The sequence below is a fragment of the Erythranthe guttata genome, chromosome 12, assembly GCF_056151865.1.
Source record: "Erythranthe guttata isolate IM_541 chromosome 12, IM_541, whole genome shotgun sequence".
NCBI classification, from domain to species: Eukaryota; Viridiplantae; Streptophyta; class Magnoliopsida; order Lamiales; family Phrymaceae; genus Erythranthe; species Erythranthe guttata.
In genome coordinates, this window is record NC_142544.1 from 828,385 (window position 1) to 971,639 (window position 143,255).

Sequence of the window (143,255 nt, forward strand, 5' to 3'; positions counted from 1 at the left end):
AATCTTGATTTTGAAAGCAATATTCATTTTTTTTAAACAATATTTCAATTGTTTAAAGAATATTTCTCAGTATATATATATATATATATATATATATATATATATATATATATATATATATATATATATATATATATATATATATAATATGCTTAATTGGGCCAACTCAATGGGCCTACAATTTCTTTACATAATTGACCACGAACCTAATATTTAAGACCACTATCACCGAGGCCCAATCACCTTCAAGTAAGGTTTGGGCCCCACGATCTCAACTAAGCTATAAATAAAGTTTTGAACTCATTCCTTAAGCTATGTCCTATTAATTGAGCAATACTACGTCCTATTAATTGAGCAATACTACAACATATATTCTCTGGACTATTCCTACTATCCGCACGTCTGACTTGAGCGTTGGAGGGGTTTCCGCCAGATCAACCCCCGGCCTAGTTTACGTGTTTTATGATCGAAGGTATCTCGAGGTCATCAAGCTCGTGAGCCAGTGATCCACTCTGCTCTTCCAGCTCATCCTACATCAACTATCTAAGGAGATCTAACTTTAGCATCATCATTCTGGCGCCGAGAAAGTTGAACAACTGAAGCAACTTCACGACCTATTAAAAACAGTTGCACAAAACAATTGTGGAAAGCTGTATACACGTACGGTTGTAGATACAAATGAAGGAAAACGTTATAAACATGATGTTGTTGTAGGTACAGCCGGTGGATTTACAAAGATTTCGAAACCAGAGGAGGGGAGTGTTTTTCATTCATCAACTGTCACATCAGATATATCTGCATACAAGGGAGAAACAAACAAACCTCATGCTCGAACCGCTGAAGTTAGTTTCTCGAAGAAAGAGGATGATATATTTGAACCGCACGTAAAAAAGGTATATGAAGCGCAGCTGGAAATTGTTCGACTCAAAGGAGAAAATGATAAACTACTGGATGAGGTGGAATCTAATAACCGAAAATATGAGCTGCAAATGGAGATAGAGAAAGCTAAGATGAAGAAAGATAAGAATCTGCAATTGAATATAGAGAAAGGTAAGAGGAAGAAAGATAAGAATCTAGAATCTAGAGATGGGCAAACTATTTTCTCCGGCATCCTATACAGTCTTTCGCACTTCATGCCCAAACAATCATCGTCTCCGTCATCTCCTGAAAACTAAACGCGAACCAATGTTTGGTTCTATTTTGGTATATGATATGCCTAATTGGGCCAACCCAATAGACTTACAATTTATTTACCTACTGGGCCACGAGCCCAATATTGAAGACTAATATCACCGAGGCCCAATCACCTTCAAATAAGGTTTGGGCTCAACGATCTCATCTATGGTATAAATAACGATATAATTCATTTGCTAAAGGTACGCCCTATTATCCAAATAATACTAGGGGTCATATTCTCCCAACTATTTTCACTATCCGCACGTCTGACTTGAGCGTCGGAGGGGTTTCCGCCGGATCTACCCCCGGCCTAGTTCACGTGTTCTTTGTTCGCATGTATCTAAGAGCCATCTAGCACGTGAGCAGTGACGCACTTTGCTCTCCCAGCTCAACTACTTGAGATGATCTATTTTTAGCATCATCAATATATATTCTTTCCACTCCCGCACGCTTGCATGTTGTGGTTGAAAGATATACTAGAATTGATTTTTCGTTTGATGCTTTCTTTAAGAGCGAGTGTGTGTGTATTAATTATATATTGTGCTTTTGAATATGTGTGGCCATTGTAATGGATGAATAAAACAGTTGTTATTTGCACTTGTACAATTCTTGTTCACTACGTTATGGCCATTTTCCGTGCTGTCTTTTTAATATTTCATTTTTACCATTTATATATTTTTGTTTTTCGAATTATTGTTGTGGGTGTGGGTGTGGGTGTGTATACTGTATATATACTAATTTCACAAGGCACATTCTGCCTGCCACCTCGTTAGAGAATGAATTAAGTAAGTTGATGTGTTGTTGATGGGTAATAAATATTCTTATTCTTTACAAATTGCTCTTTATATCCATTTATGATTTATCGATCTAATGGGAAAAGGGCAAATGACAAAAAGGCCCATCACATGGGACTTCAATGCATTTTGGTCCACAAAAAAAATAGTCTTTCAATTAGGCCCATCCCCATGTCTTTAGTCAAAAATACCCCCAATAATATAATTCTTATCAATTCCACCCATTATGCTCTAACTTCCTTAATATTACACATTGACCCCGAATTTAGACAAATATATCACATTAACCCCCAAATTTTTTTTTTTTCCAGAAAATAATTTTTTTTCTGAAATGTTTTTTTTCCGGCCAGATTCCGGCGTTGACCGCCGGTCTCCGGTGTTGACTTTTTTTTTTTTTTGAATTGTTTTTCTTAGAAAAAAATATTTTAATTAATATTACTGTCTTGACTACTAAATTACTGTCTCAGACAATAATATTACTGTTTGGGACAGTAATATTATGAATATTATTTTTCTGAACAGTAATATTATTAATATTATTGTCTAAGACAGTTAAATTACTGTTGGAGACAGTAATTTAACATCCAAAGCAGTATTATTAATTAAATTAATTTTTTTGAAGGAAAAATTTTTTAAAAAAAAGGTCAATTAACAGTTAAATTACTGTCTCCGACAGTTAAATAACTTTCGAAGACAGTAAAGCAACGAATACAGTAATATTAATTAAAAATATCTTTTTTAAGAATAAAAAAGTCAATTGACAGTTAAATTCCTGTCTTCAACAGTTAAATAACTGCTGGAGACAGTAATTTAGCAACGAATACAGTAATATTAATTAAAATATTTTTGAAAAAAAAAAGAGTCAATTAACAGTTAAATTACTGTCTCCGACAGTTAAATAACTGCCGGAGACAGTAATTTAGCAGCCAAGACAGTAATATTAATTAAAATATTTTTTTAGGAAAAAACAAAATTATAAAAAAAAAAAAGAAAAAAAAAGTCAACGCCGGAGACCCGGCGGTCAACGGTAGTTGACCGGTCGGAAAAAAATTTCAGGAAAAAAAAAGTTTTTCAAAAAAAAAAAAAAAAAAAAAAAAGTCAACGCCGGCGGTCTCCGGTGGTGGCAGGTCAAAATTGGGGTCAAAATTGAAATTAGGGTTAAAATTGGTTAATTGATGAAATTGGGCTAAATTGGGGTGTAAATCATGAAATTGGAATTGAAATGAGTTTCAATGAATTGGGGGTAATTTAGTATATATAAAGGGATTTTCCTTATTTGCAAATAAGTTTGAATGGGGTGGATTTATTTGAAAGACAAAAAAGTTAAATGTCCCTCTTTTAATTAAGTGCCTATGTCATGGGCCTATTTGCCATTACCCCATGGGCAAAAGGCTACAACATGTTTGCAAATTGCCAATAAAACTAATTCGCAACACTTTATCCTATTTAGGATAAGGTATACAACCCAAAATATAAATCAAGATACTAATTTGTAACACGTTCTCTCTCAATTATTGTAGCAAAATATCATTTATAATTCAATTCAATAGAAAAATTACAGTTTTCATCCCCAAGTTTGTACCAAATTCACATTTGGTCTCTCATGATTTAATATAATTTAAAAACATTGGTCATTTTCGTTAATTTACCATTACGTTCGTCAGTTAAGGCAGTCATGGGAACACGCTTGATTCCGTTAGTAGTAACTGAAAATTGACGGGAATAACAAAAGTGATGAACTTTTGAAACATGAAGGGCCAAATATGTTTTTTGTGAACATTGAGGACCAAAAGTAAATTAGATGTAAACTTGAGGGGTGAAAACTATACTTTTTTGATGGTACGACTCAATTGATACTCATATGCTATACACTACACTGGATCAAACTAATATATATAATAAATTAAATATTAACACTCTTTAAGTACATAAATCTTGTAATATTTGAAATAGGAGAATTACAGTTTTCATCCATCAACTTTTCAAGATTTCACATTTGGTCCCCTATGTTCACTAAAAACACATTTGATCCTCTATGCTCACTAAAAACACATTTGGTCCCTTATGTTTCAATAATTTAACATTTGTGGTCATTTTCCTCAATTTACCGTTACTTCGTCTGTTAAGCCAGTGATCGAAACATATTTGATTCCGTTAGTACTAACTGAAAATTGACGAAAATGACTAAACGTGTTGATTTTTTGAAACATGAGTAATTAAATGTGTTTTTTATGAACATGGAAGACCAATGTGAAATCGATGCAAACTTGAGGGGTCAAAACTGTATTTTTTCCCTATTTAAAATGGAATCAAACTCTTAATAGCAAAATAGGAAGACAATAGGGTAAATCCGGACTTTTCCAAATTCAATTATTAGTGTTATTTTATTTATTTAACTTTTGGCCCCAAATTTAATCGCATTTATAGCAGCAAGAACGGAACACTAACCGTTGAGATCATCGAGGAGTGCGTAGCTCGTATCCGCCGCCCGGCGATGGAAGCAATGCGGTGAATCACGGGAAAATTACAGTTTATGTCCCTAAACTTTACCACTAAAACAATTTATGTCCTCAAATATTTCAATCTACGAAATATGTCCTCAAACTTGCCACTTTTGATCACTTTATGTTCTGCCGTTAACATCGGCAGCTAACTTCGACGGAAATAGCACGCGTGGCTCACGTGACGTCTATGTGGCCGTTAAATGTCGAGCTGTACAACACCCAGTGCCTACTTGGTCGATGAAACGTGATGTGGAGCGACACGCCATTCTCCTCCCCTATTTCTATTCTAAAATCCCTAATTCTCCATATCCCCAATGAACCCGTAAATCCAATCCCTAAAACCCCATTTCGAATCCTTCAATTGAGGTGAAATTCGAAAATAGCAGAATTATATGCAGCTTTGACAGGTGCTGCATCTTTTTTTTTTTTCCGAAATTTGTTCAGACATTTTATCGAACACCTTCTGGGCAGGTTCTGAAACTGCTGAGTTGGATAGAATTTGTGCCATCTTCACCATCTTTGTGCTCGCTTCATCGAGACCACAAGGGGCACAAGCATCAGCAGGCGAAGAATCACACGACCCCAACGTTCTAGAGACGGAGTTGGGAGAAGAATTAAAGCTTCCTCTAAAATCTTTTTCAGAACCAGAAGAGGAGTCGCGTTTACCTTCTTCTTCTCGATTGCAGGCATGTGTTTGCACGTGAATCTGCTGTTCTTTGAGAAAGGAAAAACTCTTCAAATGTGAGAATGTTTTGATTTTTTATGGGTTTATGACTTCGATTTTAGTATGGGTTCGAGCAAGGAGGCAGATTGGATTGAAATTTTGGGAATGGGAATGAAACGTGATTTGGGAGAGTGAGTTAGAGGAAATTAGTATATTCTTGTTCCACGTCAACATTTAATATTCAATATACTATTCCACATCACATTTAACGGCCACATAGACGTCACGTGAGCCACGCGTGCTATTTCCGTCGAAGTTAGCTGCTGATGTTAACGGCAGAACATAAAGTGATCAGAAGTGGCAAGTTTGAGGACATATTTCATGGATTGAAATGTTTGAGAACATAAATCATTTTAATGATAAAGTTTAGGGACATAGACTGTAATTTTCCCCGGTGAATCACAATACTGTCACCCAAACCACCGAATCAGATGCCCTTTCTTATTTCATTCTCTCTTCTCCTTCAATTCTGAATAAATCATTATTTTCAACAATTAAAGAGTCAAAATATAATACGATACGCAACAAGTAAGATATATCACATTTAAGTGATCAACAAGCAATAAGGAATATCTTATTCTCAGTGTGCATTTTGTTTTTCCAAGAAATAATAGTGAAGAAATAGAGATCCTCACCTAGAGTCCAATGCAAGTGCTATAAGTTATCTTTACGCTCAAGCAACTCTCATGTCTTGAGTGAGAGCTTTACTATACTCAATACCTATAAAAATATTTATCACTTAATAAGTTTCCAAATACTTAATAAATGAATTCATATACATACGACATTTCCTAGTTTTCTTTATGTCCTTAAGGCCGAAAAACTTATTAATTCTAATTTAATTTAATTCCATAACCCAACACCTAAGCTCAACACATAATTATTTCATTTACCGAACCGGGCCACAAACCCATAGAATAAACTCATTTTATTAGACGAGTTTCTCAACCTAATAATAAAACTAATATGCTGCCACAGTTCATTTGAAAACTCATAACAGGTTCCACGTTTATCCAAATTGATCACATGATACCTCAAATGAAAGCTAGCAGAAAATCCTACGAGTTCATAGAGGGCTTTAGTCCCAAATTCTAAACCAAAAATAGCAGAAACAGTCTCAAACCAGCATTACAGAACTGCCAGAATTTTGGAAATATTATTTCTGGTACAGCTTATTTGAAAAACCATAACAAACTGCACGTATATCGAAACAGACCAAATGATATACCAAATTAAAGCTAACAACAAAATCTACAAGTTCACTGAAGACACCACTTTCAAATTATGAGTGAAACATAGCTAAACCAGCCCAAGAAAATGATAACAGAAACTGCCAGGATTTGACAAAAAATCATTTTGGCAGTATGTTTTGAAATTTCATAATAATTCGAAATATTATCCAAATTTGACAAGTCACATATACCAAATCGAATATAAAGTCTTCATCTACAACTGAAGAGAAGACACTGACCTCAAATTATGACTCGAATGCATAGGAAACAGTCTCGAAATATAAGTCATATGAACTGCCAGAATTTGCAGATGGAACTACCCTGTTTCCCCTCTTCAAACAAACCTTAAAACTCGATCAAACCAGGCAAGATTCACATTACCCTTAAACTTCCCCATACTGTCTACGATTTATAAGAAGGAACTGCTTTAAAATTCAAATCCCAAAACCCCCAAAATCTGCCCCGAAAACAGGATCGGCATAAGGTTTATTAATTGCAGAAATTTCAGAAATCATTGTCACAACTGTCGGATAAAAATCAACTTTGTACAGAGGTATAAATTTGGGGAAAAATCGATATTCCTATATTATTTAGTCTGTTCTATAACTTCCCAGGAGAAATAAATCCGAAATACGAAGCCTAAGTACCTCAAATTGACTCTTAAAACTTTAGCGGCAGGCTGGACTTCTCGTTGAACTCCGGCGACCACCACCTGAGACAACAGCCGGAAACCACCACCAAATTGAAGCTTACGTCGACGGATTTCCAATGATATATCCTGATCGCTGAAACCCGCCAGAAAGATCGTCAAGTCAACATCTTTCCCTGTGTTGGATGAACCCTAGCTTATCTCCAATATTCTTGATTTCTCTCTCAAATTATTCCTTCGATTAATCTCTTGATTTTTCTTTGAATTCAATGTGATTTGTGGATGATGATCCTATTGACGAGAAGGGGTAATTTATAGGAAGAAGTGAAGTTGGAAGACGCTATTAATCGGATTAAGATGACGAAGATAAACTCTGACTCACTCATTTCTCAGTTGTCCGCCAATTTCATAAACTTGATTGCCAAGTTTTCAGTTATAGTATTATTATTTATGCTTATGCCCCAATATTATCTCATAATAACGCATCAGCCCCAAATCTCATTATGAAGTACAATAAACTCTTAAAGAAATCTTAGCATAAATTACGGGCTGTTACAATATGCTTGTTTCCATCTAATAATTTTTCACAAACCTTTGTTCTCTTCCTTTCAGTTTCAAGTTGTGATTGAGTTCTACTTTGATTTGAACTCTTTGACAACCAATATATAATTGGTTTGACTTTGCAGATCAATCTTTGTGCTTATTAAGAACCTTTATTGTCATATTTTACAATATAATTAGGGTTTCATTTTAACCCTAATTACAGAGGAACAATTTTAGCAATTATGCATACGTATGAGTTATGACAAAGGGGTAGCGGATATAATGTATGCAGTAAATAAACTCTCAAGGTAATAATGAGAAAGACGCTCCCACAAAGCTGCCATAATTAATCATGAAAATATGTACAAGAAAATAATATAATATGAAAAAAAAAACAAGGAAAATAATTTGAACAAAATTCGTACAAATACGAAATGGTATGTAATCCATGACATATATTTGGTTACAAAAGCAAACCACAACACACACACACACACACACATATATATATATATATATATATATATATATATATATTGACTATTAATCAGAAGCACAATATTGCATGATACACGCGTACGCTTGTATGAAATGCAATATTAATAATCAACAAGCACTCAAATCACGTAAGAATTATAAAACGCAGCGGTTTTCCAACCCCATCGATCAGCAGTGTACGTAAAGAAGGGGAGCAGCTGCAAGAAAACATTATTAACGATCGAGAGAACTGTTTTGCAAATACAAATTAAGCCCATATTGCATGCATGCATGTGTTATTACAAAATAGCACATGAGCCTTCAGCTTCCTCGATAGCAGCCTCCAACTTAAGTCTATCTAATTGCTTTTCCATGTCATGTATTTCTTTTTGCGCTTTCAACTGAGCCTCTAGTGTGGCTGTGTGTGCTTCTGCCTTGGCTTGAGCAACTTTCGTATTTAGCAGTTCCCGTATAAGCTTTTCATTTGCGATGCGGTTTCTTTCTTGCTCCGCTGCCATGTTTTGTTTTACCTCTCCAAGGGTCTCTTTGAACTTTGCCTCAATCTGTATCAAACAATAATATATATATATATATCAATCTTGCCACAAATTTCACATATGATGATTCAATATTGGCTAGACCTAGGAGCGGAAATCGGAACGAGATTTTCGAATATAGCTATATATAGGTTTCTTTAACCATTATTAAAGTAAATTAAATCACAATATAGCTAGGTGTATAGACGCAAACATATTAATTATGACTTGAATATAACATAATTAAACTCTATTTGTGCGTACCGACGCGATCATTATCTTTTGCTGTTCTTCATATGCCTTTTTCATCTCCTCCATCTGTTCAGCCGATGCATTTTTTGAGCCTTCCTTCCACTGGTTTTCTATGTCCTGATGATTGAGTTTAGGCATCGTAAAAATTATGCAAATACACACACACACACACACATATATATATATATATATATATATATTGAAATTATTAGCAGCATGTACTCACCTTCATTTTGATAAATAGTGGATCAGTGTAGGGTATTCCACCATTGTTTTTCACAACATCATTTACTAGAGAAAGAAATTGATTCCGTTGTTTAGATTTCTCGGCTTCTATTTTTGTTCTGTTGTTGAAGAGTATTTGTCGGTTCCCACATTGTGTCAGGGTATCCTGTATGTCAATTAATCATATGTTCACACATAAATGTAACAAATAAAAGATTTAAACATACGTCCCTATTTTTGCCCCATGCATGGGGAAACTGTAGCTCACGAAAACCAAACACCTAGGTAGCTAAACGATCAGAGTATTTGCTTCAAATTAAATTCTCAAAATAGCCCGGAAGAAAATGAATAATATATATGGTCAGATAAATAAATAAATAAATGTTAAGAGACACATATATATATAATTAAGAGGAAGAGAAGAATTAATGAGATATTTAATTCGTGCCTGCAAGGGTTTGGGGCAATCTGTACCGCCCAAGTAATCATCTAGGGTTTGATCATCAGCTTCTAGTTCATCACCACCAGTGAAAATTACAATCAGATATCCAAGAATTTTGGGGCCGAAAAAAGAACTGAGTGCTTGCACAGCAGCTTCTTCTTCTTTTGAAAATCGACCCCGGATTGACAGGACGAGAACAATAGCATGGAGACCATCATTTGCCAAATTGATGCATTTGGCAATTTCATTTCCAAGAAACTCAGTATTACCATGAAAATCAAATAACCCTAGCATTTCAATCAAGTTCATCAAGTCAGAACACATGCATTAATCCTCCTTTTATCTCATTTAACAGATTAACTTTTGATTAGGATGGTTATTACACTGGGAAATAAATAAATACGCATGCATGAATATAGAGAGAGTTAAACATAAATTAGTAATAATTAACATGTATACCGGGAGTATCAATCACATTAATAATACTGCCATCCTCTAGTGGAGTTGACTGCTGCTCAGTCTTGGTAGTAACACCGCCGGCACAAAACTTTGACTCGAATGCTTTTCTTCCAAGTATAGAATTGCAGGTTGCACTTTTCCCGTGACCTGTTCGTCCAACCAAAACTACTGTTTTTGGCTTCCCTTCCATATTACCTGAACTCAAGTTATCTGCAGAAGACGACGCTGCAGACAAGATCGTGCATACGCACGTTAACTTAAACATTAATTCCATATATATATATATAACTCTTATAAAATGCGCTGTTATAAAATACAAATAATAAAAACTTTCCATCATAATAATTACGACCACCCTCTCATCTACGAGACTTCCTCCTACATGTCCATTGTTATCGAAATGTGCAGTTTCGAATGCACCATGCACATTAATCTGATACATACAAGTCAAGAGACACATCTTATGATCATCTGGTTTTAAAATGTGTTGCTCGAATGAGGTGAAACGGGTGCAAACTGTAGAATATTACACATAATCTAGAAGATTCCACTAAATTTGATACCACAAGGATAGACGTGTAAGAAGATTGATAGTTGAGGAGATAGTTGTAATTATCCAAACGTAAGGGAGTTTTTTGACTCTATCTCAGGAGAGTGGCCGTACAGTTTACCCCTAAACTATTTATAGGGATCGGATTCTAATTTCACACATACACAAAAGGCAGGAATCCAAAGCTTTTGATCACGGTAGTCTTAGTTAAAAAATGAGCAGAACATCTATTTGCACCGAGTCGGTTATTCGCCAACCGACAACAAATAAATAAATGTAAAATGAAAATAATAAACAAATAAATAAATAACACCTGCTAAAGGTAAGATTTCAAAGGCAGTGCACGAGTCTTCAACGTGGATGATCTATGGATATAGTTACTGCATACAAATTAAAAGTACCATATATCAGAAGTATACATATATAATACATACACAAACATGTGCAAAAAGGTATGCATGAAGCGCAACGCGATCGAAGAACTCAAACCACAACACGGTTAAAATTTTCAGGCGGCTTTAATTTGTGTGTGAGATGTGAAACTGCCATACATTAATATTGGATTGTTATGAAATGAATGAAAGAAAAATGGGAAATTCTTACATAGAAAATTAACAAACCCAAAGCATGAGGAGAAAAATGGAGATGTATGTCAGCTGTTTGTATTGCAAGCTAAGTATATATAAATTGATTGGAATTTTAATATTTCGCTTTTTTTCTTCACAAAAAGAAATATTCAATTGACTTTATCTCTAATCGCTCTTTTTTTCTTTTTCTTTTTCATGATTCGCTGATCGATCATGAAATGTCGTGCTAGCTAGCTAATACACTTGTGGGTTTTGTTAGAATTATTTCGTGCAAATTAACAATTATGTAAAATAGACATGGTCCTAATTAGTGTTTTCAATAATAATTATTGGTACTCAATCAACACAATATTTCATTCTTTAATTAGAAAGATCACTCGGGACAGTGTTTGTATTGATCAACCTTATTATAATAGAAGTCGTCGGCTTTCCCAACTTGATGAAACTAAAGAAATGAAAATGACAGAGCAAACAACTATACAAAACATACTTTATTTTTTAAAAGAAGGCCAAATCTCAATAATGCTTATTCAATTTGTTGAGTGCAAACCATGTTCCAGATCGGTTTACCATGTCAAATGTCTTTTGGGGAAAATCAAGAGCAAATTCAATCGGGTCTGGCCTAAATTCTGAAAAATGAAAAATTCAATTGACTTTATCTCTAATCGAATTACAAAGATCACTTGGACAGTGTTTGTATTAGTCATTCTTTTTTATGTATAAAAGTCGTCGGTTTTCACAACTTGATGAAGCAAGAAATAAAAATGACAAAGCAAATTGACAACTTTTATACATAAAAATAAAATAAAATTTTTTTGACTAATACAAACACTGTCCACTGTGATCTTTCTAATTCGATTAGAGATAAAGGCAATTGAATTTTTTTTTTTTTTCCGGAGGGTAAAAGAAACCGAAAAATTAAAAAGCCCACAAGTGTATTAGCTAGCTAGCACGACCTTTCATATATATATATATATATATATATATATATATATATATATATATATATATATATATATATATATATATATATATATAACAGGCCAGCTGCATATATAATTCCAATCAATTTATATACTTAGCTTGCATAATACAAGTACAGCTGACATACCTTGGGTTTTCTCCTTGTTTTCTCTGTAAGGATTTCCCACTTTTCTTTCATTCATTTCATAACAATCCAATAGTGCATAAGTGTATGGCTGCTATCTGGTTCTTTCATACACGCACATGCAGACACCTTAGTTCATGCATGTTCAAACTCTAAATTTTTTTTCAGTTGATGTGCTATATTTTTCATTTCGAATTCGAAAATTCCAGTTACTCATGATTTTTTCGAATATATATATGAGATTCCTGTTTACGGTCCGATTTTATTTTTTGAAAAATTGCTATATCAATTATTACGTAATTTATATTTTAGGTGATTGAAAAATTGGAAATTCCAAATTCTGCCGATTCTGATTCGAAAAATTTTGATTTTGGAACAAGTTTTTCCGTTCCAATTTTTGAAATTTTGATTTCCAATTTTTTTTTCTTTATAAGGAATTGGAACTAGCTTTTTTGACTTTCGAAAACTCTAATTCTAATACAATCTGTCCGATTCCGCCCCTAGTTGGATACAATACTGTGGCTGAGTACTTAAGTTTCCGCTTTATTTGCATCGCTATTTGTTTTTGTGTATGAGTAATTAATTACATACCTAATTAGTGTATATGGTTGTTGGTCTACTAATTCGCAGATAAGTTCAATGGAAAATGAAATTGAAAATGAAATGGTGTGGTATTCACCTCCAAGTGAGGTTAAAAACATAGTATTGGTTGGACGAACAGGTAGCGGAAAAAGCGCAACAGGGAATACTATACTTGGAAGAAGTGCATTTAAGTCAATGTTTAGCGCTACTAGTGTTACTGCAACTTGTGAGAAGCATACAACTGTACTTGAAAATGGGCTGAATCTTTCTGTGATTGATACTCCAGGTACGTACATATTATTACTAATTAGGTTAATATATTTACAAAATATATTAATTAATTCTGGTTGAATTAGCATGACATAAAAAAGAAAATAGGTTTTTTTTTTTTTTTCGTCAATATCTTTGTCTTGAATCAAATACAATTGTCAGGATTGTTTGATTTTTCTGCTCATCCTGAATTTATTCGAAAAGAAATGCTTAAATGCATGGACATGACAAAGGATGGTATCCATGCTATTCTTTTCGTCATGAAAATTGGAACTCGATTTTCAAGAGATGAAGAAGATGGTGTTTTGATGTTGCAGAAAATGTATGGCCCCAAAATTATGGACTATATGATTATAGTTTTCACTAATGGTGACGAATTTGAAGAGTATGACATGACCCTTAATGATTACTTGTGTGGTAATGATTCCCCTGACCTCTTGAAGGTATGAAAAAATCTTCGAATTTTGTTGTAGATTTGAACTCATGATCACACAAATAGTTTCTTCTGAACATGGAATTTTGAATTTATAAGCCATATAATGTTTGTCGTATCTTTGCAGAATTGTTCGTCAATATTCATAATTAGTTGTTTATAATTTTGACATAGGAAACTCTGAGAATGTGTGGAAACAGATGTGTCCTATTTAATAACAAAACAAAAGATGAAGCCGAGAAATCTAAACAACTGAAGCAACTTCATGACCTATTAAATACGGTTGCACACAACAATGGTGGAAAACCGTATACACGTGATGTTGTCGATACGAATGGTGGAAAATCGTTGACAGAGAAGCTACCTGAGCAACCGGAGAAACCGGAGGTGAGTGTTTTTCATTGATCATCACAACATGTTCTTCATTAATGATACATGTTGATTAGAGTAATTCCACTATTATGGTGCATTCATTTCTAGTGATTTAATGTTATCAATAAGGGATTTTAATTTGATATATAGCTCGTAGAGAATTTAAAGATTTTAATGCTGAATTTTATAGTTCGCTAGTGAACTTTAAATAATCGAATTAGCCCTACTTCTCGTTCATATTTTTTTTTATTACATTCAAACTTAGAAAGAAAAATGAAAGAGTCAACAATACAAGAGTCACCAGGTGATTACAAAGATAATGCGAAATACAGGTAGACCTCTTTAAATTAATACAATCATAACTATTTTTTTTTATTGATTTAGCGAAATATTAAATTATCGAATTAATAATTTTAGTGCAGTTTTACTTAGTTGAGACCGACATAAATTATTATTTAAGTGATTTTATTAATTTATCGTGATTTTATTGAATCTAAAGTGTAAAACAGTAGCCCAACCAAACCCAAAGTGTATTATTCCGTACCTATTTATTTCTTAAACTTTTGGCAACCACTGAATTCCATTGATAAAGCGATATTCTAAAACCAATCAATTTTCGTAGGAAGAATTCCCCATGCATTGAAATTTGAAATGGTAAACAAAATAAAAATCCAATATGTTGGCTTATACTATGCTACACCGGGTGAAATACACCGGGTAGATCTTTACCATTCATATAAACACAAACACATACACCCACATTGGTGTGTGTAGATCAACGGTAAAAAATCACCCGGTGTAACCTTCACCGGGTGTAGGATAGAAATAACCCCAATGTGTTAATGAAGATCTGAACCCAACTCCCTTATGTTCCTTTTATTACATAAAATCCCTGTCTATTTTATTTTTGGAAAATTACAGTTTTCACCGCCTAAGTTTGTACTTATTCCTCATTTAGTCCCCATATTTATAAAAAAACACATTTGATCCTTCATGTTTCAATAATTTAACATTTTTGGTCATTTATATCAATTTATCGTCAGTTCGTCAGTTAAGGAATTAGTTAAGGAATGATGGACACATACTTGATTCCGTTAGTAGTAACGAAAAATTGACGGAAGTAACTAAAAATGTTGTTTTTTTTAAACATGTTGGACCAAATGTATTTTTGTGAACATGAGGGACCAAATATGAAATTAGTGAAAACTTGAGGGATGAAATTCGTATTTTGCCCATTTTATTTTCCTTGCATAAATTCCCATTTCGGTAAAAAATAAACACTGTTGGATTCTATGATTTTTTTTTGTAACAAATGGGAGTTTGGTGCATATTTTTTACAGAAAAAAGTTGAATTTATGCAAAATTAATTTATACATTTAAAATTTAAATTATTTTCTTAAATTAAGTCGAACACGTTATATTTATTCATATACAAAATGAAAAATATAAGAAAATATCAGTTTGGGTGAAAGATGGAATGAATTTTCAAATTTCGCCCGTGGTTTCAATTTAAAACAAAGTTTTTCTCATTTTAATTTTCAAAATTCAGATTCCGATCTATTCCAAAAAAAAAAGAAAAAGAAAATTACATCAAGATTAGAAGTAAACAAAAAAAAATCACAAAACCATCTTTTTATACGACTTTAATTTTAATATATTTAAAGATTTGATTTTCAAAAATATATTTATAATATTAAAACAATTATGTATTTAAATAATTTATTCTTCATTTATTATATATACAAAAATAAAAATAATTTAAAACTCATTCCAACTTTCACCTCTACTTTTTCTTTTTTTTACTATTCACTGCGAATTAACAAATGAATTTGCTTGATTTAAATTTGAATTTATGTTTCTTTGCCTGATTGAAGTTTTAGAATAGTACTTTGAAGCATTTCACTTTCATTTAATATAATTACCTAACTAGTGTATATGGTTGTTGGTCTTCTAATTTGCAGACAAGTTTAATGGAAACAAATGCAAATGAAAGTGAAACTGAAAGGGTGTGGGCTTCTAATTTGCGGACAAGTTTAATGGAAACAAATGCAAATGAAAGTGAAACTGAAAGGGTGTGGTCTTCTAATTTGCAGACAAGTTTAATGGAAACAAATGCAAATGAAAGTGAAACTGAAAGGGTGTGGTCTTCTAATTTGCAGACAAGTTTAATGGAAACAAATGCAAATGAAAGTGAAACTGAAAGGGTGTGGTCTTCTAATTTGCAGACAAGTTTAATGGAAACAAATGCAAATGAAAGTGAAACTGAAAGGGTGTGGTCTTCTAATTTGCAGACAAGTTTAATGGAAACAAATGCAAATGAAAGTGAAACTAAAAGGGTGTGGTCTTCACCTTCAAGTGAGATTAAAAATATAGTACTAGTTGGACGAACAGGTAATGGAAAAAGCGCAACAGGAAATAGTATACTTGGAAAAAGGGTATTTAAGTCAATGTCAAGTTCTATTGGTGTTACCACCAAATGCGAGATGCACACAACTGTACTGGAAAATGGGCAGAATCTAGCCGTGATTGATACTCCAGGTGCGTACATGCATATCAAATTAGGGTTTCACATGATATAAAAAGAAATTTATATTAGGGTTTTTTTGTCGATAACATTTTCTTGATATATCAATCAAATGCAAATGTCAGGATTATTTGATTATTCTGGTGATCATGAATTACTTCTAAAAGAAATGTTTAAATGCATGGACATGACAAAGGATGGAGGTATCCATGCAATTATTCTTGTCATGACAATTAGAACTCGTTTTTCAAGAGAAGAAGAAGATGGTTTGTTGATGTTGCAGAATTTTTTTGGCCCCGAAATTATGAACTACATGATTGTAGTTTTCACTGGCGGTGATCAATTTGAAGAGTATGGTATGAGCCTCGATGATTACTTGGTTGGTTCTGATTGCCCAGGCCCCTTGAAGGTATGAAAATCAATGTATTTAGCTTATCAAGCTGTCGGAAATTAAATTTGAACATAATTACACTATTGGATATTTTGCGGAAATATGTGAACAAGATTAATAAGGAAATAATTGTGGAGTACTATCGCCTTCAACATGTTTCAGTACTCTTGCTAAAACTTGTTGAATTATAAGTACAAACTGATCAAGACTTATTTATTATGATGCATGCCTCATAATAAATAATCTTATATAAACATGTATCCTAGCTATCATATATTACACATGCATGTGGATATTTAGTATGTTTGGAGCGTCTACCAAGCAGTTTAATCTTATAAATTGTCTTTTCATTGTTTCCTCCGAAGAACATGTATATATATATATATATATATATATATATATATATATATATATATATATATATATATATATATATATATATGTGTGTGTGTGTGTGTGTGTGTGTGTGTGTGAGAATTTATACGCCATAATGCTTGCCTTTTCTTTTCTTTTCTCTTGTTTTTTTCCCATTTGAAGAATTGTTCATCATTCATAATTAGTTGTTTGTGATTTTGACATAGGAAACTCTGAGAATGTGTGGGAACAGGCGTGTTCTATTTGATAATAAAACAAACGATGAAGCCAAGAAATCTGAACAGCAGAAGCAACTTCACGCCCTATTAAATATGGTTGCACACAACAATGGTGGAAAACCATATACACATGATGCAATTCTAACCACTAAAGCTAGTTCCTCCAAGGCAGATAATATATCTGGATTTAAAAGCGATGACCACTCGGCACTCATCAAGTCATATCACGAGCAGGTGGAAATTGCTCAACTCAAGGAAGAAATTGTGAGACTAAATGCTTTGAGGAAATCAGATCAAGAAAAACATAAGCTAGAAATACAAATAGAGAGAGCTAAGAGGAAGAATAATCGGACCATCAATCTGTCTAATACGCCTCGTTCCTGTTAGATGTGGTAAATCATTTCGGCATCTACTTGAAAACTTAACGCCAGCCGAGCCGGCCAATGTTTGGTTTTGTTTTGGTATTCTTTACAGTACTCCCGTATGCTGTGGTTGAAAGATATACTAGAATTTATTTATGTTTGATGATCGAGTGTGTGTATTTTTTATATATTCTTCTTTCGAATATGTGTGTATAATAATGGATGAATAAACATTTGTAATTGTTTGCACTCTTGCGATTCTTGTTCACTATGTTATGGCCTCTCTTAAAATCTGAAGATTATAATTATGAACAATAAGAACTAGAGAATGAATGTGTTGATGGGTAAAGAATAAGAATAAATATATATTCTTATTCTTTACAAATTGCTCTTTATTATCCATTTATCGATCTAATAAGCAAAAGCTACAACATGTTTGCAAATTGTCAATAAAACTAATTTGTAACACTTTATAGCCCGAATATAAATCAACATACAAATAATAAAATGTAACACTTTCTATCTCAATTATTCTAGTAAAAATAGAAAATTACACTTTTCATCCCTCAAGTTTGCACCAATTTCACATTTGGTTCCTCGTGTTTCAATAATTTAACATTTCTGGTCATTTTCGTTAATTTACCATTAAGTTTGTCAGTTAAGGCAGTCACGCGAACACGATTGATTATGTTAGTAGTAACTGAAAATTGACGAGAATGACTAGAAGTGATGAACTTTTGAAAAATGAAGGACCAAATGTGTTATTTTGTGAACGTAGAGGACCAAAAGTAAAATAGATGTAAACTTGAGGGGTGATAATTGTATATTTTTTCCTTGGAAAAATAACAGTTTTCATCTCTCAACTTTGCATTGATTTCATATTTGATCCCCTATGTTCACTAAAAACACATTTGGTCCCTTAACAGAAGGCAAGTTCCACCAGCACAGCATGTGGGACGGCCGTCCCAAAACATGCCTATTTTGTGGGACGGCCGTCCCAAAACCAGGAAGAAAAAAAAAATTCGGACGGCCGTCCGAAAATCAGCACAAAAACTGGGACGGCCGTCCGACGATTTTTAGGGCGTTTTAACTGTAAAAAAATAGATTTTTTCCCCCATTATTTCCTAAACCCTCCTCTTTCCTTCTCTCGAACTCCCACACACAAATAAAGGCTAGAGAATCGAACCAAATTCTCCAAAATCTACTCTTTCAAGGCACGCCCACAAGGTGTTTGACAATTTGCTCCAACCAAATTTTGAGTTCGATTGTCAACCAATTCTCACCGAATCTATTCCAACCTCTCTCCCAACTATGTCATATATCAAACAAACGAGGCCGCACGAGCGAAGCATCATCTTCCAAAGGGAAGGGAAAGGGAAAGAAAAGTGCCACCACCCAATGAGGACGAGCGTGAGAGAGCTAGGGAGGAGCACCCCGATCACATCGACTCCGACTAAATCAGGTGTTTTCTATTCTTAAACTTTGTGCTAATTTCGTTGAGGGCAACGAAAATTTTAAGTTTGGGGGTGAAAAACATGTTTTTGTGCTTATTTGTTTAGTTACCATGCATTAGGTTTTATTCGTTTTTATTGCTTTTCTCGTTTTTCCGGCATATAAAAAAAATTTGCTTGAGTCGAATGCATCGATGAATTATGATGATGAGAGATGATCAATGTTTGATGATGAAATTGTTTGTTTTGTGTGATAAGGATTAGATGTTTGTTTAGCTTTCGATTCAACGGAACTTAGAAGCGAATTATTTCTAGGAATCACACTTTGTGCATTGCTTTGGTTGAATGTTTTGTATTTTAAATTTGAAGTTAATTTGTGTTAGATCATGCTATGTTCGGTTTTAAAACTCAACTTAGGAAATTTATGATACGAAGTATTGAGTAGTGAGTGATTTGAGATATGATTTGGGCCTTCTTTGAACCTTTTGAGCCTTTCAAGCCGACATTTTTATCGAAATTATCCTTAGAACCTTGATTTGAGCCTCGGAGAAAAGGTGTTCTTTCTTTTAGCCAATGTGTATAAGGTAGAAAAGTGGAGATTTTTTAAAAATTCCCCCTTGGAGTTCGGTCGAAATTTTTTATAAGATCTCTCTTCTTCTTAAAAAAAAAAAAAAGACGAAGAAGTATATAGGCTTCTATATATATTTATAAAATAAAAAAAAAATGAAAAAAAAAATAAAAAAAAAAAGAAGAAGAAGAGACTAGAAGGGAGAAATAAGGACTAGTTTTGAATTGTTTTGAAAGCTCGATCCATTGTCTTAAGAGCAAAAGTGGAGACTTTTGAACTCTTAAGAATCGAGTTTATTAAACTCCTTAAAGGTGAATTCATTGTTTCAAACGTCTATCTTTCAAATTTTGGCGTAATCACCTAAATTCAAGAAAAAATAGCCACATATACCCATATTTCCTACCTCGAACCAAAGAGCCTAACAATTGAAAGCCACAAAGCCCCAATGATCCCAATAGCTTAATGTTCGATATTAGTAGAGTAGAATAATTTGGTGAGTATTTGGAGTCAAGCATATGCATGTAAGTATAAATTATTTCTATCTTTAATTTGCAAATATTGGATGCTTGAAGCAATTGTATGAATTGTGGTTTTTGGTAATGGTGAGTGACTAAGTGTTGTTGAATTTTGAGCTTGCGAATGCCTAAGAATTGTCATTATAATTACAAGTTCTGAAAACGTGAAGTTGATCATTGATCTATGTGATGAGATGTTATAGTTGAGTTATTTGCTTATTTGTAGATTTTGCTTGAGGACAAGCAAAAGTTCAAGTTTGGGGGTGTGTTAAGTGTATATTTTTACACTTTATCGTATCTTTTTATTTGAGCTCTTGGTGTGTTTTAACGATAATTGATGCTTAAAAAGTTGATTTATTGTATTTTAGGTACAAATTGAAGAATTGGAAAAGTATGGGGTCAAAACTGTAATTTTGGAGAAAATATGGGTCAAAAGTGAAAAACTCAAAATTCTGAAGATTTAAAGCTCGGACCCCGTCCGAATTTTAGTTCAAATTGTGGGACCCCCGTCCGAGACTCCAAAGCTGCGCAGTAAAGGAATTTTAATTGCACGCCTTCTTCCCCAAGTTCTTCACCCTATATAAGACCAACCCAAGCACACAATTGGGGATCTTTTTTACGAAATTTGACACCACAAAACGCGAGGAACGAAGATCAACGAAGACTCAAGCATAGTTTTTCTTATTTAATTTATTTATTTTGTTTTCTTTATCATAAGAATCACGAGTAGCTAAGTTTTATTTCTAGGATTTTATTTGGAACCCTATGTGGGATTTATGAACCCTTTTCTATGATTTTATGCAAGTTTTAATTCCGGATTATTTCTTCTACTTGTTTTATTAAGTTCATGAAACTGACCACTTTATGTGCTTTTATGTTATTGTTAATCGCATGAATCGGAAGATCGGGTTAAGAATTAGAACTGTGGTAGAAGAGCCTTTGTGGTATTAACATAGGAATATAGTTAATCTCTTAGGTAGCCATTATTGAGATTTGTGCTTAATGCTGTGTTCTAGAATTAATTGCATAGGAATATAGTAATTGAATCTAGAGTATTAGAATCGCAATACACGCGGAAGCGGGTTATGATTATTTTAGCATCTCATGTTAATAATCCGGGTTAATTGCTTGCATAATTGAAGGAATTGGGGGAGTAATAATCACATAGGGGGGAGAATAAAATCCTAGGCTTGCTTATCTTGATTAAATCTTCGTTTTAAATTGCTTTCTTGTTTTTGCTTGCTTTTAATTTAGTTTAATTTAGTTAATTCTCTCTAAAATTCGACTGTGTAGGGTGGGCTTGATAATAATTGGTAGAATTTGGCGTCTAGGATTAGATAATTAAATATTCCCTGTGGTTCGATATCCGGACTTTTAGTTCACTATATTTCTTGTACAATACGTGCACTTGCGTGTAGGATTTTGATAATTCTTCGGCCCATAGTTGATTAACAAGATGCATAGTCGAATTAGATATGTATTAATATACTATTCCATATCATTTAATAGACTATCCCACTAGTATAATTTTACTATGGATCTCGTTAATCGACTATGGGCCGAAGAATCATCAAAACCCTAGATTTGAGAAGTGACGGCGGCGGATTTGTGTTTTAAAATTAATAGACTATCTCATATCTTTTAATAGACTATCACATGTATCTAATTCGACTATGGGTTTAGTTAATTGACTATTGAAAAAATAATAATATATATGGAAACTGAATAATATGTTTGTTTGAAATACTAATCAATTAGGGTAATTTTCCTTATTATATGAAAACGATTAAGGTAAATAATAATAATAATATATATAAAAAATAATAATATATATGGAAACTGAATAATATGTTTGTTTGAAATACTAATCAATTAGGGTAATTTTCCTTATATCATGTAATGTACTATCTTATTGATCTAATTCGACTATGGATCCCGTATTATTCAACCACATAGTATATTAATAATTTCAATATAGTACATTGATCTGCTATGATAGTATATTACGGTTATAGTAGTGATATGAATTGTGTTAACAAACAATATACCACTGAAATGACAAGAACATTGAGAACAACACCAACGTAAAGTATTCCAACATAACCAATAAAATAGTACATTAATAATCTCATAATTTCAATCTAGGGTTTTGATAAAATACATAAAATACTTCATAACACAATGAAACCAATATGTCGAGTTAAAACTCTAGTACATTAATAATCTCATAATAGTATAATAAAATGATAATAGTAGTATCATACGGTATTCATAATAGTATACTACTGTATTACAACGGTTTAAAACTTAACCGAAGTTACCGAGCCATTACATCGTAAACACCTCTTTATAGCAACCAACCCACCAAACCTCAACAAAATCCGTACGAAATTCGCCATCGAAAAAACCTAAAATCATGAAACAAAATTAAAAATGCAGAATACTAAAAAATGATTAAATAGACTGCAAATACATTTGAATGACAATACATTAATATCATCAAAAAAAAACTTAAAATGCAAAATTCATACGCTAATTTAAAAAACAACTATATTTTAATGTACTACCCAGCACACTTAAATCGGCTGTTATAAACAAATAAACCAACTATCGATCGGGATCAACAGACAATTATTCCGATTATTGCATAAACCAACTACGAAACTTATATAAAACAACTCTTGTCCGATCTGCGTGAACCATCCTCTTCTAACTATGTCAATCCTCTTCCAAACAAACACCATCCGCCAAAAATAACGATGTATATATTAATATGATACGACATTAAAAATGCAGAATACTAAAAAATATATTAATATGATCAAAAATAAACTTAAAATGCAAAATTCATACGATAACTTAAATAATACTACGAAATATATTTTAATGTACTACCCAGCGTCCTAAAATCCGTTGTTATAAACAAATAAACTAACTATCGACCGGGATCAGACTCATGAACTCCACGACAGCGGACAATTATTTCAATTAATGCGTTAACCAACTACGATGTTCATATAAAACAACTCTGGTCCGATATGCGTGAACCATCCTCATCTAACTCTGTCAATCATCTTCCAAACAAACATCATCCGCCAAAAATAACGATGTATATATGACGGAATAATTTTGTTAAAAAAGGTTCTACTTAATAGAATCAAGTATCAACACAACTCTTAAAAATTTCTAACCACCGTAATCGACAATCCTAGACATTGAGCGAAAAATAAAAACGAATAACGCATTCATACCCGTTTAACAACGTCCAACAACGAACGCTCAAATTCGATCCTATTTCAACGATGGTGCAGAAATCTTCAAAGACGATAAAAAACCGCTGGAACGCTGAAGAGAACCTTCGAAAAATATTGTACACGATTTGATATAACGGCCAATGATCTCACGTAATTTTATTCCGTGATTTTAGGCAACGTATCAGCAAATCTCAAATCACATAGTAAAGGAAATAAATGCCGTTTAAAAATAAAACAGGGGTATTAAAGGAAAATTATATAATACATTTTGCCAAGTTGGCAAAATTGGGTCTATCTCAAAAAGGAGGGGAAAAATTGGATCTAGTTCATTAGAAAATATGAACAAGGGGTTATCCCTAATAAACCCAGAAAATAATATAATATGAAAAAAAACAAGGAAAATAATTTGAACAAAATTCGTACAAATACGAAATGGTATGTAATCCATGACATATATTTGGTTACAAAAGCAAACCACAACACACACACACACACACACATATATATATATATATATATATATATATATATATATATATATATACATATTCACTATTAATCAGAAGCACAATATTGCATGATACACGCGTACGCTTGTATGAAATGCAATATTAATAATCAACGAGCACTCAAATCACGTAAGAATTATAAAACGCAGCGGTTTTCCAACCCCATCGATCAGCAGTGTACGTAAAGAAGGGGAGCAGCTGCAAGCAAACATTATTAACGATCGAGAGAACTGTTTTGCAAATACAAATTAAGCCCATATTGCATGCATGCATGTGTTATTACAAAATAGCACATGAGCCTTCAGCTTCCTCGGTAGCAGCCTCCAACTTAAGTCTATCTAATTGCTTTTCCATGTCATGTATTTCTTTTTGCGCTTTCAACTGAGCCTCTAGTGTGGCTGTGTGTGCTTCTGCCTTGGCTTGAGCAACTTTCGTATTTAGCAGTTCCCGTATAAGCTTTTCATTTGCGATGCGGTTTCTTTCTTGCTCCGCTGCCATGTTTTGTTTTACCTCTCCAAGGGTCTCTTTGAACTTTGCCTCAATCTGTATCAAACAATAATATACGAACATATATATATATATATATATATATCAATCTTGCCACAAATTTCACATATGATTCAATATTGGCTAGACCTAGGAGCGGAAATCGGAACGAGATTTTCGAATATAGCTATATATAGGTTTCTTTAACCATTATTAAAGTAAATTAAATCACAATATAGCTAGGTGTATAGACGCAAACATATTAATTATGACTTGAATATAACATAATTAAACTCTATTTGTGCGTACCGACGCGATCATTATCTTTTGCTGTTCTTCATATGCCTTTTTCATCTCCTCCATCTGTTCAGCCGATGCATTTTTTGAGCCTTCCTTCAACTGGTTTTCTATGTCCTGATGATTGAGTTTAGGCATCGTAAAAATTATGCAAATACGCACACACACACACATATATATATATATATATATATATATATATATATATTGAAATTATTAGCAGCATGTACTCACCTTCATTTTGATAAATAGTGGATCAGTGTAGGGTATTCCACCATTGTTTTTCACAACATCATTTACTAGAGAAAGAAATTGATTCCGTTGTTTAGATTTCTCGGCTTCTATTTTTGTTCTGTTGTTGAAGAGTATTTGTCGGTTCCCACATTGTGTCAGGGTATCCTGTATGTCAATTAATCATATGTTCACACATAAATGTAACAAATAAAAGATTTAAACATACGTCCCTATTTTTGCCCCATGCATGCACGTATGCATGGGGAAACTGTAGCTCACGAAAACCAAACACCTAGGTAGCTAAACGATCAGAGTATTTGCTTCAAATTAAATTCTCAAAATAGCCCGGAAGAAAATGAATAATATATATGGTCAGATAAATAAATAAATAAAAGTTAAGAGACACATATATAATTAAGAGGAATAGAAGAATTAATGAGATATTTAATTCGTGCCTGCAAGGGTTTGGGGCAATCTGTACCGCCCAAGTAATCATCTAGGGTTTGATCATCAGCTTCTAGTTCATCACCACCAGTGAAAATTACAATCAGATATCCAAGAATTTTGGGGCCGAAAAAAGAACTGAGTGCTTGCACAGCAGCTTCTTCTTCTTTTGAAAATCGACCCCGGATTGACAGGACGAGAACAATAGCATGGAGACCATCATTTGCCAAATTGATGCATTTGGCAATTTCATTTCCAAGAAACTCAGTATCACCATGAAAATCAAATAACCCTAGCATTTCAATCAAGTTCATCAAGTCAGAACACATGCATTAATCCTCCTTTTATCTCATTTAACAGATTAACTTTTGATTAGGATGGTTATTACACTGGGAAATAAATAAATACGCATGCATGAATATAGAGAGAGTTAAACATAAATTAGTAATAATTAACATGTATACCGGGAGTATCAATCACATTAATAATACTGCCATCCTCTAGTGGAGTTGACTGCTGCTCAGTCTTGGTAGTAACACCGCCGGCACAAAACTTTGACTCGAATGCTTTTCTTCCAAGTATAGAATTGCAGGTTGCACTTTTCCCGTGACCTGTTCGTCCAACCAAAACTACTGTTTTTGGCTTCCCTTCCATATTACCTGAACTCAAGTTATCTGCAGAAGACGACGCTGACAAGATCGTGCATACGCACGTTAACTTAAACATTTCCATATATATATATATATATATATATATATATATATATATATATATATATATATATATATATATAACTCTTATAAAATGCGCTGTTATAAAATACAAATAATAAAAACTTTCCATCATAATAATTACGACCACCCTCTCATCTACGAGACTTCCTCCTACATGTCCATTGTTATCGAAATGTGCAGTTTCGAATGCACCATGCACATTAATCTGATACATACAAGTCAAGAGACACATCTTATGATCATCTGGTTTTAAAATGTGTTGCTCGAATGAGGTGAAACGGGTGCAAACTGTAGAATATTACACATAATCTAGAAGATTCCACTAAATTTGATACCACAAGGATAGACGTGTAAGAAGATTGATAGTTGAGGAGATAGTTGTAATTATCCAAACGTAAGGGAGTTTTTTGACTCTATCTCAGGAGAGTGGCCGTAGTTTACCCCTAAACTATTTATAGGGATCGGATTCTATTTTCACACATACACAAAAGGCAGGAATTCAAAGCTTTTCATGGTAGTCTTAGTTAAAAAATGAGCAAAACATCTATTTGCACGGAGTCGGTTATTCGCCGACCGACAACAAATAAATAAATGTAAAATGAAAATAATAAACAAATAAATAAATAACACCTGCTAAAGGTAAGATTTCAAAGGCAGTGCACGAGTCTTCAACGTGGATGATCTATGGATATAGTTACTGCATACAAATTAAAAGTACCATAAGAAGTATACATATATAATACATACACAAACATGTGCAAAAAGGTATGCATGAAGCGCAACGCGATCGAAGAACTCAAACCACAACACGGTTAAAATTTTCAGGCGGCTTTGATTTGTGTGTGAGATGTGAAACTGCCATACATTAATATTGGATTGTTATCAAATGAATGAAAGAAAAATGGGAAATTCTTACATAGAAAACAAAAGGAGGAAACCCAAAGCATGAGGAGAAAAATGGAGATGTATGTCAGCTGTTTGTATTGCAAGCTAAGTATATATAAATTGATTGGAATATATATATTGCAGCTGGCCTGTAATATATATATATATATATATATATATATATATATATATATATATATATATATATATATATATATATATATATATATAACACTTGTGGGGTTTTTAATATTTCGCTTTTTTTCTTCTCAAAAGAAATATTTAATTGACTTTATCACCACCATTACCGCTGTCTCAAAGAAAAACCCCAAATTCAATCGTTGACCGTTACTTCTTAACGGTCAAACAGATGGAGGGACTAAATGTGTTAAAATGTGACAACATTAGTGTATATTTTGTTGACGGCGGTAAATGGAAGACCAAAAGTGAAAAACGTGCAAACTTGGGGAACCAAAACTATAATTATCCCTATAAAAGTCGTAGGTTTTCCCAGATTGATGAAACAAAGAAATAAAAATGACAAAGCAAATTAACAATTATGTAAAATAGACATGGTCCTAATTAGTGTTTTTAATAATAATAATTATTGGTACTCAATCAACACAATATTTCATTCTTTAGAAAGATCACTCGGGACAGTGTTTGTATTGATCAACCTTATTATAATAGAAGTCGTGGCTTTCCCAACTTGATGAAACTAAAGAAATGAAAATGACAGAGCAAACAACTATACAAAACATACTTTATTTTTTAAAAGAAGGCCAAATCTCAATAATGCTTATTCAATCTGTTGAGTGCAAACCATGTTCCAGATCGGTTTACCATGTCAAATGTCTTTTGGGGAAAATCAAGAGCAAATTCAATTGGGTCTGGCCTAAATTCTGAAAAATGAAAAATTCAATTGACTTTATCTCTAATCGAATTACAAAGATCACTTGGACAGTGTTTGTATTAGTCATTCTTTTTTATGTATAAAAGTCGTCGGTTTTCACAACTTGATGAAGCAAGAAATAAAAATGACAAAGCAAATTGACAACTTTTATACATAAAAATAAAATAAAATTTTTTTGACTAATACAAACACTGTCCACTGTGATCTTTCTAATTCGATTAGAGATAAAGGCAATTGAATTTTTTTTTTTTTTTCCGGAGGGTAAAAGAAACCGAAAAATTAAAAAGCCCACAAGTGTATTAGCTAGCTAGCACGACCTTTCATATATATATATATATATATATATATATATATATATATATATATATATATATATATATATATATATAACAGGCCAGCTGCATATATAATTCCAATCAATTTATATACTTAGCTTGCATAATACAAGTACAGCTGACATACCTTGGGTTTTCTCCTTGTTTTCTCTGTAAGGATTTCCCACTTTTCTTTCATTCATTTCATAACAATCCAATAGTGCATAAGTGTATGGCTGCTATCTGGTTCTTTCATACACGCACATGCAGACACCTTAGTTCATGCATGTTCAAACTCTAAATTTTTTTTCAGTTGATGTGCTATATTTTTCATTTCGAATTCGAAAATTCCAGTTACTCATGATTTTTTCGAATATATATATGAGATTCCTGTTTACGGTCCGATTTTATTTTTTGAAAAATTGCTATATCAATTATTACGTAATTTATATTTTAGGTGATTGAAAAATTGGAAATTCCAAATTCTGCCGATTCTGATTCGAAAAATTTTGATTTTGGAACAAGTTTTTCCGTTCCAATTTTTGAAATTTTGATTTCCAATTTTTTTTTCTTTATAAGGAATTGGAACTAGCTTTTTTGACTTTCGAAAACTCTAATTCCAATACAATCTGTCCGATTCCGCCCCTAGATGGATACAATACTGTGGCTGAGTACTTAAGTTTCCGCTTTATTTGCATCGCTATTTGTTTTTGTGTATGAGTAATTAATTACATACCTAATTAGTGTATATGGTTGTTGGTCTACTAATTCGCAGATAAGTTCAATGGAAAATGAAATTGAAAATGAAATGGTGTGGTATTCACCTCCAAGTGAGGTTAAAAACATAGTATTGGTTGGACGAACAGGTAGCGGAAAAAGCGCAACAGGGAATACTATACTTGGAAGAAGTGCATTTAAGTCAATGTTTAGCGCTACTAGTGTTACTGCAACTTGTGAGAAGCATACAACTGTACTTGAAAATGGGTTGAATCTTTCTGTGATTGATACTCCAGGTACGTACATATTATTACTAATTAGGTTAATATATTTACAAAATATATTAATTAATTCAGGTTGAATTAGCATGACATAAAAAAGAAAATAGGTTTTTTTTTTTCGTCAATATCTTTGTCTTGAATCAAATACAATTGTCAGGACTGTTTGATTTTTCTGCTCATCCTGAATTTATTCGAAAAGAAATGCTTAAATGCATGGACATGACAAAGGATGGTATCCATGCTATTCTTTTCGTCATGAAAATTGGAACTCGATTTTCAAGAGATGAAGAAGATGGTGTTTTGATGTTGCAGAAAATGTATGGCCCCAAAATTATGGACTATATGATTATAGTTTTCACTAATGGTGACGAATTTGAAGAGTATGACATGACCCTTAATGATTACTTGTGTGGTAATGATTCCCCTGACCTCTTGAAGGTATGAAAAAATCTTCGAATTTTGTTGTAGATTTGAACTCATGATCACACAAATAGTTTCTTCTGAACATGGAATTTTGAATTTATAAGCCATATAATGTTTGTCGTATCTTTGCAGAATTGTTCGTCAATATTCATAATTAGTTGTTTGTAATTTTGACATAGGAAACTCTGAGAATGTGTGGAAACAGATGTGTCCTATTTAATAACAAAACAAAGGATGAAGCCGAGAAATCTAAACAACTGAAGCAACTTCATGACCTATTAAATACGGTTGCACACAACAATGGTGGAAAACCGTATACACGTGATGTTGTCGATACGAATGGTGGAAAATCGTTGACAGAGAAGCTACCTGAGCAACCGGAGAAACCGGAGGTGAGTGTTTTTCATTCATGTTATTTATTAATGATACATGTTGATTAGAGTAATTCCACTATTATGGTGCATTTCTAGTGATTTAATGTTATCAATAAGGAATTTTAATTTTATATATAGCTCGTAGAGAATTTAAAGATTTTAATGCTGAATTTTATAGTTCGCTAGTGAACTTTAAATAATCGAATTAGTGACCCTGCTTCTCCTTCATATTTTTTTTATTACATTCAAACTTAGAAAAAAAATGAAAGAGTCAACAATAAAAGAGTCACCAGGTGATTACAAAGATAATGCGAACTACAGGTAAACCTCTTTAAATTAATACAATTATAAATAATTTCTTTTTATTAATTTAACGAAATATTAAATTATCGAATTAATAATTTTAGTACATTTTTACCTAGTTGAGACCGACATAAATTATTATTTAAGTGATGTTATTAATTTATCGAGATTTTACTGAATCTAAAGAGTAAAACAGTAGCCCAACCAAACCCAAAGTATATTATGAGTAAACTGCAAAAAGTACCCCTGTGTAATCTCCAAATAGCAAAACCCTCCTGTGACAAATAAACTAGCAAAAACCCCCCCTGTGAAATTTAATCAAAGGCAAAAACCCCCCGGTTGACTTAAGTGTGGCTCACTCGCGGGTTGCGCGACTGGTAGTAGGTTTTTGGACGTGAAATGACGAAATTGACCATAAAAATGTATTTATATGTATATATATTATATGTATATATATTTTCCTTTTAATTTGATTGTTTAGAAATTAAAATATTGTTAGAAAATAGTAAATAATTAAATTTAAAAATTATTAAAAAAATTGTTAATCAAATTAAGTATAGATTTTTTTAAATACATAATAACGGAATTTAAATTTTCTTTTGATGTAGCGAAAATATAAAATATATACAAAAATTATGTGATAGTAAAAATAAAAATAAAAATAAATTAAAGACCCCATTGTACCTTTATACTTAAGATATAGCAAAAATAAAATAATTAAAATATTTCAAAAATATAAGAATTTATTAATTGCAAAATTTCGTGGGTATTTGTGTCTTTTTATATGAAGTCAACACTCAAATAATAAATGGGCCGAGTGTGCTATTTAAATAATTTCACAGGGAGGGTTTTGCTAGTTTATTTATCATAGAGGGGTTTTCTCGATTTAGAGATTACACAGGGGTACTTTTTGCAGTTTACTCAGTATATTATTCCTTACCCATTTATTTCTTGAACTTTTGGCAACCACTGAATTCCATTATAACGCGATATTCTAAAACGGAAAACCAATCAATTTTCGTAGGAAAAATTCCCCATGCATTGAAATTTGAAAGGGTAAACAAAATAAAAATCCAATATTTTAATGAAGATCTGCACCCAACTCCCTTATGTTCCTTTTATTACATAAAATCCCGGTCTATTTTATTTTTGGAAAATTATAGTTTTCACCCCTTAAGTTTGTACTTATTCCATATTCAGTCCCCATGTTTATAAAAAACACATTTGATCCCTCATGTTTCAATAATTTAACATTTTTGGTCCTTTACGTCAATTTATCGTTAGTTCGTCAATTAAGGAAATGATGGACACATACTTGATTCCGTTATTACTAACGTAAAATTGACGGAAATAACTAAAAGTGTTGTTTTTTTTAAACATGAGGGACCAAATGTATTTTTGTGAACATGAGGGACCAAATATGAAATCAGTGAAAACTTGAGGGATGAAAATTGTATTTTGCCCATTTTAATTTCCTTGCATAAATTCCATTTTCGGTAAAAAAAAAAAAAAAAACACCGCTGGATTCTATGATTTTTTTTTTGTAACAAATGGGAGTTTGGTGCATATTTTTTACAGAAAAAAGTTGAATTTATGCAAAATTAATTTATCCATTTAAAATTCAAATTATTTTCTTAAATTAAGTCGAACACGTTATATTTATTCATATACAAAATGAAAAATATAAGAAAATATCAGTTTGGGTGAAAGTCGGAATGAATTTTCAAATTTCGCCGGTGGTTTCAATTTTAAAACAAAGTTTTTCTCATTTTGATTTTCAAAATTCAGATTCCGATCTATTCCAAAAAAAAAAGAAAAAAAAATTACATCAGGATTAGAAGTAAACAAAAAAAAAATCACAAAACCATCTTTTTATGCGACTCTAGTTTTAATATATTTAAAGATTTGATTCACAAAATATATATTTATAATATTAAAACAATTATGTATTTGAATAATTTATTCTTGATTTATTATATATACGAAAATAAAAATAATTTAAAAATCCATTCCAACGTTCACCTCTACTTTTTCTTTTTTTAACTTTTCACTGCAAATTAATAAATGAATTTGCTTGATTTAAATTTGAATTTATGTTTCCTGATTGAAGTTTTGGAATAGTACTTTGAAGCATTTCACTTTCATTTAATATAGGGCAAATGGCAAAAAGGCCCATCACATGGGACTTAAATGCATTTTAGTCCACAAAAAAAACAGTCTCTCAATTAAGCCCATCCCCATGTCTTTAGTCTAAAATACCCTCAATAATATAATTCTTAACAATTCCACCCATTATGCTCTAACTTCCTTAATATTACACATTGACCCCGGATTTAAACAAATATATCACATTTACCCCCAAAACTTTTTTTTTTTCAGAAAATAATTTTTTTTCTGAAATGTTTTTTTCCGGCCAGATTCCGGCGTTGACCGCCGGAGACCGCCGGTCTCCGGCGTTGACTTTTTTTTTTTTTTTTTTTTTTTTTTTTTTTGAAAATTTTTTTTCCTGAATTTTTTTTCCGGCCAGATTCCGGCGTTGACCGCCGGGCTCCGGCGTTGACTTTTTTTTTTTTTTTTTTTTGAATTGTTTTTTCTTAGAAAAAAAATATTTTAATTAATATTACTGTCTTGACTACTAAATTACTGTCTCAGACAGTAATATTACTGTTTGGGACAGTAATATTATGAATATTATTTTTTTCCCAACAGTAATATTATTAATATTATTGTCTAAGACAGTTAAATTACTGTTGGAGACAGTAATTTAACATCCAAGACAGTAATATTAATTAAAACAAATTTTTTTGTAAGGAAAAAAATTTAAAAAAAAAAAAAAAAGTCAATTAACAGTTAAATTACTGTCTCCGACAGTTAAATAACTGCTGGAGACAGTAATTTAGCAACGAATACAGTAATATTAATTAAAAATATTTTTTTTAAGAATAAAAAAGTCAATTAACAGTTAAATTACTGTCTCCGACAGTTAAATAGCTGCCGGAGACAGTAATTTAGCAGCCAAGACAGTAAAATTAATTAAAATATTTTTTTTAAGAATAAAAAAGTCAATTAACAGTTAAATTACTGTCTCCGACAGTTAAATAGCTGCCGGAGACAGTAATTTAGCAGCCAAGACAGTAAAATTAATTAAAATATTTTTTTTAAGAAAAAACAAAATTATTAAAAAAAAAAAAAAAAAGTCAACGCCGGAGACCCGGCGGTCAACGGCCGTTGACCGGCCGGAAAAAAATTTCAGGAAAACGAAAATTCAAAAAAAAAAAAAAAAAAAAAAAAGTCAACGCCGGAATCTGGCCGGAAAAAAATATTTCAGAAAAAAAATTTATTTTCTGAAAAAAAAAAAGTTTTGGGGTTAATGTGATATATTTGTTTAAATCCGGGGTCAATGTGTAATATTTAAGAAGTTAGAGCATAATGGGTGGAATTGATAAGAATTAGGGTTAAAATTGGGGTCAAAATTGAAATTAGGTTTAAAATTGGTTAATTGATGAAATTGGGCTAAATTGGGGTGTAAATCATGAAATTGGAGTTGAATTGGGTTTCAATGAATTGGGGGTAATTTTGGTATATATAAAGGGATTTTCCTTAGTTGCAAATAAGTTTGAATGGGGTGGGTTTAATTGAAAAACAAAAAAGTTGGATGTCCATTTTTTAATTAAGTGCCCTTGTCATGGGCCTATTTGCCATTACCCCTTTAATATAATTACCTAACTACTTTGAATTTATGTTTCTTTGCCTGATTGGTCTTCTAATTTGCAGACAAGTTTAATGGAAACAAATGCAAATGAAAGTGAAACTGAAAGGGTGTGGTCTTCTGATTTGCAGACAAGTTTAATGGAAACAAATGCAAATGAAAGTGAAACTGAAAGGGTGTTGTCTTCTAATTTGCAGACAAGTTTAATGGAAACAAATGCAAATGAAAGTGGGGTGTGGTCTTCACCTTCAAGTGAGATTAAAAATATAGTACTAGTTGGACGAACAGGTGATGGAAAAAGCGCAACAGGGAATAGTATACTTGGAAAAAGGGTATTTAAGTCAATGTCCAGCTCTATTGGTGTTACCACCAAATGCGAGATGCACACAACTGTACTGGAAAATGGGCAGAATCTAGCCGTGATTGATACTCCAGGTGCGTACATGCATATCAAATTAGGGTTTCACATGATATAAAAAGAAATTTATATTAGGGTTTTTTTGTCGATAACATTTTCTTGATATATCAATCAAATGCAAATGTCAGGATTATTTGATTATTCTGGTGATTCTGAATTACTTCTAAAAGAAATGTGTAAATGCATGGACATGACAAAGGATGGAGGTATCCATGCAATTATTCTTGTCATGACAATTAGAACTCGTTTTTCAAGAGAAGAAGAAGATGGTTTGTTGATGTTGCAGAATTTTTTTGGCCCCGAAATTATGAACTACATGATTTTAGTTTTCACCGGCGGTGATCAATTTGAAGAGTATGGTATGAGCCTCGATGATTACTTGGTTGGTTCTGATTGCCCAGGCCCCTTGAAGGTATGAAAATCTTTGTATTTAGCTTATCAAGAAGTGGAACTTGCTGTCGGAAATTAAATTTGAACATAATTACACTATCGGATATTTTGCGGAAATATGTGAACATAAGGAAATAATTGTGGAGTACCAACTCCTTCAACATGTTTCACTCTTGCTAAAACTTGTTGAATTATAAGTACAAACTGATCAAGACTTATTTATTATCATGCATGCCTCATAATAAATTATCATGAATCATATATAAACATGTATCCTATCATATATTATACATGCATGTGGATATTTATTATGTTTGGAGCGTCTACCGAGCAGTTTAATCTTATAAATTGTCTTTTAATTGTTTCTTCAGAAGAACATGTGTATATATATATATATATATATATATATATATATATATATATATATATATATATATATATATATATATATATATATATATATATATATATATATATATGTGTGTGTGTGTGTGTGTGTGAATTTATACGCTATAATGCTTGCCTTTTCTTTTCTCTTGTTTTTTTCCCATTTGAAGAATTGTTCATCATTCATAATTAGTTGTTTGTGATTTTGACATAGGAAACTCTGAGAATGTGTGGGAACAGGCGTGTTCTTTTTGATAATAAAACAACCGATGAAGCCAAGAAATCTGAACAGCAGAAGCAACTTCATGCCCTATTAAATACGGTTGCACACAACAATGGTGGAAAACCATATACACATGATGCAATTGTAGATACAAATGTAGGAGAAAAGTTTACAAATATTTCCTCACCGGGTGCACCAAACAAACAACTTGCTCTAACCACTAAAGTTAATTCCTCCAAGGCAGATAATATATCTGGATTTAAAAGCGATGACCACTCGGCACTCATCAAGTCATATGACGAGCAGGTGGAAATTGCTCAACTCAAGGAAGAAATTGTGAGACTAAATGCTTTGAGGAAATCAGATCAAGAAAAACATAAGCTAGAAATACAAATAGAGAGAGCTAAGAGGAAGAATAAACAGACCATCAATCTGCAATCTGGCGATGGGTCTAATACGCGTCGTTCCTGCCAGATGTTGTAAATCATTTCGGCATCTACTTGAAAACTTAACGCCAGCCGAGCCGGCCAATGTTTGGTTCTGTTTTGGTATTCTTTCCAGTACTCCCGCATGCTGTGGTTGAAAGATATACTAGAATTTATTTGTTTGATGATCTCTACCGATCGAGTGTGTGTATTTATTATATATTCTTCTTTTCAATATGCATGTGTGTATAATAATGGATGAATAAACATTTGTTTGTGTGCACTCTTGTGATTCTTGTTCACTTTGTTATAGCCTCTCTTCAAGTCTGAACATTATAATTATGAACAATAAGAACTAGAGAATGAAGTAAGTTGATGTGTTGATGGGTACTAAAGAATAAGAATATGAATATATATATTCTTATTCTTTACAAATTGCTCTTTATTATCCATTTATCGATCTAATAAGCAAAAGCTACAACATGTTAGCAAATTGTCAATAAAACTAATTTGTAACACTTTATAACCCAAGTATAGATCAACATACAAATAAGAAAATGTAACACTTTCTCTCTCAATTATTCTAGTAAAAATAGAAAATTACACTTTTCATCCATCAAGTTTGCACCAATTTTACATTTGGCTCCTCGTGTTTCAATAATTTAATATTTCTGGTCATTTTCGTTAATTTACCATTAAGTTCGCCAGTTTAGGCAGCCACGCGAACACGATTGATTATGTTAGTAGTAACTGAAAATTGAGGAGAGTGACTAGAAGTGATGAACTTTTGAAAATGAAGGACCAAATATGTTATTTTGTGAACGTAGAGGACCAAAAGTAAAATAGATGAAACTTGAGGGGTGAAAAATGTATATTTTTTCCTTGGAAAATTTACAGTTTTCATCCCTCAACTCTGCATTGATTTCACATTTGATCCCTTATGTTCGCTAAAACATATTTGGTCCCTTATGTTTTAATAGTGTAACATTTTTTTGTCATTTTCCTCAATTTACCGTTACTTCTTCAGTTACGCCAATGATTGGAACATATTTGATTCCGTTAGTACTAATTTAAAATTGACGAAAATGACTAAACGTGTTGAATTTTTGAAATATGAGGGATTAAATATGTTTTTTTGTGAACGTATAGGACCAAATGTGAAATCGGTGTAAACTTGAGGGACATAAATTGTATTTTTCTCTATTTGGAATGGAATCAAACTCTTAATAGTAAAATAGAAAGACAATAAGGTAAATCCGGACTTATTCAAATTCAATTATAAGTATTATTTATTAGAAAATTTACAGTATTCATCCATCACGTTTTTACTGATTTTCCATTTGGTCCTTCATGTTCACAAAAAATATATTTGGTCATTCATGTTTTATAAATTCAACACTTTTAGTCCATTCCGTCATTTTTTTGTTAAAACTAACCGAATCAAGCGTGTGCCTATCGCTGCCTTAATTGACGGAAATTACCAAAAGTGTTAATTTTTTGAAGCATAAGGGACCAAATGTGTTTTTATCTGAACAAGGAGGATGAAATGTGAAATCGGTGCAAACTTGAGGGACCAAAACTGTAGTTTTCCCATTATTTATCTATTTATTTTTTTGGCCAGATTTAATCTTCCAGTGCAATTGCAAGAACTGCAGGAACAACAACCGTAGGGATCATCGAGGAGTGCGTAGCTCGTATCCGCCGCCCGGCGATGGAAGCAATGCGGTGAATCACACTGCTGTCACCCAAACCACCGAATCAGATGCCCTTTCTTATTCCATTCTCTCTTCTCCTTCAATCCCCCTTCTTTCTCTCTCTCTCTATATATATATGAACACACATTTCTCTCTCTACATTCGCATACATTAATTTCTACCTGCTGTTGAGTGTTGATACATTAATTATTCCGCAATTTTATACTCCGAAATGCTTCATTTAGAGCATCAATTCCGGGGCTTGGTCGCGGTTAGTGAAGATTCGCCGCTGAATAATCTGCACTCGATCGGCGGTTTGTTTCTAGAAGAATCCGCGCCGGCGTCACTCATTTCGTTAATTTGTCCGAAGAAGAGCGCTGCCTGTGCGACGGTTTCGTGTTCCTCTCGGAGGAGTCGCCGGAGAGGATTCATCGGAGACGGGCGGCGGCGGCGGCGGGGAGGGTTTTTGTCGGTGACGGTGTCGTCGGGTGACGACGGTGGTGGTGAGGAGTTTTCAGTGAGTAGTGTTTTGGGGAATGGGGAGGGAAAGAGTGAAAATGAGGGTGAGTGTGAAACGCTGTCGTTTAAGGAGAAGAATGGAACTTGGAATACTGCAAACCATCTCTGGGCGGGTGCTGTTGCTGCTATGGTCTCAAGGTTTGTTAATCGATTCTCTTTTTCGTATTTGCTCTGTGGTATTATTTACCTCGACGAAAGGATTTGTGATTGAATAACAATGTTTACAGTCAGTAATAGCATACATGTTTTTGCTTGCTTATAATAGATTTATGCATAATCGGTTGTCGATGTATAATCGTACATTTATGCAGCCAATTTAAGTTATATATGTTTGTGTTTCTTTTATCACACTCTTTAGAGCTTTTATCCCACTCTTTAGAGTCGTTCTGTAACATTTTTGACTGGTCACGAGATCTACTCTTTCACGTTTTTTGGATGATAGATAGTGCGTTTACATGGATAACATATAAGAGACTTCGTTGTGCTGCCACATCTTAAATGAAAGATAACTCAAATTTTTGCTTGGTTTATTGGTAACTGCACATGTCGTTGGCTCTCGTATAGTTAACCATTACTTCACCTGCTTTGCAATTCAATAGCCAAATAGCCAATTTATTTCAGTTGTGTGATTTTAGTGCTTAAGTTCAAGAAATTGGAAAATTGGGTGTTTCTTGTCACCATCCTATCACCTGGGTATACCAAATGTCGAACGAATATTGTTACATGCCGATATCCCAATCATATTGGTCACTGTTAACTGCTTTGTAAATTTTGTATATGGTAATCGTGCATTGATCTGCATAACATTTTGAATCTCCTTTTTTTTTTGTTACTGCAGAACTTTTGTTGCACCGTTGGAGAGATTAAAGCTGGAATATATAGTTCGTGGGGAACGAAGGAATATTGTTGAGCTCATTAAGTCAATAGCAGCTTCTCAAGGGCTCAAGGGATTTTGGAAAGGGAATTTTGTCAATATCTTACGAACTGCACCATTCAAGGCTATCAATTTCTATGCTTATGACACGTATAGAAAGCAACTGCTCAATTTTTCTGGCAACGATGAGACGACAAATTTTGAGAGGTTCGTTGCAGGTGCTGCAGCTGGAATTACTGCTACGGTACTCTGTATACCTATGGACACTGTGAGTGACACTTAAATATTCTCTTTACTTGCAAGTAGTTGCCTGCGTGAGTGATACTAATTGTCGAAGATGATTAAACTATCTAATATGTTATTTTGCTTTTTTTTTTTTGGATGCTTACATCTTTATATATAAAAGTAAGAAATGCTAGGACAACCTAATTAAAATCCTAATAAACTCGGAGAGTTTTTTTTTTTTTAAGTTTTGCAATTTCTCTTTGTACAATCTCTCTTTCTCTTTCTCTTACACACACATCTGGATTTTTTTTTTAATTATTGAAGAGTGAAGCAAAATCTCACTCGCTCACACATACACCAACGTGGAATTTAAAAAAAAAAATTCCCCTGCCTATTTCTGCCTTTTGTTTAGTATATGTTTTTTTTGTCAGGATTTGTATGATCTATTTGTAAGAATATTGATGTTATTTTAGTAATTTAAATTTCACAAGTAATTATTTTAACATTGTGTATTTTTTTAATACAATTTAATTATCATATTTTTTTTCCTTTTTGCAATGCTACTCCGTGCATCGCACGGGGAGAATTGCTAGTAAGCTTAATATGAATTAAACTCTGATCATCCAAGAGTCCTCACTCTTGGTAAAATCATTGTGCACATTCCAATTTTTAGCAATCGCGCTAAATAAAAAGTCCTGTAAACTTTTGATGTCACCCAATAAGGAGCTATCAATGTCAAATTTGCTGCATCTGGCTTCAATGTAAGTGAACAGTTAGTCCAGTTACCATTTAGTACTCAGATTTAGTAGTCATTCATTCAATGATCACTGTAATTCAATTACAACTCGGAAAACCTTGTTTTATAATGTATGTATGGATGACATATAGAACATGTCCCATAGGATTAATTAGTGATTATTTATTTGCACATATTTAAGGTGTGCTACGCAAAATAGGATTTAGTAGCTTAGTTTAATGATGATAAACAAAGTAGTCAGCAAATTTGAGTAAATGTTTTCTTTCAATTGTATTGTCTGTGAATTAGAGATAAGTTGTGCTTGATACTAAGTGAACTTTCGCAAAGGATTAATTCGAAATTGTTTATTATATCCAACTACATATGTTTGTAGAATCATTTATTTTTTTCGAATATTTCAGATCTATAGTTTGGAGAATCATTTATTTTTTTCGAATATTTCAGATCAGGACAGTGATGGTAGCTCCGGGAGGGGAAGCATTGGGTGGATTAATTGGTGCATTTCGCCACATGATCCACACTGAAGGGTTCTTTTCACTTTACAAGGGCTTAGTTCCCTCGATCATTAGCATGGCACCTTCTGGTGCCGTTTTTTACGGAGTTTATGATATATTAAAATCGGCATATCTGCATTCCCCGGAAGGGAAAAAAAGGCTTCAACATATGAAGCAACAAGGTGACGAATTGAATGCTTTGGAACAACTCGAGTTGGGCACTCTCAGGACTTTAATTTATGGAGCGGTAGCTGGTGCTTGTGCAGAAGCTGCTACATACCCATTTGAAGTTGTGAGGAGACAGCTTCAGATGCAAGTTCGAGCCACAAAAATGGGTGCTTTGCAAACTTGCATGAAGATTGTTGAGCAAGGTGGCATTCAGGCTCTCTATGCTGGATTAATCCCAAGCTTACTCCAGGTAAGAGCTGAAAAAACAAAAAAAAATTGCACGTATGTCTTTTGTGGTTGTCTTTTCCAGCTTCAACTGATGATTTAAAACTGTACTACGTAGGAACAACATCACTATTTGTCTAGTCTGTTATATTGAACTTAGGCATATCTTTAATGATTGGTTATCCATGGTTGTCTTTTCCAGCTTCAACTCATGATTTAAAACTGTACTACGTAGGAACAACATCACTATTTGTCTAGTCTGTTATATTGAACTTAGGCATATCTTTTATGATTGGTTATTGGATATGTAGGCCCTCCAGCTTCAACTGATGATTTAAAACGGTACTACGTAGGAACAACATCACTATTTGTCTAGTCTGTTATATTGAACTTAGGCATATCTTTAATGATTGGTTATTGGATATGTAGGCCCCAGTCGAATCTACTTTACGGTAAAATCGATCCAAGAAGTTCTTGGATGGATTTCCAATGACATGAACATTTAGATTCTTGTTAGCCATTGAACATATAATCTTTGTTGTGGTCTTTAAATCTTCATATTAGCAACTGAATCAATCACCTAACTTTTATAGTAGAACCTTTGATTCACTCTTCTAGATCTGGTTGGTTTGCTTAGAATTGCTTGGATCTCTAGAACATTCTGTCTTTAAATCTTCATATTAGCAACTGAACCAATCACCTAACTTTTATAGTAAACCTTTGATTCACTCTTCTAGATCTGGTTGGTTTGCTTAGAATTGCTTGGATCTGTAGAACACTCCAAAGAATTTCTACAAAATATCTACAAAGGGAGGGTTATAAAAAGTTTTCTAGAATTCTCTAAGAATCTCTACCAAGTTTATTTACATTTGAGCCAAACCCTATTTCGTAGAAGCACATTGACTTTGTCGTTGAGAAGAAAAATCGTTGGTTAAAATGCGAAGCATGCTTACACACTATTTACCGCAGAGTCGTTTCAGCACTACTTGTTATTTATGCCGAACTATTTCACGACCTAGATAGATTAGTCATTTTGTTCTTACCCATTTGTTTGGTAAGATAAACCATGATTAATTAAATAATTAGGTCTCATTTAATGTTTGGTCCGTGCAATAACTTTTCGAGGCCAAGCTGCAATTATGAAAAAATGAGCTCTTATTTTAGTTATACAATTGATGTCTCTTAAGATTGCATATCTTGGTTAATCTTTCTCTCGGAAACCAAGCATTTTCTTTTTCGGTTTTTCATAACGAAATTATGAATTTAACCTTGATGTATTTGTGTTATGTTTCAGGTGTTACCTTCAGCTGCCATAAGTTACTTGGTCTATGAGTTCATGAAGATAGTTCTTAAAGTTGAATAAAAGTAAGAGCTAATTGCTTAGTTACGCTAATCAAAATTTGACGACATTTTTTTTAAGATCTCTTCTTAGTTTTAATATTAAATTAGGATTTGCAGGTAACTTTGTGGTAGATTTAATTTTTTTAAGCTAATAATCTGTTGGAGATCGTCTTGACTGGTTAATTATTTTTTAAATGTTGGGTGGAATTTCCACGTGCCAACCACGTGATAGTTGAATCACAGCATCTCTTTGTCCCTGCACTTCTGTGCTTTAGGAGGAAATCTTTTTAAAGAGTTACATGTAATTGTTGCTAGTTTTGGGGGCATAATCGGCATCATGAATGTCACCGCTCGAATCATTTTATATATAAAAGAAAGAAACGATGGGCAACCCTAAAAAATCCTAATGGTATTTCTGTAATTATTTATTTTTAATATTTTTTCCCTACTAATTTCTAACTATAATTTTTAACAATTATAAAAATTAAAACTAACCCGTGAAGAATCCTACCTTATTGCTACTTATGTAATTATTTATTTTTAACATTTTTTATGTACTATTTTTTTAACTATAATTTTCAACAATTATTGATCTCCTAATTTTCATCAATATATCTCAAATCTTAAGAGATAAAGCTAGAAATTCAATATGAATAATACTACATTATTAAATTTATATAAATTATATATTCTTATTATGTATTAAATTGATTATTATTTTTTCACTATTTAAATAATATCTCGTGCATCGCACGGGAAAAAAATGCTAGTTTGTAGTAATATGAAAGCTCCTCCCTTTTATTTATTTTTGAAAACAAAATCTCTATGGTCACTTTCTTGAAGTTAAAGAGACGTAATTCAATAAATTCTAATGGTCCCACTAAATGTTGTCTGTATATGAACATGAAATCATATGATGTTGAATATGTAGTTAGCTTGTGAAATATTTGGCAGTGATTATCGAGTATTCAAGTCCGTACACCTTGCTATGTTTGTGAGTATGAAAGAAGTTCATAATTCATTGTTTGGCACTTAATATAATTAATTAAGGAGCTTTTTGATATAATTAAAGAGCTTTTTGATGAATCCCCAAATAATATAATAATAGAGAAATGTTAAAATCATTCACTTTGTTTAAATAATCTAACGGATAAATTACGGCCTCTCTCTGAAGTAATGCTAAATTACAAAAAAAAAAAAAAAAAAATCATGTTTGGATAATTACAATCACCCCTCAAATGTGAATTTTTGTATATGTCCATTTTTGCGGTGTTTAATTTAGTGGAATCTTTTAGATTATGTGGGATATTCTGCTATTTGTACCCATTCTACCCCATTCGAGCTTCAAATTTTGAAACCAGGTGATTATAAGACGTGTCTTTTGGCTTGTAAATATCAGATTGTAGTCCATTATAAACTGTATTTTTGCACAAAATGAGTACAATCTAGAGAACTTCCACGAAGTCTAGAAGATTCTGTTAAATTTGGCACTATAAGAATGTACTTGTAAGAAGAATCATACTTGAGGGGTGATTGTAATTACCTGAGGAGAGTTTTCGTAGTTTGACCTTACCTCGGGGGTGGCCGTAATTTACACCAATCTAAATAGGAATTCTCCAATCACCAAAAATGAAGTCATTGACTTCGAAGTGCCACCGACAACCTCCTCCTCACCGACGGCCACCGCTGAGGCACCGCATCTAGACATCCCTCCACCACCGTGGCACTACCGTCTATACATCAAAACACCTTAACAGTCGTTGAGGCACACCACCGTCTATACATCAAACACCTCCACCACCGGAGTCGAGACAACCCTCCCCTTAGAAACCAACAACTTTCTCCTCTACGGTTCCGACCAAACGTATTGCGTGACAGAGCTTCTCCCATCCGTCCAATGCATTATGGTTTTTCTTCCATTGATTTTAATATTGTTATGTGACAGTTTATGTAATTGACTACAGTCGATTAATAAATTAACTAAATTTGTTTTACCATCGATTTAGTATTTTTTAGGACTATTCTACAATTTAATATTTTAATAGACTACAATCGACTAATAAATCAACTATACAAACATCAAAGCCGACTTACATCCAGATTAAAATATAATTTTGCAAAAAACATAAAGAGAAGGTTACACTAATTTTCAAATAGTGGGCTTGTCTCGTGCAAATTCAAAATGGAGGGTGTTCATTAATTTTCCCTATAATTAAACAATTTTCTTGATAACGAATCAACAAAAGGATTAATGTAGGTGGAAAATAGTCAACAGTCAAGAGTCACGACTTGGTCAATTAACCTCTTGGCCTTTCCTATTCACAAAATGGTGGGACATAAATTGTACATTACGCTATTAATTGTCAATATTAAATTGTATAGTTATTACAATTAGTTTTAACTCAATATAATTTATTTCCATACCAAAATATCATAATCTTCTCTTTTATATAAAAACATAGAATTCTATTTATGTCTATATTAATAGTATTTCGGTATAAGATATAATACCGTGATAATGATATTGAGTAGCATTGCACTATCAAAATATTGTGGTATGGTATAGTATAGTAATCTACCATCATCATTCTCTTGAAATTTTTTGGTAGAAAATCGATCGTGTACGGTAGGATAGTTCGGGAAAAAATACATCCTAGATATTAGTAATGATGCTAACCAAACAGCAAATAAAGTTAACTTATTCGATCTATCTCGATTTATTTTACGAATCAAATGAGACCCGAATTTATAATGTGCGAAGCCTTCATTTTTCATATACGTATATAATTACATATTTACAAGGTCTTGTATGTAGTTTTGTATAATATGAGTTAAATACTCGGATACACTCCACCAATATATTTATATTCTATTCAACACTCAACTATTATTAAAAAATAAATAAATTTGTATATCTGTAAGCACAAACATATTCATACGAAAAACAAGGATAAATTACGGTATATCCCACAGGTAAGGTCAAATTACGAAACTCCTCTCATGTTTGGGTAATTACAATCAACTCTCAACTATGATTTTTTTTACGCATTCGCCCTAATCGTGTCAAATTCAACAGAATCTTTTAGATTTCATAGAATATTCTCTAGTTTGCACTTATTTTGTGAAAAAATGCAGTTTCTAATGCACCACAATTTGCGATTACCAAGTCAAGAGACACATCTTATGATCACCTTGTTTCAAATGGGGGAGCATGGATTGAGTAAAATGAATACAAACTGGAGAATATTCACATAATCTAGAAGATTGCACTAAAAATTAACACCGTAAGTATAGATATGTAAGAAGATTCATAGGACTAGTTGTAATTACCCAAACACGAGGGATTTTTTCATAATTTAATATTTCCTCGGGTAGCCGTAATTTAAAAAAAAAAACAATCAAAGCACAAACTCACGTGGTAACCTTAACAGTACAAGTGAATAAAAATAAATAATTAAATTCCATCAATTTTTTTTTTAATTAAAAAAAAAATTAAAAGTAAATTTGATCTCTGGTTCTGTGTTTTTATGCTTTAATCGAAGTTCACGTGACGGTGTTTAGTACCTGCGTTGTGCTAAGAACAAGAAAAAAAAACATTTTTAACCAAATACAAAATACTCAATAGTTTTTAAATTCTAATATTAATCTCATATTTAATGTTTTTATTTTAATTATCATTTAATTAATTAATAGTTTTGAAGAATATGCAAAGATTAAATGCACCACCAATTGAAATTTATGAATGTGAATATATGAAGATATTAAAAATGGGAAATGGTAGAGAAATTAATTTTCAATCACAGATATGGATTTCAATTTGGGGGCAACTATTTTGAATACTAACTTTTGCTTAGTTGAATACCAAAAAAATAGAAATTAAATAATTAATTGGAAATTACTTTAATACCCTTAATGAAAATTAAAACCAAATAATATTACAAATACTATTTTTCTTTCTTAAAAACCAAATAATCAAAAACCTAAAAAAACATTTCCCTCCTCACTCCCAAACCCCTCACCTCCTCCACCTCCTTCTTCTCCCTCCCCAAAAACCCTCCTAAAAAACCCCAAAACAAAAGAAATCAAAACCTTACACAACTTGCAAAATGGCCTCAAATGACAATAGAATGGTAGTTTACGAGCAAGGAGAACCCATTCAGGTATGTATTCATGTATTTTTTGAGCTAAAACATCGATTTTGAAATTTTTTTTTTTTTTAAGCTCGCCATGTATTTTCGACACATACAGGTCGAAAATACACCTATTTTTCGACATGTATGTGTCGAAAATACCCTTAGATTTCGACACTTAAGTGTCGAATTATGATGCAATTTTCGACACTTAAGTGTCGAAAATTACCCAAAGTTTCGACACTTAAGTGTCGAAAATTGCATCATAATTCGACACTTAAGTGTCGAAATTGTGGGTAATTTTCGACACTTAAGTGTCGAAAATTGCATCATAATTCGACACTTAAGTGTCGAATTTGTTCCTGTTGCAAATTTACTTGTCTTATATTTTCGACTCTTTTGTGTAGATCGATTGCACCCATTCATTTACCACGTCCGAAAAATTCCCAACAAAAGAAGCTTTAATGGCATGGGTTCGTGAAGTATGTAAAAGAATTGGAATGGTGTTAATGATTGGGGGTTCGAGTGACGGGGATAGAGGACGTAGGACACCGTATGTGATTGTTCGTTGTGAGCGTGGGGGCCATTATGTTGGCAAGAAGGTACCAGGTGAAGATGATCAAAGACCGGGAAAAAGGAGCACCGGTTCAAAGAAATGCAATTGTCCGTTTAAATTGAAGGGGACAAGGGAACACAAGGATGATGAAAAGGCTGAGTGGAAATTGGATGTTAGTTGTGGTATTCACAACCACAACTTATTCGAAAACTTGCACGGACACTCTTATGCCGGAAGATTATCAAAGGAGGATGTTTCCTTTGTTCACACTATGAAGAAAGCAATGGTGAAACCAAGGGAAATTCTAAGAGCATTGAAGCAAAAGGACCCGTCTAATGTAACTGGTATGAAGACAGTTTACAATACTATCTCTAAGTTAAATTTCAGTGAATTGGATGGGAGATCTCAATTGCAATCATTGTTTGTCAAGTTGAAAGAAGATGAATACCTCTCGTACCATAGATCGAACGAGTTGAATGCGATTACCGACTTGTTTTGGATCCACCCGAAATGCATTAAGTTGGCACAGTCGTATCCGTACGTATTCGTCATCGATTGCACGTACAAGACCAATCGTTACGGACTCCCATTTCTTGAGATTGTGGGTTTTACTTGTACCAACAAGACGTTCTCAATTGCCTTTGCTTACTTGGACCACGAAAAGACGGAAAATTTTGAATGGGCGTTGCGTTGTTTGAAGGAGGCCATGACCAGTTGTCCTCGGCCTAATTGCATTGTAACAGATCGAGATTTGGGTTTAATGAAAGCAGTGGCCAATGTGTATCCATCGAGTCATCACTTGCTGTGTCGGTGGCATGTGAACAAGAATATAGTGGCCAATTGTAAGAAATTGTTCCCAAAGGACATCACCAAATGGAAGCAATTTCAGTCGAGTTTTTCGGCTCTTATTGAAAGAAATACCATAGAGGAGTTCAATGAGGATTGGGAGGATTTGAAAAGAACATTTATTGGTTATCTCCCGGCTATAGAGTATGTAGCTAATTCATGGTTGGATCCGTACAAGGAGAGACTTGTATCGGTGTGGACAAATAAGTATACTCATTTTGGAACGTACACTTCTAATAGGGTGGAGGGGGCACACGGACGAATGAAAAGGGATGTGCGTAATTCAACTGGCACATTTGTGGATTTGTATACGAAAGTCCACAATCAAATTGTCGAACAACACAATGACATCAAGGCTTCCTTTGAAGTAAGTAAAAATACTTACGAGCACACTTTCAAAACGTTGATATACAATGAGCTTCGTGGAAGTATCTCAAAATACGCTCTACAACTACTCAAAGTTGAGGTGGACAATGCGAAACTATTGCAACCGAGCGATATGGGTTGTAGTTGCGCCATCCGAACAACCCACAGTCTACCATGTCGCCATGAACTTCATGAGTATGTTGTTGTGAACAAATGTCCTATCCCACTTGAGTTAATAGGCTCGTATTGGAAACACATGAGTATGGAGCCCGCCGCGACCACAGGCCAAGTCATCCTACCAACCATCGACGAAGAATTATCGGAATACCAGAAGCTCTTTGAATGTGCCGATCTCGATGCCAAAACTCGATTGCGCAACCATTTGAGACATTTTACCCACCCAGAGAAGACTAACCTTACGGAGCCAAGTGAAAAAGTTGTTAGCAAAGGTCGACCGGCAAAAAGTAGGAAAGACAAATCAAGCACTCGGGACAAATCACATTTTGAGTATGTGGAGCCAAAGAAAAAAAAATCGAAGCAAGCTAGTTGTTCTCCAAAGGTAAATGTCGCTACTATCGTCTCATTTCATTGAAATTGTATTTTATAATTGTGCTGAGTAATGAAATGTAATATACTGCAGCTTATACCTGTACTGATGAGATTACGAGGGCATTCGAATGATTCTTTCAACACTATACCAACTCAAGAGTCAGGAAAAAGCACTATACCGACACAAGAGTCGGTCAAACCATTATTTGAAGATGCAGATGTGGGATTGCCACCAGGTTTGATCGGCAAGAATAAGTACATTGACACGATCCATCCACGATTTCGTATGCACGTTCGAGAAATCATCAATGTCGGTTCAGATGGACACTGTGGATTTCGGGCAGTTGCCTCTATGATGGGATTTGGAGAAGATGAATGGGGTCGAGTGCGAGATGACATGCTACGGGAGTTGACTTCTAATTTTTCCACTTACACGACCATGCACCGTGGCGAAGAAACCGTTAGAAGCATGCAAGCTATTGTGAGTAACTGGGATGTTCCTGCAACTCGTGATCATTGGATGTCTTTGCCAAATATGGGTCATGTAATTGCTTCAACATACAATATTGTGCTTGTCTACTTATCCAAGTATCAGTGTCTCACGTTCCTTCCCCTATCGAGCGATCCAAAGCTTTTCAGCGAGAGGCAAGAGCACGGTATGGCATTCGTCGACAACTGTCACTTCGTGCATGTTGTATTGAACAAGAATTGTCCAATACCTCCTATCGCCGATTATTGGTACCGATGTCATGATCCTAAAGCTGATGGTTGGAAGCCTGCAGAAATGGATGGTCGGATTACAGCATTTCGAGAATTAATAGGTCAAAATGTTGCCACGCGAGAGAGTTTCGAGATTATTACTATATCAGACAATGGTGATAGTTCTCCCAACATAAATATGTAAAGTTACTGGTGCTACATTTCAATGTTATTAAGTGTTGGGTTTTTATTTGAAAAAACTATGTTTTTTTTTTTAAACCCCAAATATATTGCAATGTAAGATAAAAAACACATGTACGTAGTTTTTGGACAAAAAAAAAATAAATTTGCAATTTTTTCCCAAAAAAAAAAATTTGTATACAGACCAAATTCGACAGCTAGCTGTCGAATTACACACAGTAATTCGACAGCTAGCTGTCGAATTGGGACTGTATACAAATTTTTTTTTTTTGGAAAAAATTGCAAATTTATATTTTTTTTGTGAAATTAACCCCGAATATATTGCAATGTAACATAAAAAACACATCTAAGTGTTTTTGGACAAAAAAAAAATAAAATTGCAATTTTTTCAAAAAACAAAAAAAAAAATTGCAAACAGCTCCAATTCGACAGCTAGCTGTCGAATTATTGTGTATAATTCGACAGCTAGCTGTCGAATTTGAGCTGTTTACATTTTTTTTTTTTTTTTGAAAAAATTGCAATTTTATTTTTTTTTTGTGCAATTAACCCCAAATATATTGCAATGTAAGATAAAAAACATATTGTAAGTGTTTTTGGAAAAAAAAAAAAAAAAATTACAAATTTTCAAAAAAAAAAAAATTTGATACAGCTCAAATTCGACAGCTAGCTGTCGAATTACTCTCTGTAATTCGACAGCTAGCTGTCGAAATTTAGCTGTATCAAATTTTTATTTTTTTGAAAAATTTGTAATTTTTTTTTTTTTTTTTTTTTTGTGAATTTAACCCCAAGTATATTGCAATGTAAGATAAAAATAATTTGATACAAGACTAATCCCAAATATATTTCAAATTACCAAAAATAATTTCATTACAAACAACCAAAATCCATATAAAACTAAATTAAAAAGCAAGTAAAACAAATAAAATCCATAAAACAACATCCATCTAAAAAAATACAAGACTAATCCTGTGTTTTTTTCTTCCTACTAAACACGCGTTTCACAACCGCCTGTGGGGCATCGGACGAGCTCGATGGCGGTGGAAGTGGCCCTATCGAGCTACCTGGAGGTGGTGGTGGTGGGGCATCCGACGACCTCGAAGGAGGTGGAAGTGGGGCATCCGGCTCGATCAATCTGACAATATCATTTAGGGTCCCCCACATGACCGTATGAGCGTCGGATGGCGCAAGTCCCCGTACCTCGCTAAGTGTACCCTTCACCAACTCCAAAATTTGTGAAAGTTGGACCTCCTTATCGGTACCACCCTCTGGACGAGCTTCATGGGGTCGAGGTCGATCCGCCTGGGGTCGAGGAGGATGGGCTCCATGCCTACTCAGTTGTAACATGCATCTGGGTCGGAACCAATTCATGTAGTCCGGCGAAGTGTCCGCCTCCCCGAGTTCAATTTCAACGGACCTCGACTCCTCGTCCAGACAATACTCCTCCCACCGATCAGAGAATCGTTCGCCGTACGCAACGAAAATTGAGTTCTGGACCGGTCGACCTTTGCTAACTAGAGCTTTGTACATATCTTTTGACATGTATGCACGACCTGGAATGATTTGCACCCGGTTGAACTGCCTCAAGACTCTGTCCGGATGATATGCCTCGAAGTGGTCCATGCAACATATCATCCCACTAAACCAAGCAGAATCTGGCATCGGGAAACGATCACGAATAGCCGTATACGGTGACCATATAACCTAAGTAAAACATATTAAATAAAAAATTAGATGTAAAACATATAACCTAAGTAGTAATAACAGATTATTAAAGTGGTATGTTACCTGATCGGGGATCAAATCATCTAATCGAGATCGCAGGTACGACGCTCGTTCAGGCGTTGAAGTAGTCTTTGACTGAGGCTCCCATCGGCTCGCTAATGGCCCCTCGAATTCCGTCTTCAATGTGCCACCCCCCAAATAAGGAAAGTGCTCGTAAATCCATGACTGAAAGAGCGTCAGCCAGCCAGCCATCGAGTTCGTTGATTTTTGTGAGGCTGAGGAAAGCTCATCGTACAACCGGCAAAGACATGCAGTGCCCCAAGCATACTCGCCGATCCGATCCAAATCAGCTACAAGATTTAGGTACTCAACGCTTACCATGTTGCCTGTCTTGTCGCACAGTATAGTACACCCGAGCAAAAATAACAAATACGCCCGAATGGCGTACGTCCTCTTCTCTGCACTATCTCTCAGGGTCACTTTGCTAAATTTAGCCTTCAACCATTCCAACTTGACCGCTTTCTTCTTGTTTACATCGTCCGGGTACTCACCTAGCAACTGGAACATCAAAGTACTGGGAATGGTTTTGGAATCACGGACCAAACGCTCGCAAGATACGGTACGCCCAACAACTGGCAAACCGACCAACGAACTCACATCGTCAAGTGTGATGGTCATCTCTCCAACAGGTAAGTGAAATGTGTTGGTAGCTGGCTGCCATCTCTCTACGAAGGCTCTAAGTAGATGGCCGTCCACAGTGTTGTACGATGCCTGTACAACTGACATTAAACCACATCTTTGTACTACATCTTTAATAAACGGCGCCGGCTCCCAACCTTTCAAAGTTGTTGTGTGATTTCGTATTCGAAATTCTGAGCCGCGCTCCGAACGATCTGGCCCTCCGTTCACAATATGATAAGCAATGTGCTTATCAAATTTTGTGTACAATTCCGGTATCTCGGGACCTAGGACCGGTTCATTGCTCGAATCACCAACTTGTACAGTCGAATGTACAGCCGGCACCGGATTCGTTGACGAAGAACCCTCTCCAGACTTCTTCTTGGTCGTGGTCTTTTTCTTGGTCGTGACTACTATGCCCTTGCCTTTATCGGACAATTCCTTCCTCTTTTTACGGTTCGAGACAGTCGGAGGTATACGAGGTTGACGTGGTTCTTCCACTGCAAAATAACACACAAATAAAAATTAATATACATAATATAAACACAAGCAAATAAAAATAGGAAAAAAAAAAAAAAAAAAAAAAAAAAAAAAAAAAAAATTTCACAGTTTAAATTCGACAGAAACCTGTCGAAATATGGGGTAATTTTCGACAGTTTACTGTCGAAAATGGATTGCATTTTCGACAGGTTGCTGTCGAAAATGAAACCCATTTTCGACAGTAAACTGTCGAAAATAACAAAATCAAAAGCAACCCTTTCACCATTTTCGACATCTACATGTCGAAATTTGGATGAATTTTCGACAACAACATGTCGAAAATTCATCCAAATTTCGACATGTACAGGTCGAAAATGGAGAACGAAGAACCGACCCACGAATCTCAAATCAATGCTCAAATCGACTGAAATCAGATGCACCCATTACTAATTAACGATCATTCTAACCTAAAACAACCAAATCCTAATTACCCATATCAAACATTCAAATCTTAAATAAATATTAAAGAAAAAAAAAATCGAAACAACTATAACTTACTATTCGAAGAAGACGACGGCGGCGGCTTTGGGCGACGTTGGGCGGCGTGGGCGGCGTTAGGCGGTGTTTGGCGTCGGCGTCCGGCGGCGGCGATGGTTGGGCGGCGGCGGCGGCGTCGGGCGGCGTGAGGTTGACGGAGGGAGTTTTTGTGTTTGATTTTTTTTTTCTTTTTTTTTTATTTGGTTTTCAAATAGGTAATTTCAAAGAAAAATTAATGTAATTAGTATTTTGTATGAAAGGGTATTTTTGTACTTTTATTTTTATTTTGGTATTAAAGTAAGAAAAAACTTAAAAATATGTACTCAATTGTGGTTTTCAACTAGGTAGTATTCAACTAAGCAAAAATTAGTATTGAAAATAGTTGCCCCCTTTCAATTTATGTCCCTTCATTTATATACTTTAATATTAGTTGCCAAATTAATTAATTGCAATCATTTGTTTACGGTCAAGTCCTAATTAAATATATATTAAAAATGTATAATTGCATATCCAAGAAAAATAAAATTGTTTTACTAATTAATTAAAAAAAGGTAAATTACAAACACCCCCTGAGGTATGGTCAAATTACAAAAACACCCCTCTTGTTTGAATAATTACAACCACCCCTCAACTCCTCAAATTTAAAGGAATCTTCGAGATTATATGGAATATTATCACTTTTGTACCCGTTTTATCCAATTCAATTTTTACATTATGAAGCAAGATGATCATAATATGCGATTTTTAGCTTGTATATATCAGTTTGTAGTGCATCGAAAACTGTATTTTTACACAAAACGAGTACAAACTAGAGCACATTTCACGGAATCTAGATGATTATGTTGAATTTGGCACCATAAGAGTGGATGTGTAAGAAAAAATCATAGTTGAGGGAGGTAGATGTAATTATGCAAACAAGAGGGGAATTTTTGTAATTTGACCATACCTCAGGGGGTCTTTGTAATTTACCCAAAAAAAAACTTGTATATAATATTTAAAAAAGTACGTTAAAAAGTAAAGTTAAAAAAAAAAAAACCATTTAAAAGCGGGTTGCTGTCATAAAATTGTTAACTGTATTCCATTTCGGCGGCTCAGTCGACTCTCACTTTCGTGGCTCCTTCCTCTCCTTCCCCCAAATACCCCTTTCGTCTCTCTCTGGCTTTTTTACTCTTAATTATCTTCAATCCTTTTTTTTAATCGTCATCTTGTTGTTTTCTTCCAATCTCAGTTTACCTAATTATTGTTGTGTATGTTAATTTTACTGATTTGGTTTTTCAATTTTTTTTTTTGTAATTATTGAAGCTAAGTAAATCACTGATTTTTCTTTTTGCTGCGGTGTCGGAACTATTTCCGTGACCTATTTTTTTTTTTTTTTTCAATTTGTAAATTTGTAATTGGGGATAGCTTTCATCTGAAGAAGAATAGTTGCCGGAAAGTATATTTGTATGCATAAAACGGTTCGAAAGAGGTCAAAATCAGTCCATTTTCCGGTGATGTGATGGCGGATAGCCGGCGCTACGCACTGAATGCTCAATTAGGTGACCTTTTTTCTCTAATTTTTTTTTTCAATATTATATACTGTCATTTTTTTCTTTAATTTTTTGTTGATTTTTTTTGGTTTAATTTAAATTTTGCTGCGAAAATTTGATACATGCGATTTTATCATTTTGCATTTGTAAGGATTTTTTATGCTGAGTTGCGGAAGATTGAGTTTCGATTATGTGAGCAGAGAAATGTGGTTATTGATTGTCTTAAAAATTTCACTTTCGTCTTGTCTTCGTATGTTTATTACCCACGCAAACATGAACCCTAACCCCCTTTTGTTTAGTTCATTCGAATATACATGATGTGAAGTGATTGGTCTAAGGATTTATCGGGTCTGACAAATTATTGGTAATTTTATCATATATCTTACGAGTTTAACATAAAATCAGTTTTTCGATTATAGGCATCATTAGTTGCTTCCACTCGCCAAACAGTACTTCGCTTTTCTTTTCGTTCCTCACTATAAATTTCTTGGAGAGTAATTGCAATGTTATATATAATATAAATCATAGTCAATCGATCCAATATTATTAGAGCTTTTATAATGCATGTTTTTATGAAGTACACACCATACAAGAGAAACTGAAAAGAATTAACGAACGCCTATGTCAGCTAGGCAAGACAATGAATATTCTAGAATCCGGAGACTAAAGATATTTTGGAACCGTCTTACCCAAATAATCTCCGAGACACTCTTTGTGAATTTGAATTCGCTTATTCTTAATCCTTTTTAAAGATCTCGTAAATAATAGATGAAGTAGAGTTAAGTGATATCATCATTCTTTTGGTTGTGTATCGCTTACAACTGATACTTCAAGATTCATCGGCTGAGTTGCTATTTTTTTGCAGACATAGAACAGATACTTTTGGAAGCACAACATCGGTGGCTGCGTCCTGCTGAGATTTGTGAAATTCTTCAGAATTATAAAAAATTCCGCATTGCTCCAGAACCTCCTAGTAGACCCCCAAGTACGATTTCTTTCGAGTCTTCTCGTCTTACAGCAAACAGTTTCAAATAATTTATGTTGGCAATGAATAACTCTTCTTAGGCCTCGTTTGGTTGCCAAGATAAGATTAAATAATCTAATAAAACCCGATTATATTATTGGACCTTCGATTATCCAATAAAAAACATGCCTAGAAAGCAAGATAAAGCATGATAACATAATATTTGCGGGTCGACTCGACAAGTTATTGGGGTTACCAAACATCAAACATAGTCCAAGTATTTAGTTAACCATGGCTAATCTCCCCAACCAAACGAGGCCTTAATGGATTGATGGAACTAATTATTTTTCCGATTGGGCAGCGAATAAAATAATAATGGGCATTTGGAAGAAACTTTACTCTTTATTAGTACATTGAGATTCAGAATCTCGTCTCTATTTCGGTCTTTCTTATGCTCAGTTCCGATATATTCTGCTTCGATTAATCTCCTATTCTTCTCGACTAGATGGTTCTCTATTTCTTTTTGACCGGAAGGTGCTGCGGTATTTCCGGAAAGACGGCCATAACTGGAGAAAGAAGAAAGATGGAAAAACGGTGAAGGAAGCTCATGAAAGGCTCAAGGTAAGTGTGCTTACGGATCTCACTCCGTGCCGAGGATATTTTGCTTTGCTAGTTTCGGTCTGGATAACTCGAGTTGCGGTTTCTGTTTCACTCTTGAAAGGTGTAACGATACTTCGTAAATGACGTATCTCGTCCGTTTCAGGCTGGAAGCATTGATGTACTGCATTGCTATTACGCTCATGGAGAAGATAACGAAAATTTTCAAAGACGTAGCTACTGGATGCTTGAAGAGTAAGCTTATTAAAATATGCTTGAAATTTTTGTCCTAGAAAAACATGCAAATAATGCAATAGCATTTTTATTGATTTTTCTTTTCCGTTCAGCTTTTTTCCTCGGCAGATTCTGATTTTATTTTTCTTTTTTTTTGTTGGATGATTCGTGATTCAGGGAGCTATCGCATATAGTTCTTGTCCACTACCGGGAAGTGAAGGTAATGATGCTGTTTTTGGTATCTCTCCGATATGTCAAGTCCACCCCCACCCCCACCCCCCTTCCTTGCCTCGTAATGTGAGTGTTGGTTCAGCAAGTCGCAAGAATAGTTTAATTTGAGTGTAAAATGTGACAGACTTGAATCATCGACATTAGAAGTAATATAACATGCCAAATCGAAATCTCAAATCTGAATAAATTTCTGAGAATCTAACCCCAAGTACGAATTTCTTGATCGTAACCTAAGAGTCAAATATGGTTTGGCTGTTTGATCCTCGGCCCTTTCCGAGTGTCGGTACTTGATCTCCGAATAATGATTTCACTGTGGTATTCTTTCTAGAAGGCTCTGATATTTGTTACTTTTCAGGGGAACAGAACAAATTACAATCGTATTAGAGATACTAACGGTGTTCCTGATAATCGGCAAAATGAAGTAGATACATCGAAGTCGGAGGCCGACAGCTCAGCAGCTTCAAGATTTCAACCATATGATTATCAACGAGCATCGCCAGTCACAGATACAACTAGCCTAACCAGTAGTCAGGCTTCGGAGCATGAAGATGCTGAATCAGGTACTATTCGGCGATGTTTGTCGTGTTTTCAATGAAGCGGCTGTGATTTTTTTTTCGTTTTTCAAAGTCGTGATAGTTAGAAGATTCTTAACTGCAGCGTACAGGCACCAAACGAGTCCTGGACTCCAGTCTATTAACGAGTTGCAGTCGCCTATGCAATCGCCTATGATACAAAAAATGGAAGTTGGCTCTGCTCCTTATTATCCAGTCCCTATTTCAAGTAACGTGTCGACAACCTTTTCTCTTCTATCTTAAGATTTTATCCCTTCCATCCAGGATCGGTGTTTTTTTTTTCTTCTTTAAATTGGCTTTTAATCAATTATTTAGTTTTATACATCATAAAAAATTTCAAGTAATAAATATGAAGTAAATTTCATCTTAAAAAAAAAAATTCCCATGAAAAAAGTCCATTCGACTGCAAGGTGAGATCAGTTCTCGATTGTGAACGTGGGAGTGTCGTCTTTTTACTTGAATGTTCTAATGTGGTGTTTGTATGACTTAACAGTTTACTGCTATGACAGGTAATTATCGAGGACAGATGCCAGCTGTCCCTGGTATGAATTTCGGATCAGTTATGCAAGGAGAAAAAAATAAAAATCCAATGGATAGTGGTTTAATGTACGAGCTTCACCAAAACCTCGAGTTCCCATTGTGGCAAAACGTTGTCGAAAGCAGTGCTGTCAATTTTCAGCAATCGCTTCCATCGACCCAAACAAGTACTATGGGCATCATGCCCGGACAAGAAAATGAACTGCTGGATCAAGTTTTTACGAATTTGGTCAGAAATAAACGGGATTCCGGAAATCATTCTGATGGTTTGGGAGATTGGCAGGTATTCAATGTTTGAAATGATTATGTGTATTACGTCTGCATCCCGTTTTTTTTTTTTACAATTAGTAGTGGCAAAACATGATTTCAAGATTCAATCACCCAAATTAAATTTCCGACACCAAGTTTTGTCTAACAGGCTTTCTTGTTTTGAAACTCTTAACAGGCTCCGTATCGTGATTCCTTGCACATATCAAATTGGTCCATGGATCAGAAGCCAGAAGACAACCTGAATTTAGGACAGAACACCTATTATACATCCTCGAGACAGCCTCCGTTGTACGATCATACTACCAAACTAGACGGCGTCAGCCAAGCGGAATTGTGCGGCTCGATGGGTCTTTCTAATATATATCCACCCGAACAAAGCGGGCACCCTATGGAAAACGATTTCCAACTACACGATTTGAATGATGTAGAAAGTTCCATAAAATCAGTGTACGATAGAAACGTAAATGTCGAGGATAAAACCAGTTATCCAGCATTGAAACAGCCTCTATTGGACGGCGTTCTTCTGCAAGGTCTGAAAAAGCTCGATAGTTTTGATCGTTGGATGAGTAAAGAACTAGGTGACGTCACCGAGACAACTATGCAGCCTAGTTCGGGGGCATATTGGGAAACTGTCGGAAACGAAGATGGAGATGCTTCTGGTATCTCCAATCAAGTTCCTTTAGACAACTATATTCTCGCCCCCTCTCTCTCTCAAGACCAGCTTTTTACCATTACCGACTTCTCCCCTAATTGGGCATATTCCGGGTCGGAAATCAAGGTATGTTATTATACAATATTCGGCCTTTTTCACTTCTCCCCTCTATAAAAGTTCCGAGATATCTGATGAATTATATTGTTCTTTCTTCTATACTCTTGTTGATCAGGTCCTTGTTTCCGGAAGATTCTTGAGGAGGCAAGAGGAGGTTGACAAGTATAAATGGGCTTGCATGTTTGGCGAACTGGAAGTTCCCGCAGAGATTGTAGGTGACGGTGTTCTTCGGTGCCACACACCTTCGCACGACGCCGGAAGGATCCCGTTTTATATCACGTGTTCCAATAGGTTAGCATGCAGTGAAGTACGTGAATTCGATTTCCGTACTAGGTCTGTTCAAGATGTCGATCTTATGGACGGCGGCGGAACAATTACTTCCGATGAAACTCATCTCTACACGAGATTCGGTAAATTGTTGTCTCTTGAATCGGGCACCCCCAAAAACTCCTCCGTCCACAGCAATGCAGCTGAAACCTCACATTTATGTAGTAAAATCAGTCTGTTGCTAAAAGATGACACCGAGTGGGAACAAATGTTGAACTTTAGTAAACAGGACGAGTGTTCGGCAGATAAGATAAAGGATCAGCTGCTACAAAAGCTTTTAAAGGAAAAGCTGCACGTTTGGCTTCTAGAGAAGATTGCCGAAGGTGGAAAAGGCCCTAATGTACTAGACGATGGAGGCCAAGGGGTGCTGCATTTCGCGGCAGCTCTAGGTTACGACTGGGCTATACCACCTACCATAGCTGCTGGGGTCAGCGTCAATTTCCGTGACGCAAATGGATGGACTGCGCTTCACTGGGCAGCATATTACGGCAGGTAAGAGTTGCCGACTTTTAACGTTGATTTCGGATAATTTTTTAGCATTTGTTTGTGCTGAGTTCTGTGTGTTGTATTGTCCCAATTACGAAAACATTTAAATCCAAATTTACGTCCTTTTATCGGAATCAGATTTCGGATTTTCAATCAACTTTATATCCATCAACTTACTTATGTTTATTCTCGTTTTCTCCGGTTCAACTTGCAATATTAGAGAGCGTACGGTGGGCTTTCTCATCTCTCTCGGTGCAGCACCTGGCGCATTGACGGACCCCACTCCCATATATACTTCGGGACGACCTCCTGCAGATCTGGCGTCGAGCAACGGTCATAAAGGCATTGCCGGTTATCTTGCGGAATCTTCCTTGAGCACCCACCTATGGTCGCTCGACTTGAAGGAATCTAAAGAGAGTGATAGTAACACCGTGGAAACAGTTTCCGAGCGGATCGCGACTCCAGTTGGTTACGGCGATCTGCCTCACGGCCTGTCGATGAAGGACTCGTTAGCCGCTGTGCGTAATGCAACGCAAGCCGCGGCTCGTATCCATCAAGTCTTTAGAGTACAGTCGTTTCAAAGGAAGCAGCTCAAAGAGTACGGTGATAATGAATTTGGAATGTCGGATGAGCGTGCTATTTCAATTGTAGTTGGAAAGACCAAGAAAACGGGAAAGCACGACGAGCCAGTTAATGCTGCTGTGATACGGATACAGAACAAGTTCCGCAGCTGGAAAGGTAGACGAGAGTTTCTGTTGATACGTCAGCGCATAATTAAAATTCAGGTATCCTTTATCTTTTCTTCCAATACTATATATTATAGGAGGTGCTAAATGTTGTTTCAATTTTACTGGTACCGTTTTGACCTCAAATGTGATTTCGACCCTTTTACAGTCGGAATTTGGCAAAACTCTAAACACCAAGTTTTTAGTCCTTTGAGTTGGCTTTCTAATCCAATTTGAATCAACTAGATTGGATGTCGGATGAGAGAGATATGCATTAATGAATGAATGAACATTGGCTACAACTTTCATGTTTGAGTTTTCTAGGGTTCGGCTTGTAACTCATTCACGCATAACATTATCACCCGACATCCAATCTAGCTGTTTGAAGTTGTATTAGAAAGCAAACTTGAAGAACTACAAATTTGATGTTTTGAGTTTTGCCAAATTTGAACTGGAAAAGCTCAAAAGTCAAAATCACATTTTGAAGTCGGAACGGTGCCGATAAATTTTGAAATGTCATTTAACATTTCACACACACACGTATATCAGTAAATTTTCTTAAAAAAGGTTGAATGCCCGTTTCTAATTTTGATATTTTTTTTACGAAAGGCTCATGTAAGAGGACACCAGGTGAGAAAGAACTACGGAAAGATAATCTGGTCGGTCGGGATATTAGATAAGGTAATTTTGCGGTGGCGAAGGAAAGGAAGAGGATTGAAAGGATTCAAGCCGGAAGCAGTTGGTGCTGCTGGCACGAGCATGGTTGAAACCGAAACGAAAGAGGATGATTTTGATTTCCTAAAAGAAGGTAGGAAACAAACAGAGGAGAGGCTGCAAAAGGCTCTTGCTAGGGTTAAATCAATGGTTCAGTACCCGGAAGCTCGGGATCAATACCGCAGGCTGCTGAATGTTGTCTCGGAAATGCAGGAAACGAAGGTACACGTCGTACCTTACTTTTATAATTATAAGGGTAAATTACACCAACACCCCTGAGGTATGCTTAAATAACTTTAAGGTCCCTGTGGTATCAATAATTACACTCACCCCCCTGAAACATAGTTAGAAACTCTAATGGGATAATGAATTGAATGCGTTATTCCGATATAGTTCTAACGTACTATTAATTTTAGCTAGTGGTGGAGACAACATAGAGGTAGGGGTGACATGGCTCCCCCAACATTTCTTAAATCACCCGTAACTCTTTGTTGTCTCCACCACATCCTGAAACAAATAGTTCGTTAGAACTCTATCGGAATAATGTATCCAATGCATTATCCCATTAGCGTTTCTAACCATGTTTCAGGGGGTTGAGTATAATTATCGATACCACAGGGACCTTAAAGTTATTTTAGCATACCTCAGGGGTGTTGGTGTAATTTACCCTAATTATAATGTGCATCGTCTCGAATTTTGCATGTGGTGAAATATGACTTGATCTTTCTTGATTTATCGTGCAGGCTGTGTACGAACAGAAGCTGAACAATCCCGAAGTTGATTTCGACGATGATCTAATTGATTTTCAATCTTTGTTGGAAGATGACACCTTCATGCCATCACCTTAGACTTTTTTACCCAAAATCGCCACATCAAGAAAGAAACAAAAAAAAAACCCGGTAAATTTGTGTGATTATAGGTTTCACGGGTTGACGACTGTTATATATATATTTTACTATTACTTGGCCGATTGATTTAATCGTACAGTATGTCGTGAATGTTACTGATGGTAGAATAGGTATTTAGAGTGTGTTCATGTCTCTTAAAGATCTCTGATGGAATTGATAGTGCTAATGTGAACTTTCATTTATTTACATATATATATATAATATATATCTATATTTTTAAAGTGAAGTATTTTTTTATATATATTTTTTATTTCTCTGTACATTAATTGGTGTAATCGGGAAATACTTGTCGTGCCAGGTGATGGGGTCCAAAGGACGACGGATTTTGACTTTTGGTTCAAATGAAAAATAAATTTCAGAATCTCAGCAAATTACAGGCAGTATAGAAACGACCTCTCAAATAGGCAATAAAATTTTCTGGTTCAGTTCATATTTTGTTATTTAATCTAATCTTGATATTTTATTTAGGGAATTGCTTTTTGCGGTTTGAAAATTGCTATTTGCGGTTTTTAATAAAATCCCCTAAAAAAACACTTTATTTCACTAAAACCCCAAAACTTTCCAAAAAAATCCAAAACCCCCCCCTAAAACGCGTAAAAGCCCAACTTGGGCGCCCATTTATGCAGTGCACGCCCAAGTTGGGCGTGCAAGCTGCATTTGGGCGCCCGAGTTGGGCGTCCAGTGCAAAATTTTTTTTTTTTTTTTTTTTCTTTAAATGGTCGAACGCCCAAGATGGGCGCCCATCTTGGGCGTTCGATCATTTTTTTGCGGAAAAAAAAAGCCCTATAAATCGATTTGTAGAGCTTTTTAACATGAAATTGGTTCCGTAATCGACCTACCCAATGCATATTACACATAAAAGAGTCGAAATTACATCAAAAAATCGAAGCCCAACCCTTCTTCAAGCTTGATTTCGAATTCCGAAATTTTTTTTTTCTTTTTTTTTGCTATTTGCAGTTTTGGGGGGTTTTTTGATATTTTTAAAAATTTTGGGGGGTTTTGTTAGAAATCGCGAATAGCAATTTTTTGACCGCAAATAGCATTTCCGTTTATTTATTGGGTGACGTAATAACAAATTTCAAAAAAAATTCTTTTGTTGGGTAATTACAATCATCCCTCAATTATGAATCTTCTTAGACGTTTGCACTTATGGTGTAAAATTAAACAGTCTCCTAGTTTGTACTTGTTTTGTGCAAAAATGTAGTTTATGATTCACCATAATCTGATATTTACAAGTCAAGAAACACATTTTATGATCATCTTATTTTAAAATGGGAACTCAAATGGGATAAAACTCGTACAAACTGGAGAATATTTCATATAATCAACAAGATTCGACTAAATTTGACACTGCAAGAGTGGACATGTAAGAAGATTTATAGTTGAGGGGTGCTTATATTACTCAAACACGAGGAGTTTTTGCGTAATTTAACCTTATCGCAGGGAGGTGGCCGTAGCTTACCCTATTAGAATCATAAAAAAATGATTGAATCATAAAAATTAAGTAAATTACTAAAACCCTATTGAACTTAGGCTAAATAACGAAGAATACCAACCTATCCGTACTTATCAATATCCCCTATATCTAAATGTTGAACGAGTTTTTTAACAGCACATGTAGTACCCTAAACTTTGTAAAGTCGATTCCTTGAAATAAAAAGGATTTCATGAAAAGTCCACACTGTAGGGGGTTGGTGTAAGACGAAATCAAACATCGGTATGATTTTGGTGATTAGTAATTACAAACAGGTGGATGTGATTTTCGTAATTCAACCTAAGTTCGGTGGGTTTTCGTAATTTACCCTAAAAATTATATAAAGTGAAATATTGAAACAAATCGTTTATTCGTACGCATCTAATTTACTGCGCCATTAAAACACATTAATACATTCTTCAACAGTTTTACCATCTAAACTCCGTCCCCGCGAAATGGAAGAAACCGAGCAGCCCACCCACGATTCCGCCGCCGCCGCCGCCGCCGAAGCCCTCGATCGCAAGCACACGGCAATGGTGGAGCGCCTCTCGAACCGCCACCACTCCCGTCTCTCCGGCAAACCGGACGCCAGCTCCGCCACCTCATTCGAATCAACACAATCGTTCCTCTCTCAGTTCTCTCAATCCAAATCCGCAATCGAATCGGACCTCACCGGAATCCGCCAACACTCCGACCCGACACAGAAACCCGACCTGGAATCAATCTCTCTCCAAATCTCCGCCCTAGAGAAGCTCGTCGCCGAGAGCTCCTACTTCCTACCCCCCTTCGAAATCCGCACCTGCCTCAACACCATCGGCCACCTCAGACAAACCCTAGATGACGTCACCTCCATCGTCATCCCCAAGAAGAAATTCTCCTTCAGGAACAAACCCTCCAAAAAGACAACCACACCAATTCCACCTCAAAACGACGCAGTATTCATTGAGCCGGAGAAAAAGCTAGGGTTTAGGGATTTGAATCCCGACCATGGGTTTACAAACCGAGAGAACGAACTATTGAAAAAGGAATTCAACAGAATCGATTCGGAGATTCAAATCGGAGAGTTCACATTGTCGGATTTGAGGGGTTGCGAAATTCGATTAAAGGGTTGCTTAAGGGCATTGTTTATGGATAAGTTGATTAACTGCAAGGTTTACGTAGGGGTGGTTATGGGTTCGGTTTTGATCGAGGGAGCAGAGGATTGCGTGTTCGTTTTGGGGGCGCATCAAATTAGGATTCATAATGCGAAAAATTGCGATTTTTATCTTCGAGTGAGGAGTAGGCCTATAATCGAGGATTGTAATGGTGTTAGATTTGCTCCGTATTGTTTGAATTACGAAGGAATCGAGAAGGATCTCACGGAGGCGAATCTCGGTGTGGAAAATGGGAATTGGGAGAATGTGGATGATTTTCGTTGGTTAAGAGCATTGCAATCTCCCAATTGGTCGGTTTTGCCGGAAAACGAGCGTATAAGTATGGTTGATACATCGAATTTGGGAAACGTTTATTGAGGATTCTTTGCTAAAGAGGTATATTATGATTTGAAAAAGTTGATGTGTATTTATATATAGAGGTATACTTAATTTTCTTGATTTTTACAGGCTGAAACTTCGAGAATCGATTGCAGGTTTTGTGTCTGATATGCAGAGTGATGGATTTTACCTTGTGAGTGAAGTTCTATTCATAATTCTTTGTTATCTTTTTTTTCGTTTCCTTTGTATCTGAATCTTGTTATATGTTAACCTTGTAACTAATTCAATCATTAAATCGAAGTCTTCTCTTACTTGAATATGAATTACTTGAAGACGAGAAGCTTCCTAATGCTACATTATGTTCGTTATATATATTCGAAGGCGAACACCTATATATGTGTTTGTACTTGGTGGTGATGAATTTTTGAAATTTCTTGTGATAAATTGACACTGAGGAGTGGCCTTAGTTTTCTTGAATTTGTTATTCCTGGACTTTGTGGTGTTTGAGCTCTTGTAATAACTCTCCTATCGAGATGTGTCGTTCGAATCAATGTTGTAAGAAGTGTCATTTGTTGCTAGCTTTTTCTTACCAGCACTTCGGATGTTTGAAAATGACTGTCAATAAGAAAAATCGGAGATTGGAACACGCGGGATTCACAATGAAAAATTACCGTTCCAAACTTAGAAATATTCGGATTGGGATCGTCGTATTTTGGAATTCTGAAATAACATATTCTTTACTATAAATTTTTTTTTTTTTTGAAGATTTCAGCATCTTTTAGCAAACCAACTATGCTATGATATATATATATATATATATATATATATATATATATATATATATATATATATATATATATATATATATATATATATATATATATATTTGTGATTTCGCTCGACTATTAAGAAAATAGTGAAATAATTGGTAGATGAACAATTTATTTAGTACTTGTGAATAAACATCTTCAATACTGTATTTTTTAGTGTTAAAAAATGTAAAAGGAGATTTGACGATGTCTAAGTATTTTTAGCGAAAAACGTGTGCTATAGTATACAATTTTATGTGATTTTGCTTGACTATTAAAAAAGGCGGCCGTTATATGCAAGCCCGTTTTTTTATAAGTTCAAACCCACATTAAGGGATTTATTAGTTCAAACCCATAAATTAATTTAATTTTATTATAGCGAGACCAAAGAGGACGAATATACCCTTATCATTAAATAATACCTAAATACAAATTAACCCTACTTTTTTATTTGTACAAAACCTAAAAGTAAAAAACTCAAAAGAAAAAAGAAAATACGCAAAAACAAAACTGCCTCACGACCTTGGCAGAAGAAGACCGCCGCACGTATACAGCAGAACACCACCGCACGCCACCGCCCAAGACTGCCGCACGACCACCACCAGACCGCCGGCGACGATCAGCAAGCCACCACCACCGCACCATCACCACCACCACCAACAAGTAAGGCCCTCTTATGAAACTTTTGTTTGTACATACGAAAACATCAATCGAGCATAAATTCTTGATAAATATGTGTGGATGAACATTAATCTATACTTATTTCTTGTTGGGTTGCAATGATTTAGATTTTTTTATTTATTCTTCGTTGGTTCCGGAAATCGGTTTATACAAACCGATTTATTTAACACAAATCGGTGTTATGATGCCGACATTTGTTCAACAAATCAGCTATAGAAATTCGATTTTACAAAAAAAAAAATGGCGTTGTAATGTCGATTAATGATTACAAAATCGGGTTTAGTATACCGATTTTTTTCGTTTTTTTTTTTTTTTTTTTTTATATTTGACCAATTGATTTTTTTTAAATGTTTTTCAGTGGAACCTCAACCTCCTCGTGTACCGCCGACCGTCTCAAACCGCAAACGAAAGGAAAATGCTCGAAAGAGCAAGGTGGAAAAGCCAAAAAAAAGGTGTACTCCTTTTAATCCTCCGGGTCGACGCACTCGGACCGATGAAGGTGCTTCTTCAGCAACAACTACAACGGCCCCCGCACTCGCTCTGTCCGCTCCACCGGCCTCGACCGTGGAAGTTGGTGCTTCGAGTAGTCAACCGAACGCATCGCAAGGTCCGTAAATAGCAGATTTGATCCCAAACTTCAAGGATCACATTTCTTACCGTATACTTTCCGGAGACGAGCGTGAAGATTTCAGAACCCATAACCACACGAAGAAGTTGGTTCATTTCAGAGGCTATCTCGAGGGCCGGCTTGATGCCACTTGTCACTTCGTCGTACAATGCTATAGATGGTTATCTATTGAGGGCATTTGTGGAAAGATGGCATCCTACCACATGCACGTTTCATTTGCCTGTTGGGGAGATGACCATCACTCTCGATGATGTCAGTACACTGATAGGGCTTCCAGTTGTTGGTCGTGCGGTAGCTTCGAATCGATTGCGACAATCTAATACGTGGGGAAAGACGTATGTTGCAAAAATGCTAGGTGTATACCCTGATTCGGAAGCTATGGGAGCTTGGGAGAGGACATTGAAATTGGGATGGTTACATCGGACCTTCGGCAAGATTACCGCGAGGGACTGTGAGATGAAAAAGTTATACGCTACTAGGGCGTATCTTTTGTATCTCTTAGGTTGCACAATTTTTGTGGACAAGACGGGCTCGTTGGTTAGCATTGAGTGGTTGCAGTTTCTTGAGAATGTGGATACTATTGGCGAGTATGCTTGGGGAACCGCGTGTTTATGCTTCTTATATCGCGCGTTGTCAAAAGCGTCGAAGGCTACAACTGCGCAACTGAACGGATACTTGACGCTTTTTCAGGCGTGGATTTACGAGCATTTCCCATCCTTCAATCCAACATTCCGGCCACAGTTTGAGGGGTACTTGGCCAACCAATGGGTGTATCCGAAGAATTCGACGACAAGTGTGGAACGAGCACGGCATTTGCGTTTGATGTTAGACGAGTTGAAACCGGATGAGGTAAATTGTCAATTGTTTGTTAATATTTTTTTTTCGATTTTTGAAGGAGTTAATATTAAACATATTCGCGTAGGTTATATGGGACCCATATTTCGAACTTCGTGATCGTTTCCCGATGCCCGAATCGGCGTGGTTCAGCGGAATATTATGTTGCTTGGACTTCTTGCAGCCACACCATCCAGATAGGGTATTGCGCCAGTTTAGTCGGGTCCAACAAATACCGGGGTGTCCCTACATGTCCGAAACTATGGCGAAGCAATACATGGTGAAGAGATACATGCCACGTGATAATTCTGAAATGTCATTTGTCCCATTCCACGATCGATGGGATGAGTGTTGCTTGGATGCCGAGGCGAGATCGACTCCGGTACTTGATGGGCATCCCGATACGTCTTCTGCGTATATGGATTGGTTTAGAGAGCACACTCTTACTCGCCTTAGTACCGCTCAGGCATCTCGACCACATGCACCACGATCCAAAGCAGCTCGACCACCGCAAGACGATGGGACGGATCCACCACAATCAAGGGACATGAAGATCTTTGACATGGTTAAGGGAACTCTCACCAACGTACGTCAAATGGACGTTAGTGATGCTCATAGTGCAATGTGGTCGACATTGAATGAGATCTTAGCATTATTTGATGAGACCCCATCGACCGTCCTACCGTCGTCATCAGCTCCTACACCGACATCTTCACCACCGCCACCATCGGCACCATCTTCGACAGTGGCCCCACCTGCAGACCAACCACGTAAGGTGTTTCGGAGGAGGGCGGCGATGAAGAAGTAGTATTTTATATTTTATAGTATTTTGCCTAGACAATTTCATTATGCATAGTATTTATAGGTTTTATTTATCTTTTTTGGACTTGATCAATTTGATTGCAAATTGATTTTTATTTCATTTTGATGATTTTATTATGCTATTAATGATATATTTATCGCACATGATAGTAATCATACATTGAAAAAAAAATTTAAAAAAACAAAAAAAAAACGAAAACAGATAGATATCGGTACTAGAGAACCGATTTTTCTTTACAAAATTGGTTTTCAAGTACCGATATATCAAGGTTTTTCCAAAAAAAATTAACAAAAAAACCGTGACATATCGGTTCTTGAACACCGATTTTTCATTAAACAATCGGTTTTCCTGTACCGATTTACAATTTTTTTTTTAATTTTGGAAAAACAGAAAAATATCGGTGCTATATAACCGATTTTGCAACAAAAAATCGGTTTTCTAGAACCGATTTTTCATTTTCAAATCGGTTTTATAGCACCGATATATTTCTGTTTTTTTTTTTTTTTTTTTTTTTTTAAACTTTGTTCTCATGGTAACTTTTTTAATTTTTTTTAAAACCATGAGATATCGGTTCTAGAGAATCGATATGTCATTGTTTTTCGCTTTTTTTTTTATGTTTTTTCCAACTCGTAATACACATTATTCTAAGGTGTAATACAACTTTATAGGTATGCTTCATACATATATATGTTACGAGCAATAATAATAATAATAATAATAATAATAATAATAATAATAATAATAATAATAATAATAATAATAATAATAATAATAATAATAATAATAATAATAATAATAAATAATAATAATAATAATAATAATAATAATAATAATAATAATAATAATAATAATAATAATAATAATAATAATAATAATAATAATAATAATAATAATAATAATAATAATAATAATAATAATAATAATAATAATAATAATAATAATAATAATAATAATAATAATAATAATAATAATAATAATAATAATAATAATAATAATAATAATAATAATAATAATAATAATAATAATAATAATAATAATAATAATAATAATAATAATAATAATAATAATAATAATAATAATAATAATAATAATAATAATAATAATAATAATAATAATAATAATAATAATAATAATAATAATAATAATAATAATAATAATAATAATAATAAATAATAATAATAATAATAATAATAATAATAATAATAATAATAATAATAATAATAATAATAATAATAATAATAATAATAATAATAATAATAATAATAATAATAATAATAATAATAATAATAATAATAATAATAATAATAATATAATAATAATAATAATAATAATAATAATAATAATAATAATAATAATAATAATAATAATAATAATAATAATAATAATAATAATAATAATAATAATAATAATAATAATAATAATAATAATAATAATAATAATAATAATAATAATAATAATAATAATAATAATAATAATAATAATAATAATAATAATAATAATAATAATAATAATAATAATAATAATAATAATAATAATAATAATAATAATAATAATAATAATAATAATAATAATAATAATAATAATAATAATAATAATAATAATAATAATAATAATAATAATAATAATAATAATAATAATACGATTGTACCAACTATCTTAAACGATTGTACATCAATCACATTGTTTCACGGAAAATCTTTTACCATCTCGTCTTCACTTGCATATGTTAAATCTATGAAGGTTTCTTGCAAGGCTACTTCTTGACCAACTAACTTCCTAAACATTGTAATCCTTGATTCCATATCGGAAGTCTTCCAACCATCTGCTTTTTCATCATGGTATCGTCGCCAATAATCCGCTATAGGAGGTATAGGACAATTCTTTTTCAGTACGACATGTACGAAGTGGTTGTTGTTTACGTAAGCTAGTCCATGCTCTCGTATCTTATCGGAGGGCAGCGGTTCACTGTTTAAGGGAAGGAAAGTGAGACATTGTTGTGGCGCTAAGTAGACGAGTACAATATTGTACGTAGAGCCAATGATATGACCCATATCGGGTAAGGACATCCAATACTCTCTTGTAGCATATTTTTCCAAACAACACAGTCGCGTTTCTAACGCAAAAATGTTTTCACGACGACGGTGCATCTTCAGGTATATTGCTTCGTTCTTATATAGCTCATTAAGCATGTCTCCTCGTACACGATTCCAATTTTTTTCTCCGAAACCCATCATCGATGCAACCGCTCGAAATCCACAATGACCATCTGAGTCGACATTCTTTATACTTTTTACATACGTCTGAAACATTGGATAGATTTGGTCAAGAAACAAAGCCTTGCCGTTGACTTTTCGACCCTGACAAATTAGAAAACGAAAGGAGTTCGGAGGGACAAAGAAATTTAGCTAAACTAAAGAAGACGTTCAAATACTTACCGGCAACTTTCGTAATAAAATGGGTTTAGCCGACTCTTGTGACGGCATTAAATCCACTTTCATAGGTCGTGAAATTTTAGGATAAACCCACGTCACGCCTTCGAGCTTAATTATTGACAACGTATTAAAATTAACAATTTATCAAATCCATCAACAACTCCAAAAATTGAAGATAAGTAATCGAATTTTACCTTAGCACAACAACTATCATGTGTCGATGGTGGATACTCATGCCTCGATGGGTTGCGACGAGTTGATTTATCAACCACCTTTAACTTTTTTCCCGGTCGACCTCTAGTGGTGGCCTTTTCCGATGGCTCCATTGTAGATGTTCGTTGAGGATATACAATTTCGCTGAACTTGTTAGCATTTCGTTCCTTTCATCTACATCGGCCGATGCAAACCGTTTGTGCCATCCTTTCATGAGTTCGTCATCATTAGGAAGCTCTCCTTGACCAATAACCGGCTCCATACTCATATGCTTCCAAATGGAGCCTACTAATTCAAGTGGAACATGAGATTTCTTCTTGACAAACTCGCGAAGCTCGTGGTAACATGGTAGATCGTGTGTTGCACGGATAGCACATTCACATAGCATGTCACTGTTTGGAAGCAACTTTTGGGCTTTATCAAGCTCAATTTTTAGGTGGTCAAGGGCGCATTGCGAGACAGCTCCTCGAAGCTCACTATAGATTGGTTTCTTGAAACAGTGGAGGTATGTATTCTTGCTCTTCTCAAATGATGCCCTTATGTGATCATGTTGCATCATAATACTACTGTTGATATGTTCATACACCTGAACAAATGTGCCAAGGCAAATTGCCCATATCGCTCTTCAGCCGAGAGTGCGCACCCTCCGCCCGGTTTGAAGTGTAAGTACCGAAATGTTGATACTTTTTAGTCCATGCCGATACAAGCCTCTCCTTGTACGGATCCAACCATGATTTGGTAAGATATGCTATGGCATCCGGATAATCAACAAAAGTCCGTTGCATTTTCTCCCAATCTCTATTGAATATCTCTTCGGACTCCACTTCAATAAGAGTCGCCCAATCTCTATTAAACTGATTCCACAACTTCTCAGATGAGAACATCGCTTTACAGGTGGAATATATATTCTTGTTCACATGCCAACGACACAACAAGTGATGACTGGTTGGATATACATCTCCAATCGCTTTCATTAAACTCAATTCCCGATCAGTTACGATGCAATTAGGCGGAGGACAATTTCCGAGTATCTTCTCCAAACTTTGCAATGCCCAAACGTAGTTCTCCGTCTTTTCGTACTCCAAGTAAGCAAAGGCAATGGAGAACGTATTGTGCGTACATGTAAAGCCAACAATCTCAAGTAATGGGAGTTTATATCGATTGGTTTTGTATGTGCAATCCATGATGAATACGTACGGATAGCTACGAGCTAACTTAACACAACTCGGATGAGTCCACACCATATCGATTACCTCTTTATTATTGTTAACTCTATGGTAGAAGGTACACTTATCTTTTGACAACCTTGCAAACAATTCTTGCATTTGAGTTCTTCCAAGTCTCTCTTTCAATTGCAATTTCTGACGATAATTGTAAATCGTCCTCATTCCAGTTACATTCCTCTCGTCCCTTATCTTCAATGATTTGAGAATCGCCTTCGGCTTTGCCATTGCTTTAGACATTCCTTCAACAAGTACCATCTCTTCTTTTGTTAGTCTCCCGGCATAAGAGTGGACGTGCAAGTTCTCAAAATCCGTGTGGGTGTGAGTACCACATTGAACTTTTAAATCCCACCCAACATTATCAGTATCCTTTCCTTGTTTTGTCCCCTTTAATCTAAATGTGCAATTACATTTTTTAGAACCCGTCCTCCTCTTTCCCTCTCCTTGGTCATCCTCACCGGCTTTCTTCTTCCCACGATATTCACCCGCACGCTCGCATGTGAGTATTACATACGGTCTTCTACGCCCTTTCAATCCCGGATTTTGAAACGAAAGTGTTTATCACCATTCCGTGGCGTCTACCAACACCTTTAACCCACTCAAGTAGAGCTTCTCGTGTCTCAAATATTTGTTCGGTAGAAAATTCATCCGAATAATCCTCCATCAATCCCCTAGGTTGCTGCAAGAAAGTACGGGAAAACGGTCTTAAAAAACATATATAATAAAATCGGTTCTCAAAAACCGATTTTATGTAGTCTAAATCGGAATGATAACACCGGTTATAGACAAAAAAATCGGTTGTGTCATGCCGGTTTTTACTACACAAATCGGGTATTGAGTACCGATTTATATTCCAATAATCGGACTGCAGTTGACGATTTTCACAACAAAAATCGGTGTATAAATACCGATTTTTTTTGTCGTCGGTTTTTTTTTCAACAAAAAGAAAACGACCCAAAAGCAAAAATAAACGGTTAAAACATACCTTATTGTGTTCTCCACCCTCGTAAACCACCATATCATTGTTTTCTGGCTCCATCGTGAATGTTTGGTGTGTATTTGATAATTTCGACGTGTAGGGTTTCTTGGTGGCTTTGTGAAGAAGAAGGAGGAGATTTTTAAGTCGTGAAATAATAAAAGGAGATTTCTAGAGTTATGTATTTTAATTAGTCTTGCACAAAGGAAATATATTTTTTATTTTTTTAATATTTTGTATTTTTTATTTATTTTTGAATTTCATTAAGGGTAAATTAGTATTTTTATATTGGAGGTCTTGAACTAATAAAAATATGGGCTTGCATATAACGGCCGCCATTAAAAAAATAGAGAAATAATTCGTAGATGAACAATTTATTTACTACTTGTGAATAAATATCTTCAATACTGTATTTTGAGTGATAAAAAATGTAAACAAAGATTTGACAATTTCAAGTATTTTTAGCCAAAAACGTGTGTGTGCACATTTTTTTGTGATTTTGCTCGACTATAAAATTAATAGTGAAATAATTCGTAGATGAACAATATATTTACTACTTATGAATAAACATCTTCAATACTGTATTTTAGAGTGTTACAAAATGTAAACAGAGATTTGACAATTTCAAGTATTTTTAGCCAAAAACGTGTGCTATATAGTGTACGATTTTTTGTTATTTTGCTCGACTATAAAAAAATTATGAAACAATTTTTTTTAATAACAAATTTAAGATGATTTAATTGTTTATTGCTTTTGGACAAACATCGTATATACTATATATATTTGAGTGTTCAAAAATATTATCGATTTAAAATCGACTACCAAACTCAGTACTCATATGTCATATCTGTATATCTTTATGACGTCATTGCAAATCTATCAAATAATTAACTGAAATGTTAAATGTCGTTTCAATTTTATTAATATTGTTTTGACTTTAAACCTGATTTTGACATATTTCAATTTTGATTTTGGCAAAATTCGAAACACGAAAACTGTAGTCTCTTGGGTTAGCTTTTTAATCCAACTTAAATCCGCTACATTGGATGTCGTGTAAAAGTTATGCATGAATGAGTCACATTTTTTATTATAGATACATCGTCAATACATCAAATTTGTAGACAGTATCCATTGATTCAAGTATATCTTTCTCGTCTGACATCCAATTTTGGATAGAAAACTAACTCAGAATACTACAAATTCTATTTTTCGGGTTTTGCAAAATTTGGAATAAAAAATAATCAAAATCACGTTGATGTCGAAACTGTATTATTAAAGCTCGAATGACATTTATCACATCCCAATAATTAAAGGGGTAGAGGTTGGTCTACAGCTATTAAGAAATTAACTACTAGAGTACCAACAAATAGCAAAACTTCTACAAATTAAGAAATTAGGGATTTTTTGGACACACTTAGCATATTACAGTTAAACTTTTAGAAATTAGTGCAGTCAAGACTCAAGCCTAGCAAAATTATATTAATTTAACAAAATATTAAATTAAAAAACTAATATTTTAGTAGCTTTTACTGAACCAGAACCGAAAAAAACTATTATTGAAGCAAAATTATTAAGTTTATCGAGATTCTACTGTAGTACATACTATATGTATTAATATTATATTACCAATTTACCATTAAACAAATGTTTGGAGATTCTAGCCCCCTAACTCTGGGTATAACAGTTGGGAAAAAAATGTATTAGGACCAAATATTATAATAACCAAAGTCAATAGTTTAATTTCAATCAATTAAATGACAATAGTCTCGACTGTCAATTTTCAGAAGAAATAGAAGGTTGATTAATTTGGTCAATGTTATGACAAATCAAGAAAGAGATACAAGAAAAAACACACACACACACACAATATATATATATATATATATATATATATATATGTGTGTGTGTGTGTGTGTGTGTGATTTAATATATCCAAAATAGCTAATTAATTAATTAATTAATTAGTCCATTTATGAGCAGAAACTATGGCTTAATTAAGTGTTTGTCTTTAGCTGTTTCAAGAATATAATTAATCGATCTGCCTCTAATTTATTTATTTATTTCATTAATTAATCCTGCAGAGAGAGAGAGAGAGAGAGAGAGAGAGAGAGAGAGAGAGAGAGAGAGAGAGAGGACGTGGCATTATAGGAGACACATAAAAGTCGGAGTTTAGATGGATTGGGTAGAAACCCATGAAAGCAAGCAAATCAGTTGTTTAGCAGACACTTAATTAACAATCATTAATTACAATTTATAAGATCACTGTCTTAATTAATTAATTAATGAAAAGATTAATATGCATGTGACATCACCACCTTCCCTTTTGAACTAAACCCTGGACTAGTGTGTTGTTCGGGGGTGGAGGGGCTTCTCCATCCGACAAGGAACCTCAGTTCAACAAGCAATATATACATACATATATTATATATATATATATATACCAACTCTCTTTCTCTCTATATGTGTGTGTATATATATCAAGGTTGTAAAAATCGGTAATCGGGTCCGAGTCGGTCAGGCACCGATTCACGATTAATCAGTGCGGCGGTGATTAATCGGTGATAAATCGGAAATAAATCGGTTTTTAAAATTTAATATAATATATTTGTAGATATTATTTATAAATACTCAAAACATAGATAAAAAATATTTAAACATAGTTATATCTCGATCATGTATATATTCTAATAACATAATAAAAGTTTAATAATAATAAGATCATAATACATAAATATCCTTATAAAATATAAATAAAAAGGCAATTTTTTTTGTATTTACATACATTCTTGGCATACATCATTAGTTCTTTAACAATAATAATTAACATAAACAAAATAAAGCATAAACTCATTTTTTTTAATTAAAATCCCAACTTTTATTTTGATTTATAAAAAAAAAAAAAAAAAAAAAAAAAAACCAATTTTTGACCGATTTTTACCACCAAAGTTTGACCCGCCTTAAAGGTTTGACCGCCTCGGACCGCCTCAGACCGCCTCGGACCGCCTCAGACTGCCTCGGACCGCCTCAAACCGCCTCACAGGCAAAAAACCGATTTTTCAAACCTTTACACTAAAATCGTAAAGGTTTTGGACCGCCTCCGCCTCGGCGACCGATTAATCGGCCGCCTCGGCCGATTTTTAGAACACTGATATATATATACATGCAGAAGAATGAAAAAGCCTTTGTTTAGTGAAAAATGATTAACTAACTTCAAGACTTTTGTGAATTAACCAAAGTGTGAGAAACAAGCTCTAATTAAGGGGGTTATATAATACATGCATGTATCTATACACACACACACTAACGAGTTTTTTTGCTCATAATCTGTTTTTAGGTGATTAAAAAATCAACTTTTGCTTCTGATTTACTTAAAATAAGTTGTTTTAAACTAATTTTTTGAAGACACTCGATCATACACCTTTTTTTTTTATATATATTTAAGTTCATTTTCCAGCTTGTTTACAAACGCCGTCAACTTTTAGACATAAGCACTTCATACTCACTTAATTCACAATCACGAACTTCTGCTTTTGAATAAGCTTTTACAAATATTACCTAAGCCTTGACGTTTTTCCCTTTTTTATATTATTTCTTTTTATGATTTTTAGTACTTTTTGAGTGTTTTAATTAAGCAAATAGTCCATATAAAAAATATAAAAAGTGATGAAAATAATAAATAAAAGTAGAAAGTTTGATGAACCAACTTCCTCCCCATTAACCAACTCTCTCTCTCTCTCTCTCTCTCTCTCTCTCTCTCTCTCTCTCTCTCTCTCTCTCTCTCTCTCTCTCTCTCTCTCTCAATTGTCAAATTATACAAATAGAAATTGCAAGAGTGTCACAATCGAATATCTCTTCAAGTCTCTATCTTTCATTGATGTTCACTTCTTTAATTTGGTGAAGCAATGTTTTTGATGATTTCAGAAACATTATAACTATTAATTGTATATATTTGTACGCTTAAAGGGAATATTATAATTACATGTCGTATAGTACCGTATCGTATCTCATAAATACAGATAGTTAATTTCTTAGTTATTGCTCAGTTTGTTTCTAAATATGTGTCGTTTTAAATTGATGTCGATGTATATATTAATAAAATCAATAAATATACTTGAATTTTGGGGAAAAAATATATAGGACGTGAATAAAATATCGTTCCTATAAAATTTCTTTGCACCAATTATGTTTTTAACTAAAATAATAGTTATAGATAATGTGACATAGCTAGTAATCCTACATACACTACTAGAAAAATAACTTTTAATGACACCTTAATGATGCAATGATATGACGCTTTAACAAAAGCGTCACCACAACTAATCTATTATGACGCCGTGAGTTAAATCCGCATTACTAGTTGAATATTTTATTTTGCACTTATTTTATTAATTCTTAAAAAATAACAAATATGACGCTTTTATATTTAATGTCACAATAGACTCGTTATGTTGTGGCATTCTTTATCAACCGTCATGATATGTTCTATTAATGGTCATTAATATACTAAAATATTTAGCGGCCAAATAAATCCACTATATTTATTAATTTATTAAGAAAAATCATCTTCTCCACATCGAGATCTTAGGCATTCGGCTGTAGAAATCTTAAACACCCATTTTCCCCTATATCGGCCCCTCTTCTCTTCTCAATACCTAGATTCGCCCTCAAATTTTTTCCTCTGCCGCGGAATTGATTCTTGACGAAGTATATCCTATGAATCTCAGAAACGGTAAACCTAAATTTTCAGATTAGGATTTTCTTTTTTCTTGATAAAAGAGTTGGATATGGATTTTTGGTGAATCGTCAAATTGACGCTTGTTCCCTTTTACCCATAGTTAGGCACACGCAATGGAGAATTTCGATTTCGATTCGGTGGAAAGAAGATAGATTAATGCTGGTAAAATCTCCCTCTTTCCCTCTCTCGCTCTCTCTTCTTGGCCTTCTTTATGTTTTTCCAAAAGATAGAATAGATTGGAATAGTCGTATTGAAATCCAAGAATTTATCGGGGTGCGAGTGCAATCCAAGAATATATTAGCTTTCCCGTTAGGAAATAATTCTGAGGATTTGATGCATGCTTAACATTTAAGGTTGGTTTTTCTCTAATGCTATATCAAATTTCGAGGGTTTGATTTGTATTTATGTGAAGAGAATTTTTATTTATTATTATTTATTGCTATATGGAATTTTACCATGGCAGAAAGATAGTAAATGAGTGTTGTGTATGTATATTTATAGCTAATAGGTGAATGTGCTTGGTGTATTTTTATTAACTAAAGAAGATGTGGATTTGGACTACTTTAAATGTGTTCCTATGCTTAGCTTTATCACTTTTTTCTTTCAAAACAATGTGTTATAAAGTTATATGTATAACTTCTGATGATTTGATTGTATATGATAGGTTTCTTAAGGCAAAAGAGACATGAATAATTTGATATGCATTTGGAAATGCTGCGAATCTTGGGCCTGCTTGCTGAAGTCGTAAACTAATTTCTCAAGGAGACTGTAATTCACATACATATATATAAATATATATAATATCTAAAAATTGTTTCTCTTGTGTATGTTCTCCTTGTTGGGTTATCAACAACTTTTTATTGTAACTTACACTACTTTTAGATCGAAGCAAAGTTTGGTTCTTTTATTGTTATAATGATAATTTCAGGTTGAAACAAGGTTTGGTTCCTTTACTCGAACACGGAAATCGTGACTGAATCTGTGAAAGATGGCGTTGATTGCTCCAAGAATCTACAAAGCCAAGCTCTACAGGTAACATTTTATAGATTTTATAATTGCCATTTTTATGTGTTTTTAATCGATGATTTTGTAATGAGGTCATGTTATGCAGCCTTAGTCCGTACATTATCTAAGTTCAATATATGTGCTTTCAATCTAAGGTTCTAATATTTTTTTTGCAATGTGCAATCATTTTATATTTTAATTTCTGCAGTAACGGGAAGGAAGGGAGTGACTTGTAAGACAGTAAGACTATATGCTCTAGAATATGTCAGATATTTTTTTTTCAATCTTTCAGTCGCTTCATAACTTCATTATACTCGTTACATTACTCTCATTAATCCCATTTATCTCGACTAGGACATCAAAAAAGTTCATCAAAAGGCTGCAAAGTTCTTCTGAAGTGGGAGATGGAGGGATGTCGCAGTACAAGTAACATGACAATCCGTTGAAAATCAGCCAGTCGAATCAGATGTAACGGTTTCATTACACTATTAGTAGGAAGGTTTCTTATTTTATATTTTTAATTAGATTAGATGTGGAATAATTTTTATTTAAATAGTTGGGTTATTTTGAACCATTGAAATAATTAAACTTCAACACAGAACACATTTTGGTGTATATGTCTGTAAATGATTTTTTTTTGTTCGTTGATATTTAATTTTTTATGTTTATGATGAGCAACAGTTTAATGTATATTAGATTGATGTAAAAACAAGTGTGAATTATCACATAATTATGTTATTGGGACGTGTAACAAACAGAATTGAGAGCTTAATATTGTCATTATATATCTATATTGTGACGCTACAAAGTGTCATAAAAATAGGTAGTTATAGCAGTTCCAAATTAATTACATGACGCATACAAGCGTCACAAAAAATGTGTTATCAGGACGCGTCAAGGCGTCGCATAGTGTGGCTGTTGAGACGCTGCTTCTGTCACCAAAAGATATTATGACGGCCACCTATGTGACGCTTTTGTTAGGCGTCACAACAACCAAAGCGTCACAAGACGTCGATATAGTGACATTTTGAGGCGTCATAATAACCAGTTTTTGTAGTAGTGATACACTTTAAACTTGTATAAATTAATACTATTGAAACTAGTTTAGCCGAATATTAAATTATGGAGTTAATAAATTAGCACGATATCATCAAGTTGGGATCGAAATAATTATTATCTAAAATTATTAATTTATTGAGTATCAATATATCGAAGTCGTGGAGAGAGATATATGGAGCAAGAGGTATTCGGCCATGCAAAAATATGTAAAATCAATATATGACGACCATTGCGTGCATGGTGTATGTTCCTCTGACCATACAGCAGCCGCCACCTGTTCCTATGAAGATGACTTTCTTATTTTGAACCCTTTCTTCTTTATTCATGATATTGATAGTGTGTGAATTCCCGAAATTGCCCTTTTACCCTTGCATAATTATGTCACACATAATCTACTTTTTGTTCTTTCTCCCCGGGCCCACCCAAATATGTTTCTGTGATCTATTTTTTTAACCCATTTTTTTAAGGGAAATACATTGATAATTTTAATTTCATGTTTGGTAGTTAATAGTTAATTGATCTATTACAATTTACAAGAACCTATTAATTTCAATGCTTACGTACGCCAAAGTAAAAAACCATGCATACATACTCTAGCTATGAAATAGTTTCTCAAGAAAGCTTCGTTAATTAATACGCGATGGGAGGGCATTTTCGTCATTTATGGGACGCATGCCATGTATCCATATGTGATAGGTACATATATCATACAAGAAAAGAACAAATGAGGAAAAACAAATTAAAGTGTGTTGTTATATATATAGTGAGAGTGGTCTCCCATTTATTTGGTAGGATTTTGGGAGGCATCCCAAATGAATAATCATAGTAAAAACATATAAACAGAGAGAGAGAGAGAGAGAGAGAGAGAGAGAGAGAGAGAGAGAGAGAGAGAGAGAGAGAGAGAGAGAGAGAGAGAGAGAGAGAGAGAGAGAGAGAGAGAGAGAGAGAGAGAGAGAGAGAGAGAGAGAGAGAGAGAGAGAGAGAGAGAGAGAGAGAGAGAGAGAGAGAGAGAGAGAGAGAGAGAGAGAGAGAGAGAGAGAGAGAGAGAGAGAGAGAGAGAGAGAGAGAGAGAGAGAGAGAGAGAGAGAGAGAGAGAGAGAGAGAGAGAGAGAGAGAGAGAGAGAGAGAGAGAGAGAGAGAGAGAGAGAGAGAGAGAGAGAGAGAGAGTAAAATGGGAAGATCTCCCTGTAACAATAATAGTAGTGAAGAGAGTGGGGTGAAGAAAGGGCCATGGACACCTGAAGAAGATGAACAGCTCATCAAACATATCCACAAACATGGCCATGGCAGCTGGAGAGCCCTCCCCAAACTTGCAGGTATACATACACATACACATATATATATACACACACACTATTTTTCACAATCTTTTTTTCATTTTTCAGACATAGCCCATATGGTTTTTTTTTTTGTCTAGGGTTAAACAGATGTGGAAAGAGTTGCAGGCTTAGATGGACAAACTATTTGAGACCAGATATCAAGAGAGGCAAGTTCTCTCAAGATGAAGAACAAACCATTCTCAATCTCCACTCCATTCTTGGCAACAAGTATATACTCTCTCTCTCTAGATTTCTCTCTCTCTCCAAAAAAAAAGTATGTTTCACGGACATTTCAACTTCTTAACGTACATGTCAGACAACGCATTGTGGACGACACACGTCTGGATCATTTTTGTAATTTTCAAAAAATAATTAAAAAAACACATTTTAACAGCAAGTCTCCATCTCCAAATATTTTTATTGTTTCCTTAATTATTTACATAATTATATCATCAATTGCAAATTGAGAACATTTATAATAGAGATATACTTATCATTATTTATTTATTTATTTTTTATATTTTGTTTATGACAAATAAAGGTGGTCTGCAATAGCAACTCACCTGCCGGGAAGAACAGACAATGAGATAAAAAATTTCTGGAACACTCATTTAAAGAAGAAGCTGATCCATATGGGTTTCGACCCGATGACCCATCAACCCAGATCCGATATTTTCTCGACCCTGCCCCAACTCATAGCACTCGCTACCCTTATCGAAAACCCATCTTTGTGGGAAGAGCAAGCCATGCGGCTCCAAGCCGAACAAGCCGTTCATATGGCTCGGCTCAACAACTGCCTCCAAAATCTCCTCCAACAACCACCGCCCTCATTCTTGCCGCCGCCGCCGCCCACTTTCCAATTGAATAATAATGCTATTGCAGATATGGCGGATTTCAATCTTTTGAGCCACTACGAAGCGGCGGCGGCGATCCCAGCCGGAGTTCTTCAGGAGCCGATGGGTTTCTCACATTTGCCTGATTTAGAGGTTTATGATTTTGGTGGGTTGATCAGCCATGGTGAGAACTCGGCTGGGTCTTCTTCTTCGGAGTGGCTCCGGCAGAATCTGCCGCCGCCTGCGGCGGCTCCGGTGGTGGCGGAGAGTGATTCATTTACTAACGTGGTGGATGGATGTAGTGCATCCAGCTATGAGGGTGGTCAAATGTGGTCTGAACTTTTGGATGATCCTATTTTCCACGATATTTCTTAATTTAATATAGTGATTAATATTTTATATTTATATTTATATATAATTATAATATAATTGCATGCATGGGGTTTTTGGAGTATAAATTAATTTCTTCTGTTTTGGAGTATTTAACATATTAAATTCTACTATGTTGATATAAATTTTTACTCATTAGAAATTTTAAATTTTTCTAATTTAAAGAAGATAAATTATTGAAAAAAAAAAAATAAAGGAAGTGAAATTAGTTCGTGTTAACTGTTAAGCATGGTTTTTGTTATTTTCAATCTAGTGTAAAATGAAATTAACAAAAATATGTAATATAAAATACATTATTGATCATGCAATCAAAATTAAACACCAATTTCGCCATAGTAAAAAAATATCATAATATAATATATATTACATAATTTAAATTAGAAAAAATAAATTAAAAATAAAACCCAAAAAGAAGTATATATTTCGTGAAGAGTAGGTAGACATTGTTGCTTTTCTAACAAGGGATTGACTATATATATCTATATATCTCCACTTAATTACCAAATCATTAATCTTATTATTTAATGTTCTAGAATATTCATCCCGTGTCGTTATATTTGTCGTTTAGGTTTGTGCCGGTAGAATTCAGACGGATCGGATTGGAGTTAATATATTTTGAAAAAAACATCACTTTTTTTTTGAGTAAACTGCAAAAACTACCCCTGTGTTATCTCGAAATAGCGAAAACCCCCCTGTAATAAATAAACTAGCAAAAACCCCCCTGTGAAATTTAGTCAAAGGCAGAATCCCCCCTAGCTGATTTTTTAGACTTGAAATGACAAAACTGTCCCTCAAAATGTATTTATATATATACATATTATATGTATATTTATTCTTTTTAATTTGTTTGTTTAGAAATTAAAAAAAATAGTAAACAACTAAATTGATTATTTTTTAAATAAAATAATTAAAATATTTATAAAATATAAGAATTTATTAATTGCAAGACTCCAGGGGTATTTGTGTCTTTTTATATCAAGTCAACCCTCAAATAGTTCGATAGGGGGATTTTTGCTATTTAAATAATTTCACAGGGGAGGTTTTTGCTAGTTTATTTATCACAGAGGGGTTTTTGCTATTTCGAGATTATACAGGGATAGTTTTTGCAGTTTACTCCTTTTTTTTTTTTGCAAAAACAAGATATATTGAAAATCGAAAATGAAAATTTGAATTATGCTCGAGTCTGATTCATGTTTGGCTCGATTGTAGTTTGTACGATTTTAATTAGAATAAAACAAAAAACTCGATTTTATTATGATTTAACTCTGTATTTCTTCTGAAATGATTTGTGCAGGCACAAATTAAACATTCAGGCACATTTTTTACCATTTCTCAAAAACCAAAAGGTAAAAAACTCAAAAAACTCTCTCTACCCTTTCGATTTTCTTTCGCAAAGCCCGTGCAAATCGTCAACAGATCGGAGGTAATTTTTACGTTTTTACGATCCTCATGTTATGTAGATTACGAATCCGAAAAAAAAACGAAAAAAAAACCGCACTTGGGGACGCTCGCGCGATTTTACGCGAGCGCATCCACTTCGCTCGCGTAAAATTGCACGAGCGTATGAATTTAATTTTTTTTTTTTTTTTTTTTTTTTTTTTTTTTTTTTTTTTTATTAAAAACCGGCTTTTAAGTTGCTCGCGTGGATTTACACGAGCGCATCCACTGCGCTCGTGTAAATCCACGCGAGCAACTTAATTTTAATTTTTTTTTTTTTTTTTTTTTTTTTTTTTTAATTAATTTAAAAATCTGCATTTGTTCTCCTCACGCAAAAATGCACGAGCATTTCAACAGTACTCGCCTGATTTCACACGAGCACTGTTGAAATGCTCGTGCATTTTTGCGCGAGCAGAACCAATTTTTTTTTTTCGTTTCATTATTTAAATGTTTTTTTTATATTAAATGAAATATTAATAAAGTGTTTATTTAAAATGTAGATGGCAGGAGGCCGGGGGAAAAGTCTTATGAGTCAAGTTGCCGGTAAAGGCAAGAGCTTAATGAAAGCCTTGAGCGGAAAGGGTGACAATCCGGAAGATCCGGATCGCATTGGAGACCGAGATGTCCTTGCTTCCGCCCGTAGAAGAAAACAGTTAGCTCGAGAAGCAGCGTTACAGCGGGAAGATGAGAGATTGAGACGAGAAGCTGTTGCAGCTGGAGCCGGACCCTGTCGACCTACACACGATCTCCAGCTAGCTCGTAGTACATTGCCACATGCCGACGATGATGATGACCACAACAACAATCCAGATAATATGGATACTGACGAGGAGGTGGAGGAAGATGATGTACATCAGGATCGTAAAGCTGGTCGTGCCTTACCCTTTCCGCAGCTGCCTGGTCCGGCGTACTTGGAGGGTCCGTGCGATGGAGGGCCGCAAAATTTAGAGTTTATGCGATGGTTCAAGTCGCATATAGCGATGTACATTTGGGAAGGATATGTAAGTTTTTCTGTCAACACGTGCTTTATATAATTCTTATATTATTCATTATTTTTAGCTAACAATACATGCAATATTTTTCAGGAGCGCCGTGAAACTACACGGTGCGAGTCGAGGACCAAAGCACTCGAGGACTACCGCGGCCCGCAGGATAACACGATGATTGCGAGGCTGGAGGCAACAGATCTTTACCACTTACGAGACTGTTTTCTGAAGAAGATGAACAAGAACCTCATGCTAGCTTTCGTGGAGAGGTGGCAGCCGGAGACGAACAGTTTCCACATGCCATGGGGCGAGATGACGATCACGCTCCACGATGTCGCTTTCATCATGGGGTTGCGGCTGGACGGACCAGCAGTTTCTGAAATTCGCCCGGTAGAAGAGTGCTCACAGAGTCTTGCATCTGTATTGGGTCTCGGTCTGATGGACACCAATGACATGTTTCGAAACAAGGGAGTTGGTTGGGTTAAGGTGAGAGATCAGTTGACCCTTCCCTCCGCCACAGACGAGAAGAAGATGAAGGGCTACTTGATGTTTCTGCTTGGGTCTGTTTTGTTTGTAGACAAAACAGGGTGTAACATGAAGCCGTGGTGGATCCATTTTACCAACGATCTCGATAATGTCGGCAAGTATTCGTGGGCTTCGGCATGCTTAGCAAACATGTACCGCCAATTGGGTATTGCCACCCGCGCTGGGATGAACAGTCTCTGTGGATGTGTTATTCTCCTTCTGGTACGTGTAATTATTTATTAGTAATTATTTATTTATTTAAACTTCTATTTTATTTATTTATTCATTGGTGTTTGTTTTCAGTGCTGGATCTTTGAGCATTTCCCCTGCTTTCGACCACCTCTTTCCCGTTCATATGCCGAGTTTGAGCCTCGATGCAGAAGGTGGGCCCATGGTGGAGGCAATAAAACCACGCTGCAGGAATACCGGAAAATACTCGACGCCATGACCGAAAGAGATGTGAGTAATAATTTTTCTAATTATGTCTATAGTAGAGTTACGGATTTTTCTAATTAGTTTAAAATATGCTTAGGTTTGTTGGACCCCGTATGGTACCGGTGCACATTACTTACACCCTCGGAGCATGTATTACGGCACGATACAGTTCATGGATATAGTGGAGCCGTACATGCCCGACCGAGCGTTGCGGCAGTATGGAAGAGTCCAGACTATTCCTTTCCCGATAATTGAATCGAACTTGCCACATAACCGCGGCTTGTTTGGCGCGGGATACAAAGTCACTTTCCACGCTCCTGGCGGCATGTGGCAGAACGAGTACGCCAACTTCATTGACCTGTCGCAATACCCTGAAGCCTGGCCGCCGGAAACAGTTGCCGAGGAGTACATGAAGTGGTACATCGAGCGGACGCACCGGTTCATTAGCAACCCTGATAGAGTTCCGCCTGCAGAACGGGTTGTTGCTGCGGTGCCGCCAGACCAGCCGTTCGCCAACGATATAGCTCGGCTCCTAGTTCCGATCGTGTTCGGTTTGACTGGTGACGACGCAGCAGAGGCATTCCTGAGCATTCAGCCGCAGTTGAGGGACTTGTTGACGCCACATGCCCACTATTTGCGTCTCTTACCTAGGAGAGGTCGCGGGGGAGGTCCGAGGACTCGGGGTCGGGGGTCGAGGGGTGGACAGTAGGACATGTTATCTATTTGTGTATTAGTTTCGGATTTTTTGCACCTGACAATTGGTATTCGTGTGTTGTGATTTGTTGTTTGTTTTCGAATTTAGTTTTTTGTACGGATGTTTCATTTTGGATTTGCGGATATTTCTTATTTGCCCGTATTTAGTTATTTAGTTATTTGTACGGATTATAATTATGTTGTATCGAACGAAGTTATTTAGTATTAACGGGATTTAAAAAAAAAAAAAAAAAAAAAAAATAATAATTTTTTTCTCTGCTCGTGCGTTTTCACACGAACAGAGGTGTTCTGCTCGTGTGAAAACACACGTGCAGAACGCCTCTGTGCGTGTGAAAACGCACGAGCGTATTTCCACGTAATCTTTTTTTTATTTTTTTTTATTTTTTTTTTTAAAAAAACCAAAAAAAAAAAAAAAAATATTTAATACGCTCGTGCGTTTTCACACGCACAGAGGCGTTCTGCACGTGTGTTTTCACACGAGCAGAACACCTCTGTTCGTGTGAAAACGCACGAGCAGAGCAAAAAATTATTTTTTTTTTTTTATTTTTTTTATTTTTTTTTTAAATCCCGTTAATACTACAAATAAAAATATAATTTCGTTCGATACAACATAATTATAATCCGTACAAATAACTAAATAAGTAAGTCCGATAACAACGTAAACAAAATTACAATAATACAGTACTACCTATGCCTAGAAGTCAACGTCGTCCAAAAAGCAAGTCGATCCGCGTAAAAATCTCGTAGAGGTAGTAAATTGGGAGCTGCAAAATACCTCCACTGAGGATGGAGACGAGGAAGAGGGCATGAAACCGGTACTCGTATGATCATAAAATGATCGTTATGTAGCGACATAGGAATAATACGTGATAACGCGGGGTTCCCAACTAGTGGTAGGTGAGTGATGCTACCCCGTTCAGTGAATATTAATACCATTGCGTTGTATCTTGTAGCGATCGCCAACCCCATATCTGTTGACATCCATTTCGTCCGTGGCGCCGGTCCCCTCTCATGACTGCATGTCAAGATATAATCAGCGACTGTATTTCGACCCCCCTCATCCCCACAAAAAATAGTAGCATATAGATTGTAACGCTCCATAAACTCCTCAACCAAGTCAGTTCTGACTTGTGGCCATCTCTCTTGACTGCCGTAAACAACTTCGGCTATGCATCGGTAGCCACAATTTCCATCGGCCCTCACATTAACATATGAGGCTATGGACTGTGCGAGAAACGGAGGAAGGAAGGAAAAGAAATTGACCCGGTCGCCGGCAGTAACAACTGATTCTTCCGTCGATTTAGTACATCCGCGAGGACGACCTTTAACCTTTGACTCTGGCGTATCAGCTTTAAATTTTGAGTCTGGCGTTCTTTCGGTCGGGGTTTTGCGACCCTTAGAGCCGGAAGAAGATTTAACTTCGGATTTCCGATTCATCGTGTGCTCATATCCGGACAAGTACCTCTTCATCGAGTTATTCTTAGGTCGTCCCTTGGCCTTCACAAATGTCGGCTCTTGTAAATGCGTTGAAGAAGGATTATTTAGGTCCCGTAAATAGTCGGCCGCATTTTTTTGGGACATGTAATCTTTGTTTGATAACTTCTCGAACTCATCGAGAAGAACTTTCTTAATTGCAACTGTGCGATCAAACGGTTCCTCCTCGTCCTCCCATGGATCCGACTTTGGCTCGACAACCAACGTTCTCCAGAATGGATGTAACTGTTGCGGATAAAAAGTATCTCCCTCAGCAATTTTAACTGCAATCATACACGCACACGGGAGTCCGTGGGTTCGACTTAGGTAACAGTTGCAACTATCCGGATTATTTTCTAATTTTTCGTACTCTTTATCCAACAGGTCCAGTGCTTTGTGTGATACGTTACATACCAAAGCACCGAAGCACGACAGTGAAGTACTGTACATCCTGACTGTTCTACTGCTTTCATTTTCCACCTTCAATTCATTAATTTGAAGGTCAACTTGCGCATCTAGTGCATTTTGAACTGTATCCATAGCTCCAGTCGATGTTTGGATCCAACGCTTCGATGCACGATGTGCACTCTCTACTCTGTTTCGAGAAAACACTCAAATAATGAATAAATGTAACATGTGTATAAAAGATTGTACGTAACGAGTTTATAGTAAAATCAATTTATATACCTGTTAGTCGTCGTGTTACCGAAATGAACGATGTTGTTGGTCCAACACTTAACAAATCTCTCCTTATAAATCAACCACGTTTCATTGATGTAAGTTATCAGCTTCGGATATTGCCCGTACAAACTAACTATCTCTCTATAGTTGCATTCGTATTCTTCCTCAGTCTCAGATTCGACTAACTTTGCCCACACCGTCCTCCGGAACAGTACACCCAACTTGGTGTTACCCAAGAATTTTGACGCGTTTGCCTCAACGTTTCTGTTTATGTGATATAAACATAACATGTGATGCGAATGTGGAAACACGTTTGGCAATGCTTTCAGTAGGCCCAGCTCACGATCTGTCAGTATCACTTCTGGTTCTATCCCGATTGGTAATATGTCTCGCAAACATCGCAATGTCCATGCATAAGTGTCCCCATCTTCACGTGACATAAAAGCAACGGCAATAGTGAAGTTCCTTCCCACAGGAGTAACCCCAATGATCTCCAAAAGAGGCATTTCATATCTACATGAAGGTAATTATAATTTAGTCAACTCTTACATATATATATATATATATATATATATAATAAATGTAATACACATTTAAATAATTATTACCTGTTAGTCTTGTACGTGCAATCCATCAGGATGACGTATGGAAATAACTGCAAAAGCTTTATTGAATCAGGGTGCGCAAACATAACGTCTTGCACTGTATCACCAGCTGGATTTGTTCGATGCCATTTGCTGTATCCACTCTCACTTAGTTCGTGCCACAGATGTTGTATAACTGTTTTTCCTTTCATTTCCTCTCGTCTAATTTTCTGTGATTCATTGTACACTTCTCTCAAGGACGCAGCCGTATCCGGATTCATCTGCCTCAGATGATGCAAAATTTCCTTCGGCTTCACATGGCTCTTTTTCAGTATCTTTGTCACTTCTCGTTGCTCTTCAGTCAGGCGACTTAGCGACCGTAGTCCTTGTGGATATTTATGAGGATTATGATTGTGCTTGCCATTTTTTATGGTAAGGCGCCATAATCCATCACGACCCTCTTTACCCCGTAGCGCAAAAGGGCATTTACACTTTATTGAACCGGACTTCCGGCTTGTTTCGACCTCTGCATTTTTTCCTCGACTCTTATAGGCTCTTTTGCAAGTCAAATATTGTCGGCCCTCGTGGTAAGACTGTCGCCTAATCTCATGTCCATGACTGATGGCCATATTCATCGCCCACTCGACTAGTGCATCTTTACTATCAAATGCAGTCGAAATTGTGAAAAATTCACTGAAATCATGTAGCTCGAATGTTTCAATATCTTCATCCACATCTATGTATACTTCCTGTTTTTATATTAATGTAATTAGCAAATTATAAAACTAAAGAATAAAACTATTAAAAAAAAAAAAAAAAAAAAAAATTGTGGTGCTCGTGTGATTTCACACGAACAGAGACGTTTTGCTCGTGTGATTTCACACGAGCAAACCTCCTCTGCTCGTGTGAAATCACACGAGCTAATTAAAAAAAAAAAAAAAAAGTTCTTGAGCTCGTGTGAATTTACGCGAGCACTTGCCAAGTGCTCGCGTAAATTCACACGAGCACATGAATAAAAAATAAAATTCATCTACTCGTGTGAATTTACACGAGCACTTGGCAAGTGCTCACGTAAATTCGCACGAGTAGATGAATTTTCGGGAAAAAAATGAAAAACTTACATTCGGGTCTAAGTTGTTTGGATCCATCGCAAAAATTGTTGAATATCTGAAATTTTTCACTTTGAATGTTGAGTTTTCTTTTTTTATAGGATTTGGTAGGAATAGTACAAAAGGTAAATACTTATGGTAAAAAGGTAAAAAACCATAGTAAAAAAGTGCCTGAATGTTTAATTTGGCCTGCGTATATCACCACCCGTATTTCTTTCTCTACCTCAAAAAAAAAAAAAAAAAAAAAAAAAGGAAACCCTCTATATTTCTTTAGTGGGCTTCATTTTCTATAGTCGGCCCAGTTTCATATGTTTCGTCGATTTGGGCCTACCGATAAATAAATTATAGAATAACATATTAATGTAATATATTTTATACCAAGTTATATCATCGCCGGTCGTCTTGTCACCTATTCTTTGTTCGCTACTCGTCAGCTACTTTGTACTCGCACGTAATTTTGGTTTACTCGGACAGTCTCATGCTTGCGCATATTGTTTTATTTCCTTCTTTGGACATGAATCCAATTCAGTTGGGTCTTACTTTGTTGAGTCATGATAAATCAAGCTGAATCAATTAGTCCCGAACTTCAAAGTAAACATAATGGGACATAATAAAGTTTAAAATTATAAATACAATCATCGTAAGCAAATAAAAACATCCTAATTCGAATATTTTTTACTCTTTTTCTTTTATTTCAAAATTGAGATAAAAAGAATTATTTCACAATTTAAAATTTTAAAAATTAAAATCGTTGAAAATTGCATTATGAATTCCACCATAACGTGTGTACATTATCTATATCCTTTTAATGGGGGAATATGAGCATAAAAGATATAGATCATATTAGAATACTTATCCTTTCTCACCAAATTGGACGCACCTGATTTCAAGTCCCACTTCTATTTATCAAGTGTGGGACCCACTCACTGCACCTACGACTCGTTCGACTCTACACCTGGTGATAAACACTTGATCTGTTTTCTGCTGACATGTGTATTTTTTTTTTCTTTTTTTCTAAAACCCTACAGATGAACCCAAATGGTGGAATATATGATAATAATTAAATATAATACGTGTCAGCAGAAGATCCACCAGTGTCACCGGGTGTAGGGTGGAAACAACCGTGCACCCACACTTGGAAAGTCAAACTTTGCTCCGCACCCTATAAATTCTCACCCCCAACCAAAACCCTACATTTTCTTTCCCTTTAATTTTTTTAGTAGCCCATCCAATTAATGTATTTTTCACTTTTCTTTAAAAAAAAAAGAAAAAGATAAATAGAAAAAGAAAAAAAGATGTCATTTCCCGGCGACATACGTCACACTCCCGCCGCGACGAAGCCGCCCAGCACATCCTCCGCCGCCGCCGCAGATCCGCGCGTGCCGCTGATGAACCTCTCCGGCGTCCAAGCTCGAATGGATATTCTCCAGAGATTCCTCTCCGATTCAGTCAACAGCAACACTTTACTCGGTCAACCCCAAATGGACATGGTCTCCTCCGAAATCTCCTCCGCCATCCATCAGATCATCGTCAACGGCGCCGCCCTTCTCTCCTGCACTCCGCCTCTCTCCTTCGTTTACAAGCAGGAAGAAAAAGTGTCGAATCTGGGTCACCCGGATCCAAACCCGGTTCAAATCGTGAAGGATCCGAAGGTCGAGATCCAAGTGGCGGACGAAACAGCCGCCGCCACCGCCGCCGCCGCCGAAGACGATTACGACATAATCGAAATGGACGCGGTGGAGCTGCTGGCGGAGCACGTCCATTTCTGCGAGATCTGCGGCAAGGGTTTCAAGCGCGACGCCAATTTACGGATGCACATGAGGGCACACGGCAACCAATTCAAGACCGTGGAAGCATTAGCGAAGCCGGAGAAGGTCGTCGTCGGCGAAGGCGGCTCGATCGGGTGGAGAACGACGAGGTTTTCGTGCCCGTACGTCGGGTGCAATCGAAACAAGCAGCACAAGAAGTTCCGGCCGCTGAAGAGCGGCGTATGCGTGAAGAACCACTTCAAGAGGAGCCACTGCCCCAAAATGTACTCGTGCAATCGGTGCAACAACAAGAGCTTTTCGGTTGTGGCCGATTTGAAGAGCCATTTGAAGCATTGCGGCGAGAGCAAGTGGCTGTGCTCTTGCGGGACCACCTTCTCGAGGAAGGATAAGTTGTTCGGCCACATGGCATTGTTCGAGGGCCACATGCCCGCGGTGAACGATGAGTTGGTGGCCGGGGGTGAGGATGAGGATAAGGAAACGGGGCGGAATATGGAGGAGGGTAATAATGGGATTTTCGAAGGGTTGCTCGATGGATTCGATTCGATTGAGGATTGTTGCTTTCAAGATCATACGATGAATCCTTCGAGTTCGTTGGATAATTTAGATGATTGTGGAATGGAGGGGTTCTTTAACTTTTGATTTTGATGTTGTATGTGTATACGAGTATATTGTACTAGTAATAAAACTAGTACTACACCCGTGCGATGCACGGGGTATTCATCGTAAAACAAATATTGAATAATAAAAAAAGTTCTCAAAATAGTAAGATCAATTATTGATATGTAATACAAATAAGTAAAAAATATTAAAAAAAGGATAACTAATTTGTATTGTGTAAGTGATGAAATAAGCCAAAATAAATGAAAAAACTAAACATCGAAGCTTTTAATTTCCACATACAAAGAGCGAATATAGTTGGTCCCAAGTTTAACAACCATAATGATATATGAACGTTCAAATCTTGAATTTGATCCAAACAATCAGTATCATTTTGTTTGATACCAACCGCCCTAAACGCATGCAACAAATCCAATACAATGCAACTCACCTACATATGTTGTACAATGGTCATATGAAATATGTAAATTGTTACCAAAACAATACCAATATAACTGTTTAATGGCATAAAGTTATTGTAAAAAAATTACCTTCATGAAATATAGTGAGCGGAGTCCATAGCAAATTCGTAGTACAATTAAAATAAACCTATAAATGAGGAATAACAAAACATTTAAATAATAGATAATAAAGGTCACCATGGAATATTGTAATTTTTTTATATATATAAAATTACATTCATATACGCTGAAAAACTTCCTTGTATATACAACATTATTTGTAATGCTGGTCGTATCACCAGATTCCGAGTTAATCAAATCTTTATGCCATTTCGACTCTTAACTCTCGAGAGTACGACATAGAGCTGTCCGTGACTGAAAACAGGTCTCGGCAAGTACACGCCTACATGAGAAATAATTTGTCCTTGACTTTTATTGATTGTCATTGCGAATGATACCATTAGCGGAAACTGACGTCCCTGGAATATAATAGGCAATGCATAGTTGGACGGTACCAAAGTCATTCTAGGAATGAACACCGAATCACCAACATGTTTACCGGAGGGGATCATGCAGTTGAGAACGTGTTTTCCCATATTAATAACCTGAAGCCTTGTTCCACGCACAATCCTCTAGCCTGATCAATATTTCTGATGAGCATAATGGGAACACCTCTTTTCAATGTCAGCTTATACGGTGGAATTTCGGAGCATGACATCCGATATTTAACTCTTTCTTGCACATACTATCGGAGCTGAAATAGACCTTCTCCTCTCATGTTATGATCGATAAAAAAATGATCGTTCACAAAACCGACACTTTCATTAGTGGGTGCAAGAATTGCGCGGCCTTCGAGATACTCGGGAATAAACAGGTTGGTCACCAAATCGGGATAACAAACTCGATAAGATCCAAAAAGGGATCTGCAGAATTACGAATCAGCATGTCATCGGGAATTTCAATTGTGGCATCACCGTCATTTACCTCGCCAGCATCGCCATTGCCGATATTAATTTCTAGTCCGCAAATTCTCTTATTTCATCTACATTGGCGGAAGAGAAGGACGACTGAAGTCTCATGTTCTTGTTCAACTTCATAACCTTACATTGTATACACAACGGTGATAAATTGATTGTAGCATGAACATTGTCTTGTCTCAACGCTTTCAACACAACTGGCAGAATTTGCCGACAGTCCTCCAAGAACTACAACCTTGCCTCCGAATGACATATCTGAATCAAGTATAAATTTCATTGTTCTGTCAAGTGCGTCGAAACAGTACTTGTACAAATCTCGAATGCGCAGTTCTGCCACGGGGAAGTAGAAGCAAAGCAATACCGCTGGAAGCAGCATCTATAATTATTTCCCCTTTTGAACGGATAGCAGCCGATAAAGTTTTCCATATGAAAGTCTTCCCCATTCCTCCATGCCCACAAAGAAAGAACAGTCCATCTTTACATTTGTAACGGCATCCATGATATCATCGAAAACGTTTTTCTATTCATCAGTAATGGATGAAATATATTTCTTAAGTTCTTCATGCATCGCATCAACGTCATAGTCCAACTCGTCGAGAACCAATCTATTTGACGTGGCGTCCGTCATCGACCCAATTGGAATCGACATTGGGGGAAGTTACTCAAGCTTTTGGTGTTGCTTTGTAATATGTTTTCTATTTCGATCAAAACTCAGTTTCTCATATTATCGTCGGACACAAGTGGACCTTCAATATAGTATAATATGAAAAATCAACAAAATGCGGCGATTAAAAAAATATATACTTTTAATTCAAACATTTGTAGTAAATTGTGGAAAAATGTAAAATGTGTTGTCATACTTGAATGGGTACGACGTTGTTGCAGTTTGTAAGCAATGTCCTCTACGAATTCCTTCCAGCAACACTCCCACACATATGTTGGTCTGTTCATATTATTTGCGACCAAAAGTACGACGAATAATCGTCTCACATAGTCACCACTGGCCCACTCGTTTGCCTCATTTATGCCAGCTATGTACTATTTGTCGTCGTCTAGCAGTCCCAGCGCAAAGCACACATCTTTGAAAGTTGGGTAGACGCGATCCTCGATTTTCCTATGATCATCGTAACACGTGCAACCTCTTTGAAAGTTCAGCAACAGTCTCAAGTAATAGTCTTCACCCCTGCCCGGCGGTACATTAGTAATAACCCTTCCTATCGAGAATCCTATCTTTCTCGGCATCCAACAGCGAGCTTTTTCCTTATAGATTTTTTTTTCCCTTAACTCTCCATACCTCAAATTTCTAGCTTCAGGGTACAACTTATTCGCATAGAATCAAGTAAGGAACATTGTTTGCTTCGCAGTCGGTCTGTTCAGCACATCAACTAATGAGTCACTATTCGTAAACAAAACAGTCTGACTGCCTGGAATATGAAAGTTTAACCTAATCACTGGTTGATCTCTAAAGTGAATGTCAAAGCTAAATAACCTCCAAGCAGCCTCGCATTCCGAAAGATATCTGGAGTCGTAGTATATCTTTATCTTATCGCAACTTTCGGGAGTTGCATCTGGATTAGTTGATTGATAAAATGCCGTTGTGACCCGATTGTGTCCTTTGTTGACGTACTTGAATAAGTACTTTATCAACTGAAATTTTTACATTTTAAACGTATTTTATAAAAATTGTATGCAAATCTTTTCAATGATTGATGTGAGAATATTTATACTATTATAAGAGTAGACAATGTGTAAAATATATAATATGTTATATTATTAAATTATAAATTAATACTTACATGCTCTAATGCGACCAAATATTTTGCCTTCTTCAAATCTGACATCAGAACTGTCGAGCTTCATCTTAAAAACTCGAGCAAGAATATCGGGACGGTCTTCACCCGTGCGTTGCACGGAGGTCAGTTTCAATTAGTGATGCACATTAGTCAAACTACAATCCAAATTATAAAGATTGCAAAAAAGATGAGATTTATACGCCAGTACCATGACATACCGATTTGTTAAACATGAAAGGAAGAATACCACATATTACTAATACTAATTTTAGTACTAATACTAATAATAATACTAACACTAATAATAATACTAACACTAATAATACTAATACAAATACTAATATTAATCATAATCCTAATCCAAATCTTAATGCTAATTATAATCCAAATTCTAATACTAATCATAATCCTAACACTATTACTAATCACTTATTGTAATCTTACTAATATTAATACTAAAACTAAAATTAATACTAATACTAATACTAATACTAATACTAATACTAATACTAATACTAATACTAATACTAATACTAATACTAATACTAATACTAATACTAATACTAATACTAATACTAATACTAATACTAATACTAATACTAATACTAATACTAATACTAATACTAATTCTAATACTAATACTAATACTAATACTAATACTAATACTAATACTAATACTAATACTAATACTAATACTAATACTAATACTAATACTAATACTAATATTAATACTTATACTAATACTAATACTAATATTAATACTAATACTATACCAATACTTATACTAATACATATATTAATATCGATACTAATATTGATATTAGAGTTGATATCAATATTGATACTAATAGTGATACTAATACTGATACTAATACCGATATTAATACCGATACTAATACCAATACTAATATTGATACTAATACTGATATTAATATTAATACTCGTACTGATACTAATACTAATACTAATACTAAAACTAATACTAATACTCATACTAATACTAATATTAATACTAATACTAATACTAATACTAATACTAATACTAATACTAATACTAATACTAATACTAATACTAATACTAATACGAATACTAATACTAATACTAATACGAATACTAATAGTAATACTAATATACTAAGACTAATATTAATACTAATACTAATACTAACACTAATACTAATACTAATACTAATACTAATACTAATACTAATACTAATACTAATACTAATACTAATACTAATACTAATACTAATACTAATACTAATACTAATACTAATACTAATACTAATATTATTTTTAATCCTAAGACTAATCATAATCCTAATACTATTACTAATACTAAACCAACAAATACTAATACTAATAATAATAGTAATACTAATACTAATATTAAAACTTATATTGATACTTATATTAATACTAATACTGATACTCATACTGATACTAATACTGATACTCATACTCATATTGATACTCATACTAATCCTAACATCAATATTAATACTATTGCTAATATTAATACTAATGCTAATATTAATACTAATACTAATACTAATACTAATACTAATACTAATACTAATACTAATACTAATACTAATACTAATACTAATACAAATACTAACATTAACACTAACACTAACACTAATACTAATACTAATACAAATACTAATACTATTACTAATACCAGTGTTCTAAAAATCGGCAGAGGCGGCCGATTAATTGGTCTCCGAGGCGGAGGCGGTCCAAAACCTTTACGATTTTAGTGTAAAGGTTTGAAAAATCGGTTTTTTGCCTGTGAGGCGGTTTGGGGCGGGTTGAGGCAGTCCGAGGCGGTCAAACCTTTAAGGCGGGTCAAACTTCGGTGTCAAAAATCGGCAAAAAATCGGTCAAAAATCGTTTTTTTTTAATACTTCAAAATAAAAGTTGGGATTTTAATAAAAAAAAATGAGTTTATGTTTTATTTTGTTTATGTTAACTGTTATTTTTAAAGAACTAATAATGTATGCCAGAAATGTTCAAGAATAAATGTAAATTCAAAAAATTGTCATTTTATTTATATTTTATAAGGATATTTATGTATTATGATCTTATTATTATTAAACTTTTATTATGTTATTAGGATATATACATGATGGAGATATAACTATGTTTAAATATATTTTTATATATGTTGAGTATTTATAAATAATATCTAGAAATATATTATATTAAATTTTAAAAACCGATTTATTTCCAATTTATCACGATTAATCACCGCCGCACCGATTAATCGTGAGTCGGTCCCTGGCCGCCTCCGACCCGATAACCTCTTTTTACAACCTTGACTAATACTAATGCTTATACAAAAACTAATATTAATAAAAATAATAATAATACTAATACTAATATTGATATTGATATACTGATACTGATATTGATACTGATACCTGACATTGATACTGAAACTAATACTAATATTGAGACTAACATTGATACTGATATTGATATAGATATCGATACTAATATTGATACTGATTCATAGACTAATACTGGTATTGACACTAATATTGATATTGACACTGATACTGATACTGATATTGATACTGATATATATTGACACTGATACTGATACTGATACTTATACTTATACTTATACTTATACTTATACTTATACTTATACTTATACTTATACTTATACTGATCAGTGTTCTAAATAGCGGCCGTGGCGGTCGATATATCGGCCGCCATATTGGTATCGGTTATAAACCTTTACGATTTTGTTGAGGCGGTTTGGAATATCGTTTTTTTACGGCGAGGCGGTTTGCGGCGGTTTTTTGGCGGGTCAAACCGATATATCGGTCAACAAATCGGGCTTTTTTTTTTTTTTTTATAAATTTAAATTAAAATTAAAATATGTTTTGATTTTTTGTTTTTCTCCAATTCTTTCAACTTCCAAAACCAAACCAAGTACTACCCCACAATTTATGTTTTGTTGTGTTTATATTAATTGTTGATGCGAAAGACTTGCGTAGTATTTGTATTTCGTAAGAATCTTTTATTATATTATGATCTTATTATTTTTAATTTTTTTTTATTTATTGAGTAATTAGAATTATATAATCTATATAATATATAAATTGAAACCCTCATGCCCTAGAATTACGACATTTGGCATCCATGTAGGCATCCACGTAGGCAGCCTACTCATTGCACATGTGTCAATTTAAATTCAATTCAATTCAATGAATTATTAAATATCTTATATCCTAATATAACTTATTTACTATTTATACCATAATCAACCATTTTTCATATAATTAATTCGGATTTTAAAATTGTAAGTATTCATTTCTACCAAATCCCCACCAAATCCGCCTGGTGGTGTAGTTCATTTGAGCATTTAATTTAGCATATAAATAATCGGCACTTTAATTTAAAAAAAAAAATCGGTACTTTAATTAATTATTTCCATAAATGACCAATTACAACAAATCATGGAAATCTTTATAACAAATTGATTTATTTGTACTCAATCAATCCGGATTTCTTGCACAATGATTACAAATTTATATTAATATCAACATAATATACTTTCCTAATTCATTAATGTCTAAAATATCTTCTTAAACACATCCTAATCCTAAATCCTATAAATACTCAATAGTTTTCCCTCATTTTCACATTGCCGGATCATATTTATTTTTCATTTGAATGTGTATTTGCTCTTTATACAATTGTTAATTGGTTAGTTTTTTTGATATTCTTTTTTCATTATTTTTCGCTGTTAATTTTTTTCCATCTCCTCTTCCTTTTCTGCTTTTTGATTATTCGTTGTATTATGTCTTTATTATTCATCTTAAGTAATATATTGTGGTATGTAAACATTCTGATTTTATTTCGTTATTATTTTTTAGTGTTAATTCACTATTTTTTAATTCTTATTTATTTTAGATGTTTCATTTCAATTTTATTTTGTTGTTATGTTCTTTTTTATGTTATTCTTGATGTTTATATTTTTTTGTTAATGGTTGTAATTTTTTTTCTTTTAATTTCTTTTGTTTTCAGGATATACATAAGATGTGTAATATGCATCTATCTAACCAAAAAGAACTCAACAATGAGTTGGTTTACGTGTGATATCCAGACATTACAAGTGAAAAATGTAATAGACAAACTGTAACAACTATTATAGACTCATTACTATAAACAATTACTCTATTATTATATAAAGTTTCGGTTCGGAATAAACAGTTATTGGGCAGTTTTCTCCATAATTCCAATGTGTGGTATACTTACTGTCAAGTTTTTGGTCTATTAATGTATTTATTATTGTAAAGAAGTATGTTTACAGTTTCCCTTAAAAAAAGAATTATGTCTACAGTTTTCGTCTATCAATTTCACAGAACATTATTTTTTGAGTGAATTGCCTTTTTAATCTATTATTGTATTACTGTATTAATCTGCCTATAATTATTGTTTCCATACATAAATAACAACCAATCCGTCAAATAGTTTTGAGTGAATTAGTTTCCTTACACACCATTTCCAGTTTAAGAATAAATCGTCCATTTAATACATTCATTTTCGTCGTCAGCCTGAATCATTATCTTCTAATTTTTATCCTAGGATTTTAATCTTAATTACTCATTTTTTGTCTCTATTCTTCAATCGTTGCATTGCTTTTTTTTAGTACAAAGTTTGTTTTTTACATAAGCTTTTCTGCGTTTGTGTTTCATATAATTTATATACATAATCGATCATCATTAATAGTAAATTTGCTTATTTGGTGACATTCGATGCACATTTTCATAATTACTAAAAACTTTAACAATATTTCCTTATAAAATATGTTATAGTTTGGAAACTAATATTATGAAAATATAATTAATCATTTTAATATAATTCATTATATTAACGTTTTTTTTTTCCTATTCTTTTAAATTTACAAATAATTATAAATCATGGAGTACGAAATATTTTAATTAGAATTTGAATTAATCTAGATAATATTTTTATTTGAAATAATTCAACTATTAAAAAGTGAAAAAAATGTCAAAATTAATTCATATGTAGTATTAGTATTAGCATTAACATCGCTATTAGTATTAGCATTAGTGTTAGCACCGAAATTAGTATTTGGATTAACATTATTATTAACATTAACAATAACATTATTAGTATTATTATTAGTATAACTGTTTGTATTAGTATTAGTATTAGCATTAGTATCACTATTATGAATAGTATTAGTAATTAGTATAAGCATTGGGATTAGTATTTGTATTAGTATTAGCATTAAAATTAACAGTAATATTAGTATAAGTGTTAGTATTGGTATTAATATTAGTATTAGTATGAGTAATAGTATTATCATACGTGTTAGTATCAGTATCAGTAACAGTGTATCGGTATCAGTGTTAGTGTTAGTATCAGTAATAATATCAATATCAGTGTAAGTATAAGTATGAGTATCACTATCAGTCTTAGTATCGTTATCGGTAGCAGTATGAGTATAAGTGTATTAGTGTCAGTGTAAGTATCAGTACCAGTCAGCATAAGTATACGTATCAGTATCGGTATCAGTATAAGTATCAGTATCAATATCAAAATCAATATCAATGTATGTGTTAATGAGTTAGTATTAGTAACAATATCTATAACAGTGTCAGTATAAGTATAAGTATCAATATTAGTATCAATATCAGTATCAGTATCAATCTCGGTATCAGTATCAGTATAAGTATCAGTGTCAGTGTCAGTGTTAGGATATATCATTATCAGTAACAGGGTTAATGTCAGTGTCAGTATCAGTATCAATATAATTGCCAGTATCAGGTGCAATATGTATGAGTATCAGTATAAATATAAGTATAAGTATCAGTATCAGTATCAGTATCAATATCAGTGTCAGTATATATCAATATCAGTATATGTGTAACTATTAGTATCAGTATTTATATCAATATCAGTATCAATATCAATATAAGTATCAGTCTCAGTAACAATATCAATTTCAATATCAATATCATTATCATTATCAATATCATTATTGGTAATAGTATAGGTATCAATATCAGTATCAGTGTCAGTGTCAGTATTAGTGTTAGTGTCAGTATCAGAATTAGTTTCAGTATCATTGTCAAGTATCAGTATCAGTATCAATATCAATATCAGTATTTTGTATCACTATTAGTGTTAATGTCGGTATCAGTATCAGTATCCCTATGAGTATCAATAACAGTATCATTATCAATGCCCGTAGCAATATCTGTTGTATCAGTATCAATGTTCTTAAAGGCGGTTATCGGGTACGTGGCGGTTAGGGACCGCCACACGATAAATCGGCGCGGCAGTGATTTATCGGAGATAAATTGGAAATATATCGATTTTTAAATTTAGTGTAATATATTTCTAAATATTATTTGTAAATACTCAAAATATATATAAAAGAATATTTAAACATAATTATATCCTATCATTCATATGTTATTATATAATTCTAATTACTCAATAAATAAAAAAAAATTAAAAATAATAAGATCATAATATAATAAAAGATTCTTACGAAATACAAATACTACGCAAGTCTTTCGCATCAACAATTAATATAAACACAACAAAACATAAATTGTGGGGTAGTACTTGGTTTGGTTTTGGAAGTTGAAAGAATTGGAGAAAAACAAAAAATCAAAACATATTTTAATTTTAATTTAAATTTATAAAAAAAAAAAAAAAAGCCCGATTTGTTGACCGATATATCGGTTTGACCCGCCAAAAAACCGCCGCAAACCGCCTCGCCGTAAAAAAACGATATTCCAAACCGCCTCAACAAAATCGTAAAGGTTTATAACCGATACCAATATGGCGGCCGATATATCGACCGCCACGGCCGCTATTTAGAACACTGATCAGTATAAGTATAAGTATAAGTATAAGTATAAGTATAAGTATAAGTATAAGTATAAGTATAAGTATAAGTATCAGTATCAGTATCAGTGTCAATATATATCAGTATCAATATCAGTATCAGTATCAGTGTCAATATCAATATTAGTGTCAATACCAGTATTAGTCTATGAATCAGTATCAATATTAGTATCGATATCTATATCAATATCAGTATCAATGTTAGTCTCAATATTAGTATTAGTTTCAGTATCAATGTCAGGTATCAGTATCAATATCAGTATCAGTATATCAATATCAATATTAGTATTAGTATTATTATTATTTTTATTAATATTAGTTTTTGTATAAGCATTAGTATTAGTCAAGGTTGTAAAAAGAGGTTATCGGGTCGGAGGCGGCCAGGGACCGACTCACGATTAATCGGTGCGGCGGTGATTAATCGTGATAAATTGGAAATAAATCGGTTTTTAAAATTTAATATAATATATTTCTAGATATTATTTATAAATACTCAACATATATAAAAATATATTTAAACATAGTTATATCTCCATCATGTATATATCCTAATAACATAATAAAAGTTTAATAATAATAAGATCATAATACATAAATATCCTTATAAAATATAAATAAAATGACAATTTTTTGAATTTACATTTATTCTTGAACATTTCTGGCATACATTATTAGTTCTTTAAAAATAACAGTTAACATAAACAAAATAAAACATAAACTCATTTTTTTTTATTAAAATCCCAACTTTTATTTTGAAGTATTAAAAAAAAAACGATTTTTGACCGATTTTTTGCCGATTTTTGACACCGAAGTTTGACCCGCCTTAAAGGTTTGACCGCCTCGGACTGCCTCAACCCGCCCCAAACCGCCTCACAGGCAAAAAACCGATTTTTCAAACCTTTACACTAAAATCGTAAAGGTTTTGGACCGCCTCCGCCTCGGAGACCAATTAATCGGCCGCCTCTGCCGATTTTTAGAACACTGGTATTAGTAATAGTATTAGTATTTGTATTAGTATTAGTATTAGTGTTAGTGTTAGTGTTAATGTTAGTATTTGTATTAGTATTAGTATTAGTATTAGTATTAGTATTAGTATTAGTATTAGTATTAGTATTAGTATTAGTATTAGTATTAATATTAGCATTAGTATTAATATTAGCAATAGTATTAATATTGATGTTAGGATTAGTATGAGTATCAATATGAGTATGAGTATCAGTATTAGTATCAGTATGAGTATCAGTATTAGTATTAATATAAGTATCAATATAAGTTTTAATATTAGTATTAGTATTACTATTATTATTAGTATTAGTATTTGTTGGTTTAGTATTAGTAATAGTATTAGGATTATGATTAGTCTTAGGATTAAAAATAATATTAGTATTAGTATTAGTATTAGTATTAGTATTAGTATTAGTATTAGTATTAGTATTAGTATTAGTATTAGTATTAGTATTAGTATTAGTATTAGTATTAGTATTAGTATTAGTATTAGTATTAGTGTTAGTATTAGTATTAGTATTAATATTAGTCTTAGTATATTAGTATTACTATTAGTATTCGTATTAGTATTAGTATTAGTATTCGTATTAGTATTAGTATTAGTATTAGTATTAGTATTAGTATTAGTATTAGTATTAGTATTAGTATTAGTATTAGTATTAATATTAGTATTAGTATGAGTATTAGTATTAGTTTTAGTATTAGTATTAGTATTAGTATCAGTACGAGTATTAATATTAATATCAGTATTAGTATCAATATTAGTATTGGTATTAGTATCGGTATTAATATCGGTATTAGTATCAGTATTAGTATCACTATTAGTATCAATATTGATATCAACTCTAATATCAATATTAGTATCGATATTAATATATGTATTAGTATAAGTATTGGTATAGTATTAGTATTAATATTAGTATTAGTATTAGTATAAGTATTAATATTAGTATTAGTATTAGTATTAGTATTAGTATTAGTATTAGTATTAGTATTAGTATTAGTATTAGTATTAGTATTAGTATTAGTATTAGTATTAGAATTAGTATTAGTATTAGTATTAGTATTAGTATTAGTATTAGTATTAGTATTAGTATTAGTATTAGTATTAGTATTAGTATTAGTATTAGTATTAGTATTAGTATTAGTATTAGTATTAGTATTAGTATTAGTATTAGTATTAGTATTAGTATTAGTATTAGTATTAATTTTAGTTTTAGTATTAATATTAGTAAGATTACAATAAGTGATTAGTAATAGTGTTAGGATTATGATTAGTATTAGAATTTGGATTATAATTAGCATTAAGATTTGGATTAGGATTATGATTAATATTAGTATTTGTATTAGTATTATTAGTGTTAGTATTATTATTAGTGTTAGTATTATTATTAGTATTAGTACTAAAATTAGTATTAGTAATATGTGGTATTCTTCCTTTCATGTTTAACAAATCGGTATGTCATGGTACTGGCGTATAAATCTCATCTTTTTTGCAATCTTTATAATTTGGATTGTAGTTTGACTAATGTGCATCACTAATTGAAACTGACCTCCGTGCAACGCACGGGTGAAGACCGTCCCGATATTCTTGCTCGAGTTTTTAAGATGAAGCTCGACAGTTCTGATGTCAGATTTGAAGAAGGCAAAATATTTGGTCGCATTAGAGCATGTAAGTATTAATTTATAATTTAATAATATAACATATTATATATTTTACACATTGTCTACTCTTATAATAGTATAAATATTCTCACATCAATCATTGAAAAGATTTGCATACAATTTTTATAAAATACGTTTAAAATGTAAAAATTTCAGTTGATAAAGTACTTATTCAAGTACGTCAACAAAGGACACAATCGGGTCACAACGGCATTTTATCAATCAACTAATCCAGATGCAACTCCCGAAAGTTGCGATAAGATAAAGATATACTACGACTCCAGATATCTTTCGGAATGCGAGGCTGCTTGGAGGTTATTTAGCTTTGACATTCACTTTAGAGATCAACCAGTGATTAGGTTAAACTTTCATATTCCAGGCAGTCAGACTGTTTTGTTTACGAATAGTGACTCATTAGTTGATGTGCTGAACAGACCGACTGCGAAGCAAACAATGTTCCTTACTTGATTCTATGCGAATAAGTTGTACCCTGAAGCTAGAAATTTGAGGTATGGAGAGTTAAGGGAAAAAAAAATCTATAAGGAAAAAGCTCGCTGTTGGATGCCGAGAAAGATAGGATTCTCGATAGGAAGGGTTATTACTAATGTACCGCCGGGCAGGGGTGAAGACTATTACTTGAGACTGTTGCTGAACTTTCAAAGAGGTTGCACGTGTTACGATGATCATAGGAAAATCGAGGATCGCGTCTACCCAACTTTCAAAGATGTGTGCTTTGCGCTGGGACTGCTAGACGACGACAAATAGTACATAGCTGGCATAAATGAGGCAAACGAGTGGGCCAGTGGTGACTATGTGAGACGATTATTCGTCGTACTTTTGGTCGCAAATAATATGAACAGACCAACATATGTGTGGGAGTGTTGCTGGAAGGAATTCGTAGAGGACATTGCTTACAAACTGCAACAACGTCGTACCCATTCAAGTATGACAACACATTTTACATTTTTCCACAATTTACTACAAATGTTTGAATTAAAAGTATATATTTTTTTAATCGCCGCATTTTGTTGATTTTTCATATTATACTATATTGAAGGTCCACTTGTGTCCGACGATAATATGAGAAACTGAGTTTTGATCGAAATAGAAAACATATTACAAAGCAACACCAAAAGCTTGAGTAACTTCCCCCAATGTCGATTCCAATTGGGTCGATGACGGACGCCACGTCAAATAGATTGGTTCTCGACGAGTTGGACTATGACGTTGATGCGATGCATGAAGAACTTAAGAAATACATTTCATCCATTACTGATGAATAGAAAAACGTTTTCGATGATATCATGGATGCCGTTACAAATGTAAAGATGGACTGTTCTTTCTTTGTGGGCATGGAGGAATGGGGAAGACTTTCATATGGAAAACTTTATCGGCTGCTATCCGTTCAAAAGGGGAAATAATTATAGATGCTGCTTCCAGCGGTATTGCTTTGCTTCTACTTCCCCGTGGCAGAACTGCGCATTCGAGATTTGTACAAGTACTGTTTCGACGCACTTGACAGAACAATGAAATTTATACTTGATTCAGATATGTCATTCGGAGGCAAGGTTGTAGTTCTTGGAGGACTGTCGGCAAATTCTGCCAGTTGTGTTGAAAGCGTTGAGACAAGACAATGTTCATGCTACAATCAATTTATCACCGTTGTGTATACAATGTAAGGTTATGAAGTTGAACAAGAACATGAGACTTCAGTCGTCCTTCTCTTCCGCCAATGTAGATGAAATAAGAGAATTTGCGGACTAGAAATTAATATCGGCAATGGCGATGCTGGCGAGGTAAATGACGGTGATGCCACAATTGAAATTCCCGATGACATGCTGATTCGTAATTCTGCAGATCCCTTTTTGGATCTTATCGAGTTTGTTATCCCGATTTGGTGACCAACCTGTTTATTCCCGAGTATCTCGAAGGCCGCGCAATTCTTGCACCCACTAATGAAAGTGTCGGTTTTGTGAACGATCATTTTTTTATCGATCATAACATGAGAGGAGAAGGTCTATTTCAGCTCCGATAGTATGTGCAAGAAAGAGTTAAATATCGGATGTCATGCTCCGAAATTCCACCGTATAAGCTGACATTGAAAAGAGGTGTTCCCATTATGCTCATCAGAAATATTGATCAGGCTAGAGGATTGTGCGTGGAACAAGGCTTCAGGTTATTAATATGGGAAAACACGTTCTCAACTGCATGATCCCCTCCGGTAAACATGTTGGTGATTCGGTGTTCATTCCTAGAATGACTTTGGTACCGTCCAACTATGCATTGCCTATTATATTCCAGGGACGTCAGTTTCCGCTAATGGTATCATTCGCAATGACAATCAATAAAAGTCAAGGACAAATTATTTCTCATGTAGGCGTGTACTTGCCGAGACCTGTTTTCAGTCACGGACAGCTCTATGTCGTACTCTCGAGAGTTAAGAGTCGAAATGGCATAAAGATTTGATTAACTCGGAATCTGGTGATACGACCAGCATTACAAATAATGTTGTATATACAAGGAAGTTTTTCAGCGTATATGAATGTAATTTTATATATATAAAAAAATTACAATATTCCATGGTGACCTTTATTATCTATTATTTAAATGTTTTGTTATTCCTCATTTATAGGTTTATTTTAATTGTACTACGAATTTGCTATGGACTCCGCTCACTATATTTCATGAAGGTAATTTTTTTACAATAACTTTATGCCATTAAACAGTTATATTGGTATTGTTTTGGTAACAATTTACATATTTCATATGACCATTGTACAACATATGTAGGTGAGTTGCATTGTATTGGATTTGTTGCATGCGTTTAGGGCGGTTGGTATCAAACAAAATGATACTGATTGTTTGGATCAAATTCAAGATTTGAACGTTCATATATCATTATGGTTGTTAAACTTGGGACCAACTATATTCGCTCTTTGTATGTGGAAATTAAAAGCTTCGATGTTTAGTTTTTTCATTTATTTTGGCTTATTTCATCACTTACACAATACAAATTAGTTATCCTTTTTTTAATATTTTTTACTTATTTGTATTACATATCAATAATTGATCTTACTATTTTGAGAACTTTTTTTATTATTCAATATTTGTTTTACGATGAATACCCCGTGCATCGCACGGGTGTAGTACTAGTAACATATGAATGATAGGATATAATTATGTTTAAATATTCTTTTATATATATTTTGAGTATTTACAAATAATATTTAGAAATATATTACACTAAATTTAAAAATCGATATATTTCCAATTTATCTCCGATAAATCACTGCCGCGCCGATTTATCGTGTGGCGGTCCCTAACCGCCACGTACCCGATAACCGCCTTTAAGAACATTGATACTGATACAACAGATATTGCTACGGGCATTGATAATGATACTGTTATTGATACTCATAGGGATACTGATACTGATACCGACATTAACACTAATAGTGATACAAAATACTGATATTGATATTGATACTGATACTGATACTTGACAATGATACTGAAACTAATTCTGATACTGACACTAACACTAATACTGACACTGACACTGATACTGATATTGATACCTATACTATTACCAATAATGATATTGATAATGATAATGATATTGATATTGAAATTGATATTGTTACTGAGACTGATACTTATATTGATATTGATACTGATATTGATATAAATACTGATACTAATAGTTACACATATACTGATATTGATATATACTGACACTGATATTGATACTGATACTGATACTGATACTTATACTTATATTTATACTGATACTCATACATATTGCACCTGATACTGGCAATTATATTGATACTGATACTGACACTGACATTAACCCTGTTACTGATAATGATATATCCTAACACTGACACTGACACTGATACTTATACTGATACTGATACCGAGATTGATACTGATACTGATATTGATACTAATATTGATACTTATACTTATACTGACACTGTTATAGATATTGTTACTAATACTAACTCATTAACACATACATTGATATTGATTTTGATATTGATACTGATACTTATACTGATACCGATACTGATACGTATACTTATGCTGACTGGTACTGATACTTACACTGACACTAATACACTTATACTCATACTGCTACCGATAACGATACTAAGACTGATAGTGATACTCATACTTATACTTACACTGATATTGATATTATTACTGATACTAACACTAACACTGATACCGATACACTGTTACTGATACTGATACTAACACGTATGATAATACTATTACTCATACTAATACTAATATTAATACCAATACTAACACTTATACTAATATTACTGTTAATTTTAATGCTAATACTAATACAAATACTAATCCCAATGCTTATACTAATTACTAATACTATTCATAATAGTGATACTAATGCTAATACTAATACTAATACAAACAGTTATACTAATAATAATACTAATAATGTTATTGTTAATGTTAATAATAATGTTAATCCAAATACTAATTTCGGTGCTAACACTAATGCTAATACTAATAGCGATGTTAATGCTAATACTAATACTACATATGAATTAATTTTGACATTTTTTTTCACTTTTTAATAGTTGAATTATTTCAAATAAAAATATTATCTAGATTAATTCAAATTCTAATTAAAATATTTCGTACTCCATGATTTATAATTATTTGTAAATTTAAAAGAATAGGAAAAAAAAAACGTTAATATAATGAATTATATTAAAATGATTAATTATATTTTCATAATATTAGTTTCCAAACTATAACATATTTTATAAGGAAATATTGTTAAAGTTTTTAGTAATTATGAAAATGTGCATCGAATGTCACCAAATAAGCAAATTTACTATTAATGATGATCGATTATGTATATAAATTATATGAAACACAAACGCAGAAAAGCTTATGTAAAAAACAAACTTTGTACTAAAAAAAAGCAATGCAACGATTGAAGAATAGAGACAAAAAATGAGTAATTAAGATTAAAATCCTAGGATAAAAATTAGAAGATAATGATTCAGGCTGACGACGAAAATGAATGTATTAAATGGACGATTTATTCTTAAACTGGAAATGGTGTGTAAGGAAACTAATTCACTCAAAACTATTTGACGGATTGGTTGTTATTTATGTATGGAAACAATAATTATAGGCAGATTAATACAGTAATACAATAATAGATTAAAAAGGCAATTCACTCAAAAAATAATGTTCTGTGAAATTGATAGACGAAAACTGTAGACATAATTCTTTTTTTAAGGGAAACTGTAAACATACTTCTTTACAATAATAAATACATTAATAGACCAAAAACTTGACAGTAAGTATACCACACATTGGAATTATGGAGAAAACTGCCCAATAACTGTTTATTCCGAACCGAAACTTTATATAATAATAGAGTAATTGTTTATAGTAATGAGTCTATAATAGTTGTTACAGTTTGTCTATTACATTTTTCACTTGTAATGTCTGGATATCACACGTAAACCAACTCATTGTTGAGTTCTTTTTGGTTAGATAGATGCATATTACACATCTTATGTATATCCTGAAAACAAAAGAAATTAAAAGAAAAAAAATTACAACCATTAACAAAAAAATATAAACATCAAGAATAACATAAAAAAGAACATAACAACAAAATAAAATTGAAATGAAACATCTAAAATAAATAAGAATTAAAAAATAGTGAATTAACACTAAAAAATAATAACGAAATAAAATCAGAATGTTTACATACCACAATATATTACTTAAGATGAATAATAAAGACATAATACAACGAATAATCAAAAAGCAGAAAAGGAAGAGGAGATGGAAAAAAATTAACAGCGAAAAATAATGAAAAAAGAATATCAAAAAAACTAACCAATTAACAATTGTATAAAGAGCAAATACACATTCAAATGAAAAATAAATATGATCCGGCAATGTGAAAATGAGGGAAAACTATTGAGTATTTATAGGATTTAGGATTAGGATGTGTTTAAGAAGATATTTTAGACATTAATGAATTAGGAAAGTATATTATGTTGATATTAATATAAATTTGTAATCATTGTGCAAGAAATCCGGATTGATTGAGTACAAATAAATCAATTTGTTATAAAGATTTCCATGATTTGTTGTAATTGGTCATTTATGGAAATAATTAATTAAAGTACCGATTTTTTTTTTTAAATTAAAGTGCCGATTATTTATATGCTAAATTAAATGCTCAAATGAACTACACCACCAGGCGGATTTGGTGGGGATTTGGTAGAAATGAATACTTACAATTTTAAAATCCGAATTAATTATATGAAAAATGGTTGATTATGGTATAAATAGTAAATAAGTTATATTAGGATATAAGATATTTAATAATTCATTGAATTGAATTGAATTTAAATTGACACATGTGCAATGAGTAGGCTGCCTACGTGGATGCCTACATGGATGCCAAATGTCGTAATTCTAGGGCATGAGGGTTTCAATTTATATATTATATAGATGGCATTCACTTCTTATTATTGTTGGTGATTTTTTTTCATTTCCTCTAATTAGGCGTGTAAATGAGCTGAGCTGCTTGCTCGATGACTGGCTCGATAAAAGCTTGAGCTCAAGCTTGAACTTTTCGAGCTCGAACTTGAGCTCATTTTTAGTTGTTCACGAGCCAGCTCGCTGGCTTTATATAGATTTTCTTTTCTTTTTTGTTTTTAAATATAAAAGAAACTAATATATAACAATAAAATAAATAGATATATAACTTTAGAAAATTACAGATTTATGTTTTATTTTATAACTTTTAATTTTTCATATAAATAATATAGAAGTTCCTTTACTGAGGTAGTAGAGATAATTAAATAAACTTTAAATACATTGAAGACTAATATAGCCTTGTTTGGTTAAAGATTGAACACAATCATCAAACATCTCTTCAATTGATCTGAATTTCATTCCTAAGCCCCTCAATTTCGACACATCTAATTCGTAATAAGCTCTCTCCAATTTCTCAAACCTGAAAATGCATTTAAAATAAATAAAATGAAATAATAATATTAATAAATTAAAAAAAAAAAAAAAGAAGAAGAAGAAGAAGAGAATTAGTTTAGTGTAACCTTCTTGGAATTGGTAGGGTCGGGTATCGGGCCAATAGAATTGCAGCAAGTTCATCATTGTCGACGACACGTGAGCTGCAAATGTAACGGCCTTTTGCGCTTTCATTCTCATAAAGAAGAATGTGGCTCGATGCGACGTCGTCTATGTGAACATATCCCATTCTTCCATGCCATTGAAATTTTTCAGTCTCACCTGAAATTAAGACCATGGAAAGAGATATACTAAAAAACAAGGCTTAATGATAATATGTTTTTTCGCATTTTGTACGCTCAAAATTATGTTGGGGTACTGGAAGAAAATAATAATCTAATTTGTTATTTTACCCCTAGAAATAAAAAATCAATAAAAAATGAAAATACACTCATTAAGTTTTAAATATCCAATTCATGGTGCGTTGTAATGATTTATTGTGGTTCGAGGGTGCAAATTGTTATTCATTTTTTAATGTGTGCAAAGTGCCAAAATACCACATTTCAAGGGTGTAAAGTGGGATTAAGCCTAAAAAACAATGTGGAAAATGAAGAATTAAAATTATTATTTGGTCCTAATAATAAGAGAAAAGTTCACTTTGCACCCCTGAATTAGGGAATGTCGCACACACACCCCTGAATTACGAAATATACGAAACTTTACGTACCTTTGAGCAAGCCAAGTATATCAGAAGCAGTAGAGCATAAAAGAGGTGGCAAACTTGGACCAACCACAAATGATGGAAGAATGGTTATCAGATCAATTTTGTTTTCCTCACAGAATTTCCATGCAGCCTTTTCTGCTAGTGTTTTTGACAATACATACCAAATCTAGTACCAAAAAAACAATATTTCAATAGTAAAATAATGAAATAAACATATAAATATATTATATCACAATCATAAAAGGAAATTAAACTAGGCCCTTTTTTTAATTTTATTTTTTTATATTGGAATAATAATGTATAGTACCTTGAGTCTTTCACAAAGCTCCTCGCAGCTCCAAGAAGACTCGTCCAACGGTACATGAGGGTCGAAATCGTCTCTTGCCCTAATTGTCGACGAAGAAGAGGTGAGAACCACACGCTTCAAAGATGGATTCTTCTTACATGATCGAAGTACGTTTAATGTACCGTCGATTGCAGGCTGCAATATTTCGGCCTGTAATAATAACAATGTAGGGGCGGAAAAGGGATGAATCAAAATTATATTTTTTTGGAAAAAAATTGAAATTATCGACATGTTATATGATCATGTACAAGTTTTTTATGATTTATAATATCTTTAATTGTGTCTCTAACCAATTTTCAATCAAGCTTAGCTTTGGAAATTGAATGAATCAGATCGGAGTTGGGACTTTCAGAAAGATTTCATTTTTTGTATCGGAAGTAAGAAACTAATTCCAATTCCAATATATGGAAAATTAAAATTGATTTTTTTTATTTAGAAAATTGGAATTTTTAAAGTTTCGAAATAAGAAATATTGCTCCGAAGTCGAAATTTTAATGAAAATAAAAAAAATTGTGGAAAATATTATTATTATGCCTTAGGATCAGATTTAGGCAGTCCTAAAACAGGGGAAGCAGTGTGAAAAACTCCGTCGCAGCCCATAATAGCTGCATCGAAGCTGCCTTCCACCATCAGATCCGCCTTCACGAGGCGGAGCCTCTCTTTTGCTCCGGCCAACTTCCACAAGTGTCCCACTTTTCCGTTGTCCCCTGCCACATTATTATTTGTGCCACAACAACGAATTTTAAAATTGAATACTTAATCGAATTATATATACATCCATGCATAAATTTTAAGAAATTTCCAAGTATCAGAATCAAAATTAGATTTTCACTTCCTAAAAATCGAATTTTTTTTTTTCCGTTAACATATTAATTTCGATTCATTATGTTCGATTACGTTGACGATTACGATTATGACGCCTAATTAATTTGGATATTTTGTGATGATACCTGGATCTCTGACTGTGCCGGTGACATGATAACCGGATAAGAGAAGACGCTTTATGAGCCACGATGCTACGAAACCGGCTGCACCGGTCACACATACTTTGCCCTTGTAATTTAATTCCGACATATTTGATCAATATTATATTCTTGCACTCGTATACGATATTTCTATATCCCAATGACACATAAAATTTATATAGCAAGTGAAATAATTACTAAATAAGAAGTAGAAAATGAGAAGGTAAGTCATCTAATTCTTATTTCATATTTAATTACAATTACACGAAAGAGATGAGTTTAGAAGTTTGAAAAATGCGTAGGTTGTAAGTAGGCAGAGGAGGCAAAAAGTATGCTTATAATATACATACATTTTATTCCGCGAATGAATCGTTTAAACAGTTGTAAGAAATGAAAAAAAAGATGTTTTCAATATTTTTCCATCATTACTAAACATAGTAATGCCCAAATCAACGACGTGTTATTCTGATTCGGAAAACTCCAAGTGTTTGCTTTTACATACCGATTTTCAATAATACTTTCTTGATCATTCTCGCCTTCATAACCATAACAATCCCTCGTATTGCAATTACTACAAAATAACCATTCGATTTTCTTCTCTCCTTCATTTTCTTCTTCTTCATCAGCTAATAAATGGGGTGGTACCTCTGATTCCATTTGTTCCCATTCATTTATATTAAATCCTACTTCAAGAAAGTTAGCTCCCGACATGGCTAGTGCTTCTAACGAGATCGACATTTTTTTTTCTTTGTTTTTTTTTTTTGCTAAAATAGGAATAAAATATACTGTAACAAAGTAAGGGTTTAAAATTCTGTAATGCAAGAAAAAGTAATTCAAAAAGGGAATATTTTGATAAGAAATTGTGTAATATATACAATGAGTTATCTTTGTTTGTTATAGAATAAGGCGATGAACACGAAAATTAATTTTAGCAGAATGTTCTTGTGACGGTCTTCGTGTTGACTATGTTTTTGTCTACAATAAAGATAGAGAGGGAGAGATCACACAAATGAAAATAATTTTGCACACCCTAGAATCATAGTGGATCCGCCAATATATATATATATATATATATATATATATATATATATATATATATATATATATATATATATATATATATATATTTTGTATTAGACTTAAAAGAAGAGACTATGTTACTAAACATAGGTATAAAAGTCAAAAGATTCAGAGTCATCAAAAGACATGTAAGTGGTACTCAAAGGAATATACAGGTACGGCCCAAGTTAGGGACTAAGCTTTCATCAAAAAAAGAGTAAGGGACTAAAGAGTATTGTAGATATGAGAAGTTTCCCATACGAGAGATTAGGGGAGTAATGATTATTGAATTCAATTAGCAGAGGCTGTAACATAAGTTTCATCCCATCCAAGAGTTACACTTTTGAGTGTTTCCATTCATTCCCTTTGTTTGTAGTGGATAAAGTATGTATGTACCTGAAAAGATAGTAAATGCATTGTCAAAGTAAGTCCTGCAAATATTCCATTACATACATAACACTGTGGAAAAATAAAGAAATCAATTGGTACCCATATTACTCTGCCCGTTGTGACATATGCTTCGAAATCTTAAACTATTAAAATATTATACCGTTACGCAGAATAAGAGAATTGATATTAACAAGAACGAAATGCTGTACAAAGTTATGAGATGTGCATGTTCTGATACTACAAGAAAACTATTCAAAACAAAATAAATTCAATCTGAAAAAGTTTGAAATGATTAAGAAAGCATGCTCTCATAATCACCCTACATAATACAGACATGGCATGTATACATATTACTGATTTACCACCAGCAAATCATTCGTGATGTTTCTTTTAGGGACAACTCTAAGAAACGTTTGGTTGGTAAGTTTACAGATAAAATGTTGCCCATTTTATACTACTTAACATTTGTAATGCACAATGGAAATTGATTTGATCATATGGTTGGAGTGACTCCATGAATGTTGTAGGTAAATTATAGAATGTAGGGTCAAGATACATTACTATTGTATTTCAAAAACATCTTATTTATTAAAATAACATTATTTTAAATCTGGTCAGATATTGATACAAAACGTTTTGGATATATTTTGTAAGAATTTTCGATGATAGAATTTTTTTTATATGATATATAAATGATAATATGCATACGCCCTCAATAAAATATAATTTAAATATAATGATATGCCTAATTGGGCCAACCCAATGGGCCTACAATTTCTTTACCTACTGGGATACGAGCCCAATATCGAAGACTAATATCACCGAGGCCCAAACACCTTCAAGTAAGGCTTGGGCCCAACAAAGCAAACCCAACCCAATAAACGACATATAAATAGAGGTTTTACTCATTTTATTAAGGTACGTCCTATTAACTGAGCAATACTATAACATGTATTCTCTGGACTATTTCTATGATCAGCACGTCTGACTTGAGCGTCGGAGGGGTTTCCGCCGGATCAACCCCCGGCTTAGTTCATGTGTTCTATGATCGCAGGTACCTCAGGATCATCAAGTTGTCAAGCTATTGATCCGCTTTGCTCTCCCAGCTCATTTTCTACACCACCCTAGGTGATCTAAGTAATTAGCATCATCATTTTGGCGCCGTCTGTGGGAACGATGCAAACCAGATCACGTAGCCAACAAGATCCTCCTGAGGCGTCTGCTCGGAGAGAGAAGGACACAACAAACAATCTCCCACCTCGTGGAGGCTCTGGCTTGCCACCTCCTCCACATCCCATGGATCCGCCTCGCGAGGTTCAGGTGATCCCCCTTGGGGACCAACCACTCGCCGATCCACCGCTCCCTGCTCCTCGAATGGTTCAAATAACCGAGGATGCGCTTCAACGCATGATAGCAGAAACTTCAACTCGCGCTGCCATAGAGGCCGTGACCCAATATATCGCCACGATGGGAGCAAATGCTCCCAACGCGATATCAGCACCTGCTCCACATGTGGAGCCATCTATGGCACCACCGCCGTCGACCCCCTGGGGGCTTACATATGCCCCCAAAATATTTCGCTCGCCAAGGGTTATCGACTCCCTGGGGACTTACATCGCCCCCAAAATATTTCGCTCGCCAAGGGTTATCGACTCCCTGGGGGCTTACATCTGCCCCCAAAATATTTCGCTCGCCAAGGGTTATCAACTCCCTGGGGGCTTACATCGCCCCCAAAATATTTCGTTCGCCAAGGGTTATCGACTCCCTGGGGGCTTACATCTGCCCCCAAAATATTTCGCTCGCCAAGGGTTATCGACTCCCTAGGGGTCACATCGCCCCCAAAACATTTCCTTCGTCATAGCAGGAGCCAACGCTCCTCCTCGTGAGGCCCCACTGGGTCCTCAACATGATCAATTTCTACTTAATTCTCGAACGGTTCAGATAACCGAAGAAGACCTTCAACGTATGATCACGGAAGATCCAACTCGTGCTGCCACTGAATCAGTGGCACCATATATCGCCAAGGTGGGGCATCTCACCCCAGTGGTTCGTGATCGCCTCATCCTAAATGGGGGGCTATCCCATCCTAAAGTTGGGCATCACATCTCAAGGGTGGTACATCCACTTACCTTTCAACCCCAAGGGGTTTCACATCCCATCAAGTGTTTCACGTCCCTAGTTCAAAAACAGAAAAAATGGTATGACGCGCACGCGCGAACCAATGGCACAACCATGCGCATCCACCTCAGACCATAGGTCTCGAACGCCTCATCCTACAGTGGGCAGTTATCCCCATCCTAAGGTTGGGCATCACCCTTACCTTTCAACCCTAAGTGGGTTCACATCACATCTCAAGAGACGAGTATAAACTCACTACTCAAAAAATAGAACATCCCCAAGGGGGTGCACATCCGATCTCAAGGAACGAGGATAATCTCCATACTCAAAAAATAGAACATCCCCAAGGGGGTGCACATCCCATCTCAAGGAACGAGGATAATCTCCCTACTCAAAAAATAGAACATCCCCAAGGGGGCGCACATCCGATCTCAAGGAACGAGGATAATCTCCCTACTAAAAAAATAGAACATCCCCAAGGGGGTGCACATTCCATCTCAAGGAACGAGGGTAATATCCCTATTCAAAAAATAAAACATCCCCAAGGGGGTGAATATCAACCAAATAAAAGCAAATAGAAGAAAAAAAAAAAAGAGAAGAAGAAAGAAGAAGAAGAAAGAAGACGAAGAAAAAAGAAAAGAAAAGAAAAGAAGAAAGAAGAAGACGAAGAAAAAAGAAGAAGATGAAAAAAGAGAAGAAGAAAGAAGGAAAAAGGAGGCGCGCGTGCAGTGCACGCGCGCGCTAACGCGCGCTGGCGTCAGCAAAAAAAAAAAAAAAAAAAAAAAAAACTAGAGACGCGCGTGCACAGCACGCGCGCGTGGCTAACACGCGCCGGACGCGCGAGCGTGCACAGCACGCGCGAGAGCAAAAAAAAAAAAAAAAAAAAACAGGTGGAGGCGCGTGTGCACCGCACGCGCGCGTGGAGTACACGCGCTGACGCGCGCGCGCGTCAGCAGGAAGAAAAAAAAAATATAATAAAAAAAAATAAAAAAAATACTTGGAGCGCGCGCGAGCACGTGCGCGCGCTTTCCAAGACACCCTTGGACTGCGCGCTCCTATCAGATCGCGCGCAACTTTGTCTACTCTCTACCAAATTGCGCGTAGATTTTGACTCGCTTCTCCAAATCGCACGAGAATTTCAACGCGCTCCACCACATTCCGCGAACTCTTTAACGCACCTACCAAATGGCGTTCGCTATCAAATGGAAAATAAAAAAAAATAAAAAATTATTTCTCCACGCCATGCCAACGATTAACGCAAGACTACAACACCGATCTACTCTCAATACGATCCGGTACCCCTTTCAACTTGGCTCCCACATCGTCTCGAGAGTGGGGGGCTTGCGAGACAACTTCCAAGAGGAGCCAACTCGCTCAGTACTACCACCCGTTGCGAGATAACTCCCACGAGGAGCCAACTCCCTCGGGTCTACGAAACCATAGCGAGAAACTCCCACGAGGAGCCAACTCGCTCGGTTCCACGAACCCACAGCGAGATAACTCCCACGAGGAGACCACTCGCTCCATCCTATCACCCGTTGTGAGGCAACTCCCACGAGGAGTCAACTCCCTCGGGTCCACGAACCCACAGCGAGATAACTCCTACGAGGAGACCACTCGCTCCATCCTACGACCCGCAGCGAGGAAACTCCCACGAGGAGCCAACTCGCTCGGTCCTACGAACAGCGAGATAACTCCTACGAGGAGACCACTCGCTCCATCCTACGACCCACAGCGAGGAAACTCCCACGAGGAGCCAACTCGCTCGGTCCTACGAACCCACAGCGAGATAACTCCTACGAGGAGACCACTCGCTCCATCCTATAACCCGTTGCGAGGTAATTCCCACGAGGAGTCAACTACCTCGGGTCTCATAACCACAGCGAGATAACTCCCACGAGGAGACCACTCGCTCCGTCCCACAATTCACAGCGAGACAACTCCCACGAGGAGCCAACTCGCTCGGTACTGCAACCCGCAGCGAGACAAGTCCCACGAGGAGCAAACTCGCTCTGTCCCACATCCCGCAGCGAGACAACTCCCACAAGGAGCCAACTCGCTCGGTACTACGAACCCGCAGCGAGACAACTCCCACGAGGAGCCAACTCGCTCGGTGCTACGAACCCTCAGCGAAATAACTCCCACGTGCAACCACCTCACTCGATAATAAGACTCGATGCGAGACAACTCCCACGAGGAGAGAAATCGCTCAGAGCGACATCAATCCGCACACTCGTCAGTCGTGCGTCATCCAATGATTCTACAACTTCGCTGCGAGACAACTCCCATGAGGAGACAACTCGCCCGAAACTCACTATGTAATCGCAAGCTCAAGTTAGCACGATTACAACCCTAGAAACACTTAGAAATATTATGAGAATCTATATAGCCTGGCCAGCTTGATTACTCAAATTTATCTACTTGTTTTCGACGGGTCCCTCATTAAAACGTGGCCACGGTCCAAACATACTTAAGACCCACGAGGTCTAACAAGGGGCACGACCCCCATAAAAAAATCTTGAGAGTCTGATCCCCTCCTCAAGTACATCACGCACAAGGCTATATGTAAACACATATAAGCAACGCGTCATAACATCGACAATGTCGAAAAATAACAACTCCCACGTGGAGAATACTAGCTCCGTGCTACTACATTATCGTGAGACAACTTCCACGAGGACATAACTCGATCAACTCTATTACCCCATAGACAACTCCCACGAGGAGATTACTTGATCCGTGCTACTACATTATCGCGAGACAACTCCCACGAGGAGATAACTCGATCAACACTATTACCCCGCGACGAGACAACTCCCACGAGGAGATAATTCGCTACTACATCGTCGCGGGACAAAACCGACGACTCAATTAACTTACATCGCGACGACCTTGTCGCGCTATGCGCCAACGCGCATTCACGCCCCTCCGACACACGCTCCAACGCGTTTTCGCATACCATTAGGCCATACGCCAACGATCGACTTCTACAATTTTTACTCTCGACACGATTTGAGACCCATTACAACATGGCCCCCACATCGACTCGAGAGTGGGGGGCTTAATGATATGCCTAATTGGGCCAACCCAATGGGCCTACAATTTCTTTACCTACTGGGATACGAGCCCAATATCGAAGACTAATATCACCGAGGCCCAAACACCTTCAAGTAAGGCTTGGGCCCAACAAAGCAAACCCAACCCAATAAACGACATATAAATAGAGGTTTTACTCATTTTATTAAGGTACGTCCTATTAACTGAGCAATACTATAACATGTATTCTCTGGACTATTTCTATGATCAGCACGTCTGACTTGAGCGTCGGAGGGGTTTCCGCCGGATCAACCCCCGGCTTAGTTCATGTGTTCTATGATCGCAGGTACCTCAGGATCATCAAGTTGTCAAGCTACTGATCCGCTTTGCTCTCCCAGCTCATTTTCTACACCACCCTAGGTGATCTAAGTAATTAGCATCATCAAAATATTATTTTTTTAACATTTTGGAAATAAAATTATTAACTATATTTTTAGCATAATTTAAATTTGCAATAGACAACAAACAAACTTTAATACTAGACCATTTCAAATTAAAACATAAAATATAAGACGCAGAGACTAATAATTATACACCTGAAATTTATTCAAATAAAAAAAATTATTCAAATACTACCAAATCCCCCCAAAACGACGACGTTTTTCACTTCCAAGTATATTTGATAGGCACAAGAGTGAGGTGTGTTTTCTTGTGCACAGTAACTCCTTCCTCTTCTTCCAAGCCAGCAACTTCTTCCACTCTCTAATCAAACCAACACAAAAGATTGGCCAAAGTCAACTCTATAGTGGCAATAGAATTGCTAATGCCGGGACGGATTCTGCTACCGCCACCAAACGGCACGAACTCGAAATGCTGCCCCCTATAATCGACTTCGTTTTTGTCTGATATACCTAATTGGGCCGACTCAACAGACCGCCAATTTATCTAGTAATTGGGCCCATTACACGAAAGCCCAAGCACTTCCAAAATAAGGCTTGGGCCCAACAAAATAAACCCAACCCAATCAACACATATAAATAGAGGTTTTTACTCATTTGTTAAGGTACGTTCTATTATTCACCAATAATCTAGAGTTTTATTCTCTCTACTATCTCTACGATCCGTACATCTTACTTGAGCGTCGGAGGGGTTTCCGCCGGATCAACCCCCGGCTAATGGTTTCCGCCGGATCAATCCCCGGCTTAGTTCACGTGTGCTCATTTCGCAGGGACCTCAGGATCATCAAGTTGTCAAGCTACTGATCCGTTTTGCTCTCCCAGCTCGTTTTCTACACTACCCTAGGTGATCTAAGTAATTAGCATCATCATTGTCGAACCTCTCGGGATCGAACTCGTTAGGGTTCTTCTAGAAGCTTCCGTCTCTCCCGATCGCCCAAGCGTTGACCAAAACTCTTGTCTTGGGTAGACACAGGGGCGGTTCGGGGGGGGGGGGGGGGGACTTGTATGCTATGGACCACCCTAAATAACAATATAAAGTTTGCTTTAGTGGTAAAGATCAATGTTGTTAGAACCGGACCGGACCGGCCGGTCGGACCGGTTCGACCGTGACCCGGCAATAAAGCGTTCTGGTCTGACATCTAAAATTGGAAAAATCGAAAATCGGGGTCAAATGACTAAATTCCGGTTCGACCGGGTAAAACCCGAAAACCGACGAATCAGTTAAAGAACCTGATTTTTGGCCAAAACGTCTCAAATCACCGCTGAGTTGGTTATTTGTTGCTAGATTTGAGCGAACCTTCACAGACTTAGTAATGGGTGGCCGGATCTAGTCATGATTGGTCGAAGGATTGTCGGATATGATCATGAGTGATCGAATATGGGTGGCCGATTGCCGAATTTAAAGAATAAAAAATGAAAAAATATAGAGTATAAGCAATAATATAGTAAAACGTGAGGTGAAGTCGATAAAAGTGAAAATAATAAGTGGGGATTAAACATATAAAGAAAATAATATTTTTAAAAACTTGTAAATTAATAAAATAATGCCATATTAAAAAAAATTCGATTAAACCGGTTCGACCCTATGAATCCATGACCCAAACGGTCGTCCGGTTCTATAGCCGGTCCGGTTCTAAAAACATTGGTAAAGATGCTCAAATAGATGGGTGAGGTCATGATTTCCATTCCAGTATGGTGCGAAAAAAATATGATTTATTCTTTTTTTCCTCAATTTTCTAGCCCCTCTCCCAAAAACACATTATATTATATCTATATTATTATTTAGTCCACTCGAAATTCAAAATATACAAAAAAGTCCTAATTTTTCTTTTTTTTTTAGCCCCTCCCCCAAAACACATTATATTATAACTATATTATTATTTAGTCCACCCGAAATTTAAAATATACAAAAAAAGTCCTACATTTTTTTTCTCCTACTTTATCCAACAAAAAAAGTTCAAATTTTTTTAGTCCCTCTCCCTTAAAACACATTATATTATATCTATATTATTATTTAGTCCACTCGAAATTCAAAATAGAAAAAAAGTCCTAATGTTTTTTTAGCCCCTCTCCCCAAAAACACATTATATTATTCTATATTTTTATTTAGTGCACCCGAAATTTAAAATATACAAAATAAGTCCTAAATTTTTTCTTCTCCTAATTTATTCAACAAAAAAAAGTTCAAATTTTTTTTTCGGGGGCGCTGCCCCTAAACCCCCGAAAATTTAAGCTCACTTTGTAGTAAATTTCTAGACTAGCCACAATCGGCATACCCTACATTTTCATCCTAGACCCGCCACTGGGTAGACCTCGTAAAATTCCCCGCTCTTCTCTCGCGTATTTGACACGTGCGCGTGGTTTCTCGGGGGATCAAAAGCGGTACCGGTGGATGGAGCCTTAGGGTTTCTTATACTACCATTATCAAGTATGTGAACTTACTTAGATCATTAGCTTCCACTTCTGGCTTTGCTCCAAGATTGGATCTTATTTCTTGTTGTACTTTATGCATTATTGATGGTTTTCTCATGAGTTCACACTATTACTATTGAACTTGTGCCTGCTCCTCCAAGAAATGTGTTCTTGAAAAAGAAAAAGCAAATGGTTAATAATAATAAAATTAAAAAAAAAAGTGTTTATTGCATTTAGTACCCATGTGTTGTATCGAATTGCTAAAAACTCGCCATGTTATTTTATTCGCAAAAACCCCCTTATAATACTTTTTTTAGCATGCAACCCCTAAATAGTGATTTTCTACTTTTTAGGGGTAGTTCGCCAAAAAAAATGAATAATATGAGGTCTTTTAACAGTTAAAGAAAATACAGGGGTGCTGGATGCAATAAAGCCTATGTTAAATGTTGAATTATTTACCATTAACATAGCCTTGATTTGCTCCTTGTTCAATGGACTCATTAGGCCATTTTCTTGATTCGACAACCTAATCAAGGCGTCGACTAGGTCTTCTTCATCATCATCGCCTTTCCGCGTACTCTCAAGATTGTAATGTTCATCAAGCACTATCTCTAAATATCCATCGAGTTTACGGAAGCAATTATCGAGCCTCGCTTTGTGCCCCGTCGAAAATCCGCAATCAGACCAACTAGAGGAAAAAAAATCCTCGCTTTATGGATCTCTGACTGTGCTAGCTAGTGACATGATAGCCGGGCAAGAGAAGACGCTTTATGAGCCACGATGCTACAAAACCGGCTGCACCGGTCACACGTACTTTGCCTTTGTAATCTAATTCAGCCATATTTGATCAAAATACTATATTCTTGCACTCGTTTACGATATTTCTATATCCCAACGACACCGAAATTATAGCAAGTGAAATAATTACTAAATAAGAAGTAGAAAATGAGAAGTTAAGTCATTTAATTCTTATTTCATATTTAATTATAATTACACGAAAGAGATGAGTTCAAGTATGAAAAATGTCTACAGCTTAAGTAGGCAGAGGGGCCAGAAGTATGCTTACAAATTATAGTTCTCTCTCTCTCTCTCTCTCTCACACACACACACACACACTTCACTAGACTAGTTCTTAATCATTTCTTAATGGAATTAAACCACTTCACACACACACACACTTTCTTGATGGCTTCCTTCTTCATTCGATTTTCATGATCGACTTTATTCCATTCGATTTTCTTCTCTTCTTCTTCGTTTTCTTCTTCTTCATCGGCTAATAAATGAGGTGGTACCTCTGATTCCATTTGTTCCCATTCATTCATATCAAATCCTACTTCAAGAAAGTTAGCTCCCGACATGGCTAGTGCTTCTAACGAAATCGACATTTCTTTCCTTTTTTTTTTTTTGGCAAAAATAGGAAATAAAAGATAATGTAACAAAGTAAGGGCTTTATAAAATTCTGTAATGCAAGAAAAAGTAATTCAAAAAGGGAATATTTTGATAAAAGATGGTGTAATACAATGAGTTATATTTGTTTGATATAGAATAAGGCGATGAGGGTACGATATATATACTAGATCGTGCGTGGAAAATTCGAGAAGGTATTCAAATTATTCATCAACTTTGAATCATAATTCATTTTAGCAAAATGTTCTTGTGACGGTCTTCGTGTTGACTATGTTTTCGTCGATCACGAGGACAATATGCAGAAAATACAAGAATGAAAATAACATGTGAAATAAATTAGTACTATGAAAGACTAACAAGAGAAACTTCAACGCTTGATATCACAGGAAATTTGCTGATATTTTAAGCTATATGTCACATGAAAAAGGAGATATGTGTTTTGCAGACATTTGTATATGTTTAGCATACATAATTTATATACTTATATGTTTAGCAGACATACAACTACTACGGAAACTTGATGTATCCGCGTCTCGGACACGTTTCGTGTACGATGCTCCAGGACACCTGTCGGAAACTTTATGGGTTATTTTGCAATTTCTGAAAGTTAGAAACATGTTTGAATAGTAATTTTCTAAAATATTTTTGTTGATTTCCTAATTAATTACATGATTGAATAATCAAATTGCAAATTGATGGTTGAGGAATACTATTTATTTTGAATATATTTGTATGAAAATACGATTAAAGAATATAGGGTAAATTACAACTACCCTAAAGTATGGTCAAATTACGAAAAAACCCTCCAGTTTGGGTAATTACAACCATCCCTCAACTATAAATTTTCTTACACGTCCATCCTTGCGGTGTCAAATTTAATGGAATCTTCTAGATTGTATGGAATATTCTCAGTTTTATACCCATTTTATCATATTCGAGCTCTATATTTTGAAGCAAGATGACCATAAGATATGTTTTTGACTTGTGTATATCAGATTGTGGTGCATCAGAAACTGCATTTTCGCACAAAAATAGTACAAACTATAAAATATTCCACGGAATCTAGAAAATTATGTTGAACTTGACGCCATAAGGGTGAATGTGTAAGAATATCCATAGTTAAGTGGTAGTTGTAATTATAATAAAAGGGATTTTTTGTAATTTAACCATACCTCAGGGGTGGTTGTAATTTACCCAAGAATATAAATAAAAAACTTCAGATCCAATCTAAGGAAAAAAAAAAAAATCAAACTCATTTTCTACAGTGCAGTCAAGAATCATTCAAAATCGAATTTCAAGAACACAATCCGAGAAATATATATATATATATATAGGGTAAATTCCAGTTTACCCCTTGTACTTTGACTGGATATCACTTTACCTCCTTGTACTCTCAATTGCATCGATTTGCCCCCTTGTACTTTGGTTTGATATCATTTTACCCCTTCTACTCTCAATTCATTGATTTGTCCCCTTGTACTTTGGCTGATACCACTTTAACCCCTTCTACTCTCAATTGTATCGATTTGCCCCCTGTACTTGAAAAATTGTCTCAATGTGGTCATCGTCGTTAGTTTTCAGACATTTGACATTAACACCGTTTGATTTAAGGCTAAAAATTACTAAAATGTCACCCCTCCAGTTTAAAAAATAAAAATAAAATGAAAAAAATAAAATAAAAATAATAATAATAATAAAAAAAAAATTCAAGACAACGATAAAACATAGTCCACGACGTCAGCAACATTTTTTTTATTTTATTAATAATTATTTAAACTGGGAGGGGTGGTTTTTTTGTACTTTTCAAACTTAGATTAAACGGTGTTAAGGTCAAAGGTTTGAAAACTAACGGCGATGGCCACATTGAGACAATTTTTCAAGTAGAGGGGGGGGGGGGGGGTGGGGCAAATCGATGCAATTGAGAGTAGAAGGGGGTAAAGTGATATCGAGCCAAAGTACAAGGGGGCAAATCGATGCAATTGAGAGTACAAGGGGGTAAAGTGATATCCAGCCAAAGTACAAGGGGGGAAAGTGGAATTTACCCATATATATATATATATATATATATATATATATATATTTAACATATTTATAAATGTACCCATACACATTTAATATTTATTGGTTTACCCCATTAAATTTTCCCTCGTATTTCATTTAGGGTTCAGTAGATACAATGAAAGAAACTTCAAAATTTCGTTACAAAAGGCCGCCTCAGATACTGGTCGACCGTCTACTTGCTTAAGGTGCGTTACTCTTATTTTTCTTCTTCCATGGTTTTGTATTGAATTGTTTTATATTATTTTAAATAGTTTATTTCGAAAATAGCTGCTTAGTTTTCGATTATTTGTTGGGTTCATTTGATACTATTAATTTATTTATTTTATCTATTTCGAATTAGATTTTTATCTCTTTTAATTTTTTTTGTTTGTTATTTTTACTATGATTACTGGGTCTTGAATTGGTTCATAAATTGATTGATTCGATCCAGCCGGTGTTAATTTGATTGAGATGGACACAAGACGAAAAGTGGTGGGATACCGAAGACAAAAGTGTGACAGTTGTCATCAACTTGAACCTGAGCTGCCGGTTGGAGGATTACTGAATGACCGAAGGCGAAATCATCAAGTTTGATCGCGAGGCGGTCGATTTCCTCAGGAAAGCAGAGGCGGAGGATCCCTCCCGTGCGGAGATCCCCATACTAGTTACCATGGAGGTGCGCACGGTGCAGCCATGGTTCGCCGGAACGGAACAGTGCATTGTCGCGGACATTGCCGTTCCAGTTCCGTTGCAACGTCGTGGCCGGAACGGACACATTTTAATTAAATTGCTAAAAAAATACAATATATTTCAAATATGTTTTTAATAACAACATTACAATTCAATAATATGCAAAATATTATTACGATTTCAAAAATAAATATTACAAAGAACATTATGAAAATACAAGCAATATTAATACAACATCCGTGATTGAGGGGAATTCCATTCTCTAACGCGGCCACCACTATCTTATTATTTCATTTTTTTCTGTTTTTTTTCCCTTATTTTTTTTAGTAAAAAAAAAAAATTCGTGTTCCGGCGTCGTTCTGGTGCCGTTGATTCCGTACTTCCTCAATATTGGATTCCCTAGAGCTGTGACGCATTGTAACATGCCGGACACCTTCCTCACGATTTTCGTGTTGGAGCCGCCGAGGAATAGGGTTGAGGATGTTGACGAGGGTTTGTTGATGATCGAGGTGTGTGGGATATGTACGCGGGCTCCGACAATCGGATCGGAGCGCAGATAACGGTGCTACCGCGGTGCGATCATTCGTTTCATTCACATTGCATTGCTCGCCACCTGTTGGCTAACAACGACATCAAAACCAAGTTGTGCCCTTGTTGCAGATTTGTAGTCCATTATCCTAAAATGCCTTTCTATTTTTTTTTCTGATAATACTTTAGACTATGATTATTGGATCTGTTTTGCACTTTGACTTCCGAACAAATTTTTTTTGCACGTTTCGATATTTTAGTTTCAATAAGAGTATTGATCATTTGAGTTTATAAACAAAGTTAAAGGAGTATTTATAACGTTTAAGCGTACATTTAATTAAATTCCTGCAAGTGTTGGGACCAAAAATGTTAAATGTGCAAAGTTATTACATGTAAAATTTAAATATGACAATTTAGAGGACTAAATCTTTAAGTAAGCCAAGATAGAGGACCAAAATTACAACTTCCATTTTCAAATTTACAGAACCTCATATGAAACAAATTACAATTTATATGGCTACATACTTTTATCTCACATCCAATAATATATCATCTCAATAACTATCTGCATGAAAAATTTGCCGGTGATCGAAGTTTTCCGACATTTTTCCATCAATACAAAACATACTAATGCCGATTTAATCACCATGTTTCGGCTCAACGGCTTACAAACATTCGTTCGATTCATAAAACTCCAAGCGTTTGATTTTAGAAAGTACCGGTTTTCAATCATACTCTCTCGATGGCTTCCACCTTCATAACCATAACAATCCTCCGTATTATAACTACTACAAAATAAGGACCTACCGGAATATTCTTGATCGACTTTTTTCCGTTCGATTTTCTTCTTCTCTTCTTCTACGTTTTTCTTCTTCTTCATCGGCTAATAAATGGGGTGGTACCTCCTATTCCATCTGTTCCCATTCGTTTATATCGAAGCCTACTTCAAGATAGTTAGCTCCGGACATGGCTAGTGCTTCTAACGAAACCGACATTTTTTTTTGGCAAAAAATAGAAAAGGGCTTAAAATTCTGCAATGCAAGAAAAAGTAATTTTTGAATAAAAAGGGATTTTTTTTCTTATAACAAATGATGTTATACCAAAATTTAAAATTTGTTTGAATGTATGGAATAGGGTGGCAAGGGTGCAATATATATATATAGATACAAGTTGGCAAATCATTATCAACTTTGATTTAATTTGGATAGAAAAGATTTTAATTAGCAAAATATTCATGTGACGGTCAACGTGTTGACTATGTTTTCTTCCATTGACATGATGCAAAGTTTGTAGAATTCAAGTACAAATTTGCGTTGACTGGACGCTATAAAAGCAGTTAATTGAAGAACGTGTGTTAAATATTAGAAGAAGCAAAGAAAATAAAGAATGGAAGTATATATATATATAGCTAAGGTTAAATAACTAAATTTAATTTATTACTTGATGGTCGAATTGCATTATGTTCTACAAGGTCACGAGTACAATATGCAGCAATTAAAAAATAAAAAGACAAGTACGAAAATAACATGTGAAATAAATTAGTAGTATGGAAGATTCTCCAGAGAAACTTCAACTTATATATGTTGAACAAGACTGTCAGTATACATTCTAGAGAGAGAGGGGTCACGGGAAATTTGCTAACATTTAATGTTTTTTGATAACATTATAGGATAAATTACGGCCACTCCTGAGATAAATTTAAATTACGAAAAAAAAATTCTCTTGTTTGGGTAATTACAAGCAATCCCCTCAATTATGAATTTTCTAAGACGTTCACCCTTATCGTGTTAAATTCGACAGAATCTTCTAGATTTTGTGGAACGTTCTCTAGTTGGTACTCGTTTTGTGGAAAAATGCAGTTTCTGATGCACCGGCCACAATATGATATTTACAAGACAAGAGACGCGTCTTATGATCATCCTGTTTCAAAATGTCGAGCTCGAATGGGGTACAAACTTGAGAATATGCCACTTAATTTATAAGATTCCACTAAATTTTACACCACAAAGATGAAAGTGTAAAAAGATTTATAGTCGAGAGAATTGTTGTAATAACCGAAAATTATATGTAGATTCGTCTGAAATACTACGTCACATGAAAAAGAGATGTGTTTTGCTGACGTCTCTGTACGGATTTGAAGTAATTTATTTTTCAATTTATGTTTAATAAGAAAAATAGTATAAATTAAACTAAATATATAGAATCCTATCATCAATAAGAAAACACCAGTATCCTATTCCAATAAGAATATAATAACTTAATTACATATAAAATAAATAATTTTGTTTGTTAATGTCACTTTGAAGATTCGGCGGAACTCAAGTATATATATATATATATATATATATATATATATATATATATATATATATATATATATATATATATATATATATATATATATATATATATCCACGGCACACCCATAAAAGAATATAATAACTGATACCTAAAGATAGTTTGCAAATTATAAAGAATGTCGTTGTTAGTTTCGCTAGAAGCTTTAGCCATGTCCGGAGCTGATTGTAACGAATTTGGCTTTGATATTGACGAATGGGAAGAGATGAACTCACACGTGCCACCTCATTTACTGGCTGAATATTTCGAAGAAGAAGTTTTTGAAGAAGACGTATTCGAAGAAGAAGAAGAGGAAGAGGAAGAGGAAGAGCATAAAGATGAACAAGTGAAGAAATTACTAGATAGTTTATATTTTCCGTACAATACAATAGGTTACCTTTATTTGGGAGATTTTTTTATTTAATTATTATTTTCATTATTACCATCAGCATTTTTTTCCCGTACGAGGGATATTATTTCACAAGTGAAAAAAGAATCTATTTAATACGTAATAAGAAAATATAGTCCACTAACATAGTATTATTCCTATTTTATATAAACATTATGTTTTTTAAATCTTACATATTAAGATTTATAATCCAAATAAATACATTAAGATTTAACAAATCGAATTTCTATTTTTACCTCTTAAGATTTGTGATATATTGATGAAAATAAGAGATTGATAATTGTTGAAAATTATTGTTAGACAATTAGTAAACGAAAAATACTAGAAATAAATAATTACAGAAGTACCACTAGGGGGTTTTATCTATCCTACACCCGGTGAAGGTTACACCGGGTGATTTTTCACCGTTGATCTACACACACCAATGTGGGTGTGTGTGTGTTTGTGTGTATATTAATGGTAAAGATCTACCCGGTGTATTTCACCCGGTGTAGGATCTCAAAAGCCCCACTAGGGTAGGTATCTTCACGGTTTAGTTTCAATTTTGATAGTTGTTAAAATTAAAATTATAGTTAGAAATTAGTATATAAAAAATATTAATAAATAAATAATTACAGAAATACCATTAGAGGATTTTAGAGTTACCAAGCGTTTCTTTCTTTTATATATAAGATTACTAGCAATTTCTTCCCGTGCGATGCACGGGATCGGATTTTAAAAGTGAAAATTTGATCAATTTAACAAATCGAATTTTTATCTTTATTTCTTAAGATTTGAGATATACATATATTAATGAAAAATAGGAGATTGAAATCGGAACGATTATACACGGTTCAGTGTCAATTTTGATAATTGTTGAAAATATAATTAGAAAATTAGTACAAAAAAATTAGAAAATAAATAATTACAAAAATGTCATTAGAATTTCTTAGGGTTGCCCAGCGTTTCTTTCTTTTATATATAAGATTACTCGCATTTTCTTCATGTGCGATGCACGGGATCGGATTTTAAAAGTGAAAATTTGATCAATGTAACAAATCGAACTTTTATCTTTATTTCTTAAGATTTGAGATATACATATATTAATGAAAAATAGAAGATTGAAATCATAACGATTATTCACGGTTCAGTGTCAATCGAAGCGCAAATAACGGTGCTACCGCTGTGCGGTCATTCGTTTCATTCACATTGCATTGCTCGCCACCCATTGGCCGACAATGACATCAAAACCAAGTTGTGCCCTTGTTGAATGTCTGTAGTCTATTATCCTAAATTGCCTTTCTAGTTTTTTTTTTTCTAATAATACTTTAGACTATGATTATTAGATTTGTTTTGCACTTTGACTCCCAAACAAATTTGTTTTGCCCGTTTCGATGTCTTAGTTTCAATAAGAGTATTGATCATGTGTGTTTATAAACTAAGTTAAAGGAGTATTTATAACTTTTAAGCGTACATATAATTAAATTCCTGCGTGTATTAGGACCAAAAATGTTAAATGTGCAAAGTTATTGCATGTAAAACTTAAATATGACAATTTAAAGGACTAAATCTTTAAGTAAACCAACATAGAGGACCAAAATTACAACTTTCATTTTCAAATTTACAGAACCTCATATGAAACGAATTACAATTTATATGGCTACATACTTTTATCTCACGTGCAATAATGTATCATCTCAATAACTATCTGCATGAAAAATTTGCCGGTGATCGAAGTTTTCCGACATTTTTCCATCAATACAAAACATACTAATGCCGATTTAATCATCATATTTCGGCTCAACGGCTTACAAACATTCGTTCGATTCATAAAACTCCAAACGTTTGATTTTAGAAAGTACCGATTTTCAATCTTACTCTCTCGATGGCTTCCACCTTCATAACCATAACAATCCTCCGCATTATAATTACTACAAAATAAGGACCTACCGGAATATTCTTGATCGACTTTTCTGCGTTCGATTTTCTTCTTCTCTTCTTCTGCGTTTTCTTCTTCTTCATCGGCTAATAAATGGGGTGGTACCTCCGATTCCATCTGTTCCCATTCATTTATATCGAAGCCTACTTCAAGATAGTTAGCTCCGGACATGGCTGGTGCTTCTAACGAAACCGACATTTTTTTTTGGCAAAATAAAAATAAGAAAAGGGATTAAAATCCCGCAAATAAAAAATAATTCTTTAATAGAAAGGGCAATTTTTTTAACAAATGATGTTAATTTGTTTGATTTATGGAATAGGGTGGGAACAAGGATGCAATATATATATATAGATACAAGTTGGCATATTATCATCAACTTTGCTTTAATTTGAATAAAAAAGATTTTAATTAGCAAACTATTCATGTGACGGTCAACGTGTTGACTATGTTTTCTTCTATTGACATGATGCTGAGTTTGTTGAATTCAAGTACGAATATTCATTGCTTGGACATTTTAAAAGCAGTCAAATGAAGAACATGTGTTAATTATTAGAAGAAGCAAAGAAAATAAAGAATGGAAGTTTATATATTGCTAAGCTTAAATAACTAAATTTATTTTATTACTTGATGGTCAATTGCATTATGTTCTACAAGGTCACGAGTACAATATGCAGCAATTAAAAAATAAAAAGACATGTGAAATAAATTAGTACTATGAAAGATTAACCAGAGAAACTTCAACTTGTATATGTTGAACAAGACTGTCAATATATATTGTAGAGAGAGAGGGGTCACGGGAAATTTGCTGACATTTAATGTTTTTTGATAAAATTATAGGGTAAGTTACGATTACTCCTGAGATAAAGTTAAATTACGAAAAAAAATCCTTCTTGTTTGGGTAATTACAACCAATTCCCCAAACTATGAATTTTCTAAGACGTCCACCCTTATTGTGTCAAAATCGACAGAATCTTCTAGATTCCGTAGAACGTTCTCTAGTTGGTACTCGTTTTGTGCAAAAATGCAGTTTCTGATGCACCGGCCACAATCTTATAATTACAAGACAAAAGACACGCCTTATGATCATCTTGTTTCAAAATGTGGAGCTTGAATGAGGTAAAGCGAGTACAAACTCGAGAACATCCCACATAATTTAGAAGACTCCACTATATTTAACACCGCCAAGATGGACGTGTAAAAAAATTCATAGTTGAAAGGATAGTTGTAATTACCCAAAATTATATGAATTCCTCCGAAATACTACGTCACATGAAAAAGAGATGTGTTTCGCATATATCTCTGTATGGATTTGAAATAATTTATTTTTCAATTTATGTTTAATAAGAAAGATAATATATATATATATATATATATATATATATATATATATATATATATATATATATATATATATAAATTATTTTGTAGACCCCTCATTTTCAAATTATATAGAACTAACTACCAAGTGGATTACACTCTAAGAAATATCTCCCTCATTTCGAAAATATTTTGACATACCCCCTGGGCTACTTGAAATTCCTATAATACCATTTTAAAATCAGTTTTAAACCCTAGCCCAACACATTTCGATCTCTCTCTTTCTCTCCCAAATTCAAAATCCCGCTCTACAAACCTCCCACCGGCGAAATTGCTTCCCGGAGTCATAACTCTCTCTCCGATGGTCGGAATTCGACGGTTAAACTACCGTTGGATTCCTCTCGTCGAGCTCTTTCTTTTGGTGGTGATTTCATTCAATTTGGAGCGCTGATCTGTTTCTGCAATTTTTTTTCATTCGACGACTGTGGTCTTGCCGGAGCTTTGTTTTGTGTTCCACCCGTCGAAATTTGACGGGCTACCCACCGTTGGAATCCTCTCGTCGAGATCTGTATTTTGATGGTAATTTCGTTTATTTTTATGTTCTGAAATTTATTTCTATATTTTTTTGCATTTGTGGGCGCGCGGAACCGTTGGTGGTTATTAGCGGCGTCTAGGGTTTTGGTAGGAAGCGAGGGGGGTGAAGAGTCACTATCTGTTTGATTTAAAATGTGTGCATTTTTCAGCAATAACCTCTCTCTTTATCTCTCGATCTCTTAGTGTTTGTTGATTTCTTAGTGTTTTGTTGTTTATTCAAATTTTGTTGATTTGCATTAAACTAATTTTTTTGTTTTGATTTTGCAATTGCAGCTTAATAAAGGCCCTTTCCTTGAAGGTGTCAAAATTTTTGTTTGAAGTTACATCTGCTTTGTTCAACAGGCTGTATACATTACTGTACATTACTATACATTACTATAGTAACATGTAGTTACATATGCGTATATTTGTGTATTTTCGATTTTTGTATTTTATTGGTTCTGAGGTGATTTATAATAAAAATATTGAAATTTGTAAATTTTTGTTTGGGTTTTATGAATTTCTTTTGTATAAGCCAATATTCGTGTGTGTGTACAATTGATCGACTAAAAATATGGGGGGAAAAATGAACATAACTACGAATTACTATAGGTACTATAGTTACATGTAATTATTTTCAGTAGAGTAAACATATTGTTTTAAAAATTAAAAAAAAAAAAATATATTTTTTTTAATTTTTTTAAAAAATTAAAAAATTAAAAAATTAAAAAAATAAATATATATATAAATTTAACAAACATGTTTATTATTAAAAAAAAGGAAAATAATAATAAATAAATCAGTGAAAATGATATATGCAGGTCCAGAAATGCTGAATGCAATTTGGCCGAAAATTGCATATAAGGATAGTATAGCACTTTCGCTTCTCCAGGGTATGTCAAATGATGATTTGGACTTGGGTTTATCCCTAGTTTATTTGATGGCTAGGGGTCTGAAAAATAACCCCATATATATATATATATATATATATATATATATATATATATATATATATATATATATATATATAATCCTATCAATAAGAAAACACCAATCTCCTGTTACAATAATAATATAATAACTTCTATATAAAATAAATAATTAGAATCATAATCTAATTATATAACAAGGAATCCTAGATAAATATCAATTGTAATAATGTTAACGTGTATGACAACTTGTTTGATAATGTAGTCAGGTTGAATACATCACATTTTCACCAGAACTAATTATACATATACACCCACGGCACACCCATGCAAACTACTCAAAAGATCGATCAAAAGAAAAAACGCAAATTTTTATTACGTAAAGATACTTTTCTCTATATTTTTTATAATTTTATTTCAGACATTGCAAATTACAAAGAATGTCGTCGTTAGTTTCGCTAGACGCTTTAGCCATGTCCGGAGCCGATTGTAACGAATTTGGCTTTGATATTGACGAATGGGAAGAGATGAACTCACATGTGCCACCCCACTTACTGGCTGAATATTTCGAAGAAGACGTTTCCAAAGAAGGTGAAGAAGAAGAATCCGAAGAAGTGAAGAAATTACTACTATAGGTGTGTTATAATTAGTTTAATTATTTACATATTTGGTCGGTAAGTTTACAAATAAAAATGTTGCCCATTTTATACTACTTAACCTTTGTAATGTATAGTGGAAATTGATTTGATCATTTGCTAGTAACTCCATGAATGTTCTAGATACATTCCAGAATGTGGGGAAGAGACACCTACTATTATATTTCAAAAACATCTTATTTATTAAAATATCAATATTTTAATACAAAACGTTTTGGATATATTTTGTAAGAATTTTCGATGCTAGAACTTTTTTATATGATATATAAATGATAATATGCATAAGACTCCAATAAAAAATATAATTTAAATATTATTTTTTAACATTTTTGAAATAAAAATATTAACTATATTTTTTGCACAATTTAAATTTGCAATAGACAACAAACAAACTTTAATACTAGACCATTTTAAATTAAAACATAAAATATAAGACGCAGAGACTAATAATTATACAAAAAAAATCCCCCCAAAACGACGACGTTATTCACTTCCAAGTATATTTGATGGGCACAAGAGTGAGGTGTGTTTTCTTGTGCACAGTAACTCCTCCCTCTTCTTCCATGGCAGCAACATCTTCCACTCTCCAATCAAACCAACACAAAAGATTGGCCAAAGTGGATCAACTCTATAGTGGCAATAGAATTGCTAATGCCAGGACAGATTCTCCTACCGCCGCCAAACAGCACGAACTCGAAATGTTGCCCCCTATAATTGACTTCGTTTTTGTTGAACCTCTCGGGATCAAACTCGTTAGGGTTCTTCCAGAAGCTTCCGTCTCTCCCGATCGCTCAAGCGTTGACCAAAACTCTTGTCTTGGGTAGACACAGGGGCGGTTCAGGGGGACTTGTATGCCATGGACCACCCTAAATAACAATATAAAGTTTGTTTTAGTGGTAAAGATCAATGTTGTTAGAACCGGACCGGATCGGACGGTCGGACCGGTTCGATCGTGACCCGGCAATAAAGCGGTCCGGTCTGACATCTAAACTTGGAAAAATCAAAAACTTAGGTCAAATGACTAAAATCCGGTTCGACCGGGTAGAACCCGAGAACCGACGAATCAGTCAAAGAACCTAATTTTCGCCCAAAACGTCTCAAATCACCGTTGAGTTGGTTATTTGTTGCTCGATTTGAGCCAACCTTCATAGACTTAGTAATGGGAGGCCGGATCTAATCATGAATGGTCGAAGGATTGTCGGATATGATCATGGGTAATCGAATAGGGGTGACCGATTGCCGAATTTGAAGAATAAGAAATGAAAAAATATAGAGTATAAGCAATAATATATTAAAAATGTGAGGTGAAGTCGATAAAAGTGAAAATAATAAGTGGAGATTAAACATATAAAGAAAATATGTTTTAAAAAAACTTGCAAATTAATAAAATAATGCCATATTAAAAAAAAATCCGGTTGAACCAGTTCGACCCTATAAACCCATGACCCAAACGGTCGTCCGGTTCTATAGCCGGTCCGGTTCTGAAAACATTGGTAAAGATGCTCAAATAGATGGGTGAGGTCATGATTTCCATTCGAGTATGGTGCGAAAAAAATATGGTTTATTATTTTTTTCCTCAATTTTTTAGTCCCTCACCCAAAAAACACATTATATTATATTTATATTATTATTTAGTCCACTCGAAATTCGAAATATACAAAAAAGTCCTAATTTTTCTTTTTTTAGCCCCTCCCCCCAAAACACATTATATTATAACTGTATTATTATTTAGCCCACTCGAAATTTAAAATATACAAAAAAAGTCCTACATTTATTTTTCTCCTAATTTATCCAACAAAAAAAATTTCAATTTTTTTTAGTCCCTCTCCCCAAAAACACATTATATTATATCTATATTATTATTTAGTCCACTCGAAATTCAAAATATAAAAAAAAGTCCTAATTTTTTTTTAGCCCCTCTCCCCAAAAATACATTATATTATACCTATATTATTATTTAGTCCACCCGAAATTTAAAATATACAAAATAAGTCCTAAATCTTTTCTTCTCCTAATTTATCCAACCAAAAAAAATCAATTTTTTTTCGGGGGCGCTGCCCCCAAACCCCCGAAAATTTAAGCTCACTTTGTAGTAAATTTCTAGACTAGCCACAACCGACATACCCTACATTTTCATCTTGGATCCGCCACTGGGTAGACATCGTAAATTTCCCCGCTCTTTTCGTCGCGCATTTGACACGTGCGCGTGGTTTCTCGGGGGATCGAAAGCGGTACCGGTAGATGGAGCCTTGGGGCTTCTTTTACTACCATTTTCAAGTATGTGAACTTACTTAGATCATTAGCTTCCACTTCTGGCTTTGCTCCAAGATTGGATCTTATTTCTTGTTGTACTTTATGCATTATTGATGGTTTACTCATGAGTTCACACATTGCCCACACTATTACTATTGAACTTGTGCCTACTCCTTGTTGGTCGAAAACCTACACGCAAGTGCACGTATCGTACAAGTAATATAGTGGACAATTAAGTCCGGATATCGAACCCACAGGGAATATTTAATTATCTAATCCTAGACGCTAAATTCTACCAATTATTATCAAGCCCACCCTACACAGTCGACTTTAGGGAGAAATAACTAAATTAAACTAAATTAAAAAGCAAATTAAAAAGACAAGAACACGAAAGCAATTAAAAACGAAGATTAATCAAAGTAGACAAGCCTAGGATTTTATTCTTCCCCCTACGTGATTATTATTCCCCCAATTCCTTCAATTATGCAAGTAATTAACCCGGATTATTAACCTGAGATGCTAAAATAATCATAACCCGCTTCCGCGTGTATTACAATTCTAATACTCTAGATTCAATTACTATATTCCTATGCAATTAATTCTAGAACACAGCATTAAGCACAAATCTCAATAATGGCTACCTAAGAGATTAACTATATTCCTATGTTAATACCACAAAGGCTCTTCTACCACAGTTCTAATTATTAACCCGATCTTCCGATTCATGCGATTAACAATAACATAAAAGCACATAAGTTGATCAAGTTCATGCACTTAATAAAACAAGTAGAAGAAATAATCCGGAATTAAAACTTGCATAAAATCATAGAATTGGGTTCATAAATCCCACATAGGGTTCCAAATAAAATCCTAGAAATAAGTAGTTTAGCTACTCATAATTAAATCAAAAACGCAAATAAAATAAATCATAGACGATAAATATTTTCTTGGAGTCTTCGAATTCTTCGTCTTTTTTTATTGCTTTGAGGCTCTTGAAATTTCGTAAAAAGGGATCCCTAATTGTGTGCTTGGCTTGGTCTTATATAGGGTGAAAAACTTGGGGAAGAAGGCAGTTTCCTTGTACAATTAAGATTCCTTCACTGCGCCAACTCGCCCATCCGGACGGCCGTGTGAGATTTATGCCTAAAATCCGCACGGCCGCGCGGTCTATTCTCCAGAATTCTGCTTTTTTCACTTTTGGCCCATATTTTCTCCAAAATTGCAGTTTTGACCCCATACTTTTCCAATTCTTCAATTTGTACCTAAAATACAATAAATCAACTTTTTAAGCACCAATTATCGTTAAAACACACCAAAAGCTCAAATAAAAAGATACGATAAAGTGTAAAAATATACACTTAACACACCCCCAAACTTGAACTTTTGCTTGTCCTCAAGCAAAAATCTACCAATAAGCAAATAACTCAACGATAACATCTCATCACATAGATCAATGATCAACTTCACGTTTTCAGAACTTGTAATTATAATGACAATTCCTTAGACATTCGCAAGCTCAAAATTCAACAACACTTAGTCACTCACCATTACAAAAAACCACAAATCATACAATTGCTTCAAGTATCCCATATTTGCAAGTTAAAAATAGAGAAAATTTATACTTACATGCATATGCTTGACTCCAAATACTCACCAAATTATTCTACTCTACTAATATCGAACATTAAGCTATTGGGATCATTGGGGCTTTGTGGCTTTCAATTGTTAGGCTCTTTGGTTCGAGGTAGGAAATATGGGTATGTGTGGCTATTCTTCTTGAATTTAGGTGATTACGCCAAAATTTGAAAGACAGGCGTTTGAAACAATGAATTCACCTATACGGACTTTAATAAACTCGATTCTCAAAAGTTCAAAAGTCTCCACTTTTGCTTTTGAGGCAATGGATCGAGTTTTCAAAAATAATTCAACAACTAGTCCTTATTTCTCCCTTCTAGTCTCTTCTTCTTCTTTTTTTTTTTTTTTTTTTTTTTTTTTTTTTTTTTTTTTTTTTTTTTTTTTTTTTTTTTTTTTTTTTTTTTTTTTTTATATATATATATATATATAGAAGCATAGATATTTGTCTTCTTTTTTTTTTTTTTTTTTAAATTTTTTTTTTTTTTTTTCGAAGAAGAAGAAGAAGGACCTTAAGAAAAATTTCGACTGAACTTCCAAGGGGTAATTTTCAAGAATCTCCACCTATTCTACCTTACACATTGGCTAAAAGAAAGAACACCTTTTCTCCGAGGCTCAAATCAAGGTTCTAAGGATAATTTCGATAAAAAGGTCGGCTTGAAAGGCTCAAACGGTTCAAAGAAGGCCCAAATCATATCCCAAATCACTCACTACTCAATACTTCGTATCATAAATTTCCTAGGGTGAGTTCTAAAACCGAACATAGCATGATATAGCACAAATTAATTCCAAATTTAAAATACAAAACATTCAACCAAATCAACGCACAAAATGTGATTCCTAGCAATAATTTGCTTCTAAGTCCCGTTGAATCGAAAGCTAAACAAACATCAAATCCTTATCACACAAAACAAGCAATTTCATCATCAAACATTGATCATCTCTCATCATCACAAATCATAGATGCCTTCGACTCAAGCAATTTTTTTTTTTTTTTTTTTTTTTTTTTTTTTTTTTTTTTATATTCCGGAAAAACGAGAAAAACAATAAAAGCGAATAAAACCTAATGCATGCAAACTAAAGCAAATAAGCACAAAAAACATATTTTTCACCCCCAAACTTAAAATTTTCGTTGCCCTCAACGAAATTAGTACAAAGTTTTAAGGATAGAAAACACCTGATTTAGTCGAAGTCGATGTGATCGGGGTGCTCCTCCCTCACCTGATTTTGAGGAAGTTGATTCGACTCTCTAGCCTCCCTGTCAATACCAACACAAAATAAGAATCGGAGAGTGTGTGAGTGAATTATGTGTGTGGAATCGAAGAATTTTTGGAAGAGAAATTCAAAAAATTCGAAAATTTGTGTGTGGGAGATAGAAAGAAGGAAAGAGGAGGGTTTAAGAAAAAAAAATGGGGAAGAAAATCGAATTTTCGAAAATTTAAAACATCCCCTGTTGAGTTCGGACGGCCGTCCCATTTTGCAGCCAATTTTCTCGGACGGCCGCACCGTTTCCCGAAATTGGGCAGAAGCCGGTTTTCCCTTCGGACGGCCGTGCGGGATTTTGTGAAGAAATCCGCACGGCCGCACCAATTGGCCAATTTGGGCAGTAGCATCGTCCGCTTCTCAGACGGCCGTGCGAGATTCCAAGTCTTTTTCCGCACGGCCGTGTGAAAAGTTTCAATAATTGCATTTTAAGGCCCTGAAAAATAAAAACTTGTTATTAGTGACCCTGAAACTTTTTAAATAATTTTTTTTTTTTTTTTTTTTTTTTTTTTTTTTTTTTTTTTTTTTTCGTGGCCGCTCGACTTGACTCTCGACTCACGTTTTCGGCCCTGAAAAATAAAATCCAAAAATAAATAAATTAGAATGCATGCTTATGATACTAAAAACGAAACGAAAAATGAAAGAAAAAATACGAAAAACAATAAGGCTCGGGTTGCCTCCCGAGAAGCGCTAAGTTTAAAGTCTTCAGCCGGACGTTGCTTCTTTAATTTCAAGCAAAAGTGACCGAAGTCACTTGGCAATCTTCAC

General features: G+C 34.3%; 15 protein-coding genes and 2 long non-coding RNA genes across 18 annotated transcripts; 10 read left to right on the forward strand and 7 right to left on the reverse strand.

Annotated features, from left to right (window-relative positions):
* Positions 1 to 6,180: 6,180 nt before the first annotated feature.
* On the reverse strand, positions 6,181 to 7,488 carry LOC148766160 (uncharacterized). Its single transcript, XR_016035039.1, has 2 exons — positions 7,078 to 7,488; positions 6,181 to 6,762 (listed from the first exon to the last, which is right to left on the reverse strand). It is a non-coding gene; the product is annotated as an uncharacterized LOC148766160 (long non-coding RNA).
* Positions 7,489 to 8,168: 680 nt separating this feature from the next.
* On the reverse strand, positions 8,169 to 11,344 carry LOC105972867 (immune-associated nucleotide-binding protein 1). The gene is made up of 7 exons (XM_012997848.2): positions 11,167 to 11,344; positions 10,877 to 10,943; positions 10,014 to 10,238; positions 9,561 to 9,841; positions 9,114 to 9,278; positions 8,900 to 9,004; positions 8,169 to 8,662 (listed from the first exon to the last, which is right to left on the reverse strand). Exons 3-7 carry the CDS (start codon positions 10,201 to 10,203, stop codon positions 8,399 to 8,401), a joined length of 1,005 nt encoding a protein of 334 aa, XP_012853302.2. The 5' UTR covers positions 10,204 to 10,238; positions 10,877 to 10,943; positions 11,167 to 11,344; the 3' UTR covers positions 8,169 to 8,398.
* A 1,550-nt stretch (positions 11,345 to 12,894) lies between these two features.
* On the forward strand, positions 12,895 to 18,077 carry LOC148766161 (uncharacterized). Its single transcript, XM_088826842.1, has 6 exons — positions 12,895 to 13,126; positions 13,273 to 13,553; positions 13,718 to 13,930; positions 15,877 to 16,453; positions 16,565 to 16,848; positions 17,412 to 18,077. Exons 1-6 carry the CDS (start codon positions 12,898 to 12,900, stop codon positions 17,808 to 17,810), a joined length of 1,983 nt encoding a protein of 660 aa, XP_088682968.1. The 5' UTR covers positions 12,895 to 12,897; the 3' UTR covers positions 17,811 to 18,077.
* Positions 18,078 to 23,981: 5,904 nt separating this feature from the next.
* Positions 23,982 to 27,278, reverse strand: LOC105972866 (immune-associated nucleotide-binding protein 1). The gene is made up of 7 exons (XM_088826612.1): positions 27,194 to 27,278; positions 26,908 to 26,974; positions 26,008 to 26,232; positions 25,555 to 25,835; positions 25,100 to 25,264; positions 24,878 to 24,982; positions 23,982 to 24,625 (listed from the first exon to the last, which is right to left on the reverse strand). The coding sequence occupies exons 3-7, from the start codon at positions 26,195 to 26,197 to the stop codon at positions 24,362 to 24,364; spliced, it is 1,005 nt and encodes a 334-aa protein (XP_088682738.1). The 5' UTR covers positions 26,198 to 26,232; positions 26,908 to 26,974; positions 27,194 to 27,278; the 3' UTR covers positions 23,982 to 24,361.
* Positions 27,279 to 28,506: 1,228 nt separating this feature from the next.
* LOC105972865 (uncharacterized) lies at positions 28,507 to 36,322 on the forward strand. The gene is made up of 7 exons (XM_012997846.2): positions 28,507 to 28,562; positions 29,165 to 29,402; positions 29,545 to 29,825; positions 29,990 to 30,202; positions 34,262 to 34,631; positions 34,743 to 35,026; positions 35,606 to 36,322. The coding sequence occupies exons 2-7, from the start codon at positions 29,174 to 29,176 to the stop codon at positions 36,095 to 36,097; spliced, it is 1,869 nt and encodes a 622-aa protein (XP_012853300.1). The 5' UTR covers positions 28,507 to 28,562; positions 29,165 to 29,173; the 3' UTR covers positions 36,098 to 36,322.
* A 1,342-nt stretch (positions 36,323 to 37,664) lies between these two features.
* Positions 37,665 to 42,576, forward strand: LOC105973092 (Mitochondrial substrate carrier family protein). The gene is made up of 4 exons (XM_012998101.2): positions 37,665 to 38,390; positions 39,091 to 39,394; positions 40,553 to 41,020; positions 42,290 to 42,576. Exons 1-4 carry the CDS (start codon positions 37,966 to 37,968, stop codon positions 42,356 to 42,358), a joined length of 1,266 nt encoding a protein of 421 aa, XP_012853555.1. The 5' UTR covers positions 37,665 to 37,965; the 3' UTR covers positions 42,359 to 42,576.
* Positions 42,577 to 46,165: 3,589 nt separating this feature from the next.
* Positions 46,166 to 49,758, forward strand: LOC105972242 (protein FAR1-RELATED SEQUENCE 5-like). Its single transcript, XM_088826934.1, has 3 exons — positions 46,166 to 46,496; positions 46,874 to 48,793; positions 48,875 to 49,758. Exons 1-3 carry the CDS (start codon positions 46,443 to 46,445, stop codon positions 49,685 to 49,687), a joined length of 2,787 nt encoding a protein of 928 aa, XP_088683060.1. The 5' UTR covers positions 46,166 to 46,442; the 3' UTR covers positions 49,688 to 49,758.
* Positions 49,759 to 54,108: 4,350 nt separating this feature from the next.
* Positions 54,109 to 62,184, forward strand: LOC105972863 (calmodulin-binding transcription activator 3). The gene is made up of 13 exons (XM_088827458.1): positions 54,109 to 54,638; positions 55,495 to 55,614; positions 56,099 to 56,214; positions 56,357 to 56,445; positions 56,602 to 56,644; positions 57,011 to 57,215; positions 57,313 to 57,435; positions 57,737 to 58,047; positions 58,210 to 58,812; positions 58,919 to 59,622; positions 59,837 to 60,401; positions 60,951 to 61,277; positions 61,799 to 62,184. The coding sequence occupies exons 1-13, from the start codon at positions 54,599 to 54,601 to the stop codon at positions 61,901 to 61,903; spliced, it is 3,351 nt and encodes a 1,116-aa protein (XP_088683584.1). The 5' UTR covers positions 54,109 to 54,598; the 3' UTR covers positions 61,904 to 62,184.
* Positions 62,185 to 63,789: 1,605 nt separating this feature from the next.
* POR (C-CAP/cofactor C-like domain-containing protein) lies at positions 63,790 to 65,487 on the forward strand. Its single transcript, XM_012998114.2, has 2 exons — positions 63,790 to 64,966; positions 65,039 to 65,487. Exon 1 carries the CDS (start codon positions 63,893 to 63,895, stop codon positions 64,946 to 64,948), a length of 1,056 nt encoding a protein of 351 aa, XP_012853568.2. The 5' UTR covers positions 63,790 to 63,892; the 3' UTR covers positions 64,949 to 64,966; positions 65,039 to 65,487.
* Positions 65,488 to 70,369: 4,882 nt separating this feature from the next.
* On the reverse strand, positions 70,370 to 71,885 carry LOC105972862 (uncharacterized). Its single transcript, XM_088826738.1, has 3 exons — positions 71,412 to 71,885; positions 71,120 to 71,224; positions 70,370 to 71,041 (listed from the first exon to the last, which is right to left on the reverse strand). Exons 1-3 carry the CDS (start codon positions 71,883 to 71,885, stop codon positions 70,370 to 70,372), a joined length of 1,251 nt encoding a protein of 416 aa, XP_088682864.1.
* Positions 71,886 to 71,907: 22 nt separating this feature from the next.
* Positions 71,908 to 73,591, reverse strand: LOC148766162 (protein FAR-RED IMPAIRED RESPONSE 1-like). Its single transcript, XM_088826739.1, has 3 exons — positions 73,538 to 73,591; positions 73,135 to 73,231; positions 71,908 to 73,079 (listed from the first exon to the last, which is right to left on the reverse strand). Exons 1-3 carry the CDS (start codon positions 73,589 to 73,591, stop codon positions 71,908 to 71,910), a joined length of 1,323 nt encoding a protein of 440 aa, XP_088682865.1.
* A 4,509-nt stretch (positions 73,592 to 78,100) lies between these two features.
* Positions 78,101 to 79,885, forward strand: LOC148766163 (uncharacterized). 2 transcript variants are annotated; one of them, XR_016035076.1, is made up of 6 exons: positions 78,101 to 78,257; positions 78,368 to 78,425; positions 78,928 to 79,031; positions 79,192 to 79,295; positions 79,477 to 79,508; positions 79,623 to 79,885. It is a non-coding gene; the product is annotated as an uncharacterized LOC148766163 (long non-coding RNA). The 2 variants fall into 2 exon arrangements; XR_016035074.1 differs by having other exon boundaries at positions 78,115 to 78,257; positions 78,364 to 78,425.
* Positions 79,886 to 81,425: 1,540 nt separating this feature from the next.
* LOC105972861 (transcription factor MYB53) lies at positions 81,426 to 82,854 on the forward strand. The gene is made up of 3 exons (XM_088826456.1): positions 81,426 to 81,643; positions 81,745 to 81,874; positions 82,188 to 82,854. Exons 1-3 carry the CDS (start codon positions 81,499 to 81,501, stop codon positions 82,852 to 82,854), a joined length of 942 nt encoding a protein of 313 aa, XP_088682582.1. The 5' UTR covers positions 81,426 to 81,498.
* Positions 82,855 to 84,162: 1,308 nt separating this feature from the next.
* On the forward strand, positions 84,163 to 86,961 carry LOC105969423 (protein MAIN-LIKE 1). Its single transcript, XM_088826740.1, has 5 exons — positions 84,163 to 84,215; positions 84,807 to 85,307; positions 85,392 to 86,039; positions 86,121 to 86,276; positions 86,350 to 86,961. Exons 2-5 carry the CDS (start codon positions 84,807 to 84,809, stop codon positions 86,959 to 86,961), a joined length of 1,917 nt encoding a protein of 638 aa, XP_088682866.1. The 5' UTR covers positions 84,163 to 84,215.
* A 531-nt stretch (positions 86,962 to 87,492) lies between these two features.
* On the reverse strand, positions 87,493 to 90,096 carry LOC148766164 (uncharacterized). Its single transcript, XM_088826453.1, has 3 exons — positions 89,729 to 90,096; positions 89,127 to 89,633; positions 87,493 to 89,034 (listed from the first exon to the last, which is right to left on the reverse strand). Exons 1-3 carry the CDS (start codon positions 89,983 to 89,985, stop codon positions 87,651 to 87,653), a joined length of 2,148 nt encoding a protein of 715 aa, XP_088682579.1. The 5' UTR covers positions 89,986 to 90,096; the 3' UTR covers positions 87,493 to 87,650.
* Positions 90,097 to 91,950: 1,854 nt separating this feature from the next.
* LOC105973113 (protein SENSITIVE TO PROTON RHIZOTOXICITY 1) lies at positions 91,951 to 112,706 on the forward strand. The gene is made up of 2 exons (XM_088826426.1): positions 91,951 to 93,270; positions 112,509 to 112,706. Exon 1 carries the CDS (start codon positions 92,109 to 92,111, stop codon positions 93,219 to 93,221), a length of 1,113 nt encoding a protein of 370 aa, XP_088682552.1. The 5' UTR covers positions 91,951 to 92,108; the 3' UTR covers positions 93,222 to 93,270; positions 112,509 to 112,706.
* A 32-nt stretch (positions 112,707 to 112,738) lies between these two features.
* On the reverse strand, positions 112,739 to 115,242 carry LOC105972977 (dihydroflavonol 4-reductase-like1). Its single transcript, XM_012997966.2, has 6 exons — positions 115,048 to 115,242; positions 114,632 to 114,804; positions 114,059 to 114,247; positions 113,755 to 113,917; positions 113,117 to 113,309; positions 112,739 to 113,016 (listed from the first exon to the last, which is right to left on the reverse strand). Exons 1-6 carry the CDS (start codon positions 115,169 to 115,171, stop codon positions 112,869 to 112,871), a joined length of 990 nt encoding a protein of 329 aa, XP_012853420.2. The 5' UTR covers positions 115,172 to 115,242; the 3' UTR covers positions 112,739 to 112,868.
* Between the last annotated feature and the right edge of the window lie 28,013 nt (positions 115,243 to 143,255).

What these genes read in the sequence shown, in the direction of transcription:
- LOC105972863 (XM_088827458.1), top strand. Translation starts at nt 54,599, where the DNA reads ATGGCGGATAGCCGGCGCTACGCACTGAATGCTCAATTAG. An exon ending in CGCACTGAATGCTCAATTAG is followed by an intron (nt 54,639 to 55,494) that starts GTGACCTTTTTT and finishes ATTTTTTTGCAG; the next exon opens with ACATAGAACAGATACTTTTG. An exon ending in GCATGAAGATGCTGAATCAG is followed by an intron (nt 57,216 to 57,312) that starts GTACTATTCGGC and finishes TCTTAACTGCAG; the next exon opens with CGTACAGGCACCAAACGAGT.
- LOC148766162 (XM_088826739.1), bottom strand. Translation starts at nt 73,591, where the DNA reads ATGGAGCCAGAAAACAATGATATGGTGGTTTACGAGGGTGGAGAACAC. An exon ending in AGGGTGGAGAACACAATAAG is followed by an intron (nt 73,232 to 73,537) that starts GTATGTTTTAAC and finishes ACTTTCTTGCAG; the next exon opens with CAACCTAGGGGATTGATGGA. An exon ending in TGAGTGGGTTAAAGGTGTTG is followed by an intron (nt 73,080 to 73,134) that starts GTAGACGCCACG and finishes CGGGATTGAAAG; the next exon opens with GGCGTAGAAGACCGTATGTA.
- LOC105972861 (XM_088826456.1), top strand. Translation starts at nt 81,499, where the DNA reads ATGGGAAGATCTCCCTGTAACAATAATAGTAGTGAAGAGAGTGGGGTG. An exon ending in AGCCCTCCCCAAACTTGCAG is followed by an intron (nt 81,644 to 81,744) that starts GTATACATACAC and finishes TTTTTTGTCTAG; the next exon opens with GGTTAAACAGATGTGGAAAG. An exon ending in CACTCCATTCTTGGCAACAA is followed by an intron (nt 81,875 to 82,187) that starts GTATATACTCTC and finishes TGACAAATAAAG; the next exon opens with GTGGTCTGCAATAGCAACTC.
- LOC105969423 (XM_088826740.1), top strand. Translation starts at nt 84,807, where the DNA reads ATGGCAGGAGGCCGGGGGAAAAGTCTTATGAGTCAAGTTGCCGGTAAA. An exon ending in TGTACATTTGGGAAGGATAT is followed by an intron (nt 85,308 to 85,391) that starts GTAAGTTTTTCT and finishes AATATTTTTCAG; the next exon opens with GAGCGCCGTGAAACTACACG. An exon ending in ACGCCATGACCGAAAGAGAT is followed by an intron (nt 86,277 to 86,349) that starts GTGAGTAATAAT and finishes AAATATGCTTAG; the next exon opens with GTTTGTTGGACCCCGTATGG.
- LOC105972242 (XM_088826934.1), top strand. Translation starts at nt 46,443, where the DNA reads ATGGCCTCAAATGACAATAGAATGGTAGTTTACGAGCAAGGAGAACCC. An exon ending in AGCAAGGAGAACCCATTCAG is followed by an intron (nt 46,497 to 46,873) that starts GTATGTATTCAT and finishes TCTTTTGTGTAG; the next exon opens with ATCGATTGCACCCATTCATT. An exon ending in AAGCTAGTTGTTCTCCAAAG is followed by an intron (nt 48,794 to 48,874) that starts GTAAATGTCGCT and finishes AATATACTGCAG; the next exon opens with CTTATACCTGTACTGATGAG.
- POR (XM_012998114.2), top strand. Translation starts at nt 63,893, where the DNA reads ATGGAAGAAACCGAGCAGCCCACCCACGATTCCGCCGCCGCCGCCGCC.
- LOC105972862 (XM_088826738.1), bottom strand. Translation starts at nt 71,885, where the DNA reads ATGCAACATGATCACATAAGGGCATCATTTGAGAAGAGCAAGAATACA. An exon ending in GGAAAAGGCCACCACTAGAG is followed by an intron (nt 71,225 to 71,411) that starts GTCGACCGGGAA and finishes TCAATAATTAAG; the next exon opens with CTCGAAGGCGTGACGTGGGT. An exon ending in TTTTATTACGAAAGTTGCCG is followed by an intron (nt 71,042 to 71,119) that starts GTAAGTATTTGA and finishes CTAATTTGTCAG; the next exon opens with GGTCGAAAAGTCAACGGCAA.
- LOC148766164 (XM_088826453.1), bottom strand. Translation starts at nt 89,985, where the DNA reads ATGAATCCGGATACGGCTGCGTCCTTGAGAGAAGTGTACAATGAATCA. An exon ending in TGCACGTACAAGACTAACAG is followed by an intron (nt 89,634 to 89,728) that starts GTAATAATTATT and finishes ACCTTCATGTAG; the next exon opens with ATATGAAATGCCTCTTTTGG. An exon ending in GGTAACACGACGACTAACAG is followed by an intron (nt 89,035 to 89,126) that starts GTATATAAATTG and finishes TTCTCGAAACAG; the next exon opens with AGTAGAGAGTGCACATCGTG.
- LOC105972867 (XM_012997848.2), bottom strand. Translation starts at nt 10,203, where the DNA reads ATGGAAGGGAAGCCAAAAACAGTAGTTTTGGTTGGACGAACAGGTCAC. An exon ending in TAATGTGATTGATACTCCCG is followed by an intron (nt 9,842 to 10,013) that starts GTATACATGTTA and finishes TTGAAATGCTAG; the next exon opens with GGTTATTTGATTTTCATGGT. An exon ending in AAAAGATAATGATCGCGTCG is followed by an intron (nt 8,663 to 8,899) that starts GTACGCACAAAT and finishes TGTTTGATACAG; the next exon opens with ATTGAGGCAAAGTTCAAAGA.
- LOC105973092 (XM_012998101.2), top strand. Translation starts at nt 37,966, where the DNA reads ATGCTTCATTTAGAGCATCAATTCCGGGGCTTGGTCGCGGTTAGTGAA. An exon ending in TCTGTATACCTATGGACACT is followed by an intron (nt 39,395 to 40,552) that starts GTGAGTGACACT and finishes CGAATATTTCAG; the next exon opens with ATCAGGACAGTGATGGTAGC. An exon ending in TAATCCCAAGCTTACTCCAG is followed by an intron (nt 41,021 to 42,289) that starts GTAAGAGCTGAA and finishes GTTATGTTTCAG; the next exon opens with GTGTTACCTTCAGCTGCCAT.
- LOC105973113 (XM_088826426.1), top strand. Translation starts at nt 92,109, where the DNA reads ATGTCATTTCCCGGCGACATACGTCACACTCCCGCCGCGACGAAGCCG.
- LOC105972866 (XM_088826612.1), bottom strand. Translation starts at nt 26,197, where the DNA reads ATGGAAGGGAAGCCAAAAACAGTAGTTTTGGTTGGACGAACAGGTCAC. An exon ending in ATTGCCCCAAACCCTTGCAG is followed by an intron (nt 25,265 to 25,554) that starts GCACGAATTAAA and finishes ATTGACATACAG; the next exon opens with GATACCCTGACACAATGTGG. An exon ending in CACTATTTATCAAAATGAAG is followed by an intron (nt 24,983 to 25,099) that starts GTGAGTACATGC and finishes CTCAATCATCAG; the next exon opens with GACATAGAAAACCAGTTGAA.
- LOC105972865 (XM_012997846.2), top strand. Translation starts at nt 29,174, where the DNA reads ATGGAAAATGAAATTGAAAATGAAATGGTGTGGTATTCACCTCCAAGT. An exon ending in TTCTGTGATTGATACTCCAG is followed by an intron (nt 29,403 to 29,544) that starts GTACGTACATAT and finishes TACAATTGTCAG; the next exon opens with GACTGTTTGATTTTTCTGCT. An exon ending in ATTGCCCAGGCCCCTTGAAG is followed by an intron (nt 35,027 to 35,605) that starts GTATGAAAATCT and finishes ATTTTGACATAG; the next exon opens with GAAACTCTGAGAATGTGTGG.
- LOC105972977 (XM_012997966.2), bottom strand. Translation starts at nt 115,171, where the DNA reads ATGTCGGAATTAAATTACAAGGGCAAAGTATGTGTGACCGGTGCAGCC. An exon ending in AGCTTTGTGAAAGACTCAAG is followed by an intron (nt 113,918 to 114,058) that starts GTACTATACATT and finishes TTTTGGTACTAG; the next exon opens with ATTTGGTATGTATTGTCAAA. An exon ending in TATACTTGGCTTGCTCAAAG is followed by an intron (nt 113,310 to 113,754) that starts GTACGTAAAGTT and finishes TCTTAATTTCAG; the next exon opens with GTGAGACTGAAAAATTTCAA.
- LOC148766161 (XM_088826842.1), top strand. Translation starts at nt 12,898, where the DNA reads ATGGAAAATGAAATTGAAAATGAAATGGTGTGGTATTCACCTCCAAGT. An exon ending in ATTCCCCTGACCTCTTGAAG is followed by an intron (nt 13,554 to 13,717) that starts GTATGAAAAAAT and finishes ATTTTGACATAG; the next exon opens with GAAACTCTGAGAATGTGTGG. An exon ending in ATTGCCCAGGCCCCTTGAAG is followed by an intron (nt 16,849 to 17,411) that starts GTATGAAAATCA and finishes ATTTTGACATAG; the next exon opens with GAAACTCTGAGAATGTGTGG.